Raw genomic sequence first — 144179 nt, 5'->3', positions numbered from 1 at the left:
GAAAACGACCTTAAATACAATGAACGTTAATATCATTGTAGGTTAGGCAACACAGTTATTAGCGAATGAGCACAATGGTTTGTTGAAAGACCGTGACACGCTGAGACAGAATGGATAAAACGGGACAGTGCGCACAAACAAACCAAACCAATCAATTGACAAGTAAATGATATTTAACACACACACACACACACACACACACACACACACACACACACACACACACCAAGAAAAAACAACAACAACAAACGCAAACAAAATAATTTCAAGTCACAATGAAAAGCTGTTTCTTTTCCGAACCGGTAACTTAAACATTTCGTACCTCAAAAACAAAACAAAAACAAACAACCAACCAACCAAACCAAACCAGTCAATTGATATGTGAATAAATTTTTAAACACACACAAACAACAACAACAACAACTACAACAACAACAACAGCAAATATCTATTTTAAAAAACGCAAACAAATAAGTATTCCACAATGAAAAGCTGTTTCTTTTCTGAGCCGGTAACTTAAAAATGTCGGACCCAACAAAAGGCACACAGGCATGTCACCGCTCCCTCTTTTACACAGCACAACAACGGTAATGTCCTGGCTTTGGGGGAATCAATACACAGCGAAAAAATAATAAACCAACAAACACAAAACCCAGTCAGTACAGTTCAGTTTCGGAGGCGTCACTGCGTTGCGACAAATCCATACAGTACGCTACACCACATCTGCTAACCAGATGCCTTGAGGGGAAAATAGATGAATAAATGAATAATGAAAATAAATAGACAAGTGAATAAAATGAAGTAAATGATAAAAGACAGAAAATAAATAGATTACACACACGCGCGCGCGCGCGCGCACACACACACACACACACACGCAACACACACACACACACACACACACACACAAACTGCCGACCTAGTAGATTCAGTTTTGGCTGGTATGTTCCATGGACTTATACAGGGGCGCGCGCACGCTTACACACACACACACACACACAGAGGCTGAGGCGGCTTCGACGCTGCCATTATCGGAGACTGAAATAAGGGATGTCATAAACAGGCACGTTATGTGATGACATACACACACCCACACCCGCACTCCCCCCCCTCCCCCAAGCACACTCAATCACACACACGCGCGCGCGCGTTTTTCTGCACGGGAGCACTGACATGGCGGCCGCTTGGCCTCAGCTGCGCAACCATTGGTCCTGACTAAGCGCGTTGGGTTACGCTGCTGGTCAGGCATCTGCTTGGCAGATGTGGTGTAGCGTATATGGTTTTGTCCGAACGCAGTGACGCCTCCTTGAGCTATTGAAACTGAAACTGAAACTCAGTCCATGTAAGACCGCGTGCATGGCCTTTACAGCAGTATGACACTGTGTGATCTTGGTTGTTGTTGCTTCCCCCCCCACCTCCCCCCCTAAGTCTGTTAAGCTAGACCAACAAAGTTGACAGTTATTCAGAGACTCCTCCAACAGAACCATTTAACCCAACAAACCAACCCACAGTTAAATCAGACAGGAACCCTGCCTCACGCCAGCAATGGTCAACACTGAATCAGATCAGGCAGTCCACGACTCAGCCTACCAAGTGAACGACAAAACAACTGATACTGATCAGGTCAAACGTCAGTTCACCAATCTCACCAACCAACGATACGATCAACAATTACATAAGAAGCCTGTAATAGGGTCAGCCGGAAATAGAGTGGAGTGATTACCTAGAGGTAACGCGTCCGCCTAGGAAGCGAGAGAATTTGAGCGCGCTGGTTCGAATCACGGCTCAGCCGCCGATATTTTCTCTCCCTCCACTAGACCTTGAGTGGTGGTCTGGACGCTTGTCATTCGGATGAGACAATAAACCGAGGTCCCGTGTGCAGCATGCACTTAGAGCACGTAACAGAACCCATGGCAACAAAAGGGTTGTTCCTGGCAAAATTCTGTAGAAAATTCCACTTCGATAGGAAAAACAAATAAAACTGCACGCAGGAAAAAAATACAAAAAAAGAAAAAAGAAAAAAAAAGTGTGGCGCTGTAGTGTAGCGACGCGCTCTCCCTGGGGAGAACAGCCCGAATTTCACACAGAGAAATCTGTTGTGATAAAAAGAAATACAAATTCAAATACAAATTACTGACTCATCTTCACCCCCCCTCCTACACCTCCCCTTTCCCCCACATGTATCCAGTGACCTCACACACACGCTCCTCCACCACTGAAAAAGGAGAACGACTGCCTACATGACGGGGAGTTGCAACCCACGAACACAGAAGAAGAAAAAGTCCCTCGAGCTGAAACACGAATGCTTTGATGTTTCTATGAATAAAGTTAGTTTAAACCAAAAACGACCGTATGTGTGTGATGTGTGTATGTGACTCACTTTCTGTGGGCAGAAACGTAGCCACCTCCCAGTCCATGGCCTTGTTTTGGTCCTTGGTGCCCGCCTCCATGCTGAACAGCTTGTGATGGATTTTTAAAATAACACTGAGACTGCCTTCTGGGAAACACACACACACACACACACACACACACACACACACACGGGTTCAAGTTCAAAATTAATTATCTTTCACTCCTATTGGAGTATGAAAAACACATATATCCATGAGCCAGAATCACTAAATGATGATAATGATAATTACAGCAACACATATACGCGTGGCGTGTTTGTATTTGGCATTGTGTGTACGTGTGCGTGCGCGCGTGTGTGTGTGAGAGAGGGAGGGAGGGAGGGAGGGAGGGAGAGATGGTTTATTTCAGTACATGTAGGCCTGGGCCTGTTATGAAGGGGTATACAAACATTATACTGTATTAAAATCACACAACAGCACATGTCTACATGTAACACACTGTCAAACACAGATATTACAAACTTGCACTCAGTTTCAAAATCTAGAGCAATTAATTTTCTCATAAAGTAGCAATTTCTCAGAATTTGACAGTTTTGTACAGAAACAAAGAAAATTTTCAAACAGTTTCAGAGGAGTTTGAAGACATGAATAATATAATTTTCTAGTGAATATTTACATATTGGACAAATTAAATCTGTATCTAACGATGAACCGCTAATTCAGAAATACCTAGTCTGGATCTTGTTGTTGTATATTTGAGTGTCTATCCGTATTTAACAATAAGGTTTCAGATCAGACACACAGCAAAAAGTCCTATAAAAACAAAATCTTTCACTATTTTGGATATGGTCAGACCATTTCTGTCATCTACAATCAATCAATCGCTGGCGAAAAACACAAAATAAACACTTTAATGCAGCCAGCACCCTGGTTTAACCATACAAAACCAAAACTCATACTCGAATAAACAGTGAATTATCTTGGACGCTTAAAATACATTTCCTCTAGCATCTAGATCATACAACATATTGTAAGTTTTACAGGGTATTTTGTTATCCCCCATTTGTAATTGGCTGAACCAATAATTGATACAATTAACTGTAGAAACTAAATATATGGGGAATCGATTTGCTTCACAATAAACAAAATCATTAATAGTTTACCTATCAACACCTGAAAACTTCTTTAAAGCAAACGTATGAACTGGTTCACAATAAACAGCAGCTTTATCAAGGCTCCACAATTCTGAACCTTATTGCACCTTAATACCCGAGTATTAAAAGAAGACTTGATAGATAAACCAAAAGAATTATTATTGAGCATGTGTAACTGTTTCATGATTAAAGTTAATGTGTTTTAGTCCTGCTTCCAAGATCTTTACAAGCACCAATAAAACTCAAGGGTGCGGAGAAAAAATATTTATAAACGTTGACAACTGGCATCAAAATACCATCACACACCCACCCTTCCCTGCTGTCCAAATAACCGCCCTTACAAAATACTATATTACTTTTAGACGTTAACTTTTAATTGAAGGGAATCTGCTGTATAGTGTAAGTTGTTCAGCTGTTTGTAAACCTATAACAGTTTCTGACATCAGAATAATATCATCAGCTAAGAGAAGTACAAATAATTCAAAAACATCAACTGAAAGCAAAGCTCCACGTCTTCCATTGTTTATTACTTGAATTGCTAATTCATTGATAGATAGAGAAAACAAAGTTGGGCTGCAGGCATCCCCGTGTTTAACTCCAGCAGTACAGTTAATAAATTCTGTCAGTTTAGCACCACAGCGGACTTACTATATTATACATGCTTTTAATTGACATATAAAGTGTACCTTCTATTCAATTCCTCAATAAAATTGGCCATAGAAAATTTCGAATAATTGAGTCGAACCCCTTTTCAAACTCAGTGAAAGTGACATATAACTTTCGGTTAAATGAGAATCGTTTTTGTTCGAATGTAAACACGTGGTCTTCTGTAGAATACCCTTTTCTTGAAACCGGCTTGATGGTCACCAGCGACGTTAATTACCTCTACCCAGTCTTGGAAAAAAAAATTCTATTGATAATCACTCCAAACAATTTACCACTTATGTCATTTAAAGAAATTCCTCCATAATCATTGGGATTATTAACATCATCTTTCTTATAAATTTGTCAGAAGGCTAAGTTCAGAAAAGTGTAACTACCTAAACACCACGTGTTAGAAGCAATCATCCATCTGGGCTGGAATGTCAAAATGCATTCCACATGGATGAATTCAGGATTTGCGAAATATGTGCGCCATGACAGTGTTCAAAATGGCGGCCAAAAATGAACAATTTTGTTAATCTCTGGCAGTTATTGGAACAAAATGGCAAAATTAATGGCTATTTATGTTTTTTTACATGTAGAATTCAAATATTAGTCAAAGTAATGACTGGTGAAACACACTGCACCCTTTTCACCGATTTTTACTAAAAATGTGCTGATATTCATAAACGATGCAAAGACTTCCTTGTTTATTGCAATATAATGACAAACTAAATGCTTGTATGTACACGTGTCCGTATCGACAATTTAAATATGACAAGGAAAATGTACACCATTGAGAATACTTTGAGTGAAACAGATACGTTTCATGCCGGACAGTTTATAGTTCTCAGACGAGATGCACCTTGTGAGCCGTCAATGGTCATTCAGATCAGGACTGCCAGTTCAAAAGTTGTTCATTCATCCCATGAGGTTATACGAACAACTCAAAGCCAGAACCAGTTTTTGTGCAAGCAGAAAAGAGAGCTGGTACGTGCCGAAGTGAGCTGAAGATCAAGGGGAAATCCACAATGGGTTTGACATGATTTGCCCAAGCTACAAACCAAAACAAACAAGATGTTCCAAATCCTCCAATGACAAAAGTTGCCCAAGCTCACACTTCTCTGCCACATAGATTGTGATGCAAAAATGTGAGGCAGTGACAAAGAAGCCAGGTGAGAAGTTCACCATACATTTGGCCGGCAGCTTTATTGAAAACAAACATGTCGCAGCAGGAAAAATTGATAGCTGCAAAGATTTTGTCATTGTGTTGGGACGGTTCCACACACAGACGAACTTACAAAGTCATGTGAGACAACATGAATTCATCAAGCCTTTAAAGCAACTGGTTGAAAGTGGCGTCCTTGATGAGACAATAGTAGGAAATGTCATGAACGGATAAGACGGAACAATGTAATCCACACACAGACCCCCTGGAAGCCTACTGGAAGCCATTTGGTCAGTTCTATAGACATGTTTCAAGAAAGGGGCAAGGGAGAGTGGAAGAGTAACCAATAACAACCTCAAAGATGCAACAAGAAAGTTGCAGCAAGTTTTTCAAACAATGATGATCAGCAGATCAAATCATCCCTTGAAGATCTGGTCACAAGGCTTGTGTGTCAGTGACTGAAAATAATAATAATAATAATAATAATAATAATAATAACGGTATTTATATAGTGCTGAATCTTGTGCAGAGAAAAATCAAAGCGCTTTCACACCAGTCATTCACACGCATGCATAACTCTAAAACTGAACAAACTGAAGATAAGGAAGAGGCAGGGAAGGGAGGCTATTTTGGGAAGAGGTGGGTTTTAAGGCCAGACTTCAAAGAGCTGAGTGTGGAGACTTGCCGAAGCGAAAGAGGAAGTTCATTCCAACTGCAACGTCCAGAGACAGAGAAAGAACGGTGGCCAACAGTGGAGTGTTTGAATCTGCGTATGTGTAAACAGAGTGGATCCGAAGCCGATCGTAGTGAGCGAGATGGAGTGTAGAGGTGAAGGCAGCCACAGAGAAAGGAAGGGGCTGATTTGTGAATACATTTATAACATAGAGTACTGATCTTGTACTTTATTCTGAGTGAGACAGGAAACCAGTGGAGATGTTGCAAAAGAGGAGTGATGTGCTCAGATCTTTTCTTTCTGAGGACGAGTCGGGCAGCAGAGTTTTGTATGTGCTGAAGGGACTGAATGGATGAAGCAGGCAAACCAGACGATACAGAGGTACAGTAGTCAAGGTGAGAGAGAATGAGAGAAATGACAAGTCTAGATGTTGCGTCAATGGACATATATTTCCGGAATGTCAAAGTTCTGTTTGAGGAATTTGAAGCATCTTGTTCAGAGAAGGCATACTCCAGACAATACACGAATCCTTTCTCGATTCTCTTGTGGTTCACCAATGCTCTTCAATACAGAGACTGGGAACCTTTCCTCATGTTATGTTGGGATGTTGCCTTGGTTTAGTGCATTCGATTTCTCCCATTGCACCTGATTGTTTTCTTGGCGGACAGAAAGATAATCCTAGTGACAGCTCCCGACATCAAGGCTTCATGCAAGAAGGTTGGCATAATCAAGTACCAGCTGACCATGCTGTTGAGCACCTTAATATGACAGGAAATATTACTGGAGGACTTCTGGGAACTATTAGGAACGACGCTGCTAGAGGCCGGTAGTGTGTAACCTTCAATGAACGGGCGCAGCTAGCATGGGACATCAGAAATAACTTCTGGCGACGAGGAAGAAAAGCATGAATCTCCACACAAGGACTGTGGAGTGAAGAGGCTAAACCCGAAATGACCCCATAAATTTATTCCAGACCTTCAATTCCTTCATTCGCACAATATAAAAAAAATCTCATCACTCACCATGAGACTGTTACCAGCGATTTCCTGGCAAGTGATCTAATGACATAAGAACTATCGGCTTCCATGAAGCATTAAACAAGAGCTTCACACGTTTGACAATTATTACGCAGTTGAAGTCAGTTCTGGGAAAGAGGAAGCCTTTGCAATTAAAGCAGACACATAACATTTCAGGCGTGTTATAACGGCAGCGAAAGCATATACAATGAGCACATAGTTAAGTCTGCAGATTAAGCGAACTGAGTTGAAGGAAAGAAAGCCTTCAACCAAGAAAGTAAGAAACTAGCCAGTGGGACATAATTTCTCTAGATGATAAAGCCAGCCTGACCGACTTCTTGAGTGCAGAACTTGCAAATTCCAGAACGAGCGAGGCAGAGAGCTGGTCCTATCAGGTGGACCCACAGATCATGCAAAAGTCTCATCAGAGAGAGACGTCTCCCAGCTGGCCTGATCTGAACATGAAGAGGCTGATACCAGAATGCTACTTTAAGCATGAGAAGCAAGTGAACGAGGACACCCCTAGACTGTCCTCATCAACTGTGACACAAATTACCTAGTTCTTCTTGCACACAAGCCACAGTTTACTCTCTTAATATGGATGCAAACAGGAACATCCCCCCCAAACTTCAGAAACAGCTAGCATGAACGGTTACATCTGGGACTAGAGGAGGACATCATCCTCAGACTGTACACAGGCCTCTGCCAGCTCCTCTCCCATCTCTACAAACTGAATATTTCCCATGCAGACCAATGTCCGTGTGACACCGCTCCTCGAACTCCAGACCATGTCCTGCAAGACTGCCCTCTACACAAAGAGCTGAGGCGCCAAATCTGGCCCAGTCCCGCAGCGCTCAATGACAAGTTGTGGGTAACGGTAACAGAGCTCCAGCGGACTGCGGACTTCGTAACCTAATCTGGACTGACCGTCTGAACATGGCCTGGGAACGCTGAAGAAGAAGAATCCCCCCCCCCCCCCCCCCCCCCCCCCCCCAAAAAAAAAAAAAAAAAAAATCCTATGCATCTCATCAGTATCACTGATTCACAGAGAATGTCTTTTCTGGCATTTCATGTCATCACGGGGTCAGATAGCACAAGCCAGTTTTTTTGATCGGCAAGCGATCTGTCTGGGGTGTGTTTATCAACAATCCCAAACTTCTCCAAAATCTTGGCAATAAAGACATTCCTGATGATCACGTTCTGGCAGTGTCATTTGTCTGTAATCCCTGTGAACCAAGCGTACAACACTAGCCAATACAACATGTGCGATCTGAGTTTTTCACTGCCTGAAGCAAGTCACAGAGAATCTGCCTCCATGCATGGTGCACTGAAACTACACATCAGACGATCCCACAACCGAGTAATTGTTTGGAAAAAAAAGGAAAAAAAAGAGACCTTTATGTTTTCTCATATCTGCCTGCAACTGTAGACAGTGGCTAGAAGCTTGGAGTGAAAGAGAATGGCCATGAAGCGTTTAAGCCCCAGCTGCTGGCGAAGAAACTTCCAACGCGTTGTTTGTGGACCTGGACCTGTGCAAGACGGTGGTGTTCATGTGTTCGCTTTGAACTTAGTTGTACAGTAGCGTGCTAGTGTAAATGCAGCTGAAGGAATCCATGGAATTAGAATACGTCAGCCTGAGTGTGCCAGGCACACGAACAGACAAGAGACATTAAGTGCAACACTCACTTTCTGGGGCTTATGTGCTTTGATTCTCGGTTTGAAATGACCATTGCTATCAAGAAAACATCAGCAACTGTATTGCAAGAACATTGAATTCTGCACAGAATTAGTTCTTTATTCAGTTCCTTCAAACTAAGAGAAGGACTGACATTGCACTGATATGTGTACTAAGGGTGCTTCAGCATGGACATTGTTGTGTTCCGTCGCAACTGGCAAATGAATGCTATATATCGATACTCAATATTTCCAGCGTAAATAGAGAATCATCACATCGTTTCTAGCCTCAAATGACGATGTGAAATCAGAACTTATGTTTGCTTTGAACGGTAAGAATTACGCGCCAGTTATCTGAAACTGGCGTTCAATTTCTCTTTTAACTGTCTCTTATAAAAAAAAATAAATTAAAAAAAAAGAAGAAAAAAGAAAAAGAAAAAAAAAGAGAGCTTCATCTTGTATTTCTGCAAGGTTACAAACTGTACTGCCAAGTATCATTAATAATTGTCAAAAAGGTTTTTTGAAATGGCATTACATATGTGAATGCATACAATTGGTTTATAATGTTATTGTTCATAATGAAAAACCACGTATTCCTGGTTTATTAATGCTTGTTGACTTTGAAAAGGCTTTTGATAGCGTGTCATGATATTTTGTTGAAAAATGTTTGAAGTTTTTTTTTCACTTTGGACACAGTATTATACAATGGTTTAGAAGTTTGTACAAAAATGCCACATCATGTGTTGTGGTCAATGGTCAGTATTCCAGATGGTTTAATTGATATGTGCTGAGATATTGTCACTCATGATTAGATATAACAAAAATATAAAAAGGTATTAAAATAAGAGGGGTTGAAGAATTATTATCCCAATTTGCTGATGATACCTCATTGTTTTTAGATGGTCTTTATACCCAAAACTGTCCACTAGTTAATTATTAATTGCAAACAGAGCACACTTTAAAACTGCCGCCCCCATAAAATCACATTATTGAACTATTTGCTGTTTGAGGATTGCAGAGATAGATAAGATTTTGTTACATTTTCAGCACCAGGTGGGCGCCATGATAGCCTCTCAGTTACCTTCAAGACACAAAATCGTATGACTTCGTGTGGAAAATCATTATGAAATCATCACAAAACACTCTAAATACGTTTAAAACCATCTGCTTTATTCCCATGAGTGTTAGGGGGAGGCTGTAGGTGCTCGGTGGGTAAACTTCATTTTCCTGACTAATATCGCTTATTTCCACGATATACACAATGTATTCAGAACGAAAATTCTTCAACTCAGTATTGTATTCTGAAGCAGGAGAACATGACATATATAAATGTAAGTCACAAAAACCACACGATTTTGCGATTCAAAGGCCAATCCTGGCAAAACAGCATTTTGAGGGTAGGGGAAGCAACTCGACAAGTATGTCTCCCCAAAGAGTCAAATGTTAATCTAAACGTACTGAAATAATTTGTTGACGACCCACAGGTCTCTGTGTAAAAATAATTTCAGAAAGAGTGATAGCGCCTCCTAAAAACAGACTTCAGACTTGAGAAAATGGCCATTGCTGTTCCAATGAATTTGATCTTTTTCTGGCTTTTCTATGACATGATTTTTTTCTTTCTTTTTTCAAAATATTTTTATTTTTTATTTTTATTGGAGTAGCTTTAATACACATTGTGGGGATGAGGGTGTTGGAGTTGAGCATGGAAATTTGTGGGGAAATGAGTGGTGCAGTTTAGCATGGAAATTGTGGGGAGAAGAGTGGTGGAGCTGTGCATGGAATTTGATTAAAGATAACAATCATCAAAACTGATTCATGTGTGTTTCAATCACAGCTGCATTGAATGATGATTAACTGCAAGTAAAGAATGATTTCATCTTATGGTGTAGCATGCATGCATGTGTGCATACATAACTCACTCATACATCATTACAAGTGACATGCATTGATAAGTCTTCTCAAGACTCCCAGACATTCATACACACCAGTCTGGTCAAATTAGCTGGCCTGTTTACCCAAAATGGAAATGTCTGTACTTTCACCAGGCTAGAATATGTATTTGTTTTATGGAAACCTGTAAGTTCATTGTATCTAACAACTGGCCAAAGGATTAACACATACATACCAGTTTTCTCTTTGATGCCATTTTTTTAGAAACTGGTAGTGCTGTAAATTCTTAATGTAAATATTTGCATTTATTTACATTTGTATGCCCCACCTCCCATCTTTTATTTCCTGTATTTTTTTAAAATCAGTATATATATATATATATATATATATATATATATATATATATATATATATATATATAATTTGTTTATTGCTTGTTGTCAAATCTGTACAATCAAATTTGGACTGTTTACAAAATGCAGTGTAAACAGGTCTGAGTCAAACACAGACTTGAAGAAAACCACTTTGATTAGATATTTTCTGTTATTTTTTCGCATCATTCATTCATACCTAAATGCTAAACAATGAACATTTGTCTAAACAATTTGAGTTATTTATGATGTACCATTTAGTTTTGGATGTTGTGAATGTGTGGATATGTGTGTGTGTGTGTGTGTGTGTGTGTGTGTGTGTGTGTGAGAGAGAGAGAGAGAGAGAGAGAGATTGAAGTGCAATATCTACATTCACATAGTTTTGATTTTTTTCCATGATCAGAAAGAAAAAAACAACACTGCAGTAAATCCTAACTGGTTTGAACCACACTGCAGCCCTCCCCACCCCCACCCTTCTCCCTCAAAGAGAAGAAGAAGGAAAAAAAAAAAGAAGAAGAAAAAGCACAGCTACAGTTTCTGAAGTCTTATGTAAATGCACCATATGATTAATATCATTAGCAAGCAGTGGGTATAAGCTTTGGTTGTTGAAAATCAAATTATCTCTTGTATACAAGTGATGTATACATTGCATATAAATCAACGTTATATCAAATAAATATAAACAGTTGCAATATTTGTTCACATCAGTATGAAAAAATATCAGGAACATTCAAACTCCACAATTCCCAAGAAGAAAGTTTAAAAAAACAATCTTCATACACAGATGATAATCTGACTGTCTTACACAATTTGTCAATACCAATGATCCTCCTGAATCAATCCGCTCTCAACACACACACACACATACACACGCACACACACACACACTACAAATTTGGCACCCACTACTGTAACCCCCCTTCAGTCCAAATTTTATGACAAAACAGTCTTCAAGGCCCTAATAAGTCTTCTTTCACTGTGTCATCAGTGTCAGATTGGTGTAAAGAGGGAAGCAAAGCTGTCAGATCATTACATATTTTCACTTCCAAATTTGTTAAATTTTGTAAAATTACTCAATTTACTGTCAGCAGCATTGGTTTCCACTGCTGATGCAGAAGTAGCAGTGATGTCTTTGTGGACTTGCACATCTGACAGCTGTGACAAAAAAAGAAAAGAATATATAATTATAGCTTGAATGTTATGACATTTGTTTTAGTTACACATTTTCAGTCAAACTCCATACAATCCCCAAAATGTGTCAGATCTATTCACTACATTATGCATGTGCAGAATCTCAAGCCAGTGAGTTGTTTAAATTTGCAACAATAACTATGTTTTATCTCTGTGTGTGTGTGTGTGTGTGTGTGTGTGTGTGTGTGTGTGTGTGTGTGTGTGCCTGTGTAAACATTCACATTGCCTGTGGAAGTAGCAATGATCTCACTGTCTCAGTATCATTGTTATAGCACTTTCTGAAAATGTGCAAGCATTTCCACTTGAAAGTAGTATGTGCTGACAAATGCTGTATAGTGGAAATTCTATGTAGTGTTTGTTTCAGGGGTACACTAGTCAGTTTTGTACTATGTGTCACAGATGCATACATCTGTGCTGAATAAACATCACAGCTAAGAATGTGACCAAAAGACAAACACACACACACACACACACACACACACACACTACAACATTGGTGACTGGAAGTTGAAAAAACCGGCCAGCTGGTGTACTGTAATTCTCCGTTTTAAAGGTTAAATTGTGCTTTTGGATTCAAACATAAGGCAGATAAGTTTGTGAGAAATGAAGACAGTATAATTATCCCTCTTTGAGAAATCAGACCCAAAACATTCTTAGGCTTGGCTGTTGAATTGAAACAAATATATTTTGAAACATAAAAAATGAATATTCGATTGAAAATGTCACATACCGTGCTTGTTTTGAAGACCCTGCTCGTAAAAAGTGAATGAATATCATCGCCACTGAGGGTGCGGTCCTTTTCAGTTCACGAAGTGTTTCTGAGCTCGCCACGCTCTGTGCAATCGGTTCGTGGCTGGTAATCGTTGCGATGTCTCCTTTTTTCCTTTGAAGTTTGAACAGCACACACAGTACTTCTTTCCTCCCGTTTTCCCCAGACCCAGTATAAGGCATTTACAGAAATACAATCGACAAACTCGCAACTTTCGCTTTTAGAGACTCCCCACGAATTCTCTTTCCGGCTTAATCAAGGGCAAATTACTCTAAAATTTTTCTAACGAACAAGATCTATACAAGCATTAATTGTGAAAGAATGAAAGAAGATATTTCAATTCTGAATATCTATTCGAATAGAAAAGACCTCGTTAAAAAGAAAACACATAATATGTGGTGGTTTCCTTTTCAAAAATAGGATTTATGAGGGTTTGAAGTTGAGCTTGTCTTAATTTCATAGATGGGGCGTGAGAGGGTACCGTTGTGCCAAGGGCAGTAGCTCTGACTGCGTCCCATTTTTTGACTCACTTGTGTAAACAAAGTGAGTCTATGTTTTAACCCGGTGTTCGGTTGTCTGTGTGTGTGTGTGTGTGTGTGTGTCCGTGGTAAACTTTAACATTGATATTTTCTCTGCAAATACTTTATCAGTTGACACCAAATTTGGCATAAAAATAGGAAAAATTCAGTTCTTTCCAGTCATCTTGTTTAAAACAATATTGCACCTCTGGGATGGGCACAAAAAAAATAAATAAAAGAAGCCTAATTATATGCAAACTGCATTTACTGTTATATTTATATTTTTTGTATTCTCTAAACTTGGCACTTTGACCTCTTATTCTGACACAACAACAAGAGCAGTCATTATTATCATTTTTTGTTCAAACAGGAACTTCTTTTGCTAAGCATGGAAGTTTTATTTATTTTGCAAACGTTTTGGTGCAGATAGTAAAAAAGGGAAATTACTCTGTAATTAATGCTTGGTGACTTAATTTATCACAAGTGAGTCTTGAAGGACTTGCCTTTCTTGTTTGTTCTTCTTCTTCCACTAAACGACCAACATCAGTATGCTGATGAAAATTTTCGTGTTGTGGGAGGTTGCTGTTGGGCGCAGTTTAGCTGGGCTACCGAGTGATGTTCAGTTAACTGATATAGGAGATGGGGCGCATTCCACTGGTGTGTTCACATCTCCAGCTAGGCCAATCCGGCTGCCGTAGCGGTCCCCGGGAATACACCCGACCGGCACAGTCCTAGCCTTCTACGACACTACTTACCAGTGGGACAAAAAAAGGTGGTGGTGGGTGGACTTGCTTGCTGGTGGGCGTTAGGGGGTGGGGGCGCTGGGGAGGGGGGTGCGGGGGGGTGGGGGTGGGGGGCTAAACAGAGGTGTTGGAGGGTAGTGGAGGTGGGGGTGGGGTGGGGTGGGGGAGTCTACTCTGTTGTGTCACAGGCAGGAGGTGAGTTTCGATTTGAAGCAGTCCAGCGATTTGGCTATGACAACCTCCTGGGGCAGTGTATTCCATTTCGGGATGGTACGGGGGAAGAAAGACATCTGTCTGTACTGCGTCCTGCAGGCAGGGATGTTGTAGCTGCAGGTGTTGTTTTACCTGGAACTCAGCCCGCTGTCTGATGATGCTGGTAGATAGACTGATTTGATGGAGATAAAACTATGGTAGAACTTGTAAAACATCTCCAGGCGATATTTTTTTTTCCGTCTGACTTGTAGAGGGTACCAATTGAGGGAGCTAAGGATGGAGCTGACACAAGACATCTGTCGATGTCGGTTTGTGACCCATCTTACTGTTCGGCGCTGGACCTTTTTAATGGCCTGGATGTAACTGGCTGTATAGGGATCCCACACAGATGCAGCATACTTAAGGATAGGTCGAACAAGGGCTTTGTACGCAGTTTCCTTTGTCTTCTTGTTTCCTATATTCAAGTTGCGCCGGAGAAAGCCTTAGGTCTTGTTGGCTTTGTTGGTTGTAGAATTGATGTGGAATCCCCAGCGTAGGTCGCCTTGGATGTTCACACCAATATATTTTGTGGTGTTGACGTTTACAAGCGGATGGCCATGGAGTTTGTAGTTTGGGGCGATCTTTTTGACTCACTTGTGCAAAACAAAGTGAGTCCATGTTTTAACCCGGTGTTCGGTTGTCTGTGTGCGTGTGTGTGTGTGTGTGTGTGTGTGTCTGTGTGTCCGTGGTAAACTTTAACATTACCATTTTCTCTGCAAATACTTTGTCAGTTGACACCAAATTTGGCATAAAAATAGGAAAAATTCAGTTCTTTCCAATCATCTTGTTTAAAACAATATTGCACCTCTGGGATGGGCACAAAAAAATTTAAAAAAAGAAGCCAAATTATATGCAAATTGAATTGACTGTTATATATATATATATATATATATATATATATATATATATATATATATATATATATATATATATTCTAATTATCTAAACTTGGCACTTTGATCTGATATTCGACACAACAACAAGAGCAGTCATTTTTTATCATTTTTTGTTCAAACAGGAACTTCTTTTGCTAAGCATGGAAGTTATATTTATTTTACATGTCTTTGGTGCAGATAGTAAAAGGGAAATTAATCTGTAATTAATGCTAGGGGGCTTAATTTGCTTTAAACTGATCTTTCTCATCTTAAACATTACCTTCTGAAATTATACTCAATACATAAAAAACTTGTGTGTTTTACTCTCAGTGTACAGTGCTTTCACTATGTTCATTCGCCCAAGTGGTATTTTTCGGAAAATGCTAAAAATCAATTCGACGAGTAGACTTTATAGATCTGTTGGCTGAGCCCTGAAAGTCATGGGCAAAAGTCAACTGCGTACACATATTTATACATATTAAAAGCGCGCGCTCATATTCTTCACGAACGTGAACGACGCCATTTTGTTTCAAGTTGTTGACCTGCACGTTCAATCCTATATTCAATCGACAATATACGATAACATGTGATGGAAAGTTGGAGAAGGAGACCGTTAAATATTTATTCAGAGAAAGATTTGTGAACGCCTCATCACTTACGGGATTATGCCCCAAACTGCCATAAAAATATCCACAGAATCAGTCGGAATTCACAGTTAAAAATAATAAAACATGCGAGTTGATGAAACGTAAAGATTTCCAGTCATTTCACTTCATACGACGTTTAGAAGCACTTGTACTTGGCTCTACATGTTATTAGTTTAACAAAATACTCAATTTTCATATCAATTTTAAAACTATAAAACTAGAATGAACATAAAAGAGAAATTGAATCAACCGTGTCAACCGGGTGTAACTAAACTTGTACATCTATCTAGATCGAGAGAAAACGGGTAAATGTTGCAGTCTCCTTTACCGCGGACTTATAAAGAATTTTTAATTGCCCTTAAAGATTTTTTGAATGCCCAAGATACACCAGAATAATACGATTTAAACAGCGTTCTCACTGCGAATATCGCAATCGATTTATCGCCCTTTAAAAAAGCTTGTTTAAATGTTATATTTTTGAACGTCAGTTAAGGCGCCACGATAGTGTAATGGGTAAGACAGTTTCTTCTCACCCGAACACGGAGGGTTCAAATCTGTTGTTAGGACTTTTTTTTCCTTTTTTATTTTTCTTTTAACCCGAAGCTTTATAATAACAAATTCAGAAGACATTTTAACGATTAGATTTTTTTTTTAAAGCGTATCACAAGTGAGTCTTGAAGGCCTTGCCTCTCTTGTTCCTCTTTCTACTGACACTCAAGGTGAAGCACTTTTGCGTGTGGAATTGCATGGCCCACTGTTTCTCCGAGATGGAAAGGGAAAGTAGGTCTGTAGCGCTGTCATTTATGGACAAACAGGGTGTGGCTGACCTTGACAAAGGCCTTGGAGAAGTCGAGGACAATTGTATCCACTTGGTTTCCTTTTTCCAGCTCAGTTGTGGTTTCGTCATGTGTCCGAGCAGCTGTGTTTCACAAGATCGTCCTCTTCGGAAGCCGTGCTGTTCTGGGCAGAGGATACCATTGCTCTGCAGGTAACGTCATGTTGTGGCTGGTGACAATGTGCTCCATCATTTTGCAGGCTACACATGTGAGGAAGACTGGTCGATAGTTCTCTGCCTTGTAACGTTCTCCCTTCTTGAAGACAGGTGTGATGTAAGCCTGTTTCCAGTCTGATCGTGTGGCAGTGTTCCGGTGTTGAAGGAACTGCGGAAGAGCAGGTTGAAAGCTGGAGCAATCTCCTCATCAACTGTCTTTAGGAGCCTGGTTATGATGCCACCAGGTCCACAAGCTCTGTTGGGGTTCAGTCTGAGAAGCAGCTTTCTTATTCCTTCCTCTGTAGTGTGATGTTCTTGGGAACATGGAAAAATGAGTTCAGCAGACACCGAAGAACATTTCAAGACTAGTCTACATCATTCCTGGGAGGGGGCGTGGGGTGCACGGTAAGCCCTCAGCCTTACGGAATTAACATTAAATTGAAAATATAAAATTTAAAAAGCCCCAAATTATGTGGCCTTTCATGCCCTGCTCTCATGGTGACTTCAGTTCCGATACCCCCTCCACTTCCGTGCTTGGGATGAGTCTTGTCAATGTCTTCAGTGTCGGCGGGTTCATGGGGGACTTCCGTCGGAGGGACGTGGTGGCGGTCTCCACTCAGGTGGAGACACTCAGTCTGGCTCCGCGACTAAGCTATTGTCGTCGTCAGCAGGGGGCTTAGCAGGTGGTGTCCTAATTAGTACGTTAAATCAAAACACGCACTACCGAACACCACCGAAGTGACTCAACAGCAGTGCAGGGTCTCCTCTGATGTGTGGCTTCCTAGCAACCTAACATCGATGGTTCCATGTGGACTGCCGGCACTGGGACTGCGACAGACGAGCCCGGATGTGGCTGTGTGTGTGTAGAGATGGGGGGAGGTAGGGGGACTCGGAATGAGAGGCGTGGGAGCAATGCCACTGAAACAGTGTTGATGATGGGGCAGAAGAAAAATTCACGAGAAAAGAAAAAAGCTTAAGTTATTTACATGGTGTGTCAAATATACACGCCGTGTTCTCTACCTGTCTGCACGTACAATCACCCATCAGTTCCACGGGGCTGTTCTGGTTCACCGAGCAGAGCTTAGCATTGTCACTGTCACCAACGACAGACGAATGCAACACTGACGAGATTTTCAGCTTCCCTTTCTCTCTCGCCCACGGAGGGACAATTTTTATGGACTGACCGGCCATTCTCCTTTCTGCTTTCTTTCAGACCTTCACAGTCATCCAGATAGCTCTTTCGGCCATCGTTAATCAAATGGTCAAATACCATCACCGCCTGTTCCTCTTCCTTCCTTGCTTTTTCCAGGTGTGGTCAAAGCTTTCGTCTGATCTCCCTGACCCGCGGCAAAGAGAAATCTTCACACACATGTTGCGACATTTCAGATTCTTTTTCACTCTCAGACTCTTGACTTAAAAAAAAAGGAGCAGCATGCTATGATTGGGGAGTCTGGCTTCAAGTTCAGAGAGAGAGAGAGAGAGAGAGAGAGAGAGAGAGAAACGTTTTGACCAGAATACATTCCTCGACTCATTTTACCACTTGTCACTGAGTTTCCACACCAGACACTGGCCTACTCGTAATATACCTGCGGTCATAGCAGGTGGGTCACTGTGGTAATCATTGTGGATTAATGCAATTACCACAGCTGTGCTGTTCCTTCAAAGGGATGCAAATTCTTTGTTGTCACCCAGTGACTCATAACGCTGTTGTGGAGGGTCCTACGTAATGTTTTCAATTCATGGTTCCGTCAGATGAAAAGGACTAGACTGTACTTCATCACTCTTATTTTATCCCTAGGTTAAAAATTAAATTCAATGACATGCCTCGTTGTCTTAGATAAAACCCCAAAAGTTCAAATCCAGGTATGCGTGCTGCATGTATGACCGTCTAATGTACTTTTGTAAGTGTGCTGCAGCGTGTAACACACACATTTGCATCGTGTATAATTCAGTTGTGTTGCATGGTCAATAAATTAGACCAAACGGAAAGAGTAAAGACGTTAAAATCAAACACTAAAATTGCAAGCTACGAACAGCAAAGACTCATAATAATACTCCAGTCCCCACCCGCTCAGTCTGTCCCACCTTGTGCCTCTACCCTTCCCCCAGTCTCATCCACACCATAGACACTAATATCTCAGTGTCTATGTCCACACTTATTTCTTCTCGATGTGGCAGTGTTCCACATCCAACCCTGTGTCCTCCCGGCCCTCAAAAACACGCTTTCTTTTTCAACTCGAAATTCAATCGATCCAAAACAAGAAAAATGAAGGTAGCCTACACGAACCTCCCGTCGCTGATCCCGATTACCTTTAACACCCAAACACTTACATTTCTTTCAGTCTATCTTCAATCTTTCCAGACAACCTGTCTAGAATTTTCTGAACCAGCTAAATTCGAATACTGTCGATATTGCCCTGTGCCCTGTCCCCCAGTCCATGGTGAAGGATCCTTCAGTTTCTCAAAATTCCACTGGTCCAGAAACCGATACAGGTCACCACCAACATCTCACGAGTCGATTGACCATTTGTCCATCAGTTCCACCAACTATCAGTCCGTCTGCTAATGTTTGTGCAGTTCTGTTTATACAAACAAACCAACCAACCTGAGTGAAAACATCTTAGTAGGCTAAAATGAACATGCAAAGAGCGGTGTTGGGGTATTTAGATGGAGCACGATGGAATGACGTCTTTTGGGTAACACGAGTGTCGCATGTAAATCACACACATGCGCGCGCGCACGCAAAACAAGACCACAAGGAGGGATAGGAAGCCAATACTGTGCCACTGGCTGTATGTACTGCCACTTCAGTGTCGCAATGCTCCGCTTTTTATTCGCCAACTTTATTCTTATGCCATGGCAAATACATATACTGGAAAAGGTGTATCAAATGAAACATCATGTGTCAAATTTCGTTGCGACTGTGCACACATACACTCACGCACACCACGCACTTACAAACACACACACACACGACACTCATGAACAGTCACGGCACACACAAACACACACACACACACACACACACACACTAACCGCTTCAAAACAGACCAACCAACCATGACGAAACAGCAGCTAAACCACACAGCGAACAGACGTGGGACTGAAAATAAACATGAGACTGACAGGAGTAGCCAGTAACAGTCACGCACACAGGGAGAGAGAGATTGAGCTCTTAGAAAACCACAATGGATCAGTGACGACTATGCGAACACACACAAATATTGCATACACACATAGCACGTACGTATATATTTTGTCAAAAAAACAAGAACAAACAACAACAACAACACCACCCACTAACCTGTGCTTTGAATAATGTTACATCAGACTGACAAAGTTTCTTCAATATGCCGACAGACCGGTATAAGATACCGCTTTGGTAATATCTTTTTCAAGAAATACCGAACCCCAAGATTCGGGGGAAAAAAAAAAGAGTCGGATACAGACTGCTACCTTCACACTTGTTCAACGTAAACGCCGCTAATTTTGTGCCGCATTGTATTAGCAATACAGGAACTCCATTAACAGCGTGATACACACAGCACTGTGGAATTATTGGCCGACAACAAATGGAACAATATCTAACCGCTGTTCTTTGTCAGCAGAACCCACGGACTTGCGAAAGAGCAATGAAACGTGACTCTCCCCTTGTGTAGCTCGGCCCTCCTCTCGACTGCTAATCACCCAGCCCCCCCCCCCACCCCCCCCCCCCCCCCCCCGGACTCTTCCTCTCCTCCCTGCTCCCCCCCCCCTTCTTTGTAATCGCCCCACCCCCTTCCCTCTTTTCACCGCTGGAATGCAGACGTGCCGGTGCAATTTTCCCAACCAGAGGAATGACGTGGACCAGGTTTTCTCCACCACCCCCTCCGTGATTTTCCTCCCCAGGAATAATCTACACCAAGAGATCACTGAAATTCACGTACGTGTATATGTCGTGCTCATTAGCGGTAATCTACACATATTCTGTCCAAATTTCACCCATAGTGTTTGGCATCTGCAGTAGAAACAAAGTCAGCAAATGTTTCTTTGTCTTTTTTTTATTTTTAATTTTTTTTTTTATAACACACACACACACAGATTATGGAGAGAAAGAAAATGTGCTTCTAATAAAAACTGCCCACTCACTGCTCTTAACTGGTGATGCACACGGGCTGCCTTGCCCATTAACAGTAATGCGCATAACTGGTAATGGGCAACAATTTTGTGCACTACTGGTAATTGGCAATTTCAACTATTCAGCACAACAAATACATCAGACGTGTAATTACACTGTTGACATTTTAGTCTCAATAAAAAATTGTACCCCTGATGCAAAACAAAAATTTGACCCAAAGTCCACAACCAGTAACTGTTCAAAAAGTGAGCATGTCAGGTTTATGTTAGTAACACATATGTACATGGAAAATGAAAATGAATTGAACTGTGTAAGAAGAATATTGATATAGGAAATATGTTACATATGGAGAAAAACAAAGAAAACTTGAGTATATTACTAACTTAGAATATTAGATTAAAACTTCATTAAATTTTCGAACAAAAGAATGGTGGAAGCTTGTCAAGTTTTGAAAAAGAAAGGTGTTGGGGCAGATGATATCCCCCTATTATGTCCAACAGTATTGTTTATTATAAAAACAAGAAGAAAGCTGATGTTATAACCTTTTCATTTCACAATCCGCTCTTTAAAATAGCGAAAAAGGTTTATCTGACTTTCCACTCTTCAGTTCGGAACTTATGGAAATTTTACTTACAACTTCTGATGTTGGAAATGTTATTCTAAACTTGAACAAAAATAAAGCAGTATGGCCAGATCTTGTTCACAATAGATTGTTAATCATATCATTGCCACCCATTCTTGACCCACTGACTAGAATTTTCAACAAAAGCTTGCACAAATCAAAATTTCCCCTGATATGGAAAACAGCACATGTAAATCCTCTGCACAAAAAATAAGTTTTATGGGAAATTTGGAACAACTACTACCCAATTTCTTTGCTTAGCTTTTTTGACAAAGTCCTTGAAAGTTGCATAGTTAGGCGAGCTAACAAGGTTTTATCATCAAATCATATTTTGTTTAATCCCAGTCAGGATTTATTCTTTATGAATCGACAGTAAATCAGTTGCTCTGCATTTATAATGATTTGTGCTCATCTTTTGATCATGGAGTCACAACCACCCAGGCTGTGTATTTTGATATCATATGCGAAGGATTTGATTGAGCTTGGCACAAGGGATTTCTTCTGAAGCTAAAAGTGAATGATTACCTTTTTAATTGTACCCAAACAGTCGTTACAAAGGGTGGTAAGTCAGTTTGCAAAAGAATTCCTCAAGGCACTGTACTAAGTCCACTTTTGTTCCTCATTTATATCAATGCTCAGGTCAGGTCATTATATCTGCTACTGGTAACCTGTAATCCAGTACAACCTGTTCAGGGTCGGGTTGCCGGCGACTAAACCGGCACTCCCACCGCTCCCTTCCGGGACTGGTGAGGCGGGTGGCTAGACACACTTGTGGAGATCCATAAAAGAGCGTTGGCTCAGGAGAGCCACCGACGGCCATCTAGCTCCACCGTGCTGTGTGCATGCCACACGCAGTTGGTCCCCGGGGTGTGTCTACCCATGCATGCGAAGTCTGGATCCGGCAGAATCTGCGGAAGAAACCTATCGGTTCAACGGAGAGGAAGGCGGTTACAGCAACGCACTGTGGAGTGCAGAGAGCAAGATGAGACACCAAAAGGATATCTTGGTTATCCACTGCATCCGTGCTCATCCTCCAGTCGTGTCTTGCCACTGGAAATTGGTGGACCCGGACGAGAGAGTGAGGTTGACGTTGCGCAACTCCTCTTCACTTTAAACAAACTCATCAATCATCCTTAATGACCTTTCATCCTTCATCATTTCATCACCCCCAAGTCCTGTGGCGACAGGCGAGCGACGAAACGACAGGTGTGGGTACACTGGCAGTCGCAGCCGCAGACCTGCACGCAGGCGGCTCAGGCCATAGGGTCGTTCTTCGTCGACCGGAGCAGCGATGGAGCTCGGCAGCCGTCTGAACGTCTGAGCAGCCCTCTTTAGGAATGCACTGCTCACCTCCCTGGCATGAGGAAGGGGCTAGAAAAGGTGCCCTAAAAATTGCCTGCTCTATATCACCCTGGCCAGCATACCGCGGCTGGCGGGGACCCTACATCAGCGGTTGAAACAAAAAGAAAGAAAAGAAAAAAACAAGGATCGTTCCTCTCACCATTGGTGCTTGGAACTTAAGGACTCTCCTGGACAGAGATAACACGGACAGACCCCAAAGGAGAATGGCACTAGTTGCATCCGAACTCACCAGATACAACATTGACATCGCAGCCTTGAGTGAGACTCGGCTTGCAGGCGAAGGCGAGCTCTGTGAACAGGGATCTGGTTACACCTTCTTCTGGAGTGGACGAGGAAGCGAAGAGCGACGTGAGGCTGGCGTTGGTTTTGCAGTAAAAACAGCACTTGTCAGCAAGCTAGCTGGAATCCCAAAGGGAGTCAACGATAGGTTTATGACCATGAAACTCCCACTGGCATCTGGCCAGAAGCACCTCACCATTGTCAGTGCCTACGCCCCAACCATGACCAACCCGGATGAAGTGAAGGCGAAGTTCTACGAGGACCTTCACTGTCATTGCTGCTATCCCTAAAGCAGACAAGCTCATCATTCTTGGGGACTTCAATGCTAGAGTTGGCTCTGACTACATCTCCTGGGATGGAGTGATTGGAAAGCACGGTGTGGGCCACTGCAACCCAAATGGATTGCTTTTGCTTCAGACCTGTGCAGAGCACGAACTGCTGATAACCAACACAGTTTTCTGCCTCCCTACCCGTAACAGGACGTCATGGATGCACCCTCGCTCAAAGCATTGGCATCTCATCGATTATGTCATCGTCAGGAAAAGGGATAGGCAAGATGTACGTGTAACAAAGACCATGTGCGGCGCCGAGTGTTGGACAGACCATCGCCTTGTAGTCTCGAAGCTGAATATTCGAATCCAGCCCAAGAGACGCCCCCAAGGCCAGAAGGCTCCAAAACGGCTCAACATCGCTAAGCTAAAAAACATCACCATCAAACAGTCCTTTGTGGAGCTGCTGGAATATCGTCTGGAATCCACCTCTCTGGACAACCAGAATGTGGAGTCTGACTGGAGGACCCTGCGTGAGCTGATCTATAGTACAGCTTCAGAGACCCTGGGACCCATGACCAGAAAGCACAAAGACTGGTTTGATGAAAACTGTGATGAAATCAAGCAGCTTCTGGATGAGAAACGCCGTCTGCATCAAGCCTACCTGAGGAACCCAAAGCCCACATCAAAAAAGGATGCGTACGATGCCATCCGCAGGACTGTTCAGCAAAAGTTACGCCAGATGCGGGATAAGTGGCTGAGTGACAAAGCTGATGAGATCCAGGGATATGCTGACAGGCACGATATGAAGAGGTTCTCTGATGCCTTAAAAGAAGTCTACAGCCCCACATCCTCAGGATCATCCCCCCTCCTCAGTGCAGATGGGAATACCTTGATCACTGAGAAGGAGAAAATTCTCGAACGCTGGGCTGAGCACTTAAATCGCCTTTCCTCTATAAATGATGAAGCCATAGACCGTCTCCCACAAGTCCCCATCAACGAAGCACTGGACGATCCGCCAACACTTCTTGAGACCCAGAAAGCAATCCAGCAGAGGTCTACAAGGATGGAGGCACTGTGCTGACTGAGAAGCTCCATCAGCTGTACTCACTCATGTGGAAAGAAGAGACGATCCCCCAGGATTTCAAAGATGCATCTATCATTCACTTGTACAAGCGAAAGGGGAACCAGCAAGCCTGTGATAACCATCGGGGCATTTCCTTTCTCTCCATCGCAGGCAAGATACTTGCCAGGATCCTACTAAACCGCCTCACAGCACACCTTGACCAAGGTCATTTGCCTGAGAGCCAATGTGGATTCCGGAAAGAGCGTGGAACCACCGACATGGTGTTTGCTGCAAGGCAGCTGCAAGAGAATTGTCAGGAGCAAAATGCTGATCTGTTCTCCATCTATGTCGACCTCACTAAGGCCTTCGACACTGTGAGTAGAGAGGGACTGTGGAAGATCATGGCCAAGTACGGATGCCCTCGGAAATTTATTTCCTTGGTCAGCCAATTCCATGAAGGCATGCAGGCTCGAGTCCAGGACAATGGCGAAACATCTGCTCCTTTTGCTGTCACAAATGGTGTCAAGCAAGGCTGCATCCTGGCTCCAACGCTGTTCAGCCTCATGTTCTCTGCAATGCTTACTGATGCCTTCAGAGATGGCAATGTTGGAATCGGCCTAAAGTACCGAACAGATGGCAAGTTGTTTAACCTCAGAAGGCTTCAAGCAAAAACAAAGGTCATGACAGACATCATCAGAGACTTTTTGTTTGCTGATGATTGTGCCCTCAACGCTGGATCTGAAGCTGACATGCAACTCAGCGTCGACAAGTTTGCCACCGCCAGCAGGAACTTCGGCCTTACTATCAGCACGAGGAAAACTGAAGTTCTCCGTCAGCCAGCCCCAGGGGAACCCTACATTGAGCCCAACATCACAGTCAATGGTCAGAGAGCGGTTCACATACCTTGGCAGCACACTGTCACGAAATGTGACCATCGACGATGAAGTGAACGTTAGGATTGCAAGAGCAAGCGCAACTTTTGGTAGACTCAATGCAAATGTCTGGAACAGAAGAGGCATTAGTCTTGAGACCAAGCTAAAGGTCTACAGGGCAGTAGTTCTCCCCACACTTCTGTACGCCTGTGAAACTTGGACAGTGTACCAACGACATGCCAAGAAGCTGAACCACTTCCACACAACATGTCTCAGGAAGCTACTGAACATCAATTGGCAAGACAGGACCCCAGACACAGAGGTGCTCGCAAAAGCCACCCTTCCCAGCATCTTCACCATCCTGATGCAGTCCCAGCTTCGCTGGGCTGGACACGTGGCGCGCATGCCAGACCATTGGCTGCCCAAAAGGCTCTTCTATGGCGAGCTGCAACAAGGGAAGAGATCACACGGAGGTCAAAAGAAGCGCTTCAGAGATACTCTGAAAGTCTCTCTGAAAGCGTTTGATATCAACCCTGACTCCTGGGAGGAATCTGCAGTGGACCGTGACAAATGGCGTGCTGCTGTGCACAAAGGTGCCAAGTTGTGTGAGGCCAACAGGACTGCTGCAGCTGTTCAGAAGAGGCAGGCCAGAAAGTCACGGGCAAACAAGCTCCCTGACAATGATGTGCCTGTCTTTGTCTGCCCCAAATGTCAGCGAACATTTCGTGCGCAGATTGGACTATTCAGCCATCTGCGCATTCACAGATAGATTCATGAGCATCCTCCCCCCAACCCCACCACCACCCTCCCCCCATCCCCCAGCTGGATGACAACGATGGTCATCATCGATCTCCATGGACACACCACCACCATATCAATGCTATTGTGTACGACATCCAGTTAAACATTCAGCTATTTGCAGATGATATGAGCATGTCCCTAGCACTAAACAACCATGCACAAATGCTTAATTGTGACTTAGAAAAGAGATTCTTTGGTTAAGCATTGGAAAGTCAAATTTAATGTAGGGAAAACAGAGCTTTTAATTTTTATCTCAAAGCACTAACAGTGTTACCTCTTACTTTTGGCAGTACACCACTATACACTACAGATAAACATAAACATCTAAGTGTAATACTCCAAAACAATGGGATATGGGATGAACATATCAAAAGTATGATTAATGCTGTAACAATGTTGGTTTCTTGTCTAAAGATGTATAAATACAAATAAAAAAACCCCAACAAACATCAGAAATTATGTGCAAATCATTCATATTACCACACTTTGACCATGCTGATATTGTATGGGTTAAGTGCACAGATGCACAACCAAACTCTAGAAAATCTGCAACTTGGAAGCATTAAGAACTGAATATACCAAGAATCAGTGTTCTGTAAACTTAAGGAAAGAAGGAACAGTCACAGAATTATACAGTATTTCAAGATGGGTAACAGTCTATGACCTGATTACTTAATGGATCTTGTTCCCAGTCTTGTTTCAGACAGTAACCCCTACCATATATGCAGATCGTTGGAATACCCTGTGCCAATATTCCACACTGAACTCTTTTGGAAATGATTCACACCTTCTACCACATATCTCTGGAATTCTCTGATTTTGTTAACACTGGCAACTCCTTAAGCCAGCTTAAACAATAGCTGTGTACTAACGATGCTCTAGTGCCTTGCTATTATTACTTTGGTAAACGGAAGGAACAATTAAATCATTCATAGCCCACTTCATCAAAAAAAATTTTTTTGAGAGATGAATTTCAACTGACATTATAGAACCAATTTGTACCTGTGGCACTGGAAGGGAAACTGCTGAACATTATTCATTATTTTGCCAATACTTTAAATGCAAGAAATGTAATGTGAATACATACTAATGCCCCAGAAACACATGCTGGTGTCTATAATCTGTTTGAAAACATTAAAGAGATTACCATCATGACAATTTCACAACACATACCTGACACGGCAGACAACATGCATGTATATTCATGAAGAAACATCAGTGCTCTCTTCCTGGAAAGTATTTTCATTATATTGTACTGTTTGTAAAAACTTATTGCTGCTATTAGTCCAGCTGACCGACCACACACAGCCACATCAGGACTGCCCAACTACACAAATGTCCAACTGAGTTCAACACAAAACTGTCACATAAAAAAACAACAACAAATAAATGAATAAAACAACCATTAATAAACCTACAAAACACAGTTCACAACACATTATACTAACCATTTAGCTCCTTAGGGCAAATAAGATTAGGCCATGCTGCGGACGTCAGCCATTCTGCTTGATTTATCATTCCCAGATTTTTAAAAATCATAAAAAAACAACAACAATACTTCAAGCCAAACAAAAAATACATAAAAAGGTCATATATGCAAATAACACTGCAGAATGGACAGCTAGTGTCCATCCCAGTGTTTATAATTTCACTACCTAATAGCCGGAGCAGAACAGCACAGACAGTTCATCATAGACTGCAGAAAAGGGAAAAAAGGAACCAGTCGCTGTGGCGAAGTGTTTAGCGTCGCAGATTGATGGCTGGGAGGACACGGGTTTGAAATCTCAGCGGAGGTGGGTTTTTCAGCCCGTGCCGGCTCCTACCCAGAGTTGAGTGTGCTGTGGGCTTAAATGGGGAGACTGGGACCACACAGTCGAGTATCATCCACTTCAAGGATGCATCTTTGGGTGTGTTGCTCTAATTACCTGACCAACACTGCAAGTGTCTGTATCTCTCGGGCCTGGTTAACACTGGGATATCATTATGACAGGAAGTGTAGAGTACAGCCTTGCCACGCCAGTCCCAAACCAAAATGAACCTCCATAGCAACACCGTCATCCTCCTCCTCCTCCATCATCATCAATATAAACAAAACAGTCTTAAAGTCTGTGGCCTTTCATGCCCTGCTGTCATGGTGACCTCAGTTTCGATACCCCTCCACTTCAGTGCTTGGGATGAGTCCTGTCAATGTTGTCAGTGTTGGCTGATTCATGGGGGGGCTGTTGTTTGAGGGACGTGGTGGTGGTCTCCACTCTGGGAGGGACGCTCACTCAGTCTGGCTCTGCGACTAAGCCATTATTGTCGTTAGTAAGGGGCTTAGTAGGTGGTGTCCTAAGCACGTTAAATCAGAACAGGCACCACTGAACACCACCGAAGTGACTCAGCAGCAGTGCAGGGTCTCCTCTGGTGTGTGGCCTCCTGGTGACCTAACATCAATGGTTCCCTGTGGACTGCCAATGCTGGAACTGCGACAGACAAACCTGGGTGTGGCTGTGTATGGGGGAATCTAAATGAGCAGCGTGGGAGTAATGCCACTGAAACAGTGCAGATGATGGGGCAGCAAAAGAAAAAAAAAAAAAAAAAGAGAGAGAAAAAAGGTGTCAAGGCTTGCTCGAAAATAGAAAGGGGAATGGACTGGGAAGGCAGAAAAACTGGACAACGGTCGGGGAAGAAAAAGGGCAGAAACAAAGAGAGCAATAGAAAAGAGGAAATTTCTGGCACAGAATTTCCAGAAGGCAGGGATGCTATTTACAGTGAAAGAACACCAGCATCCCCATGGGCACTCACGCACGAACACATGTACACAACTGTCTAAAATCACGGAAACAATCAGCTGCTAAATGAAACAAGAACTACAATATATTGCGTGGCAACAAACAAGACAACTAATTGTACACATATTCAAAGGAACAAACACTCCCTTAGGCACTGATATTCCCAACCACAAATCACTCTTTTCAAACAAACAGAATCATGTTCCCAAAGAACAAATTCATTTGCACAGCTTTCTTTAATCATCCCAAAAGGTTCCAGTATCAATAGATTATAGAAAAATGTAACATGAAATAAATAGTACTGAAATCAGCCCAGTTTGATCCCTCACATTTGTTTCCAGTAACAACCACAAACCAACTTTTCTTTTCACAATAACTGATTTTGTACACTGTACAGTGTTTATAAATAACATCATACTTCTTTTTAAGGATCTCTTTCTCTCGTTCATTTATCACAAACACACTATACATACAGGAGAGGGAGAGAGAGGGAGAGACAGACCAAACTACCAAGTGAGATAGAGACTGGCTAGGAGAGAGAGGGAGAGAGACAGACATAACATTTTCCTATCCCTTGACGTCTGTTGATGTCATTGGGCACAAGTGAAGACAACGCCACCACTTTCTTCCACCTGTCTCTGTCCTCCACAGCTCTCTGGAATTTGGCCAGGCTCATGTCTGTCCATTCTTGGATATTAACTTCCCACTTCTTCCTCTGTCTTCCTCGCCTGTGGCTTCCTCTTACTGTCCCTTGCAAGATAGTCTTCCTGTTGAGTGGGAAACTTGTCCGTACTATTTATTTTCCGTTTCTTGACAATTTTCATGAGGTCCTATTGCTTGTTGGATCTTGCTGCGTACCTTTTCATTTGTCATATGATCTGCGTAGTGGATGCTCAAGAATCCTGTAGCAATTCAGTTCTGTAGCCAAGATCTTTCTTTGCATGTCTGTTGAGAGTGTTGAAGTTTTGCAGTTATAGAGGAAGACTGACAAGGCTAGGGAGCACAGTAGGTGGATTTCGGTGCACAGCCTGATATTTTTGTCTCTCCAGATGATATGGAGACTTGCCATTGCAGCTGTTGTTTGTGCAATCCTTGCCATAATCTCAGGTTTTGAACCTTCATTTGATATGAGGGAACATAGTTATCAGAATACAGGAAATACAAAGACATTGATCAGCAAGTCAATAATCAGCTTGATTGTGTGTATACATTATACATGTGCGTGTAGACCTGTACAAATTGTAATGAATGCGCGCGCACACACACACAAAGAGCTATTATCTCAAAAGCTCATGTCATAATTACCGTAAAGTTTGGTCTACTGAGCGCACTGGTATATAAGCCGCACCCACTAAATTTAGGAAAAAATTGAACTTCATACATACATAAGCCGCACTGGCTTATAAGCTGCACTTATTTCCGGTACCGGAACACATACTGATACTACAGAAAAGCTGTCAATACTGTAGGTTATGAAATAAACACAAGCGGGAACAACACAAAGAAAAGCAAGAAAAAATACTGCTAGTGCCACAAAAAACAACAACAAACAAACAAAAAAACAAAAACAAAAAACAAACCTACAACGAAAATAAGATCCATAATTTAGGGATAGTCACATTTATTCAACGTCATCCTGCTCACTGAATCCACCAAAATCTTCGTCTTCAGTGTCCGAGTTGAAGAGAACCAGCACAGCTTCCTCCGCCATCACTGACCTCAGCCTAGCTTTCACTTCATGACCATGAACGCAAAGTGGAGGTCACTGCTGGTTCGCCGCTTGCACTGTCGTCTGCTAGGTCGATCGTCTTTAATTTGAAGGCTGCATTATAGGCATTTCGTCGCATTTTTGGCATGATGAGGGTGTATGCTTGAGCAGAGTAGAACTGAATGCTGATGTGAAGGCTTTAATGTGTGGGAATTTGATTTATAAAACGTGAACAGTTAGCATACTATCCTGAAGCTCATCCAAAAATTCATGGACAGAAATTATGATTTTGGTGAGTTGAAGGGCAGCTAAGAACAGACGAGAATGTGACACTCCCGGGATTGTTAAAATCCTCAAATAAGCTGCATCATTGTATAAGCCGCAGAGGTTGAAGCTGGGGTAAAAAGTCACGGCTTATAGACTGAACTTACGGTATAAAGTGAAACAACTCCCTACATGAAGAAGAAAATGTCTGAAATATCAATTTTGGGAAAGGAAAAACAAAACAAAAAATAACTCAAAGCAAATAGTCCTACTCCTCACACCTCCTGAGAAAGGGAGAGAGAGGGAGAGAGAAAGAGAAGAGAGAGACAGACAGACAGACAGACACCAAGAACAATTATCTAAGTTCTTTCCCAGTTAGTCCTGAAGTCTATGCTGATGTAAAGGACAAGCTACTGTAAATGCACAGACTCACCCTAATTTAATAAGCAATGGGTACTTATTATAAGACTAAGATACACAATTCAAACCATTGCTGCAATGGCTCAAATTATGTGCCTTTGTTGTATTAAGATTACTCATTCAGTCATTGCTTCTTCCTTGTTCGATACACTTCTCTTCACTTCACTCATTATCCCAATCATAATTAATCAATAATCAGAAGTGTCCTGAAACAATGTGAATGCCAAGGCCACTGATATTACCCCATTACAATTAATGTTAAACGAAAAGTAAAGAACACGTTTTGTAACAAATGACCAGCAAAGAGCACAAACTCTTGACTTTTGCTTGTGTAGTCGACCTTACTTGTCTCAGACAACATCATATGGCAACCCATAAATATTTCCTAGGATGTCTATCCCTGTCAGACATATCTGCCTCAGGTATGTGTCAATGTTAAGCTTAAATGCAACCAACCAACATTAATGCTGTTGACAGCCCAGTATAGTCATTACATGGACTGAAAAGAGATTAAAAACAAGATTTGTGAAGTAATGTGAACATAAAAAATTCACATGAACTCCCTGTCCTAATGGAAAAGACCAGTCAAGTTTACAATCAGACATAACACATATGGAACATAAAACTATTTGCCTCCTTAAAGAAATAAACTGACAAACTGTCTGTGAAGGAGGATCACAAAAAAGGTTATTTGCTGAATTAGCAGCAGAAATGTCTGACCTTGTGGCAGTGAAACAGCAGAAAACACATCACATTTCTTGAAAACAACTTAAATATAAACTAGTCAAGTTTGAAATGGAAATTTAATATATTTACACAGAGTGATATACGTCTTTTTCTCACAAAGTATAATCAAATTATTTACACCAGGTCTCTTTTCACATACATTTTTCATGACTAGCACCAAGTTACTGAAAATATTTCACCCTCCATTGTCATTCAAATAAGTTCTTGTTTGATTCCAATGACCCCTGCCACCGAAGCATCATGCTGATTCCCCTTGCCACTAGAGCCATTGCTTTCTTCATCCAGGCTGCGTTCAGAGGCGCCACTGCCTGCCACAGGTTCTAACTCTATGTCAGTAACATTTAAAGTGGGTTGGCCCACACGGGCATATCGCACCATATCAATGCGCAGGTATTGCAGCAGCTGCATGTTCTTTTCTGTTAAGTCTGCCATTGGTTTCCGCTTGAAGCGCCAGTACACACGTCCATTGGTCGGGTGGCGCACCTGTTCTGCCACACCCAGGCCCAGGTCTCCCACCTGTACACAAAGAAGACACACCTGAATGATGTGTGTGTGTGTGTGTGTGTGTGTGTGTGTGTGTGTGTGTGTGTGTGTGTGTGTGTGTGTGAATGAGAAAGCAAGAGAGAAAGAGAGAGAAAACAAATGAACAAATGGAAATTTTAATTTCACGAGAGTAGTGGTATAAGCACAACCGGTTTTTTTATGTCAAGGCCACAGATTAAAAAGAGAAAGAGAGGGAGTCAAGAATGTATTCTGTACATGCAAAAGAATGCTTCTGCATATATATATATATATATATAATATATATATATATATGTATATCAGATAGATGATTATGACAATGACATTAACATCAGTTACACATATCCTATTAATAATTGCCACCACACAGAAAACTGCCACAATCATAATCACATGGCCAGTCCCACTGACCTTTTGGAAGAACAGAGCGGAGGCCCATGCAGGGTGTCTGTTGTTGGTTCCTGCCACTCTCACAGGGGGTGCAATGGACTTCTGTGCTGCCGTGGTAGCAGACACACCACAGCCATCATCAAAGCACTCCAGCAGTCGTTTCACTCGCCGTGCATGAATGGCAACAAACTGTGACGGTTCTAGCTGCACAAAGTCTGCAGCTTGACTCATTTCAGCCATCTCCTCTTCTGGGGTCGCTGGAATCCATGTGGCAGGGAGTGTGGCAACGTCAATCTCTGAAGCTGTATTTGAGGCAGGAGAGGAGGTAGATGGAGGTGGGAAAGAAGGGGAGGTCATGCCTCTGTTTGTCATCAGGGGAAAGGAGGGAAGTTGTGGGCCTCCATAGATGTTAAAATGGAAGGGGGGATTCAACGGGGATGGTAGAGAGGTCATGGGCATGGTCTGTTGGGGATGTGAAGGCTGTGGGACAGGAGAACTGGGCACCCCTCCAGCTGCTGAGGCTGTGGACGGGGCGACACCAGTGCCGTGTCTTGGGAAACCAAACAAGGGGTTGACTGAGGTGGGGGCAGGCATGTAGGGGCTGGGGATGCTGGTGGTCTGATTGACAGGGGGAAGTGGCAAGTCCTGGCGTTGTCTGGGGGTGCCAGAGTTTCTGAAGAAACCTGTACTGACCATGAATGTCATGGACAGCTTCTGCTCCAAAAAATACTTGCCCAGCTCCACTGCCCTTGTCACATCCTCACTTATAATCTGCACCTGGGTGTCCTCGGCCTCACCCATGTTGATTTCAGAGCTGAATGAAAGTCCATTCTCCAGATCAGGTTTGGAAGCTTCAGTGAGGGCCTTGAGGATCCCCGTCAAACGGACGATCTGTCCCATCGACTTGCCTACTATGCCCCCACTGTCCTCCCCTCCAAGCTGATTGATGATGGTGCACCACTCTTCTTCCTGAAAACGTTGCAGTTCACTTACAGCATCCTTTGTGAACACATAATGACGTGGACTGCTCTGACTATGAGCACATGCCAGCTTTTGATACACTTCTTTCAGTGTCAGCTTTTTGGCCCTCTTCACTTTTTTTGGTCTGGGTGGCTCAGAAGAAGAACTGTCATCACCCTCTGAGTCATCTCTGTGAGATGTGTGAATCTTGATGAAGCTGTTCTCCACCTTAGCTGGACAGGCCACAAGGAAGCGTCCCGACAGCCAGTGAGGTGCCTTGACTGTCAGATTCACAACATACTCAGGGCTGGCAAACCCACACTGGTTGTAAGCCATGGCGTGACACAGGGTATTACGGGAACATTCTTTGCTGGTGCTTTTCTGATCTGCTGGTGGTGGGGTAGCCAGACGACCAGCCAAAGCTTCATACAGGTCATGGAACTGTGTTCTTGATGCCCTCAGTTCTTCTTTCTGCAGAGCATGCATGTTCAGAGTATGATGGCAGTCTTCCAGACGTTCTGATATATGGAGCACACCTCCAGCTGATTCATGGAGCATCCCATGCAGCTGCTGTAAGTTCATCTCTCCTGCAGATGTGTCAGATAACAACACATGGTTAAACATGTATTCCAAATCTATGGGGCTGGCATGATTATCAAAACAGCAACAATTCAACCACAAGTGTGTGTGTGTGTGTGTGTGTGTGTGTGTGTGTGTGTGTGTGTGTGTGTGTGTGTGTGTGTGTGTGTGAGAGAGAGAGAGAGAGAGAGAGAGAGAGAGAGAGAGAGAGAGTGTGTGTGTGTGTGTATGTCTTTCCACTTTAAGTGTGGTGTGTGTGTGTGTGTGTGTGTGTGTGTGTGTGTGTGTGTGTGTGTGTGTGTCTGTGTGTCTGTGTGTGTGTGTGTTTGTGTGCATGTGTGTTATCTTCAGTTTAACGTCTATTCACTGTAAGTGTTATTAGACAGAAAGGAGAAAAGTAGTGGATAAAGGAAAGGGAAAGCATGTGAATATTAGTGTAAGAAAGTGTTCATGTTATGTATTTGAGGAAAAGTACATTATAAGAAATTAAAGTTTAAAGAGATTGTGGTGTGTAATGAATGGGGTGTCATATGAAGGAGAATATGTGTATGCATATCAAGAAGTATTAACTTACAACAATGTAAATAGTGACATTAATTAGAATACATCAAAGGAGGATATCAACTGGACTGGAGTTTAAAATTTCCGAAAAACATTCTTAGCAATGAATAATCATTCAAAATCTTTTCAGCGGCTGATGGAATATTGGTAGAAAAGTCATCAACTACATCTTTTGGAATTAACTGTCTTATGCTAGGACAATGAATGAGTAGATGGTTTACAGTTATTTGCTTACCACACATACATTTTATATTTTTAGAAAATTTTGTACGAAAGGCATTCAAACGAATTCTATACATTAGACTTTTTGTCTTGAATGTGCTGTTGTTGTCAAATTTAGAAATTGTTTGGGATTAGCTGCATTCTTTGTGTTTACACAATACTGGTAATATTGATTATTTGAATCTATAAGCAATTTCTTAAATCGATTTCTTGATAAATTTTCTATATTACTAAAGCAATCATGTAGATCTAACTGGATGTCAAGTTGTATTGCTCCTTCAAAATTATGTGCTGCTCTTCTGGCTGCTTGGTTTACCCACTCATTAGAAGATATTCCACGGCGCAAAGGTACCCAACAGAAAGTTATATTAATGCCCTGTTTTGTCAATTGATGAATAATAGGTTTTATTTCCATTGTCATCTCAATTCGCTTCTTTGAATTTGGAGATTCTATAGTTTGTAATACTGACTTTGAGTCTACACATAATAAAATCTCACATACAGTTTTTGGAATGTCTGAAATATAATTTAAGGCCATAAGTATGGCCATAAGTTCAGCTGTGAAAATGGAATATTGTCTACTAATAGTATAATTTTTTCTATTCTAAATGGAGGAATTACAAAAGCCGCTCCTGAATTACCATTTTCTAGAACAGATCCATCTGTGTATATTTTTAGATAATTTGAATATTGATTTTCTATATGGGAGAGTACTTCAGGTTTTAACAGAAATGGTCACTGTTTCTTGGACAGATCTGTATAATCTATGTCAAATGTAGCTTTACACTGCTCCCATTCAGGGACTGGTGAAAAAGTAGGTATTTTTGCAATTTGCTTGTCTTTTGTTTCCATAGCACTAATGATATCTGATGCAAATGTATTAATGGATGTCATAGACTGTATCGTCTTAGCTCTTTCAGCAAAATTTTTTTGTGAACTCAAATTAGCTTCTTCTTTTGAAAAGGTTTCATATGCGGAAGATTTGATAATGAATTTCGCGGCTAAAGCTTTCCTTTGTTCATCAAGAGATAAAACACCTGCTTCTCTGTAAGTTCCTAAATTTGATGTAAGAATGGGCACACCTAGAGTGAGTTTATACGCCTTACAATCAATGCTTTGCAGCTTCTTTAATAAATGCAGTGGAGCACTGAAAAATACTTCTTGAGCGTATGTCATGCATGAACACACGAGGGAGGTAGCGAGAGATATCAACGCTTTGGTATCTTACACCCAGTGCTGTTTGCAAATTATTTTAAGGAAATTTAGACCTTTCCTTGCTTTATTTAATATATATATAGTCAATATGATAATTCCATGAAAGTTTTGAAGAAAGACAGACTCCAAAAATTTAACAGACTGTGTATACCTGATTATAATACCATTTACTGTAAACACCGGGAGCTTTTCTGGGTCTGATGCTGTATTAAACAGCATCATATTTGTTTTTTTTCTAAGGACAATGATAAGCCATATTCTGTCATAAAGTTGCTGATTTTATCAAGTTCCTGCTGGTATATTTTCTTTGTGTAATTCAGTGTCCTAGTAGGCATTTTATTATTTTCATTGTCACCTTCATCCATAAACAAATATCATCAGCAAATTGGACCAAGACTGTATCTTTAGCTAGCTTGTTAGGTACATCTGCTAAAAATATATGAAATAAAATTGTGTGTGTATGTGTGTGTGTGTGTGTGTGTGTGTGTGTGTGTGTGTGTGTGTGTGTGTGTGTGTGTGTGTGGTGTGTGTGTGTGTGTGTGTGTGTGTGTGTGTGTTGTGTGTGTGTGTGTGTGTGTGTGTGTGTGTGTGTGTGTGTGCGTCTTTCCACTTTGTGTGTGTGTGTGTGTGTGTGTGTGTGTGTGTGTGTGTGTGTGTGTGTGTGAGTGTGTGATTGTGAATGCAATGTGAAAGAGTAGTAACAAAAAAAAGTGTATATATAACATGTAGGCAAAAAGACAGTTAACCTACTCTTCTTCTGGTTCTTTCAAAACGCATGAAACCATACAGAATAAACATGTAGCAGATTCACAACAAACTAAACATTTTGTGTCCATTTTTGTTCCTTGACACTCCATAACTCTATGACCCCCTGTCTCCTCCCATTCCACAACCCTCTCTCTCTCACACACACACACAATGTTCCCTTTATCTCAAGGTGATCTGTATCAGCATTATGTGAATCCCAATGACTCTGTGAAATCTTGAATATTGTATCATAATTTGTAGGAATAAATTCTCTCTTCTGTTTCTTTACATTGGAAATACTTCAGCCCCTTGCTGTATCTTTTTGTTCAATAAATCAAAAACACTGCAAAAGAATAGAACGGAATGATAACATGGGTGGGATGTTTCAGACAGGCAGAAATGATAAACTTCGACAGTTTGACAAATTCATATCTCCTAATTTGGGGCAGTATAAGCTGGAAAGGGTAAGGAGATTTTTAGTGTTCTTGGGTTTACATCAAACCAGTTTATTGTTCTATATTATGAACCAGTCTATCAGCTTCCCATGGAATATGTGTTTACAAACATGAATGGGAAACTTCATTATGTTTCCATATTTGAATGTTTGTGCGCTTGCATGTCAGAACTGCTGTGAATTTGAGCTTTGTCAATCTTAGTTTAGTTGATGATTGATGAAAGCTTTACCCCCAGCAACAAAAACACAGTGAAAACAAAAACAAAAAAAACCCACTCCTTATTATAACACATATACAGATGCACACAAACAACAACACAAACTATCATATGGGGGACAAGAAGTCTGCTTCAATGCTCCAAAATATTTGTTAAAGAAACTTCAAAGTATAGACTGCAAAGCATACAGACTTGCCCTTGACATACCTTTCCATGCATCGACCCTCAGAACATATAAAGAAATAGGAGAATTACCTTTGGATGAACACCGAAGCCTCGCATGTGCCAAATATGTACTGAGAAGCTAAATTGCTGACAACTTTACATCAGATGAAGTAAGAATTACAAAGGAAAACAACTTCCCGAAAAGAACAAAATAAATACATCTTACTTAACACCCATTGTCACATTTATATCAAATCTGTTCGAGAAGTCGGAAATTAATTCTGATGATAGAGACATACAGAACACTGTCAGCCCATGCCACACTTGTGAGATTAGTAAAGCACAGTTGAATATTAATCATACTGACATAAAAAAAGATAAGAAAACCCAAATAAAGCAGCTCAAGTCTGATCACACCTTCAGAATAAATACCATCATCATTTACAGATTTACACAGATGACTCACTCCAAGACAACAGCCTAGCACTTAGCAGGTTCAGCTTTTGTCATACCAGAACTGGAAACTTTGAGATCATACTACAGCTGAACTCACTGTTATTCTTATGGCTCTAATTCTAAATTATATTCTTGATCTTCCAGTTTGACTTGTACAAGTCTTATTTTGCACAGATTCAAAATCTGTAATACATGCTTTAAACTCGTCAAATTGTAAGAACAAGTCAAGGATTATAGTAGAAATCAGTCACACTGAGTCTGAAAGAACACATATAACTTTTGGTGGGTTCCCTCACACCTTGGTCTTTTCTATAATGAATGGGCTGACTGGACTGCAAGAAAAGGTGCATAGCATGAACAGGGTACCACAAAACTTTACATACCTCTGTCTGTGCACGAGGGCTACCATATATATATATATATATATATATATATATATGATTTTATATTTTTGACTCACTTGTGTAAACAAAGTGAGTCTATGTTTTAACCCGGTGTTTGGTTGTCTGTGTGTGTGTGTGTGTGTGTGTCTGTGTGTCCGTGGTAAACTTTAACATCGCCATTTTCTCTGCAAATACTTTGTCAATTGACGCCAAATAAAAATAGGAAAAATTCAGTTCTTTCCAGTCATCTTGTTTAAAACAATATTGCACCTCTGGGATGGGCACAAAAAAATAACAAGAGAGGCAAGGCATTCAAGACTCACTTGTGATACACTAAAAAAAAAAAAAAAAAAAAAAAAAAAAAATCTAATCGTTAAAATGTGTTCTGTATTTGTTATTATAAAGCTTCACGTTTAAAAAAAAAAAAAAAAGTCCTAACCAGATTCGAACCCCGCGTGTTCGGGTGAGAAGAAACTGCCTTATCCATTACACTAATTATAAGCAAACTGCATTTACTGTTATATTCATATTTTTGGTATCAAAGATATTCTGACACAACAACAAGAGCAGTCATTCTTATCATTTTTTGTTCAAACAGGAACTTCTTTTGCTAAGCATGGAAGTTTTATTTATTTTGCAAACGTTTTGGTGCAGATAGTAAAAAAGGGAAATTACTCTGTAATTAATGCTAGGGGACTTAATTTGCTTTAAACTGATCTTTCTCATCTTCAACATTACATTTTGAAATTATACTCAATACATAAAAAGCTTGTGTGTTTTACTCTCAGTGTACAGGGCTTTCACTATATTCATTCGCCCAAGTGGTCTTTTTTGGAAAATACTAAAATCAATACAAGTGGACTTTACAGATCTGTTGGCTGAGCCCTGAAGGTCATGGGCAAAAATCAATTGCGTACACATATTTATACACATTCAAAGCGCGTGCTCATATTCTTCGCGAACGCGAACAATGCCATTTTGTTTCAAGTTGTTGACTTGCCCATTCAATCCTATATTCAATGGACAATACACGATACCATGTGATGGAAAGTTGGAGAAGGAGACCGTTAAATATTTATTCAGAGAAAGATTTGTGAACGCCTCATCAATTACTGGATTATGCCCCAAACTGCCATAAAAATATCCACAGAATCAGTCGGAATTCACAGTTAAAAATTGTAAACCATGCGAGCTAATACTCTTGAACTGATCACGATGAAACGAAAAAATTTCCAGTCTTGACTTTTCTCAAAATGAAGTCCTTTTCACTTCTTACGACGTTTAGAAGTATTTGTACTTGGCTCTACATGTTGTTAGTTTAACAAAATACTAAATTTTCATATCAACTTTAAAACTATAAAACTAGAATGAACATTAAAGAGAAATTGAATCGACCGTGTCGTACTACATTCCCGGCGGGTGTAACTAAACTTGTACATCTATTTAGATCTAGTGAAAACGGCTAAATGTTGCAGTGTGATTGCGGCAATAGCCATTAAAAAGAATTTTTAATTGCCCTTAAAGATTTTTTGAATGCCCAAGATACACCAGAATAATATGATTTAAACAGCGTTCTCACTGCGAATACCGCAATTGATTTATCACCCTTTAAAAAAGTATGTTGAAATGTTAAATTTTAGAACATCAGTTAAGGAGCCACGACAGTGTAATGGATAAGGCAGTTTCTTCTCACCTGAACATGCGGGGTTTGAATCTGGTTAGGACTTTTTTTTTTTTTTTTTTTTAAACGCAAATGCAGAACACATTTTAACAATTAGATTTTTTTTTTTTTAAGTGTATCACAAGTGAGTCTTGAAAGCCTTGCCTCTCTTGTATATATATATATATGATAGTCAGTCGTGTCCGACTATGACCATCAGAACAGCAGAGGAGGCAACTGCTGTTCCGACTATTTGGGCTAGAATTTGATTATAGTGGAGAGTGTCTTGCCCATGTTACATCCCCACTCTCTCGGCCAAGAGGGTTTTAGGACAGTCGGCGTTGGGATGGTTCCCAAAGGCCAACTAGCCCCCAAGGCTGCAGCACTAAGAGCCAGTGCAATTTTGCCTCCTAGTTTGAGAGTCATAGTCCTTCACAAAAGACTAAGCTGTAAATGATTTCCCATTGACTGGAGAAACCATTGATAATACAGCTCTCACTTTGCTGTTGGCCCAAATGTAAACTTTTGTCAATCTACCAATTACTATAACAAACATTGTGGAGCAAAGTAAGGGAAATAATATACAAACAAAATGGTATAAAGTTTCAGGTGATAAATTAATATAATTAATGTTGAAAAACTGGAAACTATTCCTCAATCAAATGTGTACAGGAATTTAGTCAGATTAAGGCAGAGTCATGCATTATTGAACAGGATAAAGCTGGATGCTTTTGTGACTAAGTTCAGCAAAGATGTGAAATGTAGAGAACTGATCTCTAGCAAACAAGCAGCATTTGAATGACAGAGTTTCAAATTGTTTTGATCAAGTGTTTCTGTTAGTTCACTTGAATGTATTTTTGACAATTTCAAGATGTTATCTTCTTCCTCATTCATGGGCAGCAACTCCCACATTCACTTGTATGTACATGAGTGGGATTTTATGTGTATGACCGTTTTTACCCCACCATGTAGGCAGCACTGCTCTGTTTTCGGGGGAAGATGTTATCTGCTACTGTAGAAGGTTTGTGTGCAGTCCAGCAGGGCATTTGCTAAAGTTGTTTGATGTTAGCTTTTTCTACCATTTCCTTTTTTTTTAATGTTCATAAACACACACACATGCACACTCGCACACACACGCATGTTGTTCATCCATCAGAGCAACAAGGGCAATCTTAGTCATCCTAGGGCTGGGGTAGTTGGGGCCGGTGTGTGCACAGATGGCTGGTTAGTCCAGTCTGTGCCCCGAAGGTTCTCTTGCAGTGTGGACAGGTGATGGTGGCGGCAGTTGGGGGTTCCAAGGCTCGGGCTTTCCACGCCTGTCTCCACTGCTCAACAACAGCTGTCCTGGTGGCTTCACAGGTCAAGGCACCTTTGGAAATGGCAGAGCGGTATGTGGACCTGTCCACAGCTGCTTGCTCCCATGTGTCTGGGTTGATGTTGTAGGCCTTCAGGGATGACTTCAACATGTCCTTGTAACGCTTTTTCTGGCCTGCATGGGAGCGCTTGCCCTGTTGTAGCTCACCATAGAAGAGTTTCTCTGGCAGCTGATGGTCTGGCATGTGAACTACATGTCCTGCCCAGCGAAGTTGTGACTGCAAGAGGATGGTGTGAATGCTAGGCAGACCTGAACAGGAGAGGACCTCGGTGTCTGGAACCCTGTCTTGCCATTTGATCCCATGAAGCTTCCTGAGGCAGGCTGTGTGGAAGTGGTTCAGTTTCTTGGCATGGTGCTGGTAAACTGTCCAGGTTTCACAGGCATACAGCAGAGTAGGGAGTACAACTACAATTGCCCTGTACACTTTCAGCCTAGTTTCAGGGCTGATGCCTCTTCTATTCCACACAATGTTGTAAAGTCGGCCAAAAGTGGCGCTGGCTTTCGTGATCCTTGAGTTCACCTCTTCATCAATGGTGGCATTTCTGGACAGTGTGCTGCCAAGATATATGTGACCCTGTCAACTGCATCTCAGCTGTTGACCCTTGATGTTGGGTTCAAAGTAGGGCCATCCTGGAGCTGGGTCTTTGTGGTACTGATGGTGAGACAAGTTGTCAATGGCATCAGAGATTTTGTCAACGCTGTGTTGCATATCAGCTTCTGAGGCAGCACTGAGGGTACAGTCATCTGCTAACAGGAAGTCTCTGATGATGTCTGTTGTGACCTTGGTTCTTGCTGGGAGCCTCCTGAGGTTATACAGTTCACCATCTGTGCGGTACCTGAGGCTGAACAGGGTTGGGCCATTGCACACTGGGAACGGTTCAGATGCGTCTCCGTTGTCTTGTACACTGGCCATCATGCTGTCATGGAATTGGCGCATGACTGCAATGAACTTCCTGGGGCATCTGTACTTCACCATGATTCTCCAAAGACCCTCTCTACTTACAATATCAAAGGCCTTGGTCAGATCGACAAAGGTGGAGAAGAGGCTGGCACTTCTCTTGGAGTTGTCTAGCAGCAAACACCATGTCGATAGTCCCGCATTCTTTCTGGAACCCACACTGGCTCTCTGGCAGCAGACCTTGCTAGAGATGAGCGATGAGACGATCGAGGAGTGTCCTGGCAAAGATTTTCCCTGCTATGGATAGCAAATCCCACGATGGTTATCACAGGCATGGCAGTTCCCTTTGTGTTTGTACAGGTGGATGATGGAGGCATCTTTAAGATCCTCTGGGATGGTCTCCTGCTGCCATATGAGTTGAAAGCTGATGGAGGTTTTCAGCCGGAGCCACACCACCTTCCTTGTAGACCTCAGCTGAAATGGGAGTCTGAGCCAGATGCTTTGCCACTGGAGAGCAGACAAACTGCTTTCTGTGTCTCCCCCATGGTTGGTGGGGCGTCGAGTACCTCATTGACTGGCACTTGGGGCAGACAATCAATGGCTTGGTTGTTGATAGCTGAGGGACGATTGTGGACGCTGTTGAAATGTTCAGTCCACCTTTCCAGAATCTCGTCCTTGTCTGTTAGAAGTATTGCACCAGCACTACAAAGGGGGCGAGGAGCTTGAGGAGGTATGACTGTAGACTTCTTTCAGAGAAGCATAAAAGTACTTCATGTTATCTGCCATTGTAGAAGGTTCGGTATGCAGTCCAGAAGGACATCTGTTATAGTTGTTTGATGTTAGCTTTTTCGACCATTTTGCCAATGTTCCTTTTTTTATGTAGCCAAGCGCTCAGCTGGCTACCTTAACCATAGTTCAACTCACAGCACATACCGTGAAGCAGATGACAGTTTTACTACAGTGACAGTGTCTGACCATTGACTGTTGCTATAACTTGTGTGGTGCGACGCAATTTCAAATTTTGAACTGAAAGTTGAAAGCGCCCACCAGTCACTTTCCGAGGCACAGCTCTTGAATACACATTGAGCGTGTCACACACACAGTCAGCTGTCTAACATTCTACTGTAAGTACTTTGTATAAGTTGTACTGATGATGTGTAAACTGTATAAGTTTCGACACAGTACTTGTTTTCACATGAGTATGTTGATGGCGTTTAAAGTTGGTAAACTTTGTTAGAAGAATTGCGCTGTTTTTTAGTCATAAGTATCATTATTGTTTGACATAAGCTATCATGTCATCATGATATGCTTGTATCAGTACTTCTTTTCAAGATTCTTTCGATCGTCACTGTCAGTGACGTCTCTGCCCACCGACGGTTCGTTCGAGAATGTTCTAGGGATTGATGTGGTCTTTCTCATTTGCTCACACTGATAAAGGTTAGGCTTTACTTATTCCGCTTTCAGTGGAGGAGATTTAATGAACACAGGCCATGTTTACTGTGTTTATGTTTGACACAACTGGATAACTTGTGTGAGTTCATTTGCTAGCTGAAGCCACTTGGTTAAGCCATGACAGTTCTTCCAATCATTGTATTGAGCACTGACTTACTATTTGGTTTCTCAGGTTGCCAGTATCTAATATCAAAGCCACTTATTGTATTTTCTTGTTTATTATTCATGTATCATTTCACATGCTGGTATCAGTTGTACTGCTACAGTGTGTTACACTGACTATCAGTACTACCAATCACACATGTACAGTGTGCTTAGTCCTCTAAAATGTGTGTGTAGTATTCAGTTGAGGTGATTACATGATAGTGTTGGATTAATATCAGTCATTGGTTAAAACCATCTGATATGTATCACAGTCTGTTAATTGTAATCTATCTGTCATGCTCTCTCCTGTACGGTGTACTCCAGTATAGTGCTACATGATAACTGATTCATTTGAGTCACTGACACAGTATAAGCTTTACATAATCTATACTGTCAGTGTACTTTCACTAAATCATCTTAGCTTCAACCACAGTAACTGCACTATTTAAATGTATTAGAAATGTCATTTGCTGTAAGTGTTTGGTCTTCACACATATGCATTATTTATGTTATTTTGTTGCCTACTCCAAACCACGTGGTGAGCTTTCCATTGTAAAATATGATATGCTTACCATCCACTTGCATTCCTGACGTGTTGTACTTATGACATTTGTGTTGGTCTTTTCAGGCACTGTCTTTTTATCTTCTTTCTTACTAAAATATTGTGAAAATAAAACAATAGCAAAACCCTTTGTGACAAGCCTCTATATGTCCTTGGTTTATGCAAAGGAGCTTTCTATATTTTCACTCTTTTTATCCTGTCTGAATCAGTAATTCTTTTGTAACCCCCTTATGATACACCACTCGATCATGGTTACAAAAGTGGCGTTGCCAACAGGATATTGATTCTTGATTAATCAATGACAGGATTTTGATCCACAACAGGATTGATCCAAAATTATAACTTTAAATGTTCTAATTTTTGTAATCATTCTATCCAAAATTACATTTAAAATTAAATAAACTCCTAACCACTCAGTCGTTTACATTTAAATGTTCACAATGTCGTTTACATTTAAATGTTCACAAACACACACACACGCACGCGCGCGTGCGTGCAGTGTAAAGACGTTAAATTAAAGAAAAAGCACACATGCACAAACACGCACACACATTATCCTACATACACCCTTCTCCCCTGCTACCCCACCCCCTTTATTTTTTTTCGTCTAATATCACTTTAAGTGGAAAGATGCTTAATTGAAGACTACTACTACTACAAACAATAGCAGCAAATAACCCAACAGACCTGTGTATAGTGCAGGTAAATCCAGCCCACCATTCACACCATCCTCCTGATGTTGCTGCAGTTGTTGGGTGTGAAGTTGTTCTTGTTGTCTCATTTCCTCAGTCAGCGTCAGAAGAGGTGCCAGCACCTGGCGCAGGGCTGCAGACTTGCGCATGCCCGCACCAGCACCAATGACCATCCACAGCACTGGTGGTTCACTCCATCCAGAGTGCACACGTATTTCTGAACGATGCCCCATGATCCCTGCAATAAGAAATTGAAGATTTTAATGAGGAAAATTAACATGCAGTTTGATCAGTAGATGATAAAGTAAACTGTATTTTGAATAACAAAAAACTGTGGGGTAAAAAAGCACAACTAACTGCTTATGCATTTTAAAAATACAATATTATTAGCATACTGCTGTGTTGTGATACAATTTAAATTTTCAAAAAACTGGTGTAACTTTTGTCTCCATAAAAAAAGAAAAAATCTGAAAAATAATTTTATTTTGGGGCAGTGGAAAATTTCAGGGCAAAAATATGTGTTAATGAATTATGTACAGAAAAAAATAGCATGTCACTATGATTCCTATTGAAAAATCTGAGCATTATGATTAACTTTCTCTGTAACTCCTTACTCTCTGCCATTCCCCAGTACCTCCTAGACAAACTTCAAAAGGTTCAAAATTCAGCAGCACGACTGATATTCGGAGTCAAAAAACACGAACACGTACAGCCACTCCTCCAACAGCTTCACTGGCTCCCAATCTCTGCAAGAATACAACATAAAACATCCACTCTTTGCTTCAACTCTCTCACTGATCCCTACTTTCCTGTCTATCTTTCTGATCTCCTTCATGTCTATACCCCTGCCAGACAACTCCGCTCTTCTTCAGACAATAGAACCTTTACTGTCCCTCGAATCAAAACAAAGACTTATGGCAAGCGATCTTTTTCTCACTTTGCGACAACTGTTTGGAACCAGCTTCCACTCACAACTCGTTACTCTGAAACCCCCTCACAGTTTAAAACTGCCCTGAAGACACACCTGTTCAGACAGTCATACAATGTTGTATGAAATTGAAATGAAATAGAGGTGTGTGGTTGTGTTGTGTTGTGTGTGTGTGGGGAGGGTGGGGGGGGGGGGGGCGGAAGGGGAGCGGGGGGGACGAGGGGGCAGAGGTGGTGGCGGGTGTTTGCACATCCACACGCGCGAGCTTGTGTCTGTGTGTTGCGGGTGGGTGAGTTGGTACGTGTGTGTGTGTGTGTGTGTGTGTGTGTGCGTGCGTGCATGCGCGCGCGTGTGTGTGTTGTGTGTTTTCTAATGTATAAATATGTATGTGAGAGATTTTTTTAAAAATTTATTATTATTATTTTTTTTATTTTTTTAATTTTATTTTTTAATTTTTTTAACACGAACTGTTTTATGAAGTAATGTTGTAGTTTGTTTACTCAGTTGTCCATCTGTTGTGCTTTTGTTGTTGTTGATGAGTTGTGTGTGTGTGTGTGTGTGTGTGTGTGTGTGTGTGTGTGTGTGTGTGTGCTTGTGTATGTGGACGTGGTGGAGGTGTGAGTTTTTTTGGTTTTTTTTTGTTTTTAACAATACGTACATTTTTACATTTTCAGGTTTAATTTCTTAAATGTAATGATGTACATACGTTTTTACTTGAAATGTTTGATGAATATTGCTTTATCATGTGATGTTGTAGCCTGTGTGTTTCAATTGTTTGTCATTTGTGTGTGTGTGTGTGTGTGTGTGTCTGAACATTTGTTTCATCATTCTAGTTTTGATCTGTGTGTGTAATGCGGGATGTTTCTTCATGGAAATGCTTAGCAGGAACTTTTATTTTATTTTATTATATATATGTGTGTGTATATGTATGTATATGTGTGTATGTATATAAATGTATGTGTGTGTGTGTGTATATATATATATATATATGTAATGTCGCAGTAGTTTGCATTATTCAATTGTTGATCTGTGTTCGTGTGTGTATTGTGCCTGTAGGTGCGTGTATGTGTGTGTGTCACTGAGTGAGTGCGTGAGTAATGTGTTTGGGTATGCGGCTTGTGTTCGTTGGTGCATGTGTGAGTGCGCGCGCATGTGTGCGTGTATGTGTGTGTGTGTGTGTGCGCACGCTGTGTGTTTTGTGTGTTTGTATGTAGGTATGTATGTATGTATGTATGTGCCTACGTATATATGCATGCGTATACGTGCTTGTGTTCTTTCAATTTCAATTGTCTATTTTTTTTTTAAAAATACCTGTTGCATTTCTTGATTTAATCAACTGACATGACCTATTTTAATTTTTCTCTCTCGCCTATATTTCAAATTATATGCATATGTTTGTGTGGGGATGTTTGAGTGAATGTTTTTAGTGCTTTTGTAAAGCGCATAGAGCTTCAAGAATATGCGCTATAGCAAGAAGTCTTAATAAATAAATAAATGTGTGCTTTGTTTATATAAAACCCGGTTATATTTTATAAGGGACTTAATTCGGCGATACCTATTTCCAGGTGGCATGTTTTGACTGAGATTTATCCACTTATGATCAAACATTGCTGAGAGTCTGTTGGTATGTTCTGGTTCAAATGATGAATGACTGCTGAGAATATTTTTGTTCTTGAGAAAAAAGAAAGTGTGAGCAAGCAAATGTTAAAACTGGTCACAATGGATAATGGACAAACTGAAACAGAAGACATATTAGCAGAAATAAAAAATATCTATGAAAGGCTGTATTCCAAAAGAAATACTGAAAGCTCAGAAATTAATAATTTTACAAGTTTACTCAAACTGTCCAAAAAGGAATGAGATGAACTTGATGGCCAAATTATGTTAAAGGAAGCTGCAGATGTTTTGAAGAACATGCAAAATGATAAAAGCCCAAGAACAGATGTTGTTTATAAAATGGGATAAGCCTGTATAGCAAAACAGAATTTAAAAAAAAAAGGTATTACCTAATATAATTCATGAAGATCAGTCAGGATTTGTACCAGGTAGATATCCATATAGGGACTAGTTTAAGAAAATTATAGATTATAATTAAGTACCTTTAAGTAAAAAACTTGCCAGGATTATTGCTTTGAACTGACTTTGAAAAAACATTTGATTCTGCCAACTGGATATTTGTGCACAAAGCTCTTCAAAGTATTCAGGTTTGGGGCAGGAATACAAAAATGGATATCCACCTTTTGTAAGAACATGAAATCAGATGTAGTTGTGAATGGGAAAGCATCCTCAATTTTCTCTGTTGAAAGGGGATGTTGTTAATTAAGGGAACCCAATATCACCATATTTGTTCTATGCACATAAATTCTTGCATGTAAGATAAAAGATACAGAAATCAGAGGTATACAAAAAGACATTATGAGGATATATCGGTTAAAGTTGAATTATGAAAAAACAAATAATGTGTGGCTTGGTAAAGAAAGAAACTCACACAGAATCGACTTTCCACATAACAGAATGGAATGGAATCTTAAACAATTCAAACTACTATAGGGTTTTGGTTCACAGTGTACTGATTATGACAGGAATAAACACAACTGACAAATTACTAGTAGCCTGAACTTTATTCAAGATCTGGTCAATTTGTCAAAGTTAGTTTATCTGTGGATTTTTGCTCCCTAACCCTCCTGATTCTCAAATCATGCAATTGCAAAAGACATGCTACATATTTATATGGAATAACAAAACAGACAAAATTAAAAGAAAACACCCAGTACAAGATATCTAGAATGGTGGAATCAGAATTCCACAGATCAAAACTTATATACAATTTCTTAAAATGTCACAGTTAATAAAGTGCACACACAAAATTGTAAACGGAGGAAAATACTACAGTTTTTTTCCCCGTGATAAAGATCACTTTGATACATTTGTACAAAAACTTCTTTAGAAAGTATAGTTATAAGATTCTGGAAGGATTTTAAAAAATCTTATATTCTTATGAACTTTTCTGTGAACAAATAGATTTGAACAGTTGTAAGTAACTAACTGCCCAACTTATCTCAACTCATCTTATACAATGATAAATTCAAAGTGTGAAACAGACATTTTTGCTATAAGAAATGGACACAGGGTAACTTGTTTTTAGTTAAGCATTTAATAAAAGATAACTGATACATAATCTATGAAACATTATCAGAAAAACTGGGATTTGTAGCCAACTTTCTTTATCATATCAGCTGTATTCAATCGATGTGCAGAAAACACCATAACACTGGAATGTCGGATAGCAATGAGAAAACCAGCATATTACAAAAAATAACCACTACTAAAAAGGGATCAACATCATTATTGAAAGGACAGAGGTATCCAACATCAAAGCCTTTTTGAACAAGGAAAAACATATCAAAGAGAAGAGGTTTTGACAGAAAATAAAAGAGATAAAACTTAACTCATTCAACCCTGCACACACCTGAGAGGTGTGCGCCACTGATTGCCGTTCTCTGCCTGAGCCTGCCTGACAGGCGGGCTAAGAAACCCGTAATATTTAAACCGGTTCATCAGCTCATTATTATGCATGAAACTGCTAGGTAAGGGAAGTAACTCCAACTTAACTTTCTTCCTCTCTGTCACGCGAAGTTTCGCTCCAAATATTGAACGATTAGTGTCTTTTTTATCTGGTTTTCCGCATCTATAATGGTAAAACGTCAAAGGCTTACTGCGAAGTTTAGAGCTAAATGAAATTATCATGGACTCTTGCAGCGAATTCAATCCAGATAATGATGATTTGTCTTGTAATTCTTTTGATGATTCATGGGAAAGTGAAGGAGATGAAATTAGCAACCTGTGTAGACAAAGTGGCGGACATTTCAATCAAGAAGATAGTCCACAACCTTCAACATCGACAGGAGCAGGAGGAGCTTGTATTATACTCCATGTTGGTGATGTGTATACTTACCATGTCAAACTGATGCAAACTATGCCTATCGGTTTGCTCTGTTTGGCCAAATTTTGCGTGGCTAATGGAGAAAAGACGACCCGTCTTGCCCGGTCCACTCTTAGCCAATCAAACGCCTCTAAAAGCTACAAGCGCTGAGTCATTCTGTGGCCATCGAGAAAATGCCCCATGAGAACCATGGCAGAGATGTGGGGACGGACGGGCGGGCATTCGAGTTTGACATGGTAAATATATGTATCACCAAACATGGAGTATAATACAAACTTCTCCTTTTGGTGTCATATACTGTCCTATGTCAAACTGATGCAGAATTCAAAGCAAAGGGAGGAGGACAAAGCCTACTGGTTCACATGGGGAACCCTTGTAACCGAGATGTCGGTGTCAGCCGCGACAAAGAAACCCCCTTGGAACCGTCAGCCCTGGTCATACGGAAATCCATGAGGTAGAAGTTGATGAAGGGATTCTCAGACCGCAAGAAGGCTGCCTCCAAGACATGCTGCAGTGGCACTGAGTGCTGGAAAGCAGCTGAAGTGGCTATGGCCCACACTTTGTGTGCTCTGGGATTAAGACAGCTGATATCCCTGTGAGCATGAGAGCAGGCTCTAAGAATGACTTGAGAAACCCAGCGGGAAATGGTGCCTGCAGCGATGTCTTTCTTGTCATTCTCATTGAGGGAGATGAGAAAACGTCTCTGAGAAGAACGCCTGTGGCGAGACCTATCTCAGTAGTATTTGAGGCACCGAATAGGGCAGAGATGCCTATCCTCATCATCTTGGGCAAGAATATCAGACAAAGGTCTGATCCTCAGAGAGGGGGAAGGGACCTCTGGGACTTGGTTCTTAGCCAGGAACTCTGGAAGGAAATGGAGGGTGATGGGAACCATCTCTGTGGAAGGCCAGATCTTGTGGCATTCCACTGAGACCATGTATCTCGCTTCTACGATGGCCCATTGCCAGCAACAGAAAGTGGTCTTGAGGGTGAGTAAGTCAAAAGGAATAGTACCCAATGGCTCGAAGTGTTGCTTTCGAATAATACCAAGCACCAGGAACAAGTCCCACAGGGGCACTCTCCTGGGTTTCTAGCTTCCTTCAGACAGGCGCCCCTAGCCACCTCTCTGAGCAGGAAATCCGCTTCAAAGGAAGGACCACCTAGCTGTCTGATGGTGGTACAGATGGCAGACCTGTACCCTCGCATGGAACTAGCAGACATTGTTGAGAACCGAGGAGCAGTAAGCCAGAAAGCTGGCCAGCTGCATGCTCGTAGGGTTAGAAGGGGGAACGTCCTGAGCTGTACACCACCGCAACCATTTCTTCCAGCAAAAGTCATAAAAAGCCTCAGTCCCCGCCCTCCTTGCTTTGGAGACTATGGAGAGGAGGTCAGAGGAGGTGCCCCCCTTGGAAAGCGCCTCCGACACAGAGGCCGACCGAGGGGTCAAGACTTCAATGGTGGTGCTGACAGTTTCGACCGCACAGCAGCCACGCGCGCAGGTGGAGCAGCTGAGGATTGGAATGAGGGATCCCCAAATGAGGCTGCCTCAGCAGATGAGGTTTGGTTTCAGGTTCCAGAGGTGGAACGTGTGTCAGGGACTGGAGGTCTGGATACCAGGGCAGAGCTGGCCATATCGGCACAATGAGAATCAGCTGCGGGTGTTCCAATCTGGCTTTCCAGATCACCTTGGACAGAATTGGAAAAGAAGGAAATGGGTAAGCAATCAGATTGCTCCAGTCTAGAGACAGACAATCCACTGCCCATGCTTCAGGGCCAGCGACCGGAGAGACATAAGTGGGGAGTCTCTTGTTGAACTTTGTGGCAAAGAGTCCCACCATCGGCCGAAACCACCACTCCCACAACCCCTGAAGGGTGTCCTTGTCCAGGGTCCACTCTGTGTGGATGACACTCTTGGACCTGCTGAGTGCATCTGCGTCTGAAGAGTGCCACTTGAAGTGTAGGTGGGGCTATGGGCACCCCGTGTCCGAAGAGGGGTGGTTAGCCACTCTGTCACCTTGAGGAACCAATAGCCCAGGCATATCTGGGTATCCCATGGTTGGGTTCTCTGGGACCACCGTAGCCTCAGTGCCCACTGAAGAGGGCACTTGAGAACCCTGCCCAGGGGGATGAGGGGTGCCATGGACTCCATCATGCCCAGGAGAGATGAAAGTGTCCGCACTGTTGCCCGACAGGAATGGCGCAAGTGGCAGAGGAGGTCTGACAGTCGGTCCCAGCGATCTGGCGTTGGAGAGACTATCATGGACCGCGTGTTGAATCTCATCCCTAAGAAGTTGAAGGACTGACTTGGGGACAGATCGCACTTCTCCTGGTTCGTGAGGAAGCCCATTTGGGAGCAAAGGTCTAGAAGTTTGGATGTATGCCTCTGACACAGGGCCTGTGACTGGACCAGAATGAGCCAGTCGTCCAGGTACACGCAGAGACGAATGGATTCTGACCAGACGATGGACACCAATTCCCGCACCACCTTGGTAAACAGGAAAGGGGCAAGGGACAGACCAAATGAGAGGGCAGAGAACTGAAACACCTTGTCCCTCCACATGAACCTCAAGTACCGATGGGATGCCGGATGAATGAGGATATGAAAATAAGCATCTTTCAGATTGATAGAGGCCAATCTGTCCTACTCTGCTAACATTTTAAAGGATAGATTAGCTCAAGTGGGGAAGGTGCTGCGCTGTGAGACCAACATCCTGTCCTGCGTGGAGGGCTCCGCTTCCATGTAGGAGGGTGGTCCTGTGTGTACAAAGACCACACCCTGCCTTTGGAGGAGTCTTTAAGGAACTTGCCTGGGGGAAAGGTGCCCGGGCAGAGGGAGACTCCCTGCCTGGAGGAGGGATGGAAGCAGCACCCCTGACAGTGCGGGCTGGCTTATTAAGCCATTCCTGTGCCATTTCTGGCACTCTGAGTCGTCTGGTGGTTCTGGAGTTAGAGTCACATGGCCAAAGGAGGGCCAAGGGTGACAATGTAGCTTGAGGGACCGACTCCTGCATGCGTGACCTGATTGGGGAGGGTCAGTTCAAGCTCGGTTAAGTCCGAGTTTAGTTCAGGCTGGTCCCTAGGGAGGCACGGGCTCAACCTGTCCCCCTAGGATGGTGGCGAAGAGTGCTCATCCGCTTGTTCATCCTCCTCCGAAGACAGAGGCTCCCACTCTTGCTCCAAGTCCATCCCCTGCTGGGTGCCATCCCAAGTGGATGTGCCCGCTGGGGCGTCCTGTGAGCTGTGGTCAGCCCAGCGGGATGAGCTGGGACGATCTCGAGCGGGGACCATGGCCACAGTTGTTACCTCCTTGACGCCTGAATGAATGAAGAAGGCAGGGGGGGTGGGGGGGGGAGGACGAGGGGTTGGCCCCTGGTCCTCCTGGCAACCCAGCATGCACCATAGGTGCTCCCAGTACGGGTAAAATGGGGGAAACCACCCGTGGGTGCCAGCCATCCTGTGACCCCACCCCCAAGGATCACTGACGCCTTGACCTCCATGAAGGGAAAAACCTGGCCAAGTTGGAGGTAGGTCAGGTCTGACTTGGTTGTCAGTCCTGCCAGAAGACAAAGCAGGTGGCCACGTGCCCTGAATCCCCTCCCACGGGGAGACTTGGCTCGGATTGGGCAAAGTAGAAGTCCCCTCCCCAGGAACCAGGACTTTCTCCCTCACAGATGGAGGTGGGGAAGGGGGCTCAGCAGTAGGAGAGGAGGGGAAATAGCAATGGAGCCCCCGAGGGCTGTCTCAGTGTGAGGACCAGGGTAACGACTGGGCATGGCCTCCACTTTAGAGTTCGCCAAGAGAGGACTTGCCACTCCCCCTTATTCCTGCCTTCCACTGGGATACCCTCAGGAGGCGACGCTCGTACCCCTTTCCTCCCGGTCCCCTTCATGACCGTTTTAATGGGACGAGTGTCGCCTCTGCAATCTGAATCCAAAGACGCATTGCCGCGGTCCCTATCGGGAGAAACCATGAGCTCCAGGCCTGGGAGTCTCTTGCCGAGTCTCGATCCCAGCATCATGGTTTCTGCTGTCGTGGGATGATGTACGAGGCATGGTAACCGCGCTTAGGCACCCAGTGAAAAATCCAATCCCCAGCAGAGAAAGGAAAGACAAGGTCGACTGAGAGGTAGAGAAAAAGTATGATTCAAGGGGGCAGAGTCGAATCAAGTACACAGAAGGTAGGAATACAATAAAATCAAGCCGCATGCAACAAAATAAGGCCAAACGAACATGCTTAATAGCCAAAAAGTGTTAGACAAGATAGAGCGTAAACCTGACAAGATGGCATCGAGAGCCTTGGCCAAAGGAATGATTCAGCGCTTGTAGCTTTTCGAGGCGTTTGATTGGCTAAAAGCAGACCGGGCAAGACAGGTCGTCTTTTCACCGTTAGCCACGTGAAATTTGGCCAAGCAGAGCAAACCGATACACCCAGTTTGCATCAGTTTGACATGGTACGGTATATGACACCAAATGACATTTTACTATTTCTGTTTTTTTATTTAAAGTTAGAAGTATACTATTTCATCCTTTGTCTTGAGACTTCAGCAATTTGTGTCAAAATTACATTTCAGTCATAATGTGAAGTTCGGAAGCTATTGGTTGAGCAGCTGCTATAAATTTGTGCCTGAAGTGAAGCACCCCTTCCTGTTTATGCAGCCAGGCCAGGCTGAAAAGGCTGCACAGGCAGAAGACCTTAAAGGGCTGAAAGGGTTAAATGGTTCCAACTTAGAACATGTCACAGAATATCGGTAACAAACACATTATTTAAAAAAGAAAAAAATAAAGAGAGAGAAAATTACTGAAAGTGATTGATGTAGTTTCTGTGACACAGAAACAATTTACCACTATTAAATATTTATGGAATTGTCAGTTATCACAATCTTTCTAGAGAGAACTTGAAAACACCTTGAAAAATAGTTGTCATCATTGTTAAAGATCATCTTTTAATGTTCAACTGGAACCATTTGGTACAGATGAAAAGACAAAAATGGATGATATGTTTGAATCAATAGTGCTGCTTGGTAGATTTCAGGTTTTAAAGTCTGAAATTAATAGAAAAAACCCCACTAATATTAATGGGTTCTTAGGGGAATTACATTACAAATATAAAATGGACAGTATAATTCAAATATGAAGCAGGCAGAACTGGAAACGGGTGGCATCCATATAAAGGATTTCTTGAAAGATGAATTGTTCACTATATTTGTCTTATGTCACACAAAGCTAACAACAATTATGTATGTGTGCCAAAGATAAATATAATATCAAAAAAGAGAAAATGAAATCAAAATATATCACATCTCAGACAGTCACATTTAGTTTCTTGTTTTTTTTTTTCTCTGTGTATGAATCTGGTCTGTCTATGGAATTTTTCTGGTTAATAGAAAAGTGTGGTGCTTTGCACTGTACTAATATGACACATAATAACAAGGATAACAAAATGATATGGATTATGTGCATGTTTATGACATGTAAGTTTATATTATTTCGCATGGAATGTGTGTGTGTGTGTGTGTGTGTGTATATATATATATATATATATATATATATATACACACACACATCTATTCCATACTGGGACCAGTTTCCGATCTAATAATAATTAGTCTGTTACATACAGTTTTTGTTGTTTGTGGTTTTTTGTTATTTGTTCCTTTTTCTTAAAATATCTCCTCCCCCCCCCTGCTGTTGTTAATGTTTGCTAGTCGTTAGCGTAATTGTTCATCAAATGTATTTTGTTCCTTCTACTATGAAATCTTTGAATTGAAGAGATACGTGGGGAAAAAAAAGGCGAACAACGAGGCACAATCTGGTTCCAGTGGCTTGAAACAGCGGCGTGTTGCAAACAACCTTTGTGATTTTGCAATCCACAATGTTGCAGAAGCTTCACAAGCCATTGAAGACAATCCAGCTGTACCGTTTCTGGTGACATAATCTTGTCAGATGGTTTGCTAGATGCGAATAAAAGTCAGAGTAATGATTTGCAGAGAGAGTGGATGGTAGGGATGGCTGTAGAGCCAGATGTTGCAATAAAAGGAGAGAGATAGTGGACAGGAAGGGAGAGAGAGATTGTGGACAGGTAGGGAGGGAAGGAGAGACTGATGAAGGGGGTGGAACAATGTCGTGTGTTGCATTAATCACTGGAAAAGTATGGATTTTTAAAATCACTTTGGCATTGATCAAAGATGGGGATCAGATATTACCTGCAGGTGAAATTTTCACCTTCAAATTCTGAACTGTACTCAATCCCTTCCCCTGCACTCTGTGCCAACTGGGTAACTATCTACCTTTTTGATGTTGTCTGAAAGTGAGCATGAGGTGAGTGGGCGTGGCACAGAGAGGCTTGGCACGTAAAGGATGTGTGTGTGCATGTGTGTGTGCGCACGTGTGATTTTGAATTTTTTAAAAACTACACTTAAAGAAACAGTTTGCTGAATACCTTCTACTGTAGTTGCAAAAAAAAAAAAAAAAAAAAAAAAGAAAAAAAAAGTAAGTGAATGATGGGCTGAAAATGTGTATAATACTAGATTATAATTCATGACACTATGTGTACATAAGGTGAGGCAACATTTTCAGTTTTCAGATGTATATTTTCTTGCTTCAATTCAGCTGCTTTTGCTAACAGTCTATAATATACATTCAGAAAGTAAGTGAAAAATTTTTTCTCACATTGTGGTTCACTCATTGCTAACCAGTGTGTGATAGTATGCTTCAAACTATCAGAAATGGATACAATATTCATTTTCTTTCAGAAAACTATGGGTTATGTATACTTTCTTGCAGCTGCAAAAAACCGCCTGGCAAATAGGAAGCACAGGCCAAAATAATGCACGGCACCTAAGAGGTTAAACACACCTACCCTTCCACCACCAAAACACGGGAGTATTTAGTAATTGGTATGAATCATGATAAATATTAACGATTATTATTTTGTTATATTTAGATTCTTAACCCCCGCCCTCCCTCGCCCCCTCCCAGAAAAAAAAGAAAGAAAAAAGTGGGATTTTAAAAGGATGTGGTGCTAGTCAAACTAAGGATCACCTGAACAACATGACAGCAGAGGCAAGAGAACCGCCTCTTCAGGACAGCCCACTCCCTGCGCCAAACTCTGCACGAGTTGTCCCGCCTGCTGACCGCAAATGCTCGTGACGTCAGGAAGCCTAATCATCTGTGCTGTTTTGTAGCTGTCCCTCCAACCGGCATCACCCCCTACGGTAGTGGGCTCAGTTGCTAGCGTATTTGTTGCCATCTAGTGTCAACTCTGCAATGAAATCGAAGCCTCTTTTACGACCGATGCATAATGTGACACGTCAAGTGAATGATAGATTCCAGTTTATGTTCAAGGAATTAAAAAAAAAATCACAAAAAAAATCGAGGAACAACTAGATTGTAACATCGAATCGATTGTAAAATCTGCCGTTGACAATCTCTGGAATCGTCGGCAGTCCCTTCCCCCACCCCAATAGCCTGCAGTCTTTTCAACTGTCATCGAGATAGGTTATGTTACTGAACTGTTTTACAATCGAGAGGAGACGACACTTGAGTTTAGACATTATTTCTGTGTATTTCTTTTAAAGTAGAGAAATCGAAGAGCATGGGCGGAACTTGAGCAGAAACACTGCCACTTTACAAAAACGAAAGAAGGATCATGGTCATGATGGTGGCATCGATGGTACACAAATTTTCGACCAGTTTCTGTCAGTCTCGGTTCTAGGTTTGGGCAGCGCGATCAACCCGTCTACATGCATGAAACCCGTTAATCGACAAACTCACCTTCAGCAGTACTAGTTAGGAACAGCGATCATGGAAACAACAAATCAAAATTAATTAAAACTTTGATGCTCATCGCTTACACAAGTTACAGTTAGCATCAACTGGGGACCTACCGACAACCACGAAGCAAGCAAGCAACCAACCAACATGGCAGCCGATCAATGCTTTGTGTTGCCTCGTCTTCCTATCGAGCGGTGGCGCTTGCAAGCAAGCTTGGCCAATCGTGCAAGGCAGCCAGCAAGCTATTTTTAGACTTGCTTGCAAACAACCCATCGACCCACTCAGTTGGCAATGATTGGCACTCAGGTAAGGGAAATAACTGTGTTGATGTATATGAAAATCAAGGAAAGAACAGTTATGTCCCATTAACATCCGTGACCCGTCTCTGCCATATTTTGTGTACAAAATGATAAAGCCGTATTTTTGTAAACTCTTGGAAAATGCGGCATAGCGGACAATCTATGCACTCATATCACTTAACTCGCACTTCTATTAGTCTTTGAAGAGCGACGAACAGCGACCTTGAGGCCATCAATCTGCTCAGCAATGCGTTGTCACGTGACAAATTACGTCATCAGAACTATGAAGAATGGCAGATGGTTTCGACTGGGCCGCGCTGCCCGAAGTGCCAATTGTTAGAATTTTGACACATTTGCCACATAAGGACAAGCTTGCAGCTTCTGCTACGTGTAAGCAATGGAGGGCCTGCTTGTTCCGATTTGAGTTTTGGTCCCACGTTTCAATGCACTTCAACTGTTGGGAACGAAAACGCAGCAAATTTCTGGCAAAGAACTGTGGTCGTTTCATTCGAGCTGCAGTCGTCAAATTCAACTCGCGCATTTTCCATGAGGCAGGACAGTGCCTTGATGTCCTCGAGCATCTCTCCAGAAACAGAAACCTCGAGACATTTTCGCTTCAGCCTTCAAGTTGCCATCTGAATCTGCTAGAATTCGATTACAGACCACTGACGGATGAAGACAATCGGTCCATTGACAGGTAGGCAATTTCTGCGCAGTTCAGTGGCCTTGTGGCTGTGTTTGTAAACATGCCTCGTTTGAGAATTTTGTAGGTCAGGGCTTACTGAAACAAATCTTTTGGTGATAGGAGGCTTCAGGTCGTTTCATAAACTTAATGATTGTTGTTGTTTTTTATTAATTTTTTTTTATATTGATCCAAGTATATTTTTAGGACCTATGAACACAACAGTTGTTTGTTTTATCTTTGTATTGGCTGGTGGCACAGACGGATGCTCGTCAACGCATCCACCAGCTGGCCTTCTGCCAGAGCGCTACATGTTCTGTTTTGTACCCGTAGGCTGGCTCGCGCAGGTCTTTTTAAAGAAGGGTTAAGCAGCTGGCATTAGCTTGGCACATGGCTTTTGGGATTGCAAAACAAATACGAGTCTGGTTTGCTTCAGAAAATTTAAAAACCTTTTGAAGTACCGAAACTGGCGGAAGTAATGACTTTCAAAGATAATTGAATATGTGCCCAAAAATAGTAAATTCCGGGTCATAAGAGGCTGTGTAGAGTCAAAATGAATACCAGAAAAAGATAAGGATTTAGACTTAGAATTTAGAGTTGTTTAGACAGTTACTCACTCAAATTGTATAGATCTCCAAATTCTGATCATGTGGATGATGCTAAGATAATTAAATTGTTTCATCATATATTTAGTAGTTTTGAAAATAAAGTTATTGTCTCTGGAGATTTTAATTATCCAGATATTGACAGGCAAAATGAGGTTTGTTGTAAGAGTGAAGACCACCCGGCCACAAAATTTTTGGAGTGTGTACAGCAAAATTATATTGTACAATTGACTACTGAGCCCTCTCACTTTAGAAGTCTACAGACACCCAGTGTCTTAGATTTATTATTTACAAATATAGAGGATGATATTTCTAATGTGGATTACTGGCCTCCTTTAGGGAAGAGCCGCCATTCTGTCCTTTACTTTGATGTTCAAGTCAAGAGGGAATCTCTCGCCCCACTTAAAAAAGGCAAGATCAGAGGGGAAAAGAGCGGTGATGGTCTGTGACCACTTAATCATCGACGGCAGGAAATATTTCCTGGATGGCCGTGATGGTTTGAAGGAAAATAAATAGGGTGGGGCCGGCCAGTTAAAAAAACAGGTCTTTTTATGGTTGAAGAAGGGAAAGGGAACCATGAAATGGCTACACCGGCTGAATTGCCTGTCACAGGTGACAGTGTCATTGTTGAGACATGGTCGGTGAACCAGAACAGTCCCGCTGAACTGTCTTCTGTTTGCACGTGCAGTCAAATGAAGAGCACGGCGTGTACATATGACACATTTCATGTTTATAAACCTTTTTCAATTTTACTGTGAAATGTTAATGGATTGTTTTCTAAACTTGCTGATTCTGATTTCATTGCGTTTATTTTTAACTTTGATTTTGTGTGTTTGATTGAAACTTTCATAGAAGATTGCCGATTTGATATGTTCTCTGGTTATACTACATTTTGTAAACCGGCGGTTAAGTTTTCAAGACAAGGGAGACAATCCGGAGGTCTGGTGGGTCTGATGAGGAATGAATTGTGTCCGTTTGTTAAAACTGTCGATGTGAATCATCCAAATGTTTGTGTCTTTTTAATTGATAAGATATTATTTGGTCTTGATAAAGATATCCAATATGTTTGCTTGTACATTCCTCCTGAAAGCTCTCCTTTTTATACGTTCTTTGATATTGATAATGGAATAAATATGCTGGAAGATTGCTTGACTGACTGTTTATTATTACATGATGCTCATATTATCCTATATGGTGATTTGAATAGTAGAACCTTAAACATATGTCAGTTCTCAATATTTTTCTGATTTCTACAAGCAGCATGAAAGTCATTCTGTCAATAATTCATGACATTCAGAAGATAATCTCTTGAACAATTATGGTAAATTGTTGTTGAATTTGTGCACTGCCTTAGATTTATGTAATTTAAATGGAGTATGTGAGGGCGACCTCCAAGGCCGCTATACATACATTTCGGATGCTGGATGCAGTGTCAACGATTATTTCATATTTTCAAAAGATCTCTTTCATATTGTGTTTGATTCATGTGAATTAATTGTATGAGAATGTATCGACTCTGACCACCTACCTGTAACACTCCACGTTGTTTTCCCTAAAGGTAAGAATTTTGATGCATCTGAACAAAAACAGGACATTGTCATTGAAAAAATCATATGGAATGAAGAATATGTTCAGCTATTTCGTGATACTCTAAGTAATGAGCAGATTAGTACAAAAATTGACAATGCAATAAGTTAATAGATATTGATGTGAATGATGCACTAACATTGTTGAATGAATGTATGAAGGAAAGTGCGGAGTGTATGAAAAGACGTGTGTATGTCAATAACAAGGTACGTGATGACTGGTTTGACCATGAGTGTGCTGTGAGTAAAAGGGAGGTAAGAAGGTTATTACGGATTAGTCGACGGACATTAAAAGTGGAAGATAAAAACACATATGTGGTTGCAAGACGAGAGTATAAACATTTATTAAAAAGAAAAGAGAAGGACTTAAAATTAAATAAATCTTTAATGGATAAGCTTGTAACATCTATACATAGCCAAAAGGAATTCTGGAATAATATTAATAGAGTTTCGCAGAAAAGAAAACAACCTAGACATACTATTAATTGTGACGTTTGGTTTCAACATTTTCAAACTTTTGTTATAATCAAATGCTGATAACAAGCAAAATGAAGTTGCTTATGACAATGATGCTATAAATGATGATGAAGCAGATCTTTACATGAATCGACCAATTTCTAAAGAAGAGGTACTACTGGCATTAAGAAAACTTAAAAATGGTAAGGCAGCTGGTCCTGATGGAATTGTTAGTGAACTGTATGTGTATAAAAATTCTTCTGATGAAGTAGTCCTTTTCTTCGTTAAGTTATTTAATAAACTGTTGTATTTCTTTAGGTGATATAAGTGGTAAATTGTATGGAATAATTATCAATAAAAGATTACAGGAATGGATTGACGAAAATAACATCACTGGTGATCATCATCTTTAATCAAAAATTGTATGTCGCATTCATTGATTTTGAAAAGGCGTTTGACTCTATTAACCGAAATCTTCTTTGGCCTGTTTTACTAAGGAATGGTATCAAACGTAAACTTTATAACTGTATAAAAAGTATGTATAATGTAGTAGGAGCTAGAGTTCGTTGTGGTGCCAAACCGACAGAATTTATCAACTGTACAGCTCGGGTTAGACAGGGTGATGCTTGTAGCTCTATTTTTTGTTTTCTCTCTTCATAAATGAACTTGCAATTCAGGTAGTTTAACAATGGGAGACATGGAGCTTTATTTTCAGTTGATGCCTTTGAATTGTTCATACTTCTGTTAGCTGATGATGTTATTTTGATGTCAGAAACTGTTGTAGGTCTACAAACACAGCTGAATTCTTTACATCGTGCAGCAGATTCACTTCAATTAAGTGTTAACATGACTAAAAGCAATATCATAGTATTTCGTAAGGGTGGTTATTTTAGTAGCAGGGAAAGGTGGTTGTATGGTGATACGTTGATGCCAGTTATTAATGTTTATAAACATTTGGGAATATTTTTCTCCACATGTTTGAGTTTTGTTGGTGCTTGTAAAGATTTAGCAAGTAGGGCTAAAAATGCTTTAATTTATATTATGAAAAAGTTACACGTGTTCAGTAATACCTCTTTTGATTTATTTATTAAGCTGTTTGATGCTCAGGTGCAGCCAGTTGTGTTATACGGTTCAGAGTTGTGGGGCCTAGATAAAGCCACTATTCATTGTGAATCAGTTCATACTTTTGCCTTGAAGAAATTCTTAAGTGTTGAGAGGCAAACTCCTAATGATTTAGTTATGGGGAAACAAATCGGTACCCGATGTATTTAGTTGCTGCAGTTAAATGTATTCGTTACTGGTTAAGGTTATTAGAAATGGATGACAACAGATTACCTCGTAAAGCTTATAATATGCTGTTTGATTTAGATACTAGAGGCAAAGTAAATTGGGTAACAAAAATACGCCACTGTTTATTTGAGTATGGGTTTGGTTTTGTTTGGTTAAACCAAGGTGTTGGCAGCATTCAGTCATTTATTTGTGCTTTCCGCCAACGTTTAATCAATTGTAGATGGCAGAAATGGTCTGATCATATTCAAATAGTGAGAGATTTGATTTCTATAGGAATTTCAGCAACAGCCCAGACTTGAAACCCTACCTGATGTTAAATATGGATAGACATTTGAAATATATAACAAGATTCAGATTAGGTATTTCTGAGTTAGCGGTTCATCATTATAGATACAGAACATGTAATGACAGTGATCTGGTTTGTCCATTCAACAGAAGATGATTTGTCCTTTGTTGCCCAGCTTTGAGGAATGTTCGAGACTCACTTATTAAGCTAAAATATTATACTTTTTATAGACAACCAAATATGTTTAAATTGAACCTATTAATGTCTTCAACCTCCTGTGAAATTTTTTAGAAACCTTGCCTTGTATTTATATATATATAAAGCTTTCAAAGTCCGAGAAACTATTACGTCATGAAAACACTGTTTCGTAGCTAGGCTAGTTTTCATTTGGAACTTATGTCAAATTTTCTGTGTATGTTGTATTATGTGAGTTGGTTTTTGTTGTTGTTGTCGGGTTTTTTTTGTGGGTTTTTTTGTGTGTTTTTTCCATTGTTTTTCATTGTATTATGACATTTATGTTCACATACCCCTCCATAAGGGTCCTTGGCCAATATGAATAAACCATCTTGAATCTTGAAACTATGAATTTATGGGGTGTATAGATTATTATTCTGAGCAGGCTGAACAATAAAATTTATGTATTTTTAGTCATGCAATTCTACATTTCTTGAAATTCAAAACATACCTTGAGAATTTTTACTCAGAAATCTGATTAACAACACAAACAAGCTTGGAAACAAAGAAACCCACCAAATGATGTCATAGCATCCAAGGTATTGTGACTGAACTAAAACAGCAAAAAACTGTCAAGAATATACACATTTTGGAACAATTCTAAAATGTGCTATCATTGAAGTCCCAAATCTTTTTTTTTTTTTTTTCCTCTTGGACTCTGTTTGACTTATGGGGATGATTGGCATAACAACTGAGTGATTAAAGAGTTAAGACTTTCAAATTGTGAGGGTCCCAGGTTTGAATCCTGGTCCTGTATACATACGCATGCACAAGATCAGATATGCACACTAAAGATCCTGTAATCCATGTCAGCATTCAATGGGTTACGGAAACAAGAATATATCCGGCATTATCCGTCTTTTTTTGGACTTCATAATTTACATTGGGGATTCTTAATGTGTTCTATTCTTATTTGCTCCAAGGATATATGAGGTGCTTGTTGGTAATATTCGGTTTTGTAAATGTGTTACTCTTTTTAAACCTTTCACTTCCAACTGCGGATATATCTGCAGTTTAGGGGTAACTGCTTAATTAGGTTTCCAGCTACTCAATTGCATATGTTACCTCCCTTGCAAATAGTGACTTCTTGGTTAGTTTTCGAAGCAATTTCTTGGGAAGTTTTGGCTCGGTTTTGATGCGTTTTTGTTGTTGTTGTTGTTCTGTGTGTTTTATAAAGCGAAAAGCTGTTGAGTGTGTTAACATGGCTGCCAGAATGAACAGTACAGAAGAGGTGGCTAGAATTTTGTTTTATTTTCCGCACAGTGTTGAGAATAGCAACTGAAGTGATTTTGGTTATCCCGATGATGCTACAAGGTACATCAACAGGAAGGGGGCGGGGTTGTGTCAGAAGTGGGTACTGAAAAAACCCCAGTAGAGTGATGGCCTTGAGGTAATCCGTCCACCTAGGAAACGATAGGTGAGATGATAGACTGAGGTCCCGTGTGCAGCATGCACTTAGTGCACGTAAAAGAACCCACAGCAACTAAAGGGTTGTTCCTGGCAAAATTCTGTAGAAAAATCCACTTCGATAGGAAAAACAAATAAAACTGCATGCAGTAGAAATAAAATTAAAAAAAAAAAAAAGGGTGGCGCTGTAGTGTAGCGACACTCTCTCCCTGGGGAGAGCAGCCGGAATTTCACACAGAGCAATCTGTTGTGACAAAAAGAGAAATACAAACAGTTTAGCTTGAAACCTTCATTTTGGGCATTTCATCTTCTATGAAACCTGCCAGGTATCAAGCCGAAATATTGTTTATAGTGAATTTTTTTTGTAGAATATGTTGTAATATTGTGTGATAGTGTTTGTGGGTGTATGTGAATGGTTATGTATAATGCTTATATTTGAAACAACATGACAGTGCAGGAAAGAGCACAGTTGCACTTAATTATTGTGTCTAATATATTTGCTAATTTTTTAGCACTATTTCCACCTGTAAAATAAACAGACTTGAATTTTCTTTTTTCCCCTCGAAATTTTGTTTTTTCTTCTGAAAATCTGAGTTATCTTTCCCTGATTTGGAGTTATCCCTTTCTGTCAACATTGACATTATGATGATTATATTCTGCATTCATTTTCCTTGAAGAAAACATATATACTTTACATATTTTGTAGCATAAATTTGATTTTTGGTTGTTGTTGTTTTTTTAGAGGTTGGTGATTATTCTGCAGAAATCACAAATAGTTCCAAAAGTGAAAGGGTTAAATTTTGTTTTTTATGGACTATTTCTGTACAGGTTACTTAAAGAATTTTTTGGATATTAATCCTTTGATAAAAAGAACTGAAGGAATGGTCAATGTTAGAGGCTTGTCGTAGGTTTGTGTGCATGAATGTGACTATTTGTGCCTAATTCTTTTTTCCTTTTTTTGTCTCAGGTTCTGTGGGACCAATATTTGAGTTTGTCACCCCAGCTATGGCCCTTTGTGGTTGGCTGGTTCATAAGCAGCAAACAGATGAAGATAAAAGTTGACAGATGTTGGTAACATCCAGTAGATATGATGAACTGTGCTGGGATTCATACTAGTTTACTTACCTGAATTAAAAACATGGATTTACAATTTTTTGTTTTGTTTTGTTTTTCCTGGGGCTTGTCTTCCCACAGTGCCTACGTCATTAGGTGTTTCAAGAGTATATTTTCTTATATAACTGCATTATTTACAGAGCATGTTTCTGGTTTGTTTTTCTGTAGCAGACAAGTTGCATGGTCAGCCTTTTTCAAGCTCAAGGAGGTAACCAATCTGTAAGTTTGCCCCACTTACAGGTGCGTGTACCTAATCAAGAAGCTGGTCTTGACGGCACGATGCCTGCGTCACCTGTCGCTGGGCTGCATGGAGGTGCTGCAGGGCTTCACGCCTGATCTTCTGCAGGCCCTGACCCAGCGCCATGCATCCTCCCTTCATACCCTCCACCTGGCCAGCGTCAAGGAGGACTGGGTCTACAACATCATCGACATCGGCCCCCGCGACCTGACCCCCTTCAGCCAGCTGACCACCCTCAGTCTGGACTATGACAACCTGACAGATGAGCTGTTGCTTAGCCTGGCCCAGCCCCAGGTGTGCAAGCTGCACACTCTCACCTTGATGGTGCATGGGGTGCGCATGGGGCAGGAGTATGTGTGTGACCAGGCCTGGTGGCGTGCGTGTCAGACCCTGCCCCGCCTGCAGGTCACGCTCATCATGCTGCACACATACGCTGGGGTCATGGCCCTTACCTCCATCCTGCAGCCTCACATGCCACTGGTGCGACTGCGCCAATACTTCTGCAACCATGTCAGTGTGGCTGCCATCACCTTCATTGGCAACCACCTGAATGAGGAGTTTCGAGAGCTGGAGATAGTGGAGGAGATGGAGAACCGGCAGCCGCAGCCCTATGATGCCAACTGTGCCGAGGATCCCTTTGTCATGCTGGCTTGGCGGTGCCACCGCTTGCAGTCCCTACGTCTGATTGGTTAGTCACTTCTCTGCCTGTTTGCCTGTCACATTTCCTGAGCTTAATTTTAGGTTCAGAAAAGAGAGGTTTTATGAAGATTTAGTCAGAGTAGTAGTTTCTATTCAGTGTAATACCGAAAAACGTCAAATGGAATTGCAAGTTATGCTGTTGGAATATTCACTGAAGAAAAGTAAGGAATATGTGGAATGTATTATTTAGAAATTTATTGAATTTAGATTTGATGTTCACTCACACAAAGTCTACTTACATATAATGGTCGTTATTCCAGCAAGAAGTACTGTCAGTGCTCTAGTTTGTTGGTTGTGCCATTGTATTGTTGATTGAGCATATCTTGTGTGTAAGATTTTGAATGAGACATTGGTTGCTGTATTAATGTTGTTGTGCGTAGAAGATTTTCATATTATTATTATCCACACGGTAGTGATTGTTGAACTATAAGATTTTTATATGTCTTTGTGTTTTTGAGAAGTTCAGATCATTCTTCAGGAAATGTCTTCGTACTGGTCAGAAAAGTTGAGTCTGAAGGCTTTTACATAGCATTGTAATGTTGAATCTCACCCAAATAAAGTAATTTTCTAACAAGCACAGATCTGTGAAAGCTTTGGCCTGAGATATTTTAGTGTGGAAAGTTAAAACTTAATTACCTGGGGTTAAGTGATTAGCTGTTCTCTTCTTATATTTGGTTACATTGATGGAGATTGATGAACTCAGAACTCAGAAGCTTTAAGTTTAATGTACATCGGCCTTTGGCCACAATACATATGGATGGTGGAAAGGGTGGTGGGGATGGAGGTGATATGAGACTGATGAGAGACACAATATGCCTCACTAACATCCAGACATGTTTAGCACCAGTCCATCTCTTTTCTACCATGGTATGCATCAGGTATTGAACTTGCCATCATGGACATAATAGCGATTGCTCGGCTACGAGGTCCCCGACTGCAGAGGCTGGACATCTCCCTGAGCTGTCTGATGCATTCCCTGTCAGATGATGATGACTCAGACGAGGCAGGCTGCAGCTGGTCGGTGCCTCTGTGCCACTTGAGAGAGGAGGAGAAATATCATTTCTGCGCTCAGGTCAGTTTGGTACACTCTGTTCTTTTGTAGGAATACACAAGCAGATGTGTTCAGGTACACAATAGCATTCAGACAGTTCCATACAAATCTGTCATTGGATTGGCTCTTACTGCCTGTTAAGAGTTCGCACCTGCAGGTTGAAAACTGATTATATTCCATTTATTTCAGTTATAATAATTGAAAAAGAAATCCTTTGGGACCCCTATCTTCTGTTTGCTATCAGTGACAATACTCTCATGCTGCTTTTCTGAAACTCCCTCTCCACACACACACGCATGAACGCACGCACGCAAATGTACACACACACACACACACACACACACACACACACACACACACACACTGTTCTTGGTATGATTTCAATCAAATGTTTTCCTGCTATTCATTGTGTGGTGAGTGATTGTTATAATACATAATCAGTTGTTCATGATCAATGAATGCCTGATGGCGAAGGTCAGCTGATGTGTCGGAAAGTTTCCAGCACCATCTGTGACAAGTTTAGCTCCTGTGTGTCTTTCTCTGAAAAAAGGAAGTGTTTGCAGGTATCCAAGAGCCTTGGGCGGCAGTGGTATCCTCTGTTGGATCGTCAGCTGCCGCCTGCTGTTCTGCACTCAGAAGAGGATGCAGAGAGCGCATACATGTCCGTTCTTCTGAAGGACCAGAACCCTTTCCAAGACCTGAACAACAACAACACCAGCAAGTCCTGTATCCTGTGAGTGTTCATCAGTGACCACACCAAGCACATAATCCACTCTTTCATGGTGACCCAGTGTGGAGCTGTGTTGGAAGAACTTCATTCGACCAAAATAAGAAATACTGAATTGTCAACTTCAGCAAGATCAGCATCCATTGAGAGCATTAGTGTTTTGATCAATCATTCAGTACGCACTTTTTTTTGCTGCAAATTTGAATGCCCAATCTTCAATCAAAGTTATATAAGATTTCTGTCTGTATATATATGTGATTGTATGTGTACAAAATGAAAGGGAAGATACCTGTTGCATTTATACATCAACAAAGCTGATGATTCGGATGCTGTATATTTATGTTCGACATGCTAGGTGCAGCCAAATTTTGCATGGTTTATGATTAAGTGATGTAAATAATCAGTGGTAAAACAGACCGTGGCAAAGAATCAGTCATTGGCAGAATTTTTGGGGGTATGTTTTTCATCAAGTAAATTTTGTCAGAGTCAGTTAGCCACGTTACTCTGAGAGATGCAGTTGATAGAGAGCCCAGTTAGCTTCACTAAAGAAATGCTACTGATCAAGAAACCTTCCCTTTGTCTCCCTCCACTCTGCATACATGGGCTGGGTTGTACAAGCAATTTTAGTTGTGCTAAGTTTACTTTTTGTTAGAAATTGTCCAAAGTCTATGCTGATTTCATAGACTTCGGAAAATTCTGAACACGGAGCAAACTTAGCGCAGTTAAGATCGCAATACAACCCAGCCCACATCATCTGTACACTTCACCACCCTTCCATCCCCTTGGCAAAGAGAAATAACAGAGAGACAGCAGCCAGTCAGAGTGTCAAAGAATAAAATCATAGCCAACTCCCATCTTGAAGAAAATGTTTCAGTCACACACAGTACGAATGGCATAAAACACATTGTTAGAAAAAAAACAACAGATACTATTTCTGGTTTGAGTCAATGTTCTCTGTAGTACTAATGAGTGGTGCCATTCGCTTTTATTGTGTTGTCTTCCATTTATCTGATTGATAAAAGAATCTGCTTGCATTGTTTCTGATAAGTACCTGCAAACTGAAGTGAAAATAAACTGTACAAAACAATAGTTTGACTTTCAGTACTATGTGTTTCTGATTGATTAGAGAGTGGACAGTTCAGCTTATGAAAAGGTTTTATCTGAATGACAATAAGCCTGAAATAGTGTCATCAGTATTCACAACACATCAGTTACTAGTGATTGCTACATGATTGCTTTTGTTTATTACCACCCGTGATGGTGATAACAGGCATTTTTTGAAGTGTGGAGATAAGAGAAAGACATCTAAAATAAAACCAAACAGATTTGTTAAAAACAGATTAGGTAAAGACAGATTCAGTGGTGTTTGGAAACAGCCTTTATTCTTTGAATACATACCGTGCATTCTAAAATTTTCTGTCACTCACATCCCTCATACTTCCCACACATTTTTGGTGATGGTTTTCACCCACTCTTTCATCCCCTACATCTCCCCCCCAACCCCCCATACCACTATGCTCTGCCCCACTCTTTTTGACTCCTTGACCTTTCCCCACTGCTGATCATTTAAAACAATGTTACAAGCTTTTCTGGCAGGGTTAAAGAAGGCTTTGGAAAGTTGCCTTCACTTTCAAAGAAATGCAGTCCCATAACTTTTTGTGAGGCTGAATTTTGTGTGTCAATCAGAAAGACAGTCCTTGAAGAACCTATTCCATGTTTTATAACATCACTATAATTGCAACATCTATATTTTGGCTTGAAATTGATTGTTGTTCACATTGGCTTCAGTGAAACAAAACTTTTGCATATGTTTACCACTCAGACACTTGAACCATCTGATTATTGTGAAAGCAGTGGTGACACAGTTGATGTGAATAATCTTTTATCGCATCAGAGTAGGATTGCGAAACATGGCTTTACTGTTTGTGTTTCATTTCTCTGTGATGGCTCTTTGCGGGTTTTACAGACAAGTGTAAACTATTGTAAGGCATGTCTGCTGTTTATCTATGTCTTGCCCTTCTAGTTTTGAGATATTTTATAATTTTAATATTGGTTCATGCAGTGTCTTTACTTTAGTATAGATATATTTTTTTTATAGTCCGGTTTTGTTTCACATGTGTAAGCAAAGTCATTCTGTGTAATAGGGGTACACAGGTTTCTTTTTTTGACAGTGAGCAATCGGTATACTGTGGATCAGTGTATGCAATTTACACATCATCTGATTGCAGGAATCCAATCATTATTGATAACCATAGAATAGGAGATTACTAAAAATCAGTTTTTGCATCAAGTGTTTGTAATGATCATTGAAGCTGGGAAGTTGTGATGAAGACTTTGATCTATAGATATGTATTCTGGTGGTAAAATGATGAAATGCTGATGGAAGTGAATGGCTGGAGATGAATTGTTCCATTTCCACCACACTGCTTTCAGTTTGACAAACACTAGTTTGATAATGATAACTTCATACATACATCCATCTCCATAAAAAAAAATATGTTGAATCACACTGCACAGCTTAAAAATTGACATGTAAAACTTGCATTCAAACACCAACACTTCCATATGTATAACCCTGCACAGACATAAAATCAAACGCCGACAGTGATTTATGCATGGGCACACACAAACACACAACAAAAACATCCAAAATACATACCAAATATTACAACACCCAGATAATGCAATCTCACTTCATAGCACCCGACACCAAGATCACAACAACCAAAACCAGTCCACAACACCGCCAAACCAGTTTAAACAACCATGTCCAGTCATGTACATCCCAGTGTCCAAAACAATGCACAACTAACTACACCACTTAAAAATCAGTCCCACTCGCCCTCTGTCCCCTCCACACAACACCTCGGCAACACATGCAGAAAGCAGAAACCAGCACACATCAGCACTTTCACAGGCTTAGTGTCTTTATAAGATAAGATGTTCCTTTGGACAGGGGCAGTGAATGTAAAGGATCTTTGACCAAAAGACTTGGTCATAACAGTTCCAAATGATAAGCAACAAAATGATTTTGATCATTAAATTTAAGGACTAGAACTCTTCCATCCTCCCAGCCTACAACCCCCCTAGCCCCCCTTCCCCAACACACACCACAACCTTACTGCATTTCAGTTTCATTTTTTGGGGTGTTTTTGTTGTGTTTTTTTTTTTTTAAATCAGCAGGAATCACATGTGAGCCATTAAGGCTTTGCTTCTTGTTTGTATTTATAGAATCTTTGGGCTGTACTGTCAACCTCCTTTGTTCACTGGTGTGACATGGAGCATCTTTTGTTTTTTGCTTTTTCTCATTTTTAATCCACTCATATTAAAAATTTTTTTTTAAAATTTGTTTATTTACAATGTACAATATTTATTCAGATTCTCCTTACCAATATTGGACCATTCCTCCCAGGTTGAGTGTGTTGCCATGCTACCACAATGCAGCAATTTTTTTTTCTTCCTCTGCTTATTTCAACCGAATATTTCTAGGGTTTTGCAGGGGGTAACCCAACCATTTCCCACGGTTTTTGTAGATGGGCAAAGTGCAGACAGCTTACCTGACATGTATTCTTGAAGTTTCTTGAAGACCTGGAGCCCAGGCCATCACTCAGGCTGGACAGTTTTGTGCAGAATAGAGAGAGAATTTCTGTGATATATTGGTTCCAAGATGGGGGCTGTGACGATGAGGCCTGCAGGGAGACCTCCAATGGGCCACATTGCAAAGCCTTCCCATTCCAGAATATCTATCCTTTGGTCCTCAGTGACCCCCAGTCAGGCTGAATGTTTCATGAATAGATGGGCTTTGGTCACAGTATACTGTCAGATATTGTTTTGATTTTTTTGGTATTTTTTCTTTTTTTGATTTTGTATTTTGAATATTTATATTTAAAGTCCTTTTGTGAGTCCTCTGTCCTTTTATGAGTCCTTTGTGAGTAATTCAAAGAAGTTTATGACATGGCTTATTTTTAAAAAAAAAAACAACCTTGAAACACAGCAAATATGTGTTTATCAATATTGGGATAAGAAATCACCTTCGAACAGTAGGTATTTTGGTGATCAAAGAGTGTGAAGAAAAGCGTCAGAAGTGGACACTTGAGCAGTAGTACTTGATCCCTGTCAGTTGTTTTGTGTAGTTCAGTGACAGACATGAGTAAACCCACTGCCACTGGTGTTCTCCAAGTCTGAAGAATCACTGTCAGGGACTGTCACTACGGCTTATTGCAGCTTTCCCTTTACTTGTTGGCTGTGTAGTCACCAGTTCATTTATAGGGCATATGTCTTTTTTCTGTTACTCTGAGTACTCATGTAGTCTACTTTTTATCGTTGTCAGAAATATTTCTATTTTTCTATTACCTGCTTGCACTGTTAGAAGTGTATCTTAATATAGTTAGGCAAGTATCTGCATGCCTATTGTTCCTGTCTTCATAGTTACTGCTTTCCTTTTGTAGAGAGACATAGACCTTTGCCCCAGCATGCCTATTGATGAAAGTTTGCATGCACCTGTGCATACTCACACATACAATCATGTGTACACATGCACATATGCATATATATGTTTATGTTTGTATGTTCATGTGTAAGTGCTCACACACATGTACTCATGCATGCAAGTATGCTCTCACGCAAGATATTTGTTCACTACACATTGCTGTATCCATACTGTGAAACAGATTACTCATGGTTACAATCATGGTAAAGCCAGCTGCAGTGGTTGTTAGATGTTCATTATTGATCTCAGTCAGTTAGCTGATAGTGTGTCTTTTCAAAAATCTTGCAGAACTTTCCTCCAGATTAAAATCTGATTTATGTTGCTTTGAAGCCAGACAAAGAAGTGTCATTTGTCCCATACTTGGCACTATCTGGTTTATGTAATATGAATTTCACACTATGTTTTCCTCTTGATATGTGTGATTTTTCTGTGAAATAGTTTGGTCATCAGTTGATGAAAACATGCAACTTAGAGGTAGCTACTTGTGCATCTGTGGTGGACTACATATTTCTTTGGTTTTATGTTTTGTTTGAGTGTCAAGTTTTTGTGTCTGTTTTTTTCTGACACGGCAAGCTTTGTTGGTGTTGTGGTGATACCACTGATGTGGTTGAGGGACTGCTCTATAAGTGGTTTGATTTCATCGTTTATGAGGTTTCAAAGGTTTGGAAATTTTTTCTTCTGAGTGTCTTTCTTCTTTTTCTGTGACTTTTATTTTATATATGTATTTTAATTACACATACTTACCATGACCCAAATAGTGCAGACTCCAGCAGGGGTCTGACATTCCTGTCCTGTGCAAACTACTATCCGCCTATGCGGAGAAAACGAAAGCAACTACGGCCGATAACCCCCCAGAAGTAGGTGACCTCCCCTTTGTCCCGCTAGCTAGCGCCCTCTTTTTCCGGCAGCAAAGGGGAGGTTACCTACTTCCGGGGGGTTATCGGCCGTGGTTGCTTTCGTTTTCTCCGCATAGGCGGATAGTAGTTTGCACAGGACAGGAATGTCAGACCCCTGCCGGAGTCTACACTAGTTGGGTCACGGTAAATATGTTATTTAAACGTAATTTTAGATAGAAAATTTCCTTTTTAATATTAACGTTTTAACCATGTTTTATCTTCATCACTAATAAATGGACACAAGATGATCTTGAAAGTTGAATGAAAAGAAAATTCAGCTAAAAAAAAAAAAAAAAAAAAAAAAAAATTAAAGGAAGCGATAGAGAAAGCAGCAAAGAAAGCAAAGTCCTAAATTGAAAGACTGGCGGGAGAAAAAAATGCAATTACAATATATGTAATTTGCAAACAGAAAATATGTTTAAGAAACTTAGCATACAAATAAAAGTGTGTTGAGGCCAGTGATAAAATTTGTATTTGTCGAAACATAATATGTGCCTCACTTTTTTTTTTTTTAACTTCTTTTTTTTCTTTTTTCTTTTAATATATATATAATCTCTTATGTTTGAAGAAAACTACATCACAGTGTGAAAAATAACCTTTAGAAAAAGCAGCAGAACAGTGATGACCGAAAAATTAGAGAAATCCTGCTGTGTAGTTTTTAAAAAAAAGAAGACGACTGTATCCGTTGATATCTTGGTTAACTCTCTCCATACGAACGGCGAAAGAGACGACGTTGACAGCGTTTCTCCCCAATTACCATCATGAAAATATTGCAAGCGGAAGGCTCTTATACTGAAGAGGTGAATGTTGACAAAGAATACCACAATTCTGACGACGGAAGCTAAAGGTTGGGTCATTCAGACACCCACTGGACATCTGAGGGGTCTGTGTAGAGGAAAAGAGAGGACTGGCCGTACTGAGTGAGTTAACCTTTCATTTAACCGAGTTGACTGTAAATCACAGTATGCAGTTGAAGTGTATTTCATTGACGGTGTCTGTGGTAGTGATAATTGTTCTGAGATTTGCGCTTTCCTGTGATACTGCGATAGTATGCGGAAAAAAAGGCTAAAAACCCCAAACCATTAACCATTGTTGATTTTTTTTTACCAGCCAGGCTGTACATTGTAAGGCTTTTCCAGTTTGTTGCTTTCCTCCTCTTCCTCTCTCTCTCTCTCTCATTCCACTTCATTTCCTTTGCTTTTTGTTTTGTTTTTTTGTTTGTTTGTTAATAACAAGTTGCTTTCTATTTATGAACTGATGTTTGAAACTTGTACAGTAGGAAGGGAAGAGTGGTGTAAAATGTCACTGATCTGGAAGTGTAGTCCCATGGGCATGAATTTTGAAAATGTTTGTGGTTGCTGTATAGCCAAGCACATAATTCCTTTCCTCACACAAGTTAAAAAAAGAAGAAGAAGCAAACCGAGAGTATTGTCTTTCGGAGTTGTGTTGGCCAGAGATAATTTTGATCAGAGATAAATTGAATATGTGTATAGAGACAGAAAGAAAAGCCCAATGTGTACAGACAGAAAGAAAAACTCACTAACTCATGTCAGTAACGATATGTACATACTCCTCTGTTGTGTTCCATGTCATGTGATTTGCATAAATGATGCTGTTGCCATTTTGGAAAATGATCAGTCTGAAGAGTTTAGACTTTTTTTTGGTTTGTGTTGTATGTGTTGTGTTGTCATGGTGGATTTTATTTTTTATCCCTCTTTATGAAGACACTTTTGGTGAAACAGAAACCGGTTACAACTGCAGTTTTTACGACCTACAGACCAAGAATGTCATTAGTCAGCTTTCAGTCACGGAGGAAGAGCTATTTGTGCAACCATCGGTTCCAGCTTGGTGCCTGCAGCTTGTGTGGCTTTGTGTCTAAAGTTTGTGTTTGAAAGTGTTCATTTGACAGTCCAAAGTCTGGGAGGTGAAAACCTTGGCGACTACGTTCAGCCTCAAAGTGAGCATGAGGAGAAGAAACTGTTTTGTTATAGACTCAAAATATATCTGTTTCATTATCAACACAAACTGTTTTGTCAGTGAAATCATTGAGAATCGACTAGTCATCAATGTGTGCCCACAGTCTGAAATCAAACAACAGGAAAGCCCATTTCTACCTTGACATCCAGATACGAGTCCGTTTGGATATCAAATTCTGAGCAGCTGTGAACATTTGTAATTTGTGAGCTGGGCATTTTCGTTGTTTGACATGACTTCGGTGATTATTTTGTGCACAGGATGGTGGTTGGGAAGAGGGGAGAAACTCCACAATCATCACTACACAATTGCTTGAACCATTCCAACTTGTCTTTGTGCCGATTGGCTCATCTACAGAGAAACAACCAGTATGGGTGTTAATGTAAACGACAAACATTTGTTCACTCTGAAAAGTCTGTGATGTCATCTCTCTCTAAACCCAGGGCAGATTGTATCGTGATGGACACACACCACAAGGGAGATGATTCTTGTTATCAAATCAACAGCAACGCAGGCTGTAAAATGATGTCATTTTTCTTTTTTGGTATTACTACAGCTGATGATCATTGTCAGAAAAAAAAGAGAATTGTTATTGCTGCCTTAAATTCGTTTTGGACTTGGACTTTTTGTTAACCACTTGTATACCTCATTTTTTTTTGAGAAACACAATATGAAAGATCCCGAATATCTTGCTGCTTTCTCACTGTTCAAAATGACTGCTACACTCAGATCACCAAGCTGAGAGTGTAGATAGACCCTCTCTCACAAGCTAATGTATAAAACTTTCAACCCTCCCCATTTCTGTAGAAGTGAACAAGCAGACAGCAAGACAGGTGCGGGTGACCAGTTATGTTATGGAAGAGTGATGTCATCGTTGTTACAGTGAACTGTGTATTGAACTTTGATACTTGTGGTGATGATTGGAGACCTTGGTGTTTGTGGTTGGTTAGTATGAAGGGTAGATGCTGACCATGAAAACATGGAAAATGTTGAGTACATGACAATGAAACCAAGAGTCCCCATCACCAAAACCCTTCAGAAAAACCATGGACAGTGAAGTCAAGGAGAAAGGAACAAACAGAATTACTTAAAAGCAGAGAATTTTGTTGACAGAGTGATAATTGATTTATGTTTCATCATTCAGGAAGATGGATCTGATTACTGGCAGTGAAAAGGAAACAAAGCATTTGTGTTGGAAGTACTTTGACCTAAAGCAGCAATGTCTTTTCATCAAAGCATTAACGGTTTTATTTTTTAAAATGGAATGAGCATGGTTGCTTCTGTCAAGCAAAGTCCTCCCTGTTAAGTTTTCAGTGACGCATCAAGTCTTTGTGTACATTCTTTTGATGCATGAAGGGAAATGTCTGTATCCACACATGAAAATGCTGACACTAGTTATCTAGGTACAGTGTTTTTTCTCGGAACATTTGGTTCTTATTTATTTGGACCCTGTTATGTTTATTTTTTAGGATGGGTTTAGGACTGAATGAAATGTGTGTAAAAGACCAGAATGGAAGTCTGCTGGATTTTAGTGGTTTTGATTGCAGATTCTGTTCGGATTTAAAAAAAAAAAAAAAATTAAAAAAATGAGGTAACAACTATGTATTTCTTTAAATAGTAATCTGGGAGGTATTGACATTGTAATAATGCATGGGAAAGTGAAAACTCATGTGGAGGGGAAAATTTGGCTTCCCAAACATAACACAGAGAAGTTGTTTTAATCCATCTGGAATATTTATGGAAGTAGGAAGCATAAGATAAATAAGAGCACCATTGTTTTAAATATGTCATGTTTGAATCTGCCCCCATCCCCACCCTCATTTTGTAGCTGATGCCAGGAAGACATTGACAAAGATTGGTGGGGTTGTGCACTTAAAATACAGCCTTCAAGTGGTAATTCTGCACTTGAAATACAGCCTTCAAGTGGTAATTCTGCACTTGAGATACAGCCTTCAAGTGGTAATTCTGCAGGATTATCAGATTTCAAAACGGATTGTGATTTCCTGTGTAGTTTGAACTTAGTACGGCTGTCTTGAGGCTATAGTTTTTATTTTTGTTTCAAGAGACATTCAGTGAGTTGAATTCCTGACTTTACAGGGATTTCATCCCAAGGGATCAGAAATAGTGAGCATGCAAGTGAAAAAGTGGAGAAAATTGTTACTGTTGATATTTGCAGTTGACACGTGGCGCAGATAAGTGACTGTACTGGAAAAGATGTCCAAAGTTTACTTTCAACAGAAAAGTCACTTTGTTATAAATGCAAACAGTGAAACTGTGCCATGCAGACAGTGAAAACTGCAGACAAATAGAAAAAGCAATGGAAGAAAGTCCAGTACAGGAGGGGAGTGGGGGTGGGGTGTGGGAAAATCATGATGGGATGGAGTGGTGCAAAGAATAGCAAGGGGTCAGGGGGGGATGGGTATTTGTTGAGGAGGTAGGTTATTTCACTTCAGTAAATCTGCTTCTGTGGAACCAGGTCAGCAGTTCAAATCAAAAGCGAAAAAAGGGTAGGTGCCACAAACGTAATCTTGAATCCTGTAAACTTGTGGTACACTGAGGATTGTGACAAAAATGGAAACATTAACCGGTTCATTTTTACTGTCGCAGGAAACTGTGTAGATGACATTGTCCTTGGTATGGCTGTAGCTCTTCAGTGTTCCTTATCTGTTCTCTGCCATTTTTTTTTTATATTGCTAAAAAAAACTGCTATGCTTTTTCTGACTGTTCTGTTTGTGTCAGTTTTCCAAAGGATGCATATTTGTTGCCCGTGTTTCCATAGTCAGCATATTTTCTTGGATAGCAGCCTTAGACTCGAGTGAAAATGTATAGCCAGGCTAGTGACAGCAGTCATCTCAGGGCTTCAGAGAAGTGGAGATGAATGTAAGCCTTCACTGAATAATCCATCCTTTCACTCTTTCACTATAAGGAGTGCTCTTCTTTTTCATCAAAATATTGTCAAGAATAGTTTTTCTTCTCTCTTTGGAAGAAGTTCACTGAGTTCATTGCTGTTTCTTTGTGTTTGAAGACAGGAGTTTGGGTCATTGGTGCAAAGCTTGGGCAGCTTCACAGAATCGTCATGATATAGCTACGACCAAAGCACCAACTGTGATAACGTCTACTCATTGTTTCATTCAGCAGTGTCCAACTTTGTCTTCACTTTCAGTTCATGTTTTATTTGCACTTGGATGAAGAAAGGTATGTTGTAAATGAGTCATTAATATTTTTTACTGAGACAAGAGCAGTTTCCACAGGTATTGCCATCAAATTAAATCCAGAATTTTGAAAGCATTACCACAAAATTTAATGCAGATGAGATGAAGTTGTGAATGTTGAACCTGCATTGGGAGAAGTAATGTTAAATGTAAATAACAAAATGCTGGGGATCTGCAATAGGTTTCCAAATGCAGATACATCCATGGTGAGAGGTAATGCAGATTGACATGGTGTGATTGAGTGAAAGGAAACCAGAATGGGAATTGAGGATACAGGCATGATGAGACACCTAGAGATGAAGCATTATTATGTTTGCACAAATTCTCAGGTTTTGTGCATTGTTGTAGTGACAACACATTTCACTTTGTCTTAGTTGCCAAAGTCATCACTTTTTAAAGAAGGTATTGAATGCTATCTCATATGCCAAATATCCCCATCATTTTGTACTGGGAGTGTGCTTCAAAGTGAGCAAGTACAGTTTTTTCAACAATAAATGAAGGTGCTAGAGATCATATACAAGTTTCTTGATTATTAATTGATGTTATGAATGGACATTGTGAGAGGTGGAGAAAGTGAAGGACACAAACGGAACATTATATACGTATGTAAATAAGTACTTGTCAGTCCTTGTGTGTGCAGGCACTGGGATCTATCATCTGCTGGCAGATGGAACATCAAGCTGCATGCACAGTTTCTATTTTACTTCATCTTGCTATGATGCATTGAGCACTTTGAAGAATGTTCGTAAGTGCCGATGTCATTCATTCCCTGCCTATCAGTTTATCCACATTGAAAACAGTTAAGGAAGTGGCTTGACAGGCAGTGGTCAAACTCCAATATTGTTTCAGAGACCAATTCTCTTTTTGCATGAACTGTAAAGTTACCAGCCCTTTGGCATTAAATATGTTTGACATGCCAGGAGTATATATGTATGTATTCATAGAAGGGATGGCCAGACGGGAAAAAAACACAAAAAACCCCGCTTGTACTGAGTGTATGTGCAGCTACTGCAGTGATATTAATTTTCATATAACAACCTCATGAAAAAAGAAAAGTGAAGGGAGCTGAGTGTATTGATTACCTGACTTTGTGCTGACATTGTAGGAGTGCCCTCCATCAGTCCCTCATTTGTTTACATGTGGATGGGAAGGGACATTGTGCTGAAGTTGATTTGAGCAACATTTTTGCACCTCTCTGCAGACAGATTATCATCATGACAGAAAAAGTCATTACTTGACAAAAGTTGCCAAGTAGGCATTTCTAAGTCTGGTTGTAAAAGTTTTGGAGGGCAACTGATTGATTTTAGTAGTCGTTTGCTGTGTTTATATGAGTTTATATGGTTACTTTTTGGGGGATCTGTTTTGTATATTTTGTTTGTGCATGAATGTATCTGTGGTGGCCTATTCTGTGAGTGAAATGTTTGTAGAGTTGTAAAAGAGTTTTGCAACATGGTGTGGGACTTCAGTTTGTGTTCTTTCATATGTTGAAGACCCTACGCTTTAACATATGTTGAAGACCCTACGCTTTAAAGCAGGAAAAGGTTCATTGTGTTGTGGACATTTGTTTCTGTCCAACTTTTTGCATTTTTTCCTGTACATGTCTATCATACCCAATATAAAACAAAACCCTGTCATCAAGGAATTCATACCGAGAACTGAGAACTGTTCTTTAAATCTGTGTAAAGAAACCTGTTCTTCCGTATCTTATTTGTTGTGCAGTTTTTGTTGTAGATTTTCTTTGAAAATCAAATCAGTGACATGAAAAAGAACATCTAAACAAAATCTGGAAGGGTCACAGACAAATTAATTTTCAAATGAAGTTGAAATTCCTCATCTGTGATCCAGTTTCTGTGGCGTTTGATGTGGGAAAATTTTCGTTGCTGGCTCAGTTACACAGCAATATCAGTCTTCTTGACTGTGACAAAGAACCCCAGGTACATCTCTGCTGCCATGGGCTCAAGTCTTTGTTCACAGAGACATCAATATGTCCTCTGATAAATGAACAGTTGTGGAAAAATGTATATCTGTTGTTGCTTTTCTGATGTTGAACTTCTTGGTTTAATTTTTTCTCCTCTTACTGCATATGTTCTTTCTATAAATCTGTTAGATCACTGATCCATTATCCATTCAGGTTTTGAACAGCATCTGTCCTAAGAGATTTGTGTTTTTTGTTATCTTCTGATCCTGGGTCCTTTTTCATTTCAGGTCTGGATCTTCATTACAGCTCTGAACCTTTTAGCCAGTTGGAAGAAATTCACCTCCCCATTCATGAGCTGTTCTTGCAGGAAAAAGTATTGATCTTGTGTCTGAAGCCAAGATTGCTAACAACATTTGTGCTGATCAAAAGCAAACCCAAAAAGATTGTCGGTCTTTTTAAATCCACAAAGACAGAATTCTGCAAAGATGGTTTTTTTTCTTAATTTAAATGAAGATATGTCATTCAGTAACATGTTTTGTCTCCTCTCCTTCCATCAAGGGAGAAGTTTTAAAGCACTTGTCAAATAGAAATTAATACAGAAGTGTGTTTTGTGTGCGCACCCAGCAAACAATATCTTAAGACAAAAATGTATAATGATATACTGTTGTATTCACTGTATGTGACCATTTCATGAGAAATCTTGTCTTTGTCCTGTTCTCAAAATAAAGGTTGGGTTGTTTTTTTTGTTGGTTTTTTGCTTGCTTTTTCCTTTTCTTTTCTTTGAAACGTGAGGCATATGGCAGCTGCAATTATCAGCTGTCAGGGAAAAGGAAGACTTTAAAGATAAACACATTGTGTTTTGGATGTGATATTTATGGGAAAAAAACCACCCTACGTTTTGATTCAAAAGTCAAGACGAACTAAAAGACAAACCGAGTGAGCTAAATGAATCAGACATACAAGCTTTACAGTCAAAATACAGGTGTTTAAAGGTGAATGAGAAAGATGTGGAAGAAGGGAGGAAGAGCCAGCCGCTGTTGTTGCAGCATGACATTTGTATGTGATCCAGTAGAATGTCACATCTATGGTTCTGATCAGTCTATGGCTATGATCAGTCATAGAATATTAGTTTATTCTTGAGGAAAGAGTTGTCAGGTGTTTTTTTTTCACCTACAGGTATAACTATTATACTAAATTATTATCCTTTTTTCTAACATCTCACTCCTCAGTGTATATAAGGACTGTCTTTTGTTGACAACCTCCTTAAAAACACAATGAAAAGTAAACCAAAACAACAAAAGGAAATATTTTGATGGATTTTCTGTGACATTCTTTGCAGATGATAGTGGAAGAACCCCATACTTTTCACTATTGTAGAAGTCATTTGTATACATGGGTTTTATCCTCATTGTCGAAATGTGAAAATGTCCGGCTTCTTGTTTCTCTATCTTTTATAGCACAAACTTTATATATGTAAATTTATATGCACATGTAAAATGATCTTTCTGCTTTTTTCTGATGGACAACTTTGATTCATTGTATCAAAATTTATGAAAATATTTTAATTTTCATCCTCATATATTTGTTCTTCATGAATGAAATATGTCACCAATACATAATGAATGAAAGAGGTTGGTTAAGGGTAAGTACATTTTTTTTTTTTTAATAATTCAATGTACAAGTCCTTTGTCACATGTGTTCAAGTAGGTAGATAGTCAAAGGAGCCCATTGAATTTGACTGGAATCAGGACACCATAACTTAAAAGGGTTGGGAACCTAGATTCTGAAAAAAACTGACTGTATGTGTGTGTGGTTTTTTGTTTTTTTGTTTTTTTTTTTGCCATAAAGTGAAAACAATCACTGGGAATAGGTGGTGAGATTTGTTTCAGGAAGCTTTTTTTGTTTTTTTGTTTGTACATTTCAGTTTGTTGTGTTATTTTCTGTTCAAACATCATTTCAGATGTGTAGTTTAAAAAAAAAAAATCAGTGTGGACTTCATCTGAAATGTACTGGCAGATTCACCTGTGTACTAGTTTAGTCTTCTTGGTTGACTGGGTATGAACCAAACAGCACTGACAGTTAAGATATCAATGATGAAACAGATATTGTACCCAGTCACTCATTTCCCTGAAGTTAGAATGGAGTAGAGTATTATCACATTTTGAGTGAAGTCTGAAGAATTGCTGGTAAATGATTGACATCACTTTATCTTTTCTTTAATAATTAAGATATTTGGCATAAAGACTCATTATCTTTGAAAATATTTGGCATAAAGATACACAGTGACTAATGTGTAAACAACTTAAAAACATTGTTGAACGTGCAGAATTATAGAATTTTGCCCTCGGAACATGTGTGTTTGCTTTGTATTATGATTGTTAATGTCATCACTTACCAGGTAAATACATGTAACTCCCTCCCTCCCCCCCAAAAAAAGAAAACCAGCAACAACAAACCATTGTTTTATTCCACCCTGGAATTTGAAAACACTTTTCATTATGGCTTCCTCTTTAAAAAACAAAACAAAACAGCTTTTGCCCCTTTTGTCTAGCTGTTCGTTTTGCTCAGGCTATTTGGTAGTGAAATTGTCAACACTGGGATGGGCACTAGCTGTCCATTCTGCAGTGTTATTTGTATGTGTGGCTTATTTTTGGCTTGAAGTATTGTTGTTGGGTTTTTTTTGTTTGTTTTTTTGTTTGTTTTGTTTTGTAATATATGGATGATGAATTAAGCAGAATAGCTGACATCTACAGCACAGCCTAATCTTATATGCCCCAAGGAGCTAAATGGTTAGGATAATGTGTCATGAACAGTGTTTTGTACATTTATCTTAATGTCTTTTTTGTGGTTTGTCATTTGTGTAGTTAGGCTGTCCTGATATGGCCCTATACAGTCGGCAGGACTATAAGCAACAGTAATAGAAAAATAGTTTCCACTTTGTCTCTGAGATCTTTCTTGCAGGAGAAACAGGGCATTTTTGGTCAACGAAAAAGTCATCCAGCTGTCCACAAGTACACACTGTGCAAGTGGCATGGAAGCCATGTTTTTGTAACAGACCAGAGATAGTTTATAGTCAACTAAGGTTTGACAAAGCTTTTTTCACCCTATTTGTCTTGTGTGTTGGTGAGGGGGAGGGGCAGTTACTGTTGAACATAACTATGATAAACTTGTAGTTTACTGTGCGTTATTAGCTTAGCCTTATGTTCAGCACATTTTCAGTTTCCTTGGGTCAGAAACGAGCATTTAATGTGTGATCAATCATTCTCATAACGAGGTGGCTTTCTAAGGTCATGCATGTTGTGTTCTCACTTAAATTCCATTATTTGTCTGTCTGCCTTATGTTGTGTTAGTGGATGTATAACAAGGAATTCAGTGTAAATTTAGAATTCGAATGGTTCCAGTTTTTAAGCTGTTGGTTTCATGTGTATCTTAGCTGTTTATTTCAGATGTTTCTCTTTTCGGTATGTCTCTCTTTTGTTGTGGTTTTGTTTCCTGTTTGTAGGTTTTGATTTTAACAAATCCTTTTAACTGACACACTACCAGTTGTTTGGTACCTAAATGGTACACAGTAAGTTATTGTGGAATGAACTGAATTGCTCACAGTAATTTCCCAACCCAGCCATGGGTTGTTTTGTATGTCTTTGTTTTAACAGTATCTGGAATGATGCAAGATGATTCATGGAATTGTGATGAGTAGACATCAAGCATAAAAACTTTGGTTTCTTGAAAATGAACAGAGCCTTTTTTCATGACGCGATCGTATAAATGACAAACTACTGTGAGGATATGAAAAAAGAATTACCCAGTGATCGACGCCATATTCACGTTTGTTTGAAAATCCTTGTTGAAATCATGTACTACTATTGTGAGGTGCTGGTACTACCCTTCATTGAACTCAGGTGACCACGATTCCAGGGTTTTGGGGGCATGGTTCGATTCTGTTTTCCATCCCAGACTTGATTGTTGGGGTTTGTATGCATTGAAATCTGAAACATCCAGGTGACTGTATGGCACTGAACAGTCGGTATTAAACTCCGTTTTAAGTGTTCACTTGTGTTTCAAGCATTTGAATGGTCAGTGAGAAAGGGAGTATGGCTCTTTAAGCATGCACATTCACCCTCATAATGTCCAAATCTGTACATGAAGAGCAAATAAAGAAATAATATTAAAATTCATATGACTATTCCATAATACAAAACATTCGTTAATGACAAAAATGGATCAATGTACAAAATGCGTGACTTTTCAGTATGAGTTCTCAGTCTTTTCAGGAAACTGAAACTAGAAAAATACAGGGGTCTTAATCTGGAGACAAAAGCTTGATTTTCCATCACATGACGCTGTATGAACCCACTGAAGTTCAGTGCTGGTTTTCCTTGCATAATCTTTAAGTTTTTGTTTATGATACTTCCCCTTGACATGTTGATCTAAATGGCTGAATGTCAGGATGATTCACCTCTACATTTAGTGACTACAATATTTGCAGTGCGTTTATTGATGGTTGACGGGCCACCATCCTGTCAGTCTGCGACATAACAACAGACAATATCTGAAATTTTAATCAAGCCACCAGTTGCAGCATAACCGTTCTGCTGTCTTCTCCTCAGAACATATCCCTTCAAACAGCAAACAACGGTTAAGGGAAAGACGTAGTTTGTTTCATCTGACTCAGAAACAGGTTTTCAGATCACTGAATAATGAACACCATTTAAAATAAAATTCAATACAGGAGTGCACCAAAAGCCTTTCATCATGATCATCTCCATCAAAAAGACATATCTTGATCTTACATGACCACACAACGCCAACAGAGTCACCAGAGCATCGGGAGAAAGCAACTGTGGTCGGAAAAAAACGGGGACATCATGCAGTTTGTGCAAGGAAAAGTGGCACAGAACTAAATAAAGTGGAGAGGTACAACACTGGTATAATTATGATGCAAGACAAAAATCTTGTCTGCCGATTGTAAGACCCGTGTGGTTTCGGCTGCCTTAGCAGCCTTCTAGAAAGACTGAAAGCCCCTAAAGGAAAAGTTCTCATTGTTATGTACTGTCACACCAAACTTGAGGTTCACTGTCATGTACTGTCACACCAAACATGAGGTTCACTGTCATGTACTGTCACACCAAACATGAGGTTCACTGTCATGTACTGTGTCACACCAAACATGAGGTTCACTGTCATGTACTGTGTCACACCAAACATGAGGTTCACTGTCATGTACTGTCACACCAAACATGAGGTTCACTGTCATGTACTGTCACACCAAACATGAGGTTCACTGTCATGTACTGTGTCACACCAAACATGAGGTTCACTGTCATGTACTGTCACACCAAACATGAGGTTCACTGTCATGTACTGTGTCACACCAAACATGAGGTTCACTGTCATGTACTGTTACACCAAACATGAGGTTCACTGTCATGTACTGTCACACCAAACATGAGGTTCACTGTCATGTACTGTCACACCAAACAGGAGGTTCACTGTCATGTACTGTCACCAAACAGGAGGTTCACTGTCATGTACTGTGTCACACCAAACATGAGGTTCACTGTCATGTACTGTCACACCAAACATGAGGTTCACTGTCATGTACTGTGTCACACCAAACATGAGGTTCACTGTCATGTACTGTCATACCAAACATGAGGTTCACTGTCATGTACTGTCACCAAACATGAGGTTCACTGTCATGTACTGTCACCAAACATGAGGTTCACTGTCATGTACTGTCACACCAAACATGAGGTTCACTGTCATGCACTGTCATACCAAACATGAGGTTCACTGTCATGTACTGTCATACCAAACATGAGGTTCACTGTCATGTACTATCACCAAACATGAGGTTCACTGTCATGTACTGTCACCAAACATGAGGTTCACTGTCATGTACTGTCACACCAAACATGAGGTTCACTGTCATGTACTGTCACACCAAACATGAGGTTCACTGTCATGTACTGTCATACCAAACATGAGGTTCACTGTCATGTACTGTCACCAAACATGAGGTTCACCGTCATGTACTGTCACACCAAACATGAGGTTCACTGTCATGTACTGTCACCAAACATGAGGTTCACTGTCATGTACTGTCACACCAAACATGAGGTTCACTGTCCCAGACCCATTCCCCTTCCCTCCCTTCAGTACCCACAGTGGAGGGTTCACACACAGTCAGTACATGGGGACCAGGTGCCATGGACTTAACACCTACACCACAGGGCGGACCGCGGATCCATGTGCGACAACCACAACTGGCTCCCACGCAACCCTGTTGGCCAGTGAGCACAGCAGCTGGTAAACCTGGCGTCACAGCTGGTGTACGACCGAGACCGTCAACGACCGACGCCACCATGGTAGCTATGGAGCATTGGGCGGCTGATATATATATACTGACATGATCTGATACGGTATGTTTTGACCTTAAGAGTGAAGATGCCAATAGGTCGTTAAACTCTCAACAACGCGATACGGTATGGCTACACTTGTGTGCCATATATGCGGCCTATGACAATGCGGCATATACAGGACTGAAAGGTCGCTATTATGCTCTGCATAAAACAGACATTATTCATGTATCTTTTAATTACATTTGGTTAAACAATGTTAAACTAAAATAAAGAATGTATTTTCACGTTGTTCTTATATTGTGAATGCATTGCCAATTCAGGCCAGTTTTCACACTCGGATTGGGACGGTGTAATACTGCACGTTACTCTCCGTCTTGTTGACTAAAGTTGTGTGAACAATTGGTGTCACGTGTCTATACTTAAACCTTTCCATTTTTTTTCTCCAGAATTTTTGCCTTTGTACAAAAATAACCGTTGTATTCTGCATTTCTTAAATAAGTTTAGTTAGAATAACTTGTATTTTTATAAGTGTTATTGTGTTTGCTCAGGCCATTCACCACTTGCATTTGCCCTGTGATTTTATCAGCATTGATTATGGAGAACTGCTCCAACACCCCCAAGTGGCTGACTAAAACTGGATTCAAAATAGGATACCTTAATATTTGTCATATGCTGAACAAGATGTCAGACATTTCCCCCATCCTTTTTAATGCCGGTAATTGCTTTCATGTTTTTGCCTTTTCCGAAACACGATTATCTGATGTTGTTTCAGACAATGTGATATCTGTTCCAGGATACCACCTCATCAGGCGTGATGCCACAGTTAAACTGGAAACAGGATTGGTAGCTTATGTTCATCAGTCTGTAAATAACAAAAAAGTTAGTATTTTTGATAAATATAAAATTGAATGCATTTGGTTAGAGATTCGCTTAAAAGAGACCAAGCCAATCCTTGTATGTTTTCTATACAGAAATCCCGAAGAAAGGGTTGAGTGGCTTGATCGCCTTGAGCACATGATGGAAGATGCAACTATTCCACCGAAATTATTTTGCTGGGTGATTTTAACACTGATTTGTTAAAACCACATGACAAACGGAAGGGAATCACTGAAATGTATAATCTAACCTTCACCTTCACCTTCACCTCTCCCGTAGTCTGGGTTCAGACCGTTGGGGCACCGCTGCTGACCTGACCACCACCCCTCTCCACTCTTCACGGTTTTCTGATTTCCTCAGGGCGTCACCGAGCGTCAAGCCTGTCCACCCCCGGATGTTGTCTTCCCATCTCTTCTTCTGCCGTCCTCTCCTTCTGCCTCCTTGTACGGTGCCTTGCAGGAACGTTTTGGCAAGACCAGATGATCGGGAGATGTGTCCATACCACCTAAGTTTGCGTTTCTTCACTATGGACAGAAGGTGTTCGTAGGGTCCAATACTTTGCTTGATTCTGTTCTTCACTTCCGTGTTAGTGATGTGGTCTCTGTAGGAGATGCCAAGTAGTCTACGAAAGCATCTCATCTCGACAGCTTGGATTCTTCTCTCGATGTCTGCAGTCAGGGTCCAAGTCTCGCAGGCGTAGAGCAATATTGATATAACCAGGGAACGCATCAGTCTGATTTTTGAGCTGAGAGCGATGTTTTTGTTGTTCCAGATGGTGTTCAGCTTGTTGAGTGCCGTTGTTGTTTGGGCAATTCTCGAGAGTACTTCTGGTTTAGATCCTTCATCTGACACGATTGCTCCCAGATATTTGAAGCTGTGGACTGTTTTAAGTTTTTCGTCGTTGACTTTGATGTCAATGCTGATGCCGTTGGTGTTGTTAGTCATCAGTTTGGTTTTCTCCGCACTGATTTGCATTCCATACGATGTGGAGGCTTTGTCCAGATGTTTGACCAGGCTTGCCAGTTCTTCTTCTTTTCCAGCCAGTCCATCAATGTCGTCGGCAAAACGTAGGTTTGTGATTGTTCTGCCGCCTATGCTGACTGTTCCTTCATGCTCTTCCAGTGCGTCAGTCATTATTCTTTCTAAGAAGATGTTGAAGAGTGTTGGGGAGAGTAGACAGCCTTGTCTCACTCCGACTGTGGTTCTGAACCAGTCCCCGATGCTATTGTTGAGGTAGACGGCGCTGGTGGGTTTGTCATAGAGGTGCTGTATCAGTCTGATCAGTTTGGCGTTGATGTTGTACAGATTCATGGTAGCCCACAAAGCTGCATGCCAGACCCTGTCAAATGCCTTCTTAAAGTCAATGAAGACGTGGTAGAGGTCTTGTTGGTGTTGATGGTACCTCTCACATAGCAACCTCAAGTTGAAGATTTGTTCAGTTGTGCTCCTTCCTGAACAAGACATCCTAAAGCGATGGACAGAATACTGCTCAGAGCTATACAACATACAGACCACAGGTGATCCAGCAATACTGAATGTTCCACCAGCCACTGATAACAGTAATCACCCCATACTCCGTGAAGAAATAGAGGCAGCAATAGCATCGCTGAAAAAAGGGAAATCGGCAGGAGTGGACAACATCCCATCAGAACTGGTCCAAGCAGGGGGTGAAGTTATGATAGATGTGCTACTGAAAATCTGCAACAAGATCTGGCAAACAGGGGAATGGCCCACACCGTGGACACAATCACTGATCATCACCCTTCCCAAAAAGGGCAATCTCCAGCAGTGTCAAAACTACCGCACCATCAGCCTGATTAGTCATCCCAGCAAAGTCATGTTGAAGATCCTGCTTAACAGACTGAAACCACAAGCAGAAAACATCATTGCTGAAGAACAGGCAGGTTTCAGACCAGGAAGGAGCACAACTGATAATCTAACACAGATAGTTAATACTCCAACAAGGAAGACACTTCTCTCTGAAACACTAATCGATCACATTTACGTAACTAACCCTAGAAATGTTGTAGAAACCTCTGTTCCTGTATTTGGCCTTAGCGATCACTTTCCAGTATGTCTAACATGGTCAAAGAAAGGTATAAAAATCCCCAGATGCAGTCACAGGTATATGTCATTCCGTAGTTACAAAACTTTTGACACAGAAGGGTTTCTGTCTGATTTATGTATGGCTAAATTTTCTGATGTTTACCAGTGTACCGACCCTGACAGTGCGCTTGCGACATGGTATAAGTACTTTCTTTCCGTCTTCAACAAACATGTTCCCTTGAGGACTAAATGCGTTAGACAGGATGAGATAAGGCCCCGTGGTTGACAGAAGATAAAAATATTGAAATAAAGGCTCGAGAACTGTTATTAAAAACTACAGGAAAAGATGAGAAATTTAAGAAACAGAGAAATAAAGTAACATCAATGAAACGGGCTGTCAAAAAGAAATATTTTAGTGATTTGATAATATCTAAAAGAGATACAAAATCCATTTGGAAAGCTGTCAATCAACTCTCAGGAAAAAAGTTCAATTTACTCCTTCTGGGAATGAGATGTCAGCTGAAATTCTGAATATACACTTTACCACTGTCGCAGAAAGAACTGTCGGGGTTGATATCACCGAGTCCAATAACTTACAATTGCTCAAATGTTTTTGAAACACGAAAAGAATACATTCTAACTTTCAGCTAGCATACATCAGTGTACATGATGTTTTCAAAGAATTATGCTCATTAAAACAGTCCACATCCCGAGGTTTAGATGGTATCGATAGTAAAATTTTGAAGATAGCAGCACCTATCATCTCTGAACACATCACCTATATCTATAACCTCTGTATTGAAAAACGCTCCTATCCACAGGCTTTTAAAAATGCTAAAGTGTTGCCTGTCTTTAAATATGGTGATCCATCTGACCCTACTAATTATGACCTATATCAATATTGTCCACATTATCCAAACCCCTCGAAAAACATATCAAACTTAACCTTCAGTCACATTTCAACAAACATGATTTATTTCACCCCAATCAAAGTGGCTTTAGAAAAAAAAAATCCTGTCACACTGCACTGACTAATCTCGTTGAGGAATGGCATTTAAATATTAATGATAACTTATTTACTGGGTCTGTTTTTGTCGATTTTGCAAAAGCCTTTGATAAAATACATCATAAACTACTTTCGAAAAAAGTTAGTCATGTATGGCTTATCATCTGATTCAGTTGAACTGATATCTTCTTTTCTTGATAATAGGAAACAAGCGGTTATCCAAGCTTCTAAAATGTCCCCTCTTATGTCAGTTAATTATGGTATTCCTAAGGGATCAGTTTTAGGGCCTGTTTTATTTTCAATTTATATAAATGATCTTCCACTTCATGTTTCATCCTCTTCTGAACTTTTCGCTGATGATACAACACTCCATCAAAAAGATGCAAATGTCAATACAGTATGCACTAAGTTGCAAAGCGATACTGATAAACTTATAAACTGGACTGAAATGAACCACATGGCAATTCACCCACAGAAGTCTAAATTTATGTTAATCACAAGCAGACAAAAACGACAAAATATCAAATCTAAAATAAAAGGGCTCAAGGTACTTGATAACGATTTCCTGGAAGTTAGTTCTTATAGACTACTTGGTCTTACACTTGACAATAACCTTTCCTGGTCTTATCATATCTCTGCTTTATGCAATAAGTTATCGAAAAAAGTATTTCAGCTCAATAGAATTAAGCATTTCCTTAATCAACATACCCGTAAATTATTTTTTCATGCATACATCCAACCTGATATTGACTATGCATCAACATGCTGGGACGGGGCTAGTAAAAATTGCTTAAAACCTCTCGAAAGTATATACAGACGTTCGCTTAAGCTCATTCTCCTTAAATCTTCTATTCAAGCAAATGGCTATGTTGAACTAAATACTCTCCCCTTTCATCTTAAATGTCGCTTTAACAAGGGTGTTTTTATGTTCAAAATTATGAAGAAATTTGCACCGCCCTATCTTTATAGGAAATTCCCGGAAAAAATGATTCGTAGCAAGAGTACTATTTTTACCCCTCGTCCCAGAACTAACCTTTTCATGTCCTCTCTCACGTATTCTTGTGGTAAACTGTGGAATGAAATCCCCGAGTATCTTAGAAATAGATCTACCATAGCATCTTTCAAAAAAGCGTATCAAAAATATCTGATGCAACAAATGTAATTAGTTCCAGCAAAATCAAAGCATATGATGAGATCCTAGTAAGCCAACATACTTTGATTAATTGTTCTCCAACAGTGTGTAAGCAAGGAAAATCGGCGAGTGTAAGTATGCGTGTGTATCTCTGTGCACTTGTGTGTTCGAGATTATGTGTATGATGCCTGTGTGTGCACACACATGTGTGTGTTTGAAGATTTTCATGTGGCAATGTTTTGTATGATTTTCATATTTCCGAAATTGTAGTCTTTGATTCATCCATTCATGTAACTATTATTATCTATTTGGTTTGTTCTATGTCATTTATTATTCATACTTATTTCATTTATTACAATGTGTATATGTGTGTGTATGCGTGTGTGAGGGCATGGTGTAAAGAAGCTTCAAGCTTATCCATTCTACCCTCAATAAAACATTTGTCATTGTCACACCAAACAAGAGGTTCACTGTCATGTACTGTCACACCAAACATGAGGTTCACTGTCATGTACTGTCACACCAAACATAAGAGGTTCACTGTCATGTACTGTCACACCAAACATAAGAGGTTCACTGTCATGTACTGTCACACCAAACATGAGGTTCACTGTCATGTACTGTCACCAAGCATGAGAGGTTCACTGTAATGTACTGTGTCACACCAAACATGAGGTTCACTGTCATGTACTGTCACCAAGCATGAGAGGTTCACTGTAATGTACTGTGTCACATCAAACATGAGGTTCACTGTCATGTACTGTCACACCAAACATAAGAGGTTCACTGTCATGTACTGTCACACCAAACATGAGGTTCACTGTCATGTACTGTCACCAAGCACGAGAGGTTCACTGTAATGTACTGTGTCACACCAAACATAAGAGGTTCACTGTCATGTACTGTCACACCAAACATGAGAGGTTCACTGTCATGTACTGTCACACCAAACATAAGAGGTTCACTGTCATGTACTGTCACACCAAACATGAGAGGTTCACTGTCATGTACTGTGTCACACCAAACATGAGGTTCACTGTCATGTACTGTGTCACACCAAACAAAAGGTTTACTGTCATGTACTGTCACACCAAACATAAGAGGTTCACTGTCATGTACTGTGTCACACTAAACATGAGGTTCACTGTCATGTACTGTCACGCCAATCATGAGGTTCACTGTCATGTACTGTCACACCAACAAGAGGATTACTGTCCTGTACTGTCACACCAAACATGAGAGGTTCACTGTCATGTACTGTCACACCAGACAAGAGGTTTACTGTCCTGTACTGTCACATCAAACAGGAGGTTCACTGTCATGTACTGTCACCAAACATGAGGTTCACTTTCATGTACTGTGTCACACCAAACATGAGGTTCACTTTCATGTACTGTCTCACCAAACATGAGGTTCACTGTCGTGTACTGTCACATCAAACATGAGGTTCACTGTCATGTACTGTCTCACCAAACATGAGGTTCACTGTCGTGTACTGTCACATCAAACAAGAGGTTCACTGTCATGTACTGTGTCACACCAAACATGAGGTTCACTGTCATGTACTGTGTCACACCGATCAAGAGGTTTACTGTCATGCACTGTCACACCAAACATGAGGTTCACTGTCATGTACTGTGTCACACCAAACATGAGGTTCACTGTCATGTACTGTCACACCAGACAAGAGGTTTACTGTCAAATACTGTCACATCAAACAAGAGGTTCACTGTCATGTACTGTCACAAAACATGAGGTTCACTGTCATGTACTGTGTCACACCAAACATGAGGTTCACTTTCATGTACTGTCTCACCAAACATGAGGTTCACTGTCATGTACTGTCACATCAAACAAGAGGTTCACTGTCATGTACTGTGTCACACCAAACATGAGGTTCACTGTCATGTACTGTGTCACATCAAACATGATGTTTACTGTCATGCACTGTCACACCAAACATGAGGTTCACTGTCATGTACTGTGTCACACCAAACATGAGGTTCACTGTCATGTACTGTCACACCAAACATAAGAGGTTCACTGTCATGTACTGTCACACCAAACATGAGGTTCACTGTCATGTACTGTGTCACACCAAACATGAGGTTCACTGTCATGTACTGTCACACCAAACATGAGGTTCACTGTCATGTACTGTCACACCAAACATGAGGTTCACTGTCATGTACTGTGTCACACGAAACATGAGGTTTACTGTCATGTACTGTCACACCAAACATGAGGTTCACTGTCATGTACTGTCACACCAAACATGAGGTTCACTGTCATGTACTGTGTCACACCAAACATGAGGTTCACTGTCATGTACTGTGTCACACCAAATATGAGGTTCACTGTCATTTACTGTGTCACACCAAATATGAGGTTCATTGTCATTTACTGTGTCACACCAAACATGAGGTTCACTGTCATTTACTGTGTCACACCAAACATGAGGTTCACTGTCATTTACTGTGTCACACCAAACATGAGGTTCACTGTCATTTACTGTGTCACACCAAACATGAAGTTCACTGTCATTTACTGTGTCACACCAAACATGAGGTTTACTGTCATGTACTGTGTCACACCAAATATGAGGTTCACTGTCATGTACTGTGTCACACGAAACATGAGGTTCAGGTTCAGTTTCAGTTTCAGTTTCAGTAGCTCAAGGAGGCGTCACTGCGTTCGGACAAATCCATATACGCTACACCACATCTGCCAAGCAGATGCCTGACCAGCAGCGTAACCCAACGCGCTTAGTCAGGCCTTGAGAAAAAAAAGATAAGCTTACATAAATAAATAAATAAATAAATAAATAAATAATAATTATGATATAAAAAAGGTAGTAGTGATGAAAAAAAAAAAAGTGACATGCGAGCTGACAGACTTGCTGGTAACGCAACACCAACGAGCGGCCTACATCTAGGAAAATCGGAAATCCTCAGAAAAGTCAAAGAATATCAAAAAGAACAGGTACAAGGCCATCACACCATCGATCGCCTCAAAGAAATAAAAGCAGAGAGAGGGAGCGGCCGTAAGTCTAACATGAAAGGTAGAGCACGATGCTTTGCAAATCAAACAAATATAGGCATCATTTCCAAACCAACATTGCGCAAATTTCTTCAAAACGGAACAGAGTCCCTGTGGGCTTTTCCAAATACAATAGACTGAGCAACACACTAGACGCCACGTTCTTGGCATCAGAGATCTTTTCCCATCCCTCTTGCGGCCAATCAGTGGCAGCCTCTGTGCGTGTGTATGTGTGTTTTTGTGTGTATGTGTGGGTCTGTGTTTTTGAGTGCGTTTGTGCATGCGTGAGAGTGTAAGTGTACGCAAGTGTCAGGAGAGTTCTGTGCATGTGCATGTGTGTGTGTGTGTGTGTGAGGGGGAGGTGGGGGTGCAGGGAGGAGGTGGGGTAGAGGATGAGGTATGTGAGTGTATGCATGCCTACACTGTGGGAGCAACAGGATATTGGAACGTATATTATATATATATATCTTTGTATATATATGTGTGGGGTTGGGGGTGGGAGATATGCGCGTGTGTGTGTGTGCTTGTACAAGTGAGCGTTCATCTGTGTGTGTGTGTGTGTGCGTGTTTGTTTGTTTGTATGTGTGTGTGTGTGTGTGTGTGTGTGTGTGTGTGTGCCGTGGAAGCTGCGATACATAGACTAGAAATGAGTGTGTGGACGAGGGGGTAGAGGAGGTGCAGGGTAATGTATGTGTGTGTGTGTGTGTGTGTGTGTGTGTGTGTGTGTGTGCGTGTGTGTGTGTTCTTCCTACAGCGGAAGTGGCATCAGCCAGGTTTCGACTGGATGCAACTTTGCAGCACTTGGTGGAAAAGAAGGATGATGGGTAAATACCGGACTGGAGTCATGGTGTGCATGGCAGTAGAGAAAATATCTGTCATGTTGTGTATACATGTACACTGAAAATGTGTCATGTACATCTGTCATCTTGTGTGTATTCTGGCAGTATAGAAAATATGTCAAAAGTGGACAGAAGAAAATACATGCACATCTTACATTTGTCATTTTGAATATATGAGATTGAGATGCATGTTTTTTGTTTGTTTGTGTACTACATGTGTCCTGTGTCTTAAGACATGTACGATTCTGTCAATATGTCTGTGACAGTATTCGTATGCCATATGTTTATATTTATAACTATATAAGTATACATGTATACATCATTGCATATTCAAATGTTCTGGAGTCATCTTAGATGGGATTTTCTGACCATTTGGTTGATATGCAAACAGTGATCAGAATGTTTATTTAAAAATCACAGGTGTTGTGGAAACAATGGAAAAAGAACTAAAGCAATAAAGTGGGAAAGCTCTAAATAAGTTTAACATGACCATATATGACTAGAAAGGCAATATTTTGTAATGCTAAAAAATACAACTGCCTGTGGTGTGTGTTGAATGACTATGACAAGTATGAGTGTGCATGGTGTGTGTTTTACATACTTTGGAAATATATTACATACTGTATGAGCATTAATGCATAAATTTACAGTAAACTACCATGAAAGCACCAACTCCCTGTTTGATAATGATAATAATTTTATTTATAGCGCCTAATCAAATAATTTTGCTCTAAATGCTTTACAATTATAATATTATATATAATATATATATATATATATATATATATATATATATATATATATATATATATATATATATATATGTATGTATGTATGTATATGTCAGGTCAGGTCATTAGATCTGCTACTGGTAACCTGTAATCCAGTACAACCTGTTCAGGGTCGGGTTGCCGGCGACAAAACCGGCACTCCCACTGCTCCCTTCCGGGACTGGTGAGGCGGGTGGCTAGACACCCTTATGGAGATCCTTAAAAGGGCGTTGGCTCAGGAGAGCCACCGACGGCCATCTAGCTCCACCATGCTGTGTGCATGCCACACGCAGTTGGCCCCCGGGGTGTGTCTACCCATGCATGCGAAGTCTGGATCCGGCAGAATCTGCGGAAGAAACCTATCGGTTCAACGGAGAGGAAGGCGGTTACAGCAACGCACTGTGGAGTGCAGAGAGCAAGATGAGACACCGAAAGGATATCTTGGTCATCCACTGCATCCGTGCTCATCCTCCAGTCGTCTCGACTTAGTCTTGCCACTGGAAATTGGTGGACCCGGACGAGAGAGTGAGGTCGACGTTGCGCAACTCCTCTTCACTTTAAACAAACTCATCGCGGAAGTCATCAGTCATCCAAAATGACCTTTCATCCTTCATCATTTCATCACCCCCAAGTCCTGTGGCGACAGGCGAGCGACGAAACGACAGGTGTGGGTACACTGGCAGTCGCAGCCGCAGACCTGCACGCAGGCGGCTCAGGCCATAGGGTCGTTCTTCGTCGACAGGAGCAGCGATGGAGCTCGGCAGCCGTCTGAGCGTCTGAGCAGCCCTCTTTAGGAATGCACTGCTCACCTCCCTGGCATGAGGAAGGGGCTAGAAAAGGTGCCCTAAAAAATGCCTGCTCCATATCACCCTGGCCAGCATACCGCGGCTGGCGGGGACCCTACATCAGCGGTCGAAACAAGAAAGAAAAGAAAAAAACAAGGATCGTTCCTCTCACCATTGGTGCTTGGAACATAAGGACTCTCCTGGAAAGAAACGCGGACAGACCCCAAAGGAGAACGGCACTAGTTGCATCCGAACTCGCCAGATACAACATTGACATCGCAGCCTTGAGTGAGACTCGGCTTGCAGGCGAAGGCGAGCTCTGTGAACAGGGATCTGGTTACACCTTCTTCTGGAGTGGACGAGGAAGCGAAGACCGACGTGAGGCTGGCGTTGGTTTTGCAGTAAAAACAGCACTTGTCAGCAAGCTAGCTGGAATCCCAAAGGGAGTCAACGATAGGCTTATGACCATGAAACTCCCACTGGCATCTGGCCAGAAGCACCTCACCATTGTCAGTGCCTACGCCCCAACCATGACCAACCCGGATGAAGTGAAGGCGAAGTTCTACGAGGACCTTCACTCTGTCATTGCTGCTATCCCTAAAGCAGACAAGCTCATCATTCTTGGGGACTTCAATGCTAGAGTTGGCTCTGACTACATCTCCTGGGATGGAGTGATTGGAAAGCACGGTGTGGGCCACTGCAACCCAAATGGATTGCTTTTGCTTCAGACCTGTGCAGAGCACGAACTGCTGATAACCAACACAGTTTTCTGCCTCCCTACCCGTAACAGGACGTCATGGATGCACCCTCGCTTAAAACATTGGCATCTCATCGATTATGTCATCGTCAGGAAAAGGGATAGGCAAGATGTACGTGTAACAAAGACCATGTGCGGCGCCGAGTGTTGGACAGACCATCGCCTTGTAGTCTCGAAGCTGAATATTCGAATCCAGCCCAAGAGACGCCCCCAAGGCCAGAAGGCTCCAAAACGGCTCAACATCGCTAAGCTGAAAAACATCACCATCAAACAGTCCTTTGTGGAGCTGCTGGAAGATCGTCTGGAATCCGCCTCTCTGGACAACCAGAATGTGGAGTCTGACTGGAGGACCCTGCGTGAGCTGATCTATAGTACAGCTTCAGAGACCCTGGGACCCATGACCAGAAAGCACAAAGACTGGTTTGATGAAAACTGTGATGAAATCAAGCAGCTTCTGGATGAGAAACGCCGTCTGCATCAAGCCTACCTGAGCAACCCAAAGCCCACATCAAAAAAGGATGCGTACGATGCCATCCGCAGGACTGTTCAGCAAAAGTTACGCCAGATGCAGGATAAGTGGCTGAGTGACAAAGCTGATGAGATCCAGGGATATGCTGACAGGCACGATATGAAGAGGTTCTCTGATGCCTTAAAAGAAGTCTACGGCCCCACATCCTCAGGATCATCCCCCCTCCTCAGAGCAGATGGGAATACCTTGATCACTGAGAAGGAGAAAATTCTCGAACGCTGGGCTGAGCACTTCAACAGTGTCTTAAATCGCCCTTCCTCCATAAATGATGAAGCCATAGACCGTCTCCCACAAGTCCCCATCAACGAAGCACTGGACGATCCGCCAACACTTCTTGAGACCCAGAAAGCAATCCGTCTGCTATCCAGCAGAGGTCTACAAGGATGGAGGCACTGTGCTGACTGAGAAGCTCCATCAGCTGTACTCACTCATGTGGTAAGAAGAGACGATCCCCTAGGATTTCAAAGATGCATCTATCATTCACTTGTACAAGCGAAAGGGGAACCGGCAAGCCTGTGATAACCATCGGGGCATTTCCTTGCTCTCCATCGCAGGCAAGATACTTGCCAGGATCCTACTAAACCGCCTCACAGCACACCTTGACCAAGGTCATTTGCCTGAGAGCCAATGTGGATTCCGGAAAGAGCGCGGAACCACCGACATGGTGTTTGCTGCAAGGCAGCTGCAAGAGAAATGTCAGGAGCAAAATGCTGATCTGTCCTCCACCTATGTCGACCTCACTAAGGCCTTCGACACCGTGAGTAGAGAGGGACTGTGGAAGATCATGGCCAAGTACGGATGCCCTCAGAAATTTATTTCCTTGATCAGCCAATTCCATGAAGGCATGCAGGCTCGAGTCCAGGACAATGGCGAAACATCTGCTCCTTTTGCTGTCACAAATGGTGTCAAGCAAGGCTGCGTCCTGGCTCCAACGCTGTTCAGCCTCATGTTCTCTGCAATGCTTACTGATGCCTTCAGAGATGGCGATGTTGGAATCGGCCTAAAGTACCGAACAGATGGCAAGCTGTTTAACCTCAGAAGGCTTCAAGCAAAAACGAAGGTCATGACAGACATCATCAGAGACTTTTTGTTTGCTGATGATTGTGCCCTCAACGCTGGATCTGAAGCTGACATGCAACTCAGCGTCGACAAGTTTGCCACTGCCAGCAGGAACTTCGGCCTTACCATCAGCACGAGGAAAACTGAAGTTCTCCATCAGCCAGCCCCAGGGAAACCCTACGTTGAGCCCAACATCACAGTCAACGGTCAGAGACTCATTGCAGTGGAGCGGTTCACATACCTTGGCAGCACACTGTCACGAAATGCGACCATCGACGATGAAGTGAACGTCAGGATTGCAAGAGCAAGCGCAACTTTTGGTAGACTCAATGCAAATGTCTGGAACAGAAGAGGCATTAGTCTTGAGACCAAGCTAAAGGTCTACAGAGCAGTAGTTCTCCCCACACTACTGTACGCCTGCGAAACTTGGACAGTGTACCAACGACATGCCAAGAAGCTGAACCACTTCCACGCAACATGCCTCAGGAAGCTACTGAACATCAAGTGGCAAGACAGGATCCCAGACACAGAGGAGCTCGCAAAAGCCACCCTTCCCAGCATCTTCACCATCCTGATGCAGTCCCAGCTTCGCTGGGCTGGACACGTGGCGCGCATGCCTGACCATCGGCTGCCCAAAAGGCTCTTCTATGGCGAGCTGCAACAAGGGAAGAGATCACACGGAGGTCAGAAGAAGCGCTTCAGAGATACTCTGAAAGTCTCTCTGAAAGCGTTTGACATCAACCCTGACTCCTGGGAGGAATCTGCAGTGGACCGTGACAAATGGCGCGCTGCTGTGCACAAAGGCGCCATGTTGTGCGAGGCCAACAGGACTGCTGCAGCTGTTCAGAAGAGGCAGGCCAGAAAGTCACGGGCAAACAAGCTCCCTGACAATGGTATGCCTGTCTTTGTCTGCCCCAACTGTCAGCGAACATTTCGTACGCAGATTGGACTATTCAGCCATCTGCGCATTCACAGATAGACTCCCCCCCCACCACCACCCTCCCCCCATCCCCCCGCTGGATGACAACGATGGTCATCATCGATCTCGATGGACACACCACCACCACCACCACTGTGTCACACCAAACATGAGGTTCACTGTCATGTACTGTCACACCAACAAGAGGATTACTGTCATGTACTGTGTCACACCAAACATGAGAAGTTCACTGTCATGTACTGTGTCACACCAAACATAAGAGGTTCACTGTCATGTACTGTGTCACACCAAACATAAGAGGTTCACTGTCATGTACTGTGTCACACCAAACATAAGAGGTTCACTTTCATGTACTGTCACATTAAACATGAGATTCACTGTCATGTACTGTGTCACACCAAACATGAGGTTCACTGTCATATGTACTGTGTCACCAATCAAGAGGTTTACTGTCATGCACTGTCATACCAAACATGAGGTTCACTGTCATGTACTGTCACACCAAACATAAGAGGTTCACTGTCATGTACTGTCACCAAACATGAGGTTCACTGTAATGTACTGTCTCATCAAACATGAGGTTCACTGTCATGTACTGTCACACCAAACATAAGAGGTTCACTGTCATGTACTGTCACCAAACATGAGGTTCACTGTAATGTACTGTCTCATCAAACATGAGGTTCACTGTCATATACTGTGTCACACCAAACAAGAGGTTCACTGTAATGTACTGTGTCACACCAAACATGAGGTTCACTGTCATGTACTGTGTCACACCAAACATGAGGTTCACTGTCATGTACTGTGTCACACCAAACAAGAGGTTCACTGTCATGTACTGTGTCACACCAAACATGAGGTTCACTGTCATGTACTGTGTCACACCAAACAAGAGGTTCACTGTCATGTACTGTGTCACACCAAACATGAGGTTCACTGTCATGTACTGTGTCACACCAAACAAGAGGTTCACTGTCATGTACTGTGTCACACCAAACATAAGAGGTTCACTGTCATGTACTGTCACACCAAACATGAGGTTCACTGTCATGTACTGTCACACCAAATATGAGGTACACTGTTATGTACTGTGAAACCAAACATGAAAGGTTCACTGTCATGTACTGTGTCACACCAAACATGAGGTTCACTGTCATGTACTGTCACACCAAACATGAGGTTTAATGTCATGCACTGTCACACCAAACATGAGGTTCACTGTCATGTACTGTCACACCAAACATAAGAGGTTCACTGTCATGTACTGTGTCACACCAAACATGGGGTTCACTGTCATGTACTGTCACACCAAACATGAGGTTCACTGTCATGTACTGTGTCACACCAAACATGAGGTTCACTGTCATGTACTGTGTCACACCAAACATGAGGTTCACTGTCATGTACTGTGTCACAGGAAACATGAGTTTCACTGTCTTGTACTGTCTCATCAAACAAGAGGTTCACTGTCATGTTCTTGTTGCTTATTGTTCAGCCGACTGCGCAAGGCCATACTAGGACTGTCGTCAAACCATACAAATGCTCAACCGCGTCAACACAAAACTGTCACATCTACATAAAAAACACATTATCTCAACCATTTAGCTCCTCAGGGCAAATAAGACTAGGCCATGCTGAGGACGCCTGCCATTCCGCATAACTTATCATCCTCAGACTACAAAAAATCATAAAAATGGGAAAAACCCAATATTTCAAAGCCAAACAACAACAACAAAAATACATAAAAAGGCCATATAGGCAAACAACACTGCAGAATGGGCAGCTAGTGCCCATCCCAATTTTTACAATCTCACTACCTAATCGCCAGAGCAAAACAGCACAGTTAGTACATCATAGACTGCGGAAAAGAGAAAAAAAAAGTGTCTAGGCTTGCTTGAAAAAAGAAAGGGGAACTGACTGTGAAGGCAGAAAAAGGAGACAACAGTGAAGAAAGAAAAAAGGCAGGAACAGAGTGGTAGAAAAGAAGACAGGTTTTGCTGATGAGGTGATCAGAGAACCAAAATATACAATCAAGTTAAAACTTTCAATTCTCAGTAAAGAAAACTTTTCAGTTGTGGTCTAAATTTTTGGTGTATGTTGGTGCTATTTTCACCAGACTGCAACAGCCAGCACAAAGCATAGTGCCAGCAGATAGCTGTCGCCTCACACCATACAATGTACGACGTCAAATGAACTATTTGCTGGTAAAAAAACATTTAAAATCAAATCTTAAATTCTACAAGAAACCATGTGGTTGACATTGCACACAACACAGATTTTACAGCAGATAAATACACATGCACATGCATACCATACATATTTTAAAAAATGAAAAAGTTAAAAATCATATTTGATACAAAAAAAAATGGGAAACTACCAAAATGACTCAAAATGTAAACATATGTGGCCCTATATTATAATGTAGATGTAAGCTCTCCTTAAATAATCAATTGTAATGACAATATAAACGTGAGCCATGATCACATAACCATACCATGGCAACCATACCGTTATCGACAAGAGTGAGCAACAAGGCTGTCCTGACAAAGGACTTATGAGGCGGATTAACTTCATCTTAACTTCGACAGCAAAGTTTCCCTTGGATGTTCTGCGGTTTTATGTCAGCTTACGTAACATTTACGGAAGCGGATAAAAAAAAAAAAACGATAAAAAAAACAAAAAAAACGCGTGAGGGCGAGTTTGGTTTCACAGCACTGAGATATGTACGCATGTATGTCCGGAGCTCTTGGGGAAGGTCAGTCGTCAGCGTTTGCTGTATTGTCTGGACTTCCGTTTGCTTCCAAACTGCTTCATTGCCAGCGCCCGTGCTTGTAACTGCGTCACAGAGAGAGAGAAAGAGAGAGAGGAGTAGGGGGGCGGGGGGGGGGGGGGGGGGGGGGGGGGGGGGGGAAGTGAGAGAATGAGTTTTTAAATCCGTGAATAAATTGCAGCGGAAACTGCTTTCAATTAATCATTCAAATTATCTATCTATCAATCAGAGAGAGAGAGAACAAAAACTTAATATATCTCTAGGCCTCTTGCCCCAAGAAAAAGGTCAACAGTACACAATGGTGATCACGTAGCGACAACAAAATGTAAAATACATACTGTTAAACCTGTAGAACTACAGTGCTTCTTGCGCATTGTGAATTAATTCTAAATTTCTTCATTGTTGTCAAATAATTCCTGTCCTATCTTCAGCGCATTAAATATATAAACAAAGAGTTTACGAATACTGTAAATAGAACCATTCTTCAGCAAGTGAACATACAACTGACCTTCAGAGTTTAGATGTTTTCGACTTAAGTTATTGCAGAGGACACAACTGTTTTTAAAAAAATGATTTTCATCTTCGACCATGTTACAACGTTTACATGCATAATTTGAATTACATTTGAATGTTCTCCTGAAAAAATGATCCATTTATTGGGAGCAAACCAAGCCGTAATTATAATCAAGAAGTCCCTAAAACACTTTTTATCCACAAAGACAAAATATTGCTCACATTCCAAACGAGTTTTGAACAGTCTGTAGTTATGTTATATATCTTTAGATATTTCCAACTCTTCCCACTCTTGCATAAATATATCTTTCATTCTTTGCTTAAATAATTACAGAAAAGTTTGCTCACAACCTGTTGCAACCAGGCATACCCAAATCCAAGTCTAAATAAAGTATATTTGACTAAAGACACCCAGCATTTTTTCTCCTATCGTCCAGGTTAATGAACATCAAATATGCCTGCTTGGGTAATCGGTGCACATTCATATTCAACAACCTTAAACAGTACCTGATGCACCTCATAATACTATTTATATACAGTGGATAACGTTCTAATTCTCCGTATGCAAACTTGTTTGGAACTCTAAGTGGTATTTTAAAAACACGTTTACATGCAAAGGAATGAACCATCTCGATATTATGAAGTCTGTTGATACCGCACATCTCAGAAGCGTACAAAAGAATGGGTTGTACCTGAGCATCAAATATTTTGAAAAAACATCCTTTGGAAATATCATTCAGCATCGTTATGTATTTCATACAGTCAATACATGCACGTTTGCCTTTTACGGCTACTCATTTTTGTCGTAAAAAGAAACCCTAGATAATTATATTCATTTACTGCTTCTAGAGCATTTGAGAGAGAGAGAGAGAGAAAGAGAGAGAGAGAGAGAGAGAGAGAGAGAGAGAGAGAGAGAATTCTTACCGCATAGTGTCTGTCATTTTCTCTCATCTCTCTGTGTCGTTTGAGAGCCTGCGCTCACATACACAGACACACACAGACACACATACATAAATAGGGAAGGAAGCACGGGCACAATCAGTAAGTTATTGTTGTGACGGAATCCTGTAATGTGTTGGACATTTAAGAAAATAAGCACCCGTTACCTCTTCCCCCATCCTCCCACTCACATACGCAGACGTGCATGCGCGTGTCCAAGTTCCACTTGTATGTGTACACATGCATGCCGCATGTGTACGTCGTCGCAGGGGTGTTTGACTCAGCATGGTACGGAAGGGGGTCAGGGAGGACGAAGGACCAGGAAGACAGCAGCCAACGGGGTAATCATGAATCAAATCAGTTATCGAATAGTGCAACTGAGACATTGCGTTGAAGACTGAAAGCAAGCAGGTTTGCACACAAATACTTTCGATCACAGAGCACAATATAAGCCTAGGAAACATTGAATGCGTGGCCATTAACAGGCAGGACAAACATGAATATTTGTGCAACATTTCCGAACTGCTCAGTTTTGACACATTTGGTTTGCCATAGATACGCCAGGTATGCGCGGTCGGTGCTTCGGGTTTCAGGGTCAGATCTATGTTCCCCCGGGTCTATGTTCCCCCAAATGTTCTTTCAGCCAGGTCTCAGTTCCCCCAGGTCTAAGTTTCCCCAGGTCTGTGTTCCCCTAAATTCACGTTTTCTGGATCTATGTTCCCTCAGGTCTATAGATATTTCCCACGGTCTATGTTCCCCCAGGTCCATGTTCCCCCACTGCCGACCACTATTGATTACAATCCAAAAGTGCTCAGACTGCATTATGTTGTCAAATCTGCGCATTATCATATATTGGCAAGTGTTTGACCATTGCTTGACCACTGATGACCACTATCAAAGTTAAGCTTGCATCACTTTGCAATATTGGGGCGTCTTCGTTGACTACTATTGACTATTGATGGTCATTACTGACCATAACTTGCCACTGCTGACCACTACTGACCACTGCATACAATAATCATATTGTGCCTCACATGTGTGCATTTCCATGACGTCTTTTCCCCCAAAAAAACTTATCACTGTTGATCACTGACCACTACTAGCTACTTACCACCACTCATCTCTGCTGACCACTACTGACCGCTGACCACTACTGACCACTGGTGTCCACCACTGACCACTATATACTGACGACTAATCATTATTGGCCATTGCTCACTACTGACCACTGCTGTTAACTGACCACCACTGACCACCATTGGTCACTGACCACCACTGACCACTGCTGCCCACCACTGACCGCTGACCACCAGTAACCATGACCACAACCGACTACTACTGACCGCCACTTACCACTGCTGACCACTGATCACTGATTACTATTGAACACTGACACCACTGACTGCTATTGACCACCACTGACCACCGCTGCCAACCACTGACCGCCGACCACTGCTGACTTCTGACCACCACTGACCGCTGACTACCACTGACCACTGCTGAGCACCACTGAGCACCTCTTACCACCGTTGAGCATCACTGACCACTATATACTAACCACCACTGATAACTGACCACAACTGACCACCAACCACCACTGACCACAACTTACACAGTTGACCACGGCTGACCACCACTGACCATTGACCACCGCTGATCATCACTGACCACTGCTGATCACTGACACCACTGACCACTATTGACCGCTGGCCACCACTGACCATGGCTGGTGACCACTGGCCTTTACTGACCACTGATCACTGCTGACCACTGACTACTGCTGATCAGCACACAAAAGTATATGTATGATTAAACAGACATATATTTTGGGGAACATAAACCTTGGGGAACACAGACGTGGGGGAATATAGACCTGGGGGAACATAGACTGACTAAAAACGTTTTAGGGGAAACAAAAACCTGGGGGAACATAGACATGTTCCACTCCCAATTGACCTAAAATGATTTCGTTACATTCAGATTTCGGTTATTTTTACCGTCTCTGTTGTGCAGTTGTGAAGTGGTAATAAGTGCATGAAAATGATAAGCCCCGTTCTTCGTGAAGTCATGAAAATAACGAGAAAATCACCAAAGTAATTTGAATTGAAGATGCGGAACATGCGCACCAGTGCTGGTTTCCTGCAAATGACATTGAAGGTGCACGTCCGAGCAGGTCAAGTGATGAGTAGGCAGGCAGGCTTATCTGTCGGTGTGTGTCCTCATATGGGTGACGAGGCCGATTCTGGATGCGCAGCACTTCCCACAGGTGTTGCAAGGGAAAGCGTCTCCAGAAGTTGAGCCTTACTTCCTTCGCTCACGCTTCTCCTTAATGGCCAGCGTTCTCTTGTTTTCAAACGTCTTTATCCCACTAGAGCACAGCATCCTCCAGCGAGAGCGGTCAAGGGCATCAGTTTCCCAGGAAGCGATTTCTATGTCACAGGCTTTGAGGTTTGTCTTCAAGGTGTCCTTGAAGCGCTTGCAGGGTCTTCCAAGTTCACGGTGGCCTTCCTTCAGCTGGCCATACAAAAGGATCTTCGGGATCCTGCTGTCCGTCGTGCGGACAACGTGTCATGTCCAGCGTGGCTGGCACTGGGTCAACAGGCTTTCGATGCTGGGCAAGGCGCTCCTCTCTAGGACCTGGAGGTTGCCACTTTATGCCGAGGATCTTTCGTAGGCATCTCTGGTGAAACTGCTCAAGTTGTTGAATGTGACGGCGATACGTCGTCCATGTTTCACAGCAGTACAACAAGGTGGTCAGCACAACAGCTCTGTAGGTTTTGATTTTGGTGCTGAGCCTGATGCCTTTGTTGTTCCACAGCCTGTTGTTGAGTCTGCCAAAGGCGGAGCTGGCCTTGGCGATGCGCAGCGTCAGTTCTGTATCAAGGGCTCCGTTGTTGCATAGGGTGCTTCCCAGGTAGCAAAACTTGTCGAATGACTTGATCTCTGTGTCATCGATCTTGATTGCAGGTGGGGGGGAGGGGGGGGGAGGCACTGGCGTTCTGTGAGCTAGCTGGTTGGTACATGGACTCGGTCTTGCTGAGGCTGATGGTGAGTCCAAAGCGCCTGAAGGAGGTTGAGAACCTGTCCATAATAAACTGCATGTCCTCATGGGTGTGTGCAGGAAGCGCGCAGTCATCAGCGTGCCTCAAACACCCTGGACCTGGCATGGAGTCGCCGCAAGTTGAAAAGTTTGACATCTGTGCGAAACTGAATGTAGATGCCCCGGTCACAGTCTTGGAAGGTGTCAATCAGCACGGCAGAGAAGAGAATGGAGAACAGTGTGGGTGCCAAGACACAGCCCTGCTTCATTCCATTTACCACAGGGAACGGATCCGACATGTCAATATTTTCCTGTACTCTCGCTTGCATGCTATCGTGGAAAGACGCAATCAGCTGGATTAGGCTGTCTGAGCAGCCGAACTTTAGGAGGATCTTCCACAGACCACGGCGGTTCACCGTGTCGAAGGCCTTAGTCAGGTCTACAAAGACCATGTGGAGCTCCTTGTTTTGCTCACGGCACTTCTCTCGCATCTGGCGTACGGCAAACACCATGTCACATGTTCCCCTGCCTGAGTGGAAGCCGCACTGTGCTTCAGCTGGTCAGGCATCTGCTTGGCAGATGTGGTGTAGCGTATATGGATTTGTCCGAACGCAGTGACGCCTCCTTGAGCTACTGAAACTGAAACTGCCTTAGGGATAACTGTGTTGGCGACATGGTCAACCAGTCTGTTCAGTATGATGCGGGCGAAGATCTTGCTGGCGATGCAGAGGAGAGAGATTCCACGGTGGTTATCGCACTTGGTGGGAGGGGCAGCTAGCGAGTCATTGACTGGTAGCTGTGGGAGGGCTGCAATTATCTCGTCAGATACAGACGAGTCCCTGTTGAGGAGGGTGTTGAAGTGCTCTGCCCAGCGGACAAGGATGTCTTTCTTGTCTGTCAGGAGGGTGGTCTGGTCCAAGGCTCGGACAGGGGTTGATCCTGTGACTCTCGGCCCGTACACAGCTCGGAGGCCATCATGGAAGGTCTTCATGTCGTGAGCATCAGCAGCGGACTGAAGCTCTTCGGACTTTCTCTCCCACCGGGTGTTCTTCATCTCACACAGCCTTTTCTGTACGAGTTGCTTGTTTTACGAGAACTGGTTCTCTTTCCTCTGGCAGTCTTTATCGGAAATGTGATTCTTATGCCGTATATGCAGTGTGTTCAGGAGCTTGGAGATTCCAGAGCCGTTCTCGTCAAACCAGTCTTTGTGGCCCCTCTGTACAAAGCCGAGGGTGTCAGCTGCTGCTGTGTACACAGCGTCTCTAAAGGTGCTCCATATCTCTTCTACATCAGTAGATGCAGGAATATCTTAGAGAGCTGCTTGGATTTGCTGTTGCAGCACATCCTTGGTGATAGGGAGGTGGTGGATGTTCAGCTTCCTAGGGGGTTTCTGCCTGGCTGGTTGGAGCTTGCGTGCAAGTCTACTGTTCATCTTGCTGCGTACCAGGCGATGGTCCGACCAACAGACTGCTCCTCTCATGCAGCGTGTAATGGAAACACCACCTCTGTTCCTCTGCCGGACAATCATATAGTCCAGCATGTGCCATTGCTTGGAGCGGGGATGCATCCATGTGTTCTTGTACTTGTCCGCTTGTTGGAAGAGAGTGTTGGTGGTCAGTCCATGCTGCGCGTAGACCGAGATCAGAAGCAGTCCGTTTGAGTTGCACTTGCCAGTGCCGTGCTATCCTAGGACATTTGGCCACGAGGAGAAGTCCACGCCGACGAGGGCATTGGAATCCCCAAGGATGTTCAGCCTGTCCTTTCTGTCTACCGCTGAAATGGTGCGGCTGAGAACCTCGTAGAAAGCTTCTTTGATGTAATCAGGGCTGGTCATCGTCGGGGCATAGCAGCTGATGACTGTGGAAAAGCGATCCTTGGACAGCTTCAGACGCAGGGTCATCAGCCTCTCGTTTATCCCACGTGGAAGGCTGTCAAGCTGTCGTGCAAATTTGGTTTGTGGCAAAGCCCACGCCTGAGGTTCTTGGGGTGCCATCTGGCTTCCCAATGCAGTAGAAGGTGTAGCTCCCTCCAACTTCCTCCAGCTGGGTTTCACCGGCAAACCTGGTTTCGCTCAGGGCTGCTATGTCTACCTGGTAGCGATCAAGCATTCTAGCAATGAGCGCTGTGCGTCTTTCTGGTCTGTCGTCTCTGTCGAGTACGGTGCGAACATTCCAGGCACCCAGAGTCAGGGCATGACTCCTGGTTCTTTTCTTCTGTTGTGTTCGACCACTAGTGTTGGATGTCCAAGTAGATGCAGTTTCCTACTAGGTACTAGGCGAGGCAGGCTTTGTTTAGGGATCCTTTTATCTCCCCTTCCCCATGTGGGGAGAGCAGTGCTGTCCCTAAAAAGGGCTGCTCTGACACTGTGGGAGGATACGGGCGCCGCATCTGCCCCACTCTATGGCGGACGACCATCACCCCACAGCCGCCTGCGTGCAGAGTCGTGACTAGGAACTGCCAGCAGCATCCTCTGCCTGTCCCCGTTACCACTTCTCCATCGCCGCAGGGCTTGGAAAAGCTGGGTGTTAAAGGTTAGCTCATCGTTCCGACATTAGTCTGGTTGCCTGACCAGCACAGGTGACTTTTTTTTTTTAGTGAGGAGGAGTTGTGCAGTCCCTTCCCCACTCTCTCGCTTACCGACGCTCACAGTCCCACAGGTGCAGATACTGCCACGTGTAGGACGGCCTCGGCAGGTGCAGGTTTTTTCTTTGGAGCTCGGTCTCCTAGGAGGACTTCCAGCCAAGGATAAGAGCTCCCCCTGCCCTTTGGTCATCCTCTTCCGCCTTCACAGCCGTGAAAGGTTTCCTCCTCCGCCTGGTCCGTCGTTGGGAGACTTCACATGCGGCAGGTAGTACTGGGTTACATGGTACCAGTAGCAAGGGCTATGCCCCTGACCTGACTCAGGTCAAGTGAAGTGGATCTATTCTACAACTGAGAGTAAATGTGAACAGTGTTGTGTATGCATTTGAATGTTCAAATTTGTTTAGAAAATGGCGATACGGAAGGTCGGAGATTCTTTAGATAAGTGTTAATGATCTCTCCTCGTTACTAAGTAGTTTTGGAACAGGTCAGCTTAGAGTGAATTGGATGTGGTTAATTCAGATCTGATCTTCCTCATCGTTTCAGCATTCTCACACATGATAATATTTTTTCCCAATAATAAATCAGACAGACAATGTCATACTCATCTGATACTGATCTTCAGACTGACTGGTGATCCTATTGTATTATTCGTGTGAATGTCGGCACCAGGTAAAAAACAACAAAAAACAAACAAACGAACGAACAAACAAACAAACATACAAAGTGTGTACACTGTGTACTTTTTAACAAAATATTTCACATTAAAGCCGCACTTTTCATCTTGTGAGTGAGTTCTTCTACTTTCCTGGTTCTCTCAGAGTTGTTACGTTCCATGTGTCTATGTCAATATTTTCTCTTTCCCTATCCTTACTGGGGCATCCACCAGTAACATCTCTTTCCCTATCCTTACTGGGGGCATCCACCAGTAACATCTCTTTCCCTATCCTTACTGGGGGCATCCACCAGTAACATCTCTTTCCCTATCCTTACTGGGGCATCCACCAGTAACACCTCTTTCCCTCTCCTTACTGGGGCATCCACCAGTAACATCTCTTTCCCTATCCTTACTGGGGCATCCACCAGTAACATCTCTTTCCCTCTCCTTACTGGGGCATCCACCAGTAACATCTCTTTCCCTATCCTTACTGGGGCATCCACCAGTAACACCTCTTTCCCTCTCCTTACTGGGGCATCCACCAGTAACGTCTCTTTCCCTATCCTTACTGGGGCATCCACCAGTAACATCTCTTTCCCTATCCTTACTGGGGCATCCACCAGTAACATCTCTTTCCCTATCCTTACTGGGGCATCCACCAGTAACATCTCTTTCCCTATCCTTACTGGGGCATCCACCAGTAACATCTCTTTCCCTCTCCTTACTGGGGCATCCACCAGTAACATCTCTTTCCCTCTCCTTACTGGGGCATCCACCAGTAACATACTTTCCACCTCCGCCCTGATGTGCAGCAGCAGGCGCGGCCAATGTTGACCCGGGCTGCGACCGATCCGGTATGGACTGATTACTTGTTTGTCTCATCATAAGTGAATCTTGGGCAAGAAAGGCGGATGGAGCCCATCCCTCTTCAGGCTGTTAACCTCAGCCGAACATCCACATAACCTGTGGATCGCCTTGGTCCTGAACACGCGGTTGTTGAGTTCTTTCAGAACGCTTCCGCCCTAGCCAGTGACTTCAACAAGGAAGTTCATTCGCCTAGTGGTGCCGTGTCAACACCACCCCCTCACGTGGTTTAGCCTGCCAGCTGAGACGGTTTGTCTGGTTGTGACGCTTGGAGTCAGCACGTGGTGGATGGATGAGGATTAGTGGTCTCTCTACTCTCCAGGAGAGTGCAGCTGCCGGTCATCCAAAGGTGCTTCCTCAATCCCCGCTGTTTCATTAAGGTATCATATTGTTCATTTCAATGTCTGTTATGTACTTTGTGGATGGGAGGACGGAAGGCTATACTATTTCTAATATTCATTAATATAACGTATAATTGGGATTAATATTGATGCTTTGCAGAATGTTTTATTCATGTTGAATAATGTAGCAGTGAAAATACGAGTAAATTATCTTATGCATATGTAGAAGGTGCTGTTCAGGCTGACAGTCATGCTTCAATGTAGTTTTGGGTAACATCCTTATAGTCAATGTACATGTATTTGGTAACATCCTTATAGTCAATGTACATGTATTTGGTAACATCCTTATAGTCAATGTACATGTATTTGGTCATATCCTTATAGTCAATGTACATGTATTTGGTAATATCTTTAGAGTCAATGTACATGTATTTGGTAATATCCTTAGTGTGCTTTACAAAAACGCTTTTGTTAACATAAAACATTACATCAATGTTACATACACACACACCAAAATGTGACCACACACACACACACACACACACACACACACACACACACACTGCATACATACATTTTAACATACATGTGTATCTAACAGCTACCCTAACACATACGCACACATAGGCAGGCACAAACTTACATAAACACACGCACACACAATACACATTCATATACATGCATGTAGTTATGTACTAACACATACGCACACATAGGCAGGCACACACTTACATAAACACACGCACACACAATACACATTCATATACATGCATGTAGTTATGTACACATACATATGTATACACACGTAGTCAAGCACAGCTAACGCACAGGAAGTGGACCTGCCACAATTGAACTTATTGCTGAGGAAAAAGGTGAGTTTTGAGACGAGATTTAAAAGATGCGAGGGAATCAGAATGACGGAGGTTATCAGGGAGCTTGTTCCACGTCTTTCGCGATTGAAAAGAAAACGATCTGTGTCCCTAGGTCTTACTTCTGACATGAGGTATCCTGAGAAGTCGAGTGTCAGAGGAAGAACGGAGCTGGCGAGACGGGGTATAGATATGGAGGAGTTCAGAAAGATACTTGGGACCAGATCCGTTGACTGCAGAAAAGGTCAGAGTGGATAGCTTATAGTCTACTCGATCAGAAACAGGCAACCAGTAGAGAGACTGAAGGAGAGGAGAAACATGGTCAAATTTAGAAGCTCTGCAAATGAGTCTGGCAGCGTCATTCTCAATTCGTTGGAGTCTGTCTAACAGATATTTGGGAAGGCCGGCCAAAGGAGAGTTGCAGTAATCCAATCTTGAGAGAACCAGAGAGCATACAAGTGTCTTGGTTGCATCGGTTGAGAGATAGTGGCGGATAGAGCTGATTCTACGCATTTCCAAATAGGCAACTTTACAGATATATGTGCTGTTGGAAGGAAAGAGATTGGTCTAGGATTACACCAAGACTGCGAACAGAAAGAGAAAGTGAAACAGGTGTGCTATTGATCAGAACAGAGTCAGGAAAGGAAGGATGTTGACGAAACTTCTTTGGACAGGTTATCATTAATTCAGTCTTATCATCATTTAGTTGCAGCTTGTTGAGAGTCATCCAGTCCTTTAGGCCAGCAATGCACTCCTGTGTTTGAGTCACCAGTGCATCAAATCCAGCTGTGGAAGCCGACTGATAAAGTTGTGTGTCATCAGCAAAGCTCTCATGCGACATCGCATGATGACAACCCCTGTGGGACACCATAATTTAAGGCAGATACTCTACAGTATCTACAATTTACACACACTTTCTGTGTACGATCTGACAGGTAAGACGTGATCCATGCTAGTGCAGTGTCACGAATACCAAAGGAAGTTTTAAGTCTGTTCAAGAGGATAGAGTGGTCAACAGTGTCAAAAGCTGCTGACAAATCTAAGAGAGCGAGAACAGATATCTTATCCTCATCAAATCCCGAAAGCAAATCATTCACTATTCTAAGAAGGACCGTTTCGCAACTATGACCACGTCTATAAGCTGACTGGTGGGAATTAAGTAAACCATTTTGTTCCAGATGAGCTAAGAGCTGAAACAATATGATCTTTTCTATAGTTTTGATAAAAATGACAGATTAGAGACAGGTCGATAATTTTTCAAACAATTATGATCCAAAGATGGTTTCTTGATGAGTGGACGTACAACAGCAGATTTGAAGCTTTCAGTGAAACAACCAGACAGTAAGGAAGAATTGATGACATGAGTAATATGTGGCAGTAGAACATCAATACATTCAACCAACAAAGAAGACGGGACAGGGTCAAGCTCACAGGATTTCAGACAAGCGTTCAGAAACACTTTCTTCACAAAATTTTCAGTAACCGGTTGGAAACAATGTAAAACAGGACCACTGTACACGCGTTCTTTAACGGGTGAAGGAGACACAACAGAGTCAAGCTTCTCACGAATGCATGATATTTTGCCGGTGATGAAGTCAGAAAACTTTTGAGGGAGTTCCTGCACCGAAAATCTTGTAGGGAGAGGAGTGTTTTTCATTTTACATAGTAGATTGTTCGTAGCGTTGAAAAGCTGTTTGGCTGTGGTGCATGCAAGGATTTTAGAAGAGTAGAACTTTGACTTTGCCCTGTCAACAATGTTTGTTACACTATTCTTGGCTGTCTGAAAAATGTCCCAACTGACGGTCAAAATAGTGGCGTCCAGTGCCTCTCAGCTCTCCTCTCCCGCTTAATGTGCATTCGCGCACACACACATACTCATGCAGCTCCTCCGCCCATCACCACCCCCCCACCCACCCAACACACACAGCTGAGCAGTCCCCGGTCACTGACCGTGACCTGGATGTGAATGATGAAGATGAGGTGGAAGAGGACAAGGATGGCGCCAAGGAACATGCAGAAGAACTCGTCATAGGCCTCCACCAGCTCGGAGTCCAACCATCGGCCCATGGAGATCATGGCGCTGTTCTCCATGGCGTACAGCACCAGGTATATCAGGGACCCCAGCACGTAGATGTCCTGAAACGCACACCATCACCCCCTCTTCACCTTTAGCATTGTCATCATTCGGCATCATTCTGTCATTGACTTCGTCATCAGGATCATTATCATCAATCACAGTAATTCTAGCAAAAGAAAAAAAAGGTGTGTCAGCATGACAAAGGAAAGTTACAACAGAGAGAGAGAAAGAGAGAGAGTCCGCACACTGTCACACGCATGTGAGCATGTGCACATAATCATGTGGTGTGTGTCCATCGAGATCGATGATGACCATCGTTGTCATCCAGCTGGAGGATGGGGGGAGGGTGGTGGTGGGGTGGGGGGCGGGGGGGGGGGAGGATGCTCATGAATCTATCTGTGAGTGCGCAGATAGCTGAATAGTCCAATCTGCGCACAAAATGCTCGCTGACAGTTGGGGCAGACAAAGACAGGCACATCATTGTCAGGGAGCTTGTTTGCCCGTGACTTTCTGGCCTGCCTCTTCTGAACAGCTGCAGCAGTCCTGTTGGCCTCGCACAACTTGGTGCCTTTGTGCACAGCAGCCACGGTCCACTGCAGATTCCTCCCAGGAGTCAGGGTTGATAACAAACGCTTTCAGAGAGACTTCAGAGTATCTCTGAAGCGCTTCTTCTGACCTCCGTGTGATCTCTTCCCTTGTTGCAGCTTGCCATAGAAGAGCCTTTTGGGCAGCCGATGGTCTGGCATGCGCGCCACGTGTCCAGCCCAGCGAAGCTGGGACTGCATCAGGATGGTGAAGATGCTGGGAAGGGTGGCTTTTGCGAGCACCTCTGTGTCTGGGGTCCTGTCTTGCCACCTGATGTTTAGTAGCTTCCTGAGGCATGTTGCGTGGAAGTGCTTCAGCTTCTTGGCATGTCGTTGGTACACTGTCCAAGTTTCGCAGGCGTACAGTAGTGTGGGGAGAACTACTGCTCTGTAGACCTTTAGCTTGGTCTCAAGACCAATGCCTCTTCTGTTCCAGACATTTGCATTGAGCCTACCAAAAGCTGCGCTTGCTCTTGCAATCCTGACGTTCACTTCATCGTCGATGGTCGCATTTCGTGACAGTGTGTAGCCAAGGTATGTGAACCGCTCCACCGCACTGAGTCTCTGACCGTTGACTTTGATGCTGGGCTCAACGTGGGGTTTCCCTGGGGCTGGCTGATGGAGAACTTCAGTTTTCCTCGTGCTGATGGTAAGGCCGAAGTTCCTGCTGGCAGTGGCAAACTTGTCGACGCTGAGTTGCATGTCAGCTTCAGATCCAGCATTCAGGGCACAATCATCAGCAAACAAAAAGTCTCTGATGATGTCTGTCATGACCTTCGTTTTTGCTTGAAGCCTTCTGAGGTTAAACAGCTTGCCATCTGTTCGGTACTTTAGGCCGATTCCAACATCGCCATCTCTGAAGGCATCAGTAAGCATTGCAGGGAACATGAGGCTGAACAGCATTGGAGCCAGGACGCAGCCTTGCTTGACACCATTTGTGACAGCAAAAGGAGCAGATGTTTCGCCATTGTCCTGGACTCGAGCCTGCATGCCTTCATGGAATTGGCTGACCAAGGAAATAAATTTCCGAGGGCATCCGTACTTAGCCATGATCTTCCACAGTCCCTCTCTACTCACGGTGTCGAAGGCCTTAGTGAGGTCGACATAGGTGGAGAACAGATCAGCATTTTGCTCCTGACATTTCTCTTGCAGCTGCCTTGCAGCAAACACCATGTCGGTGGCTCCGCGCTCTTTCCGGAATCCACATTGGCTCTCAGGCAAATGACTTTGATCAAGGTGTGCTGTGAGGCGGTTTAGTAGGATCCTGGCAAGTATCTTGCCTGCGATGGAGAGCAAGGAAATGCACCGATGGTTATCACAGGTTTGCCGGTTCCCCTTTCGCTTGTACAAGTGAATGATAGATGCATCTTTGAAATCCTGGGGGATCGTCTCTTCTTTCCACATGAGTGAGTACAGCTGATGGAGCTTCTCAGTCAGCACAGTGCCTCCATCCTTGTAGACCTCTGCTGGCATGGAGTCTGAGCCAGGTGCTTTGCCACTGGATAGCAGACGGATTGCTTTCTGGGTCTCAAGAAGTGTTGGCGGATCGTCCAGTACTTCGTTGATGGGGACTTGTGGGAGACGGTCTATGGCTTCATCATTTATGGAGGAAGGGCGATTTAAGACACTGTTGAAGTGCTCAGCCCAGCGTTCGAGAATTTTCTCCTTCTCGGTGATCAAGGTATTCCCATCTGCACTGAGGAGGGGGGATGATCCTGAGGATGTGGGGCCGTAGACTTCTTTTAAGGCATCACAGAATCTCTTCATATCGTGCCTGTCAGCATATCCCTGGATCTCATCAGCTTTTGTCACTCAGCCACTTATCCTGCATCTGGCATAACTTTTGCTGAACAGTCCTGCGGATGGCATTGCACGCATCCTTTTTTTAATGTGGACTTTGGGTTGCTCAGGTAGGCTTGATGCAGACGGCGTTTCTCATCCAGAAGCTGCTTGATTTCATCACAGTTTTCATCAAACCAGTCTTTGTGCTTTCTGGTCATGGGTCCCAGGGTCTCTGAAGCTGTACTATAAATCAGCTCACGCAGGGTCCTCCAGTCAGACTCCACATTCTGGTTGTCCAGAGAGGCGGATTCCAGACGATCTTCCAGCAGCTCCACAAAGGACTGTTTGATGGTGATGTTTTTCAGCTTAGCGATGTTGAGCCGTTTTGGAGCCTTCTGGCCTTGGGGACGTCTCTTTGGCTGGATTCGAATATTCAGCTTCGAGACTACAAGGCGATGGTCTGTCCAACACTCGCCGCCGCACATGGTCTTTGTTACACGTACATCTTGCCTATCCCTTTTCCTGATGATGACGTAATCGATGAGATGCCAATGCTTTGAGCGAGGGTGCATCCATGACGTCCTGTTACGGGTAGGGAGGCAGAAAACTGTGTTGGTTATCAGCAGTTCGTGCTCTGCACAGGTCTGAAGCAAAAGCAATCCATTTGGGTTGCAGTGGCCCACGCCGTGTTTTCCATCACTCCATCCCAGGAGATAGAGTCAGAGCCAACTCTAGCATTGAAGTCCCCAAGAATGATGAGCTTGTCTGCTTTAGGGATAGCAGCAATGACAAAGTGAAGGTCCCCGTAGAACTTCGCCTTCACTTCATCCGGGTTGGTCATGGTTGGGGCGTAGGCACTGACAATGGTGAGGTGCTTCTGGCCAGATGCCAGTTGGAGTTTCATGGTCATAAGCCTATCATTGACTCCCTTTGGGATTCCAGCTAGCTTGCTGACAAGTGCTGTTTTTACTGCAAAACCAACGCCAGCCTCACGTCGTTCTTCGCTTCCTCGTCCACTCCAGAAGAAGGTGTAACCAGATCCCCGTTCACAGAGCTCGCCTTCGCCTGCAAGCCGGTTCTCACTCAAGGCTGCGATGTCAATGTTGTATCTGGCGAGTTCGGATGCAACTAGTGCCGTTCTCCTTTGGGGTCTGTCCGCGTTATCTCTGTCCAGGAGAGTCCTTATGTTCCAAGCACCAATGGTGAGAGGAACGATCCTTGTTTTTTTCTTTTCTTTCTCTTTGTTTCGACCGCTGATGTAGGGTCCCCGCCAGCCGCGGTATGCTGGCCAGGGTGATATGGAGCAGGCATTTTTTAGGGCACCTTTTCTAGCCCCTTCCTCATGCCAGGGAGGTGAGCAGTGCATTCCTAAAGAGGGCTGCTCAGACACTCAGACGGCTGCCGAGCTCCATCGCTGCTCATGTCGACGAAGAACGACCCTATGGCCTGAGCCGCCTGCGTGCAGGTCTGCGACTGCCAGTGTACCCACACCTGTCGTTTCGTCGCTCGCCTGTCGCCACAGGACTTGATGGTGATGAAATGATGAAGGATGAAAGGTCATTAAGGATGACTGATGATTTGCGCGATGAGTTTGTTTAAAGTGAAGAGGAGTTGCGCAACGTCGACCTCACTCTCTCGTCCGGGTCCACCAATTTCCAGTGGCAAGACTAAGTCGAGACGACTGGAGGATGAGCACGGATGCAGTGGATGACCAAGATATCCTTTCGGTGTCTCATCTTGCTCTCTGCACTCCACAGTGCGTTGCTGTAACCGCCTTCCTCTTCGTTGAACCGATAGGTTTCTTCCGCAGATTCTGCCGGATCCAGACGTCGCATGCATGGGTAGACACACCCCGGGGGCCACTGCGTGTGGCATGCACACAGCACGGTGGAGCTAGATGGCCGTCGGTGGCTCTCCTGGGCCGACGCCCTTTTATGGATCTCGTTTTTAATTCCATAAGGGTGTCTAGCCACCCGCCGCACATCATAAACTTTCAGCATTTTGTTTTTGTTTCTTATTCTTTCCTTTTTAAATCTTTTTGTAAAGGGACCTGACAAGAAGTTAAGGACGACTTCATAAGGACAGGTATGCTTTTAAGAAAAAAAAATCGAGAGATATTTCAAATGATGCAGGCTGCAGGGGGGTGGGGGGAGGGGGGGGGATGGACACAGCGTGGGCCTCAGTCTGCATGCCTGTCCGACTGTCTCTCTCTGTATTTCCTTTCTCTCTTCCTGAGTTCTCCTCTCTCTCTCGCTCTCTCTCTCTCTGTTGGGATTTCTTCAAAAACAGAGGTTGTCTTTCCACCGCTCAGTCCTATTCCAACCTCTTGGGCCTTTCTTTTGCTGCTCAAGGGCTTGGTACTGGTGAGGATATGTGTGCTGGAAAAGTCTCATTCTCGCTGAGTCTCTGGGTCTGTCTCTACCTCTCTCCCTTTTTGAGCTCTCCGAGCTCTTCATCTCTATTTTTTGATAAAATATATAACATCATTATCATTGTTGTTGTTAGCATTTCTATCAGCTTATTTTATTTAGTTTTTATTTTTATTTTATCATTATGATTTGGATGTGTGCGTGTGGGAGGGAGGTGGGGGAGGGGGTTGGCTAAGAGATGCATTGTTACTTATTATTTGTGTTCACTTGTACGTTTTTGCATCATACACCGTATCATTTTCAAGTCTGTTTTATCATCATCATTTTGTGCACCACTTTATTCAGTTATTGTTAAGTGCTTTCAGTGTTGAGAGGTTCCATATATCATGCTAATACGACATTACATCATTATATGCATGCATGAATCATGTATATCGTTATTTCATGTAAAACTTTGCACCGTACCGGACATGATAAGGGTAATTCATTAGAAGTTAGTAATAGCAATTGGTAATTGCAGACCAGTTTGCTGAACTCTTTTTCTCTGTCTCTCTCCTTTTTCCAGGATCTCTCTCTCTCTTTGAATTATTATTATCTTTCCTGGAATGTGTGAGTGTGTGTGTGTTGTGAAAGGAGGGATAGGACTGGGAAGGCAGTACACTACAGAGTAATATGAGCTTGTGAAATGTTTATTGTGTTGTTTTCTTTGGCTATTTTTATTGGTTGTTTTGCTGGGTTTTTTGTGGTGTGCTTTTTTTCCCTCCTACAAAAAAACAACAACCTTTTGTGATGTATATTCATACATGGAGAAATATTTGAAAAAATCTATATTTCAGCCCAAACTTTACAGTTATTCATTTGTTTATCAACAACAGCCGTGGATTTTCGTCGAAAAAAACTTGCCGAAAATTCAGCATTTTTTCACCATGACCCCAAGAACCCCAGAAGAAAACTAGAAATTCCCAAGTGGTCCTAACTTTTTATGAACCTACACTCCCCCACCCCCTCTTTCCCCCCGTTGTCTCTTTCTATCTCTGTGTATCTCCTTCTCCGTCACCACCACCACCCACTCGACACATACAGAATACATTACTGTTGTCTTTCTATCTCTGTGTATCTCCTTCTCCGTCACCACCACCACCCACTCGACACATACACAATACATTACTGTTGTCTTTCAGGCTCCCTCCCACCCCACCACACCTACCTACACACATCTTTTACACATCCATCTTTTTTCTTTCTTTCTTTTACCAATGAATTTATTTCATATAATATTTTTCATCTTTCTTTAACTATTTGATAATTTAAGACTTCATCAAGTAAAACTAATGATAAAATCTACAATCAAGCAAAAAGTAGTGTTGAAAAGTACACCAAGAAACTTAGAAAGCAAAGTTCTGATGCAGAAAAAAAACTAGAATAATTTTTTTCTGCAAAACTTCTCTAGGAATGTGTGTACCGGACTGCAGAACATCACTGATTATAAAATGACCCACCGATAGGATGACAGAACTCTAACTCTACCAGACAAACTAAACTCATTTTACTCCATATTTGACAAACCATTGTCTACTTCTGACGTGGTTGCACTCATCATCACCTCCATTCCCCTTTCATTGTTCAAGAGAATGAGGTCACACGCGCTCGATGCCACTTCAGTCGTCTGAAAATTAGAGAAGCCGCTGGCCCTGACAACATCTCACCAGGCCTTTTGAGGAAGTGTGCAGTCCGACTATCTAGTGTATTCACTGAGATATCTAACATGTCCATTCAGTCATGGGTGGTGTCACGCTGCTGTAAGAAATAAAATATAATTCCTATTCCAAAGAAAGCACAGCCTACTTGGCTTATGATTATCGTCCTGTACCCTTAACATAGGTCGTCATGAAAACATTTGAACGCTTGATTCTGCAATTCCTAAAAACCTGCATTTCCCCATCTTTTGACCCATTTCAGTTCGCCTATAGAGCTAACAGATCAGTTGAAGATGCCTTCAGCATAGGTCTCCACCACGTCCTCAGACATCTCGAAAATCCTAACAGCTATGCTAGGACCTTTTTCATTGACTACAGCTCTGCATTCAACACAAGTATACCATGAAAACTATATTTCAAGTTGAAAGACCTCTCGCCGCCTGAATCAATTTGTGCATGGATCCAAGATTTTCTAAGATGCAGACCGCAAGTTTGTGACCTCACCTCCTCCACCTGTATTCTCAACGCAGGCGCCCCACAGGGATGTGTTCTGTCCCCATGGTTGTACTCGCTGTTTACACATGACTGTGCAACTCATAATAAATATAACACCATGGTTAAGTTTGCCGATAGTACTACTCCAGAAGGGGTGATTATAAATATAGGAAAGAAATACTAGAATTTGTCACCTGGTGTGATCAAAATAAATTAGAATTCAACGTATCAAAAACAAAAGAATTAATTCTAGGTTTCAGGGAGAGTAAATCTGACCCTCTACCACTTGTTATTGCAGACAAGGAAGTAGAGATCATCAGTGAATTGATCGGACTGATCATTTCTGATGATTTTAAATAAATAAATAAAAGCAAATTCAATCAGTCAGGACGAATCGTATCCAGCTTTTGGGATTTTCGAGATGCTCCCCTCGGGTCGTCGGTACGTACAGAAGTATTAGGACCAAAACCAATCGCTTCGCCAATAGCTTTTTCCTCAAAGCAGTCTATGCCCTGTCTCTCGAACAAAACCAGTATGATTAAAGAGACTTGTGTAATCAACAACCATTTACCTAAAGATCTAGTCATCTGCCACGTCCGTATGTAATGTGTAATGTGCGGCTCATGTTCAAACGTGTGTGTGTGTGTGTGTGTGTGTGTGTGTGTGTGTGTGTGTGAGTGTGCAAGTGTGCGTGTGAGTGCATGCACAAGTTCATGTATCGATATGCATATGTATGTGTCCAGAATTCTACTGTATCTGTGTTAGTGTATGATTTTCGATTTATGTTTGTTACCGTTTTATGTAACCCCCCCCACCCCCCACCCCCACCCCCGATATCCTTGTGACCCCCGGTACATTTGGTAATAAATATGCTATTCTATAAATGAAATGTCTCTTTTTCCATCATTCTGAAAGTGAGTTATGACTAACATTCATAATGAATGCATTGTTGGACTGAACTCGCGTAATAATAGTAAAGATAAAAGAAAACAAACAAACACACAAACAAACAAAACAAAAAACAAAACAAAACAGTTGGGGGGCAGAGAGGGCTTACGGAGAGAGAGAGAGAGGAAAGAGGAGTCGAGATGGAAATTTCTTATTTCTAATTGTTTGTGCTCTTTTATTCCGCCGAATTTGAATTAAAGTTGAGATGTTTAGCTATTTTACTGTAAAAATGTTAATTTCACTGTCGTGATTTGATGTCTTTCTACCTTATTTAGTCTTATCTTTGCTGTGTTGTTTTGCAGCTTGGTATTTCTATGACAATCACCATATTTGTTAAATTTGTTATGCAAGTGTATATGCAAATTATGAGCTTGGAGGCACATACAAGTCTTCTAAGTGTATGTTTTATGTTTGTAAAGGGAGCATGAGCAGCAAGACCGCATACGAATTGCTGTTTGGAGGTAATAAAATGACTTGATTGACCCATCAACACAAACCCACACTCACCCATCCAAACCCTCCCCGCAAGCACCACACACGAACACACATACCCTTGCCTTGCCTCAGCTCCGTGGGGAACCGTTGGGGCACCGCGATGTTAACTCGTGCACTAGCCTTCTCCACCCTGGACGATCGTGTGTGATTGATTGTGTCTCAGCAAACGTCAGCCTTGTCCACTCTTCAATGTTGTCAGACCATTTTTTTTCATTTGTCTGCATTTTCTTCTCTCCGCCTCTACGGTTCCTTGGAGGATGACTTTGGCCAGGCCGTTTGATCTTGTGGTATGACCAAACCATTTCCTTTTCTTCACGATGGTCAGTAGGTCGTCCTGTGGCCCTATATGTTGAGAGATGGTCTGGCGAACGTGCTCGTTGGTGATGTGTTCGAGATACGAGATCTTTCGATAGCATCTCATTCCCACAGCTTGGATTTTCTTTTGCAGTTCTGTGTGAGTGTCCATGTCTCGCAAGCGTACAAAAACATGAAAAGTACCAATGCACGCATGAGTCTGACTGATGGTGCTTCTGCTGTCTTTCCATATGGGTTTCAGTCTTGCTAGTGCCACAGCTGTTTGGGCAGCTCTAGCAATAATCTGGATTGGAGCCTTCGTCACTGATTATGGCTCCCAAATATTTCAAATGCTGGACAGTTTCAAATTTCTGCCCATAAACGTTTATGTCCTCTGTAATGCTGTTGTTGCTATTGGACATCAGCTTGGTTTTCTCAGCGCTTATCACACACACTCACCACAAACACACACACATGAAGTGGAGGAGGAGAAAGAAGAAGAAGAGAACGAAGACAGAGAGAGGAGGAAGAAGAGGAGGAGAGGGAGGGTTGACCAACAAGGTAGGTGAGGTAGGAGATGGTGGGCAGGCTCTGTTTGACCACAAGTTTGAAGGCCACCATGGTGAGGAACAGGGTCATGGTGCTGGCCAGGCGGTCAGAAGAGGCGGGCTCGATGGCGACAGACAGCAGGGACAGCATCAGAACCAGGAACTGTGTGCCACACATCACACACTCCTCCATCACTGTACTGTGTGTGTGTGTGTGTGTGTGTGTGTGTGTGTGTGTTTCTTTCTTTCTTTCCTTCTTTCTTTAGTTTAACGTCTTTTCTTTTCTTTTTTTTTGTGGGTGATATATATGACATTTATTCATTGAGAAAAGGTAACAGCAACATGGCAAACCATCAGAGCCAAACAAACGCAAAAACAAGACATTCAAACAGGGAAATCAGGGGGAAATGTTTGTTAGAAGAAAAGGACGAAGGAGCAACGAAACAAAAAAACAAAACAAAACAAAACAAACAAGAGAGGCAAGGCCTTCAAGACTCACTTGTGATACACTTTAAAAAAAAAAAATCTAATCGTTAAAATGTGTTCTGTATTTGTTATTATAAAGCTTCGGGTTAAAAAAAATAAGTCCTAACCAGATTCGAACCCCGCGTGTTCGGGTGAGAAGAAACTGTCTTACTCATTACACTATCGTGGCTCCTTAAACGACGTTCTAAAATTTAATATTTGAACATACTTTTTTTAAAGGGCGATAAATCAATTGCGGTATTCGCAGTGAGAACGCTGTTTAAAATATTAATCATATTATTCTGGTGTATCTTGGGCATTCAAAAAATCTTTAAGGGCAATACAAAATTCTTTTTAAGTCCGCGGTAAAGGAGACGTGGCTATCGCCGCAATCACACTGCAACATTTAGCCGTTTTCTCTAGATCTACATAGATGTACAAGTTTAGTTTCACCCGCCGGGAATGTAGTACGACACGGTTGATTCAATTTCTATTTTATGTTCATTCTAGTTTTATAGTTTTAAAGTTGATATGAAAATTTAGTATTTTATAAAACTAATAACATGTAGAGCCAAGTACAAGTACTTCTAAACGTCGTAAGAAGAGAAAAGGACTTCATTTTGAGAAAAGTCAAGACTGGAATTTTGTTCGTTTCATCGTGATCAGTTCAAGGATATTAACTCACATGGTTTACAATTTTTAACTGTGAATTCCGACTGATTCTGTGGATATTTTTTATGGCAGTTTGGGGCATAATCCAGTAAGAGATGAGGCGTTCACAAATCTTTCTCTAAATAAATATTTTATGGTCTCCTTCTCCAACTTTCCATCACATGTTATCGTGTATTGTCCATAGGATTGAACGGGCAGGTAAACAGCTTGAAACAAAATGGCGTCGTTCGCGTTCGCGAAGAATATGAGCACGCGCTTTGAATATGAATAAATATGTGTACGCAATTGATTTTTGCCCATGACCTTCAGGGCTCAGCCAATAGATCTGTAAAGTCCACTCATCGCATTGATTTTAGTATTTGCCGAAAAAGACCACTTGGGCGAATGAACATAGTGAAAGCCCTGTACACTGAGAGTAAAACACACAAGCTTTTTATGTATTGAGTATAATTTCAAAATGTAATGTTTAAGAAGAGAAAGATCAGTTTAAAGGAAATTAAGTCCCCTGGCATTAATTACAGATTAATTTCCCTTTTTTACTATCTGCACCAAAACGTTTGCAAAATTAATAACACTTCCATGCTTAGCAAAAGAAGTTCCTGTTTGAACAAAAAATGATAATAATGACTGCTCTTGTTGTTGTGTCGAATATCAGATCAATGTGCCAAGTTTAGAGAATACAAAAAAATATAAATATAACAGTAAATGCAGTTTGCATATAATTTGGCTTCTTTTTTTAATTTTTTTGTGCCCATCCCAGAGGTGCAATATTGTTTTAAACAAGATGACTGGAAAGAACTGAATTTTCCCTATTTTTATGCCTAATTTGGTTTTTAATTGACAAAGTATTTGCAGAGAAAATGTCAATGTTAAAGTTTATCACGGACACACACACACACACACACACAGACACAGACACACACACACACACACACACACAGACAACCGAACACCGGGTTAAAACATAGACTCACTTTGTTTACACAAGTGAGTTAAAAACAAACAAACAAACAAACACACACACACACACACACACACACACACACACACACAAAACCCACCGTCTTTTCACTGGTAAGTGATATTAGACGGGGGGAGAATGGGCGGATGGAGGTAGTAGTTCTGTGTGCGCGTGGAGGTTGGGGTGTGGGGCGATGGGAAGAGGTGCTGGGTGTTGGGATGACCGATACAGTAAAAGATACATAACAAAAGTGGCAGCGGTTAGAACAGGAAGAACTCCGAAAGATTGAACTAACTGAGAGTACTGTATAACAATTTCAAACATTCCTGTAACAGGATTAAGCGTAATCATTAAAAACATAACCAATCAAAGGTAGATACCAACTGGACTTTGATTCAGATATTCTGTGATTTAACGGAGTAATAAATAATTATTCAAAATGTGTGTGTGTGCGTGTGTGTGTGTGTGTGTGTGTGTGTGTGTGTGTGTGTGAGTCAGAATCATCAGAATCATATTTATTTGTCATGAAAAGCATAAACAAATGTTTAAAGACAACAAAAATGGGTAAAAACCAACCAATCTGATTATAAGATGTGTGAATGAATGATGAATTATATGGATATTTCTGATGTGTGAGTGATAATCTGATGTGTACTTTGTAGCATTCATACATGAAATTTGCTTGTCGAGGTTGTTCAGGTTAGTAATTACACAACTGATTGACTGTATCAGTATTATCCAAATTTCTTAATGCAGACTTTCATCGTTCAATTGAACTTCTCGTAAATGTTCATAACTAAAACATTTGTTGAGAAAACGATACACATCTTCTACTACACCTTATATTTACACAGCGTCTGCCTCTTTTTATGTGGTGATCAAGTACACTTATGCGAATTTTGCACATGGCGATTATATGCTTATTATTTTGTATTCTTATGAAAAACATAACTGCAGAATGTTAACTTAGATTTATTCTCGTTTTTCTGCTTTCTCCAAAAGCTTTTATACTGACATTCCAATTCATTCAAGAGTGCAAATATTTAATCTGTTAACATTCAGTGTACGCGGGTTCAAACAATCATGATCAAAACCAAGTAAGACAAGAACAGATCAAACAAAATAAAGCCACTGGTATTTATCGTTTTTTTCAATCATATTTTTATTGCACTATTTTATACTTGAATTCTGAAGTGAATCTGCTGTATGTATCCAAATTCAGATGATATTACAGATATCTTTCGCGCTTACAAGGAATCGTCCCAGTTCACCTAGTACCGCTTTACTGTGTACACCCAGCAATCGTTTACAGAATCTGATGTGAAGATTTTTGTGAGGAAATCTTGTTGTTAAGCATAAAAAAGGAAGAAGAAAAAAAGAAAAGAAAAAAAAGAAAGAAAAGCTCAGCTACTGAAAACAGAGCGTTTGTGTCCCTGTTTTACAGCATAGGGAAACCACAACTCCGCACGATAGGATTTCTCAAAAAGTCAAACCAGTTCAGCATGATTTTACGTTATGTTTTCGCCTCTTACTAAACTGAACGCCCAAGGGTATGGACCACTTTTGTCACCTTGATCAAAACGTTCACGTTCAGCGGCCCGTGCGCAGTCTGAGGAAGAAGACTTGCTCAGCTCGACTCAGTTGATGGATGCTGTCCTCTGCTCCCAGATGTAGCCGTTCTCGCCAGCTGTTTCTGAAGTGGCTGTGCAGGATGCCCTTTGCATCCCCAAAGCTAAGGGGGTGGGCAGATTGGGTGAGCCTGCTTCCTGCTTTGGACAGCTTGTCTGCCTCTTCATTTCCTGCAATGCCGCAGTGAGAGGGGATCCACTGCAGGACCGTTGTGGTTCTGGCACTTAGGGCATGCATCTCAGACTGGATGCCCCGCAAGGTTTTGTCCCCCATTCTGGAGGTTTTGTAGACAGCTCGGCAGTCGCTGAGGAAGAGAGTGTGGTCTGGCAAAATATCTCTCTGGCTGAGGAGTTGGGCTGCAGCTAGTAGCGCAGATGCCTCGGCTCTAAAATTCGTTGAGGTGAGGCCAGTAGCGATGGAATGCCTTACCGAACTGCCATCTCCCCAGTTCCTAACAGCATTATCGGCCATGCCGTCTGTGTATACACGGGTCCAGGTGGTGCTCGGGTAGTCCTTATCCTGTGTTTCCAGGGTCAGCAGCTTCAGCTCAGCATCCAGGAACTGGCCTTTGCTCTGAATGCCAAGGATGTCAAGGACAACAAGGGGGGTGTGGGGGTGGGGGTGGGGGGGGGGGGGACATCAAGTGACCAGTCTTCAGAGTCTTGCAGGGGTTCAACAGGTTGGTTACTGTCAGGCAATCACTGGCCATAGGTCTGGTGGTTTGTGCTTCTGCGCTTCGGCCTATTCTTGCTTGGGGCCTGGAGTTTTAAAGATAGAGGGTGTGATGGAAGCCGTTTCATCTTCTCACTCTGGCGAAGCAGTCTCTCATCTCTTCTCTCTTCCAGAGGCATGAGTCCAGCAGTTCCTGCCAGAGCATTGATGGTTATGGTCTTCAAGCCACCTGTGTTGAGGCGCAGACTGGCGTTCTGGATTTTGGCCAAGGGTTCTGTGCTAGACTTTGATGCTGTTGCCCAGGCGTTGGAGGCATACTCCATATTAGATCTGACTGATCCTGTGTAAACTTGAGTAAGGATCTTCATGTTAGCTCCCCACTTGGTGCCGGCCAGTTCCTTAATCGCAGCCATCTTGCATATGGCTTTGCTCTGGGCGGTGCTGATGTGAGGAGATCAGGATAACCTGCGGTCCAATTTCACACCGAGGTAGGTGGGTGTGTCCTGTTGAGGGATCGACTCTCCTTCAGTTTGGAGGGTGAAGGTCTCTTTCATTGGGGACAGGGAGAAGCAGGTGGCTTCTGTCTTGGTCCTGTTGATGTTGCATATTTCTTTGCAAAATCAGGCCATGTTGCGACTGCACTCCTCTAATAAAGAAGGACAGTAAATTCTGAGTGGTTTGTCACTGTCTGCCTCCCAAATGTGTTTAAAGCATGGTGTGTACGCCGTCCAAGAAATGGAACAAGAGGGCTACTGCTGCATCATGACAATGCCCGAGCTCACACAGCTGCTGCCAATCTAGACTTCCTGAACTGGTCACCCATCTCCCGTATTAGCCCATTACGACTGGTTTTTTGATCCCCGAGGTGAATCAGCAGTTGAAGGGGAAAAAAAGTTTCAGTGTGCAGAAGATGCTCGAGCCTTCTTCGAGGGTCTCATTATGGACATACCCCAGGTCACGTGGGCTGACGTCATAACAACTTGGTTTCAGTGGATGATGAAGTGCATACACGCTGAGGAGAGTTCTTTGAAAAAGTGGAGTATGCAGAAGGTTTGTAACTTTACTTGAATCGCTGTATTGCAATACTTATTGAAAGGTCCTCATACATTGTGTATACGTGGTGTGTGGTGTCGAAGGGAGACCGTGATTGAGAAAGCAGTGATAGAATACTAGTAACAGGAACTGTGCGTCACGAGTCACACATCCTCTAACATAACTGTACTCGTGTGCATGTGCGCGCGCGCGCGTGTGTGTGTTGTTACTTAACTTTTTGCATTATACACCATACCACATTATATTATACATTATATACATACATATATATATATATATATATATATATATATATATATATATATATATTTGTTGTGTGTGTGTGTGTGTGTAGACGAGAGATACAGACTTTTGATGATACATGTAGTGTAGGTGGTGGTGGTGAAGGAGAGGGAGACTGGGAGACTGAGAGAGAGAGAAGGGGAGGGGTGGCGGGAGAAAAGAAGAAGCGAGGGGGAAAGAGTTTCTAAAACCTAATTGTCTGGAAATAATAATACAGTGGAATTTGTCCACCTCTCTTGCTTTGGATGAACTCTGATCATGTGACACCCACCTACCCCTCAACACCTTCCTCCTCCCTCCACTGACCACAATGAAGACGATGTTCCACATGAAGTAGCCCACCCGGCGCCGCACCCGGCAGCTGAAGACGAGGATGGGGTGGATGGTGGAGGAGGCGTACTGCACGGTGGTGTTGCGGTAGTCACACTGCACATGGTTGTAGATGCTCCACTCTTGGGAATCCTGCACCCGGCAACAGGGCGTGGGGTGGGAGGTGGGGGATCAAATCAAATCAATTACAGCCCAGCCGACCGCAAATAGCCCCTTTGGCAGTTCTTAACACCAGTTGAAGAGAACGCAAAGTAACGGATCAACCAAAACAACATTAAAATATCAATTAACATACGTCTCGCTCAGCCCACTTAAAGTTTAAACTTTAAACTAAATTAAACTACTGAAAACAACGTAAAAAACATTTTACATACTTCAGTCCCTGAAAAATCAAGTTAAGAAGATTGATATCCTGGCTTTCGTTTTACAAAATGCAAAGAGTTTGTCATTCTCTCCAAAAGTGAAATTGTTGACATGTATGCTGACAAAAAGTCGAACCTTTCATTTCACAAGATACAACAATACTTTATTTTCTCAAGAAGAGAGATTACTGACACGTTTACTGACAGAAAGACGATGCCTGAGTGAGCACGGCACATGAAGCAGTAGGTTACCTGGAAGGTGCGGGTGTTGACAGAACTCAGCTGCTGTTTGTCATGGGTCATCTTGATCTCCTCGAAGGATCGCTCTGTAGACAGCTGGATGGTCAGGTCCTGTCGGCCCACAAAGTGAAGGACTGACTGAGTGACGGTCTGATCAGTCACAGGACATTTTAATATTGGCCTTTTCACTTGACTTTTTGAAATGGTTATGTTCTTGTCACACCAAAATACTGTACAAAAAAAAGCCTACAAAAACAAGCTCTGCTCTGCACATTCCATTCTGTCTTGTTCTAACCGAGACTTTGGCTCTTTGGGGAATTTGATATCACATATCATGACCGATCAGTGTACTACGCTTGGTGATGATAGGAAGCAAGAACTGTTCTTTTACCCACAAAGCTTCTTTAATATGCCATAGTGTGAAATTGATCTTTGACTTCCAATAGAGATCACAATCTCCAAAAAGAAAGCTTTAATTTTTGGTGACCTTGTGACCCCATACTCTCATTATGGGGCTGTCTGGAAAGGCAGAGTTGTGGATCTCTGAATGACGAGATCTGTGGAAGCCTTATTTCTAAACATCCCTTCCCCTCTCATTTATCCCCTTCCTGTGTCAGTCTTTAGTCTTTTCATAACCTTATCTGGGTTCTAAAGCACACGTACACTATGGGAAGTGACTACCTTTTAAAAGTCTACAGTATCACTGCTATTTGAAACTGGATATTTTTTCATCAGGAAGACAACAAATAAATATGCACCGGTACAGCACAGCAGTACAGCTGTCTGGATTGCAGTGCAAACCTGCGTACTGATGTCGCAAAAATTATCATCCGCCACCAATGGAGCTCAGCAACCCGCTCGATCTACACCGCCCCGGACTTAACTTACCGCCCCCACTCCCGACCCCCTCCACCTCCCCCCACCACACACACCACCCCATGTCATGTACACCACCACCCCCATACACCGCATCATCTCACATCACCCTTCCCCATCCCATGTCACCGCCACTCCCAACCAGCTCCCCTCCCCCCCCCCTTCCAGCCTCCAGCTAACCTGCACGTCAAAGGGGAAGTGTCGCAGCTCCAGAGCCTTCCTGAACAGCCCCTTGAAGCGCCAGCGGTGCAGGACGACGGGGTTCTTGTAGCCCTGCTCATAGCGCACCACGAAGGAGCGAATCTCCTGGTCGAAGTCACCGGCGATGTTAACGATGATGAGCTGTGGGTCCCACAGGTCGCAGGGTAACAGTTTGTCCAGTTCCTTAACCGCCATCCCAAACAGCCAGCGTGCATGGGGGTGGTGGTGGGGGGGAGCGAGTCAAGACAGGTCAAACCACAAGTCAGATCAGATCAGGTCTCCGATCATCACTGTGCTTAGAAGCAAGAAGTTGTGACCAATAAAATATCTCGCTCATCCTCTCCCCTTACCAACCACCCCTACTAAAAACAAAACAAACAAACAACAACAACAACAAACAAACAAAAAACAACAAACAACCCCCCACCCCAAAAAAACAACAACAACAACAAAAAAACAACCACAAAAAAACCAAAAAAAAACACCAAAAAACAAACAAGAGAGGCAAGGCCTTCAAGACTCACTTGTGATACACTTAAAAAAAATCTAATCGTTAAAACGTGTTCTGTATTCTTTATTTTATTATAAAGCTTCGGGTTAAAAGAAAAAGAAAAAAGAAGAAAAAAAAGAAAGAATTCATAACAGCAGATTCGAACCCCACGTTTTCGGGTGAGAAGAAACTGTCTTACCCATTACACTATCGTGGCTCCTTAAATGACGTTCAAAAATACATCATTTAAACATGCTTTTTTAAAGGGCGATAAATCGATTCCGGTATTCGCAGTGAGAACGCTGTTTAAATCATATCATTCTGGTGTATCTTGGGCATTCAAAAAATCTGTAAGGGTAATTAAAAATTCTTTTTAAGTCCGCGGTAAAGGAGACGTGGCTATCGCCGCAATTACACTGTAACATTTAGCCGTATTCTCTGGATCAAGATAGATGTACAAATTTAGTTACACCCGGTTGACACGGTCGATTCAATTTCTCTTTTATGTTCATTCTAGTTTTATAAAGTTGATATGAAAATTGAGTATTTTGTTAAGCTAATAACATGTAGAGCCAAGTACAAGTACTTCTAAACGTCGTATGAAGTGAAAAGGACTTCATTTTGAGAAAGGTCAAGACTGGAAATTTTTACGTTTCATCAATTCAAGGGTATTAACTCTCATGGTTTATTATTTTTAACTGTGAATTCCGACTGATTCTGTGGATATTTTTATGGCAGTTTGGGGCATAATCCAATAAGTGATGAGGCGTTCACAGACCTTTCTCTGAATAAATATTTAATGGTCTCCTTCTCCAACTTTCCATCACATGTTATCGTGTATTGTCCATTGAATATAGGATTGAACGGGCAGGTCAACAACTTGAAACAAAATGGCGTCGTTCGCGCTCGTGAAGAATGAGAGCACGTGCTTTGAATATGTATAAATATGTCTACGCAATTGATTTTTGCCCTTGACCTTCAGGGCTCAGCCAACAGATCTATAAAGTCCACTCACCGTATTGATTTTAGTATTTTCCGAAAAAGACTACTTGGGCGAATGAACATAGTGAAAGCCCTGTACACGGAGAGTAAAACAAACAAGCTTTTTATGTATTGAGTATAATTTCAAAATGTAATGTTTAAGATGAGAAAATTCAGTTTAAAGCAAATTAAGCCCCCTAGCATTAATTACAGATTAATATACTATCTGCACCAAAGACATGCAAAATAAATATGACTTCCATGCTTAGCAAAAGAAATTCCTGTTTGAACAAAAAATGATGCAAATGACTGCTCTTGTTGTGTCAGAATATCAGATCAAAGTGCCAAGTTTAGAGAATAAAAAAAAAAAATATATATATATATAACAGTAAATTCAGTTTGCATATAATTTGGCTTCTTTTATTATTTTTGTGTGCCCATCCCAGAGGTGCAATATTGTTTTAAACCAGATAACTGGAAAGAACTGAATTTTTACTATTTTTATGCCAAATTTGGTGTCAACTGACAAAGTATTTGCAGAGAAAATGTCAGTTTAAAGTTTACCACGGACACACATACACACACACAGACAACCGAACACCGGGTTAAAACATAGACTCACTTTGTTTACACAAGTGAGTCAAAAATACTGCACTCTTTTGCCCTTAGTATTTGCAGAGAAAATGGCAATGTTAAAGTTTACCACGGACACACAGACACACAGACACACACATACACACACACACACACACACACACACACAGACAACCGAACACTGGGTTAAAACATAGACTCACTTTGTTTACACAAGTGAGTCAAAAAACAACAACAAACAAACAAACAAAAAAACACGAGGCAAAAGCCTTCAAGGCGCACGAACAACAACAAAACTGAAAGAACAATTCCATCTTAGCAGTCCATATCGATTAGCATTTCATTGTTTAAGATTATAATATCAAAGTTTCTCTTAATTCATCACGACTTTCCGGCTCTGAAAGATTGTAACAAAAACACCAATCGTACCGATGATATATTCAGATTGATTTCCCATTACATACCATAATGTTGATGCTCATGGCAGATGTATGCTTCAATGTAACTTTCATACAAAGCAGAATAAATGACTATTTGGGACTGTCGATATGAAAGTTAAAATGCTTAAGTTTGTGAAAAGAAAAAAAAAAGAAACCCAGTAAAATGACTGTTGAAACTGTTTGCCTTTTTAGAACAGAATAGGATAGAATAGAATAGAATATGTCTTTATTACCAAGTGTACCGGGGTCACAAGGAATATTGGGGGTGGGTGGGGGGGGGGGGGCGGAGGGGGGGATAGTACATAACAAGGTACGAACATAAATCGAAAATCATACACACATATACAGTAGAAATTAGGATACATACAAGTGCATATCAAGAAAAGTAACTTGTGCATACTCACACATGCACGTACTACACACACACACACACACACACACACACACACACATGCACGCACGCACGCACGCACACACACACACACTCACACAAACACTCTCTCTCTCTTTCACACACACACACACACACACACACACACACACACACGTTTGAACAGAAGCCGCATATTACATGTGGATGGGGCTGATGACTAGATCTTCAGGTAGATGGTTGTTGATTGCACAATTCTAGTTATCATACCGGATTTGTTCGAGAGACAGGGCATTAACTGCTTTCGGAAAAAAAGCTATTGGCGAAGCGATTGGTTTTCGTCCTTATACTTCTGTACTGTCGACCAGAGGGGAGCATCTCGAAAATCCCATAAGCTGGATGTGATTCGTCCTGGCTGATTCATTTTGCTTTTTTGAGTAGCCGCTTATATGTCTTCTAGAGAAGGTAGATCAGCCCCGGTAATCTTGGTGGCAGTTTTTACGATTCTGTTCAGGGCTGTGACTTCTGCCTTGGAAATGTTTCCTTACCAAACAGTAATAGCGAAAGTTAACACACTTTCAATGACTGTTCAGTAGACATCGACCATGTGTTCTTTTCTAATTCCAAATTTTCTGAGGCGCCGAAGAAAGTACAGGTGCTGTTGTGCTTTCTTAACATTTTTTCCCGTATTTTTCTCCCATTTCAAATCGTTGGAAATGATCAGTCCGATAAATTTAAATTCGCTGATGATCTCTACTTGCTTGTTTTTAATGAAAAGTGGTGAGGGTCACACCTAGTCTTCCTGAAATCGAAAATTAATTCTTTTGTTTTTGATACGTTGAGTTCTAAGTTGTTTTGATCACACCAGCTGACAAGTTCTAGTACTTCTTTCCTATATTTTGACTCATCACTGTTCGTAATCAGCCCTTCTAGAGTAGTATCGACGGCAAACTTGACCATGGTGTTACATTCATTACGAGTTGCACAGTCATGTGTGAATAGTGAGTACAACAGTGGGGATAGAACACATCCCTGTGGGGTGCCTATGTTGAGAATACATTTGGAGGAGGTGAGGTCACCAACTTTAACAACATGCGGTCTGCATCTTAGAAAATCTTGGATCCAATCATCCATGCACAAATTGATTCAGGCAGCGAGAGGTCTTTCAATTTCAAATATAGTTTTGATGGTACTATTGTGTTGAACGCAGAGCTATAGTCAATGAAAAGGTTAGGATTTTCGAGATGTCTGAGAACGTGGTAGAGACCTAAGCTAATGGCATTTTCAACTGATCTGTTGGCTCTGTAGGCAAACTGAAAGGGATCAAAAGATATAGGAACGCAAGATTTTAGGAATTGCAGAATCAGGAATTCAAATGTTTTCATGACGACTGATGTTAAGGCTACGGGATGATGATCATTGAGACAATTAGGCTGAGCTTTCTTTGGAACAGGAATAATTGTTGATTTCTTAAAGCAGTGTGGTACCACACATGACTGAAGGGACATGCTAAATATGTCAGTGAATACACAAGATAGTTGGACTGCACACTTTCTCAATAGGCCTGGTGAAATGTTGTCAGGGCCAGCGGCTTTTCTCATTTTCAGATGACTGAAGTGGCGTCTGACTTCATTCTCTTGTACTATGAAAGGGGGAGTGGGGGTGATTTTGGGTGCAACCACGTCGGAAATAGACAATGGTTTGTCAAACCTGGAGTAGAATGTGTTCAGTTTGTCTGGAAGAGTTCTGTCAGTGATGTCGACTGTCTGGTGGGTCATTTTGTAATCAGTGATGTTCTGCAGCAAGGTCCACACATTCCTAGAGTTGTTTGCAGACAAATGTTCTTCTAAATGTTTCCTATATAAAAACTATGCCTTCTTGCTGCATTTTTCAACACTTCTTTTTGTCTTATTGTGGACTGTTCTATCATCAGTTTCACGAAACGCTCTCTCTTTTTCCTTTAGTTTTTGCCTAACAGCCCCGTTACACCAAATTTTGTCGTTTTAAAATATTTTGATATTTTTTGTTAGAATGCACAGACTTTCACAAAAAGAAATGTAATCACACACTGTGTCAGTATATTCATCTAAGTTCCCTGCAGAGTCTTTAAAAATACTCCAGTCTGTACATTCAAAACAGTTCTGCAAGGTCTTTAAAGCAGGGTCCAACCACTGTTTGACAGTTTTCACGACTGGTTTTTCGGCTTTTAGTTTTTGTTTGTACTCCGGCACCGGATACATCATGCTGTGATCGAACTGCCCCAAAGAGCACGGCGGATCGTGTGGTACGCCTTCTTGATGGAGGTGTCAACTGTTCTCGTACTTATTAATTTCGTCTGCTAGCAGATCAGCGTCACTGAAGTCATTTCTCGTGGGAGGTAGAAGGGTCGGCACTGGATGGTGAAAAATTCCACCTCAGGGAAGCAAGCACCATCGTGTGTTCACGAGGAAACACACACCGCCATCCCTTTGCTTGCCTGAGACAGCAGTATGGTCAGCTCTGTAGACAGTGACTGAGCCTGGTGGTTGAACGGCGCTGTCAGGGATGTCCGGGTTGAGCCATGTTTCAGTGAAACAAAACACAGAGCACTCTTTGTAGTCCCTCCTCGTCTGAATGTTACATGTAAGTTCTTCACTTTTGTTGGGTAGAGATCTAACGTTCGATAGGAACATACTGGGTAGAGGAGGGCGAAAACATCGTTGGTGTAACCTTGAACGGGCCCCACCTCGCTTTCCGCGTTTTCTCGCGGGCTGAGCCTTGCGTGTTGACCGGTCAGTGTTCATGGTTGACAATTGAATATCATGACACAGTGAACTGAAGTGAGATCTCAGCACACTGGACTCACCTACCTGTTCCCTAACACGCAACAGCCTGTCACGATCATATTGTAGTTACAATTGTCATTTTGATCATAAAGCAGGGAAAGAACTGAATTTTTCTGTATCGGATTAAACTCGTTATTGACAGAAACATAATTTCAAGAGAAATGAAAATGTCAAAGCATACAATGAAAAGACACACTTGAATACTTACTTACGTATTTCAAACAAGACAGACAAACAGGAAGACATGGTTATTACGCAGACTGACGATGTGCGTAAACACACACACACACACACACACACACACACACAAAATCTCAGTATCATGGAGGCTACGTCCACCTCCTCCAATTAAGAATAAGGAGAAACAGAAGATGGGGGTGGGCAGTACGTGGAATTTTAAAGAAGGGACAACAGGAGAAGATTGTGAAAAGGAGGAGAAGGACAATAAGGAAGAAGGGGAAAAAAGGTAGAGGAGGAGGAGGAAAAGAAAGAAGAAAGGAAGAAAGCAGGTTTCCAGTTAATCAGCTAACCCTCACATAACCCGACCATTCACGACTTTGAATCTGATTCCAGGCCATCGCAGACCTGACTCTCCACTGACCTCACTGTCCAATCCTGCCAGTGCTGGTTCTTCCCACTTGGACTGGACATACACCTCTGCCTCGAACTGCTGACTGAGGGTGTCGATGTCATTGATCTTGAGAAAAGTCAACTTGAACTCCACTGTCACCTGTGCACGTGGGCCAAGGAGAGCAAGGAAGATGAAGATGGGCACAAAGTGGCATACAACACAGAATCTCTCTCTCTCTCTCTCTCTCTCTCTGTGTGTGTGTGTGTGTGTGTGTGTGTGTGTGTGTGTGTGTGTGTGTGTGTGTGTATGTGTGTGGATAATGAATTCTGGAAAAATGTAATAAAAACGTGCATAGATTACAAGAATATCACGAAACTAGAAGTTACACAAACTACCTTCCAAAACCAGTTATTGTTCGATGATTCATTAATAGCATACAAAATAATCCGCTCTTCTTCCAACACTGGCAAGAAAGGGGATTATTCAAATCAAACATATATTCAGTCACACAGCGAATAGACCATTGAAAGAGGTAAGCTGTGTACGTGTTCAAAACAGTGAGTATAATGCTGGAGCACTATGTTCAATTCCATCAATTCCATCCCTAACATCTGGATCCAGTGGATACAGAAAGGAAAACGACAGACAGACGAACAGAGAAGTGACGTAAACTGATTTTACAAAGAACGTAAATATTGCACAACAACAGTGCACATCGATATGTTTTTACATATTCGCTCAGGAAACTTAACCCCGAAACCACCATCACACGCACGAGCGCAAGTACACACACACACACACACACACACACACACACACTCCATGCAAGGTTAATTGATATCACATATATTTTGTTATCATTTATGGATGTCACGCATTACAACATGTGCATATGGGTATCAATCTCAAGTATGAGTGTGATGTTAATTGTTGGCAATGAGCATTGTATAAAATCATGTGTTTTATTCATTTTCATCTGGACAGCGACGTATTGAAGGGAAGCCGTGGAAAGTGCGTCCAGCAGAGGTGCCATCACATTCTGGTACGGTTTCTGTCCTGTCTTCAACATTTCTCCTCTTATTGTTTTAATGATCAGTAGATATCTGAACTGAGTTTTTTTCTTTCTTCGAGAAATTTGATTCATAATTTTTGTAATAATGTTGTTGCCTATTCCACGTGAAAGAAATAAAGAAAAAAGTTATAAAGTAAGAAAGAAAGAAAAATAAACAGGGTAAAAAGGTGTTTTTCCCCCAGTGAAGAAGGCATATGAAGCACTATTAAAATAAGAAAATAAATCAATCCCGTCAGGACCCTTTGGTCCTCAACTGACACCAGGCTCTTTCAGCTTCCTAATTTCACACGCAAACAGCATGGCCAACGAGCATTTTTTTCTCAGTAGCTGAGCTCTAGAAGTCTATCATACTCCTCCGATACAATCAGTCTGAAATCTTTCAGTTTCAGGTCAGGCCTGAAAACATATCTCTTCACCCATTACTATAAGGCCTATCCTTCCCTACCATTTAAAAACGTACCTTTTCCCATCCAGACTGATTACTTGACAGTGATGTGAGAGCATGAGGACGGAGAAAGGAGTGTGGGTGCGGTTGCCTGTGTGTGTGTGTGTGTGTGTGTGTGTGTGTGTGTGTGTGTGTGTGCGCGCGCGCACGCGCGCGCCAGTTTGTTATGTGTATGAAAATGTGTGTGTGAGTGCGTGCGAGCGTGCGCCCATTTGTGTGTGTGTGCGCGCGCGCGCGCGCGCGTGTGTGTGTGTGTGTGACAACTTGTGACAACAGTTGGGGCGTGTGGCCTGTCTTCGTTTTTTCTCCACCCTCTCCTTTCACGTTTCCTCCTCCTCCCATCCTTCAGTTCGGGTAAAATTCTCGGACTGTGCACGAACCACGTGAATATTACTCAGTTCATCATTGCCATTTTCTCTGCAAATACTTTGTCAGTTGACACCAAATTTGGCATAAAAATAGTAAAAATTCAGTTCTTTCCAGTCATCTTGTTAAAACAATATTGCACCTCTGGGATGGGCACAAAACAAAACAAAAAAAATAATAATAATAAAAAAAATTAAAAGAAGCTAAATTATATGCAAAATGGATTTCCTGTTATATTTATATTTTTTCATTCTCTAAACTTGGCACTTTGATCTGATATTCTGACACAGCATCAAGAGCAGTCATTTTTATCATTTTTTTGTTCAAACAGGAACTTTTGCTAAGCATGTGCTCATATTATCGCGAACGTGAAGGACGCCATTTTGTTTCAAGTAGTTGACCTGCCCGTTCAGTCCTATAGGCCTCTATTCAATCGACAATACACGATAACATGTGATGGAAAGTTGGAGAGGGAGACAGTTAAATATTTATTCAGAGAAAGAATTGTAAACGCCTCATCACTTACTGGATTACGCCCCAAACTGCCATAAAAAATATCAACAAAATCAGTCGGAATTCACAGTTTAAAATAATAAACCATGAGAGTTAATACCCTTGATGAAACGTAAAAATTTCCAGTCTTGACTTTTCTCAAAATGAAGTCCTTTTCACTTAATACAACGTATGGCTCTATATGTTATTAGTTTAACAAAATACTCAATTTTCATATCAACTTTAAAACTATAAAACTAGAATGAACATAAAAGAGAAATTGAATTGACCGTGTCTACATTCCCAGCGGGTGTAACTAAACTTGTACATCTATGGTGTAACTAAACTTGTACATCTATCTAGATCCAGAGAAAACAGCAGTGTGATTGCGGCGATAGCCACGTCTCCTTTACCGCGGACTTAAAAAGAAATCTTAATTGCCCTTAAAGATTTTTTGAATGCCCAAGATACACCAGAATAATGATTTAAACAGCGTTCTCACTGCGAATACCGGAATCGATTTATCGCCCTTTAAAAAGCATGTTCATTAAATGTTAAATTTTTGAACGTAAGTTTAGGAGCCACGATAGTGTAATGGGTAAGACAGTTTCTTCTCACCTGAACACGCGGGGTTCGAATCTGCCTTCAGGGTTGGTTGGTTTTGGGGGTTTTTTTGTTGTTGTTTTTTTTAACCCGAACCTTTATAATAAGAAATACAGAACACATTTTAACGATTAGATCTTTTCTCTTTTTTTTAAGTGTATCACAAGTGAGTCTTGAAGGCCTTGCCTCTCTTTTTTGTTCAAGTATAAGCTGTGTGTATGGTTGCGTGCGTAAATCAGTACCAAAATATTATTTAATCCTTAATTTCCACTACAGCGCTTCGGAAAGAGTGAAGATAATAAAATTGTCTGGTAGAGAAACATCTGTATTCTGTGTGTGTTGTCTGGTTAACAGGGAGGGGTGTTAGGTTTTATAACAGCTCTCGACCTCTTCCCTAGGGGGGTCGTGACTCTGTGTGTGTGTGTGTGTGTGTGTGTGTGTGTGTGTGAACGTTTTGCATAATACCACAGTTTCTGTGGTATTGCTTTTTACTGTTACCGTTAAGTGCCTTTGAGTGTGCATCTGTACATGTTTATGTGTAAGAGTCCGATGATAAAATAGGGCACGTGTGGGTGTGCGCATGTGTGCATTTTTTCTACCAGATAGTAATCACATATGGTCATATGTAGGTTTATCGTGAAGAGCGTGCATGGTGTGTATGTATGCACACACACACACACACATTCACACGCAAGGCCGAGGCCGTGGGCACGATCTTATAAATTCTATTTATGTCTGCGGGCCGTAGGCACATGGGTACGCTCCCGAACACAGGATCCTGTATATCGTGTTTTGCTAGCGTCTCTCTCCCCGCGCCCCCCTCCTCCTCCTACCCTCCCGGAAGCACACTTAGATTTCCTGATTTGATCAACTGAAAACAGAACATTTCACTCTCAGATCTAATTTACGTACAATCTTTGGCATCAGGGTTCGGTGGATTAACATAGAACAGACGAAAAACGGGCCTTTTTTGATCGAGACGGATAAGTGAAGAACGTGACAGTAATCCCCCCATCCTACCATTTCTTCTTGAGATACAACGGCAGTAGCGTCGCAACAGCTTCCGCGTTATCACATTTAAGTTTCATACTCCCCACCCCGACTTCTTTTTCTCTCCGGATTTGCACAAATCTAAGGTAAAGCATATAGGGCTTTTCAAAGTGTTGCCAATAATCGATCGCAAAAACAACCTGTTTTTTCTGTTTTCACATGCATGTGTGTGTGTGTGTGCGCGCGCTTGCGTGCGCTCCACTGTGGGAGCTTTTTTTTTTTCCCCAGGCACGCGGAGGCGCGGTATCAAGTGCAACTGTGAGTGAAAGGAAGGGTTGTCAGGCCTGGGACATTTCGTCAAAAAGACGATCAGTATCATGCTGTCACAAAATATGTTTGGTGAACGCACTTTTCATCGCTAAATCTCCAGAGAGCGAGGCAATGCGTCTATCTCCAGTAGTTTTCTTTTTAGTTCGAGTTTCGTCACATACAAAATGACGTCACT

The 144179-nt window shown here is 41.8% G+C and overlaps 4 protein-coding genes across 12 annotated transcripts in view; 1 reads left to right on the top strand and 3 right to left on the bottom strand.

The window, feature by feature from the left end:
- The window catches only part of LOC143297225 (uncharacterized), a 52987-nt gene extending 32381 nt beyond the window's left edge, over positions 1-20606 (bottom strand). Inside the window, exons 1-4 of one of the 8 annotated variants that reach the window (XM_076609448.1) lie at positions 19257-20606; positions 12861-13044; positions 12013-12094; positions 2381-2497 (exon numbers count right to left, since the gene is read on the bottom strand). In XM_076609448.1, the coding sequence (XP_076465563.1) occupies positions 2381-2450 (70 nt within the window). In that variant the 5' untranslated portion in view covers positions 2451-2497; positions 12013-12094; positions 12861-13044; positions 19257-20606. The remainder of the gene's footprint in view (positions 1-2380; positions 2498-12012; positions 12095-12860; positions 13045-19256) is intronic. The other 7 variants (XM_076609450.1, XM_076609451.1, XM_076609453.1 and 4 more) reach the window with 7 other exon arrangements.
- An 8337-nt stretch (positions 20607-28943) lies between these two features.
- Positions 28944-58780, bottom strand: LOC143297400 (uncharacterized). Of its 2 annotated transcripts, XM_076609735.1 has the most exons (5): positions 58638-58780; positions 57793-58012; positions 45877-46119; positions 33160-34685; positions 28944-32742 (listed from the first exon to the last, which is right to left on the bottom strand). In XM_076609735.1, exons 2-5 carry the CDS (start codon positions 57998-58000, stop codon positions 32419-32421), a joined length of 2301 nt encoding a protein of 766 aa, XP_076465850.1. In that variant the 5' UTR covers positions 58001-58012; positions 58638-58780; the 3' UTR covers positions 28944-32418. The 2 variants fall into 2 exon arrangements, with proteins under 2 accessions (XP_076465850.1, XP_076465851.1); XM_076609736.1 differs by lacking the exon at positions 58638-58780 and having other exon boundaries at positions 57793-58116.
- A 40-nt stretch (positions 58781-58820) lies between these two features.
- LOC143297401 (F-box only protein 33-like) lies at positions 58821-74477 on the top strand. Its single transcript, XM_076609737.1, has 4 exons — positions 58821-59520; positions 66723-67408; positions 68298-68491; positions 69034-74477. The coding sequence occupies exons 1-4, from the start codon at positions 59114-59116 to the stop codon at positions 69205-69207; spliced, it is 1461 nt and encodes a 486-aa protein (XP_076465852.1). The 5' UTR covers positions 58821-59113; the 3' UTR covers positions 69208-74477.
- Positions 74478-113504: 39027 nt separating this feature from the next.
- Positions 113505-143829, bottom strand: LOC143297494 (cys-loop ligand-gated ion channel-like). Its single transcript, XM_076609894.1, has 8 exons — positions 143788-143829; positions 139755-139865; positions 133415-133618; positions 132371-132469; positions 131733-131888; positions 125703-125855; positions 116329-116539; positions 113505-113560 (listed from the first exon to the last, which is right to left on the bottom strand). The coding sequence occupies exons 1-8, from the start codon at positions 143827-143829 to the stop codon at positions 113505-113507; spliced, it is 1032 nt and encodes a 343-aa protein (XP_076466009.1).
- Positions 143830-144179: the final 350 nt, after the last annotated feature.

Source organism: Babylonia areolata, chromosome 22 (assembly GCF_041734735.1).
Source record: "Babylonia areolata isolate BAREFJ2019XMU chromosome 22, ASM4173473v1, whole genome shotgun sequence".
NCBI lineage: Eukaryota > Metazoa > Mollusca > Gastropoda > Neogastropoda > Buccinidae > Babylonia > Babylonia areolata.
The sequence above is the reverse complement of the archived record's forward strand: the minus strand, read 5'-3'. Positions and strand labels throughout refer to the sequence as shown.

Excerpts from the sequence above, each read along its gene's own strand:
- LOC143297400 (XM_076609735.1), bottom strand. The coding sequence starts at position 58,000 with ATGGCAACAAATACGCTAGCAACTGAGCCCACTACCGTAGGGGGTGAT. Across the intron at positions 46,120-57,792 it reads TCTGCTGTCATGTTGTTCAG|GGATCATGGGGCATCGTTCA; the intron begins GTGATCCTTAGT and ends TTCTTATTGCAG. Across the intron at positions 34,686-45,876 it reads TTTACCTGCACTATACACAG|GAGAGATGAACTTACAGCAG; the intron begins GTCTGTTGGGTT and ends ACACATCTGCAG.
- LOC143297401 (XM_076609737.1), top strand. The coding sequence starts at position 59,114 with ATGGCAGATGGTTTCGACTGGGCCGCGCTGCCCGAAGTGCCAATTGTT. Across the intron at positions 67,409-68,297 it reads GCAGTCCCTACGTCTGATTG|GTATTGAACTTGCCATCATG; the intron begins GTTAGTCACTTC and ends GGTATGCATCAG. Across the intron at positions 68,492-69,033 it reads AATATCATTTCTGCGCTCAG|GTATCCAAGAGCCTTGGGCG; the intron begins GTCAGTTTGGTA and ends AAGTGTTTGCAG.
- LOC143297494 (XM_076609894.1), bottom strand. The coding sequence starts at position 143,829 with ATGCTTTACCTTAGATTTGTGCAAATCCGGAGAGAAAAAGAA. Across the intron at positions 133,619-139,754 it reads AGTGGGAAGAACCAGCACTG|GAACTGGACAAACTGTTACC; the intron begins GCAGGATTGGAC and ends ATGGCGGTTAAG. Across the intron at positions 132,470-133,414 it reads ACTTCCCCTTTGACGTGCAG|GACCTGACCATCCAGCTGTC; the intron begins GTTAGCTGGAGG and ends GTGGGCCGACAG.